Source organism: Talpa europaea (genome assembly GCF_964194135.1).
Source record: "Talpa europaea genome assembly, chromosome: 4".
Classification (NCBI taxonomy): Eukaryota; Metazoa; Chordata; class Mammalia; order Eulipotyphla; family Talpidae; genus Talpa; species Talpa europaea.
The window spans coordinates 61,653,058-61,774,953 of NC_140070.1; the positions used below are offsets into that span (position 1 = coordinate 61,653,058).

The 121,896-nt window shown below is 38.1% G+C and overlaps 3 protein-coding genes across 8 annotated transcripts; 1 reads left to right on the forward strand and 2 right to left on the reverse strand.

The window, feature by feature from the left end:
• Window positions 1-883: 883 nt before the first annotated feature.
• LOC311169519 (large ribosomal subunit protein P1-like) lies at window positions 884-1,649 on the reverse strand. Its single transcript, XM_084231549.1, has one exon. It carries the CDS (start codon window positions 1,620-1,622, stop codon window positions 1,278-1,280), a length of 345 nt encoding a protein of 114 aa, XP_084087675.1. The 5' UTR covers window positions 1,623-1,649; the 3' UTR covers window positions 884-1,277.
• A 75,769-nt stretch (window positions 1,650-77,418) lies between these two features.
• Window positions 77,419-79,107, reverse strand: SERP1 (stress associated endoplasmic reticulum protein 1; the record flags this gene model as incomplete). Its single annotated transcript, XM_084231786.1, has 3 exons — window positions 77,419-77,530; window positions 78,702-78,777; window positions 79,024-79,107. The coding sequence occupies 3 exons, from the start codon at window positions 79,105-79,107 to the stop codon at window positions 77,490-77,492; spliced, it is 201 nt and encodes a 66-aa protein (XP_084087912.1). The 3' UTR covers window positions 77,419-77,489.
• A 637-nt stretch (window positions 79,108-79,744) lies between these two features.
• On the forward strand, window positions 79,745-120,528 carry EIF2A (eukaryotic translation initiation factor 2A; the record flags this gene model as incomplete). Of its 6 annotated transcripts, none has more annotated exons than XM_084231555.1 (14): window positions 79,745-79,787; window positions 85,131-85,200; window positions 86,157-86,231; window positions 91,889-92,007; window positions 92,911-93,010; window positions 93,350-93,432; window positions 99,088-99,161; window positions 99,292-99,436; window positions 99,571-99,687; window positions 106,462-107,033; window positions 111,374-111,487; window positions 118,533-118,661; window positions 119,728-119,793; window positions 120,363-120,528. In XM_084231555.1, the coding sequence occupies 14 exons, from the start codon at window positions 79,760-79,762 to the stop codon at window positions 120,426-120,428; spliced, it is 1,758 nt and encodes a 585-aa protein (XP_084087681.1). In that variant the 3' UTR covers window positions 120,429-120,528. The 6 variants fall into 6 exon arrangements, with proteins under 6 accessions (XP_084087681.1, XP_084087676.1, XP_084087677.1 ...); XM_084231550.1 differs by having other exon boundaries at window positions 79,760-79,787; window positions 91,889-92,006; window positions 92,871-93,010; XM_084231551.1 differs by having other exon boundaries at window positions 79,760-79,787; window positions 91,904-92,007.
• Between the last annotated feature and the right edge of the window lie 1,368 nt (window positions 120,529-121,896).

Consider the following 121,896-nt stretch of genomic DNA (forward strand, 5'->3'; position numbering starts at 1 on the left):
CCTGTTCTGTTCTCTGCCTTGTCTCTGGTGAATTCTCTCACCCTCCCATGCCTCTGGCCTGTACCCCAGTTCTTGTATAAATAAATAAATCTAAAAAAGAAAAAGAAAAAGAAAAAATTGCTTAAAAAAAAAATCAGTTTCTTTACATTCCCATGATTCTTGCCCTGAACACAAGAGGCTTTCATGTTGTGACATCAGCTTAAGAATTGAGATGGTTGGCACAAGAACCTACTGCTGTCAACCCTCCCAGTAGCCATTGGCTCACCCACTTTCCTCTAGCCAGCGCTCTTTCCCTTTCTTCTCCCTTGTCCCATTCCATGATGTCCCTCCTTGACTGTCCTTGTTTAGTACTCATTGAGAAGAATTGAAAGGAACCCCTTCCCAGGAATATCAATTTCTTTTTAAATGGGACTCCTGAAGGCTGCCCTGTCCTTGTTCTCTGGAGAGAATGAACAAGTGATGACTTGGTATTAACTGCAGAAACAGAGCCAGCCCCTTTCTTCCAGCAACTTTCAGTTCCAAACCTGTAAGTCTTGGATTTTTCACTGACTTCACCTCCTGAGCCCATCCCATTCAGCATTAAGTAATGGCTGTGCTGACAGCTGACTCCTCCAGGAATGCAACTTTCCTGGAGGTTTTCTCTGCTCAGATAATCATACCTTGGGAGGAAACACTGGTTGATACAAGCCTCTACCCCTGGATATTCAGGAATGTCAGCATGGGAGGTAGGGAGTCTCTCATGGGCAGGAGGGGAAAGGGCGGTAGGTTTCTGGGAACTACAGGCAAGACTTAAAGTGAATAGGAAATAGGGGGCGGGAGGCAGGCTGAAAGCCAGAAGCTGCGTGGAGTGGTGTACACCTGGATGGGCCCCTGGTGCCCTTGATATCTGGGAAACTTCAAACCAGGTCACCCTCCAAGATAAATTCTGAGAGACAGGGACTAACATTTGCATTTCTGGCACCTAGTCATCTGTGAAGGAAGGAAGGAAGTCGAGTTCACATTTATATTCACATGCTTTATTCTTGAGTTTTCTGATGTGTAAATGTAATCTGAGAAAACTAAACCCTAGACTGCTTGTGAGGATTAAACAAGATGAAATATGTCCTTGCCCATAGAAAGCTTGCTTAGACATCTGGCTGAGGCCATGCTCTATTTCCTCCTCACATTTTGACCAAAAGTTCTGGGAAATGATTAGACACATTTTATTCTTTTTTTATTTTTGTTTTTTGGGTTTTTTTAAGAGTTCAAATTTTTATTGAACGTGTTACAAAAGACCTTTAGTCAAAAAGACCAAAGCCCATGTCATCATCAGACTCCTCACATTCTTCTTTCTTTGCCTCTACTTTTTTCTTCTCAGCTGGAACAGCAGCAGTGGAAGGAGCAGGACCACCTGCAGGGGCAGCCCCTGCAGCTGGGGCAGGCCCACCAGCCCCTACATTGCAGATGAGACTTCCAATGTTGACATTGGCCAGGGCCTTTGCAAACAAGCCAGGCCAGAAAGGTTCAACACTTGCACCCTCTGCTTTAATGAGCGCATTGATCTTACCCTCCGTGACCGTCACCTCGTCAACGTGCAAGATGAGAGCCGAGTAGATGCAGGCGAGCTCCGAGACCGAAGCCATGGTGCGGGCGAGGGCTGGACAGACGCTGCCGGGCGCGGTGCTAGTCGCCGGATGAAGTCAGGGGCTCACTCCAACGCGGCCTTAGCTTCCTCGGAAGGACCGAGCACCTTAGCGACAGCCGAGGAAAGCTGATTAGATACATTTTAGACCTTGGGATATGATAGTATCTATGATAATCCAGCTCATCTAATTTAAAACACCTTATCAAAATCTTTTTAGTATATTTTTATTGCATTTCCATTATTTTGCATCCTTGTTAGTATTTTGACAGTACAGGATTTCCCCCTCAAGTGTAGTCACTATAGCACTCCCTCCACCAAATCACCGGTGAGTCCTCCACCACAGTCCATATTGCTCCCCCTCTCTCTCTTCCCTCTCCTCCTCTGGAGGCCACAGATATGACCAGCTTTCAAGGGTTGGTTTTAATATTTGTTTTTATCTGAGCCTTTGTGTGATTTCTCTATATTCCACATGTAAGAAACACCAACTGCTATTTATATCTCTATTTTTTCACTTCACCGGTTTTATTTTTTATTTATTTTATATATTTTTACATCATTTTTCATTTTTGCACAATGTATGCATTTTCATCTTTGTTATAGTCCCTGTAAAATTCCCACCACCCTTGTTTTGATCCTACTCCTTTCTCCCCATTCCCGCCTTCATAGTGTGTCTCTGGTTTATAGTTACCTGTTGATTTTTATCATAATTAGTCATTTTCCTGATTCCTTATTTGGGTCTTCTAAATTCCTGCTATGAGTGAGACCATCCGGTATTTTTCTTTTTCTTTCTGGTTCATTTCACAGAGCAGGAGCCCTTCCAGCTCCATCCATGTTGCTGCAAATGGCATGAGTTTATCTTTTTTGATTCCACAAAATCCCTTGAAATTCATGTAAATGAAATCATGCAGAATTAATGTTTTCAGCCTGGCATATTTTGATCAAAGCAATGTTTCTGAAGATTCATACATGTAGAACATCAGTAATTAATCGCATTGTATTGCTGAGTGGTATTTGGTTTTTTGTTGTTTTTTTATTTAAGATTTATCTATGCATACAAGACTTGGGGTGTAAGCCAGAGGAACGGAGGGTGAGAGGATTCACTAGAGACAGAGTAGGGATGAGAGCAGGCAGCTCTACTAAAATACACTGTTGCGGGGAGCAGCGGGTGAGACAGGAGAGGTCCGCTGCGCTATGTGGGTTAGCTCCTGGCAGGGGATTGAACTTGTGCGGCAGTGGCTGGCCGTAGCTTCATAGTGCTGAGACTTGAACCTCTGTGCCACCAGGGAGGCCATGCTGAGTGATATTTCATTGTAGAGATGTGCCACAAATTATCCATTCTTGTTGAAGTATATCTGGGCTGCTTTCTAGTGGGAATTATTACACACACACACACACGCACACGCACAAGCACGATAAGCCTGCATGACATTTGTGGACATGTTGTTTTCATTTCTCTTGGATAAGTTACTAGTAATGGCTTATATGGTAAATGTATGGTAACCTGATTTTAAAGGCTGCCAAAATATTTTCCAAAGTATTCTTTTTTTGTGAAGTGTCTCTCCAAATCTTTTGCTCATTTCAAATTAGATTGTTTGATTTCTTATATCTAATTATAATGTCTTTGCATGTAAAATTTCTGTATATAAATGTTTATCAGATATAGATATTGAAAATATTTTTCTCCTAGCCTGTGACTTGCCTTTTCATTTTCAGCAGAATATTTTAATTTGAAAATTGTATTTTCTTTTTTTCAAAATTCTACTTAAAATGCTGATTCTTGTCTAATCTAAGAACTCTATGCCTACCCCAAGGTAATGAGGATTTTTCCTTTTGTTCTATCCTAGAAATTTTACATACTTAGCTTTAACATTTAGTTTTATGATCCATTTTGATTACTTTTACCCTTGCATATGAATTTCTTTTGCCAGTACTATACTACCTTGATTTTTATAGTTTTATACTGCAGGTTTTGAAATAGGATAGTTTAAGTCCTCAAATTTGTTCTTTTCTTTCTAAATTGTTTTGACTGTTCTGAGTTATTTACCTATCCATTTAAAATTTAGAATCAGTTTATTGGGATTTTGTGGAATCTGTAGATAATTTAGGAAGAATTAAAAATTCTTCCATCATAAAAATAATGAGTCTTCTAATACATGAACATCAAATTCCTCCACATTTAACTCTTTAATTTCTCTCACCCATTAATTTGTAATTTTCTGTGTACAATTCTTACATTTCCCTTGTTAAATTTATTCTTAATTATTTTATTCTTTCTAAGCCTTTTGTGAATGAATTTTTTTCAATATTATTTCAGATTGTTCTTTACTAGTATATAGAAATGCAATTGATTTTTTAAATTGATCTTATACCCTATAGCCTTGATAAACTTGTTTATGGTTCCAGCAGGGTGTGTGTGTGTGTGTGTGTGAGGGGAGGGGTTGATGTTTGGCAGGGAGGGAGGTTCCTTAGGATTTTACACACACAGGACTATGTCATCTATGACTACATTTTACTTCTTCCTTTCCAATCTGAATGTTTTTAATTAATTAATAATTAATGAATGCTATTTTCTTTATTTCACTGACCAGAACCTCTAGTAAAATGTTGAATAGAAGAAGACACCTTGTCTTATTTCTGATCTTGGGAGGGGGCATAGTGGAAGGGGAAGCATTCAAGTATTCATTCAGTTTCCCACCATCAAGTATATCATTAACTATGTTTTTTTAATAGATGCCCTTTATTTCTTTCTAAAAATGCCCTTTCTCTTTTTTATTTCCCTCTTCATTATATTAATGTTCTCATTCAAACCCTTGTGAATATTTACAACAGCTCTTTTAAAATCCTTACCTGTTAATTCCATTGACTGTCCTTTCTGGGTTTGTTTTATTTCCTTATTTTTCTCTGGATTAAGGTTTACCTTTTCTTGTATTTCACTTATCCAGTAATATTTGAGTGAGTGTTAGACACTGTAAATTTTACATTCTTGTTTAGTAGATTCCTATTACAAGAATCTAGTAATTTGTCCTCCTTAAAAGAATGTCAAACTCTGCTCTGACAACCAATTAAACAAATTAAAGATATGCTTGATCTTTATGAGGCTGATTTTTTTTTTTTTATTTATACAAGCACTGGGTACAGTCAGAAGCGTGGGAGGGTGAGAGACTTCACCAGAGCCAGAGCGGAGAGCAGAACAGGCATGCTGACGAAGTATACTGCTGAGAGGAGCCGCGGGCGAGGCAGGAGAAGTCTGCTGTGCCATGTGGGACCCTCGCCGGTCACAGCCCAGCGCTCAACTGCTGTGCCACCAGGGAGGCCCCCTATGAGGCTGATTTTTTTTTAAAGATTTATTTATTTTTATACAAGAGCTGAGGTACAGGCCAGAGGTGTGGGAGGGTGAGAGGATTCACTGAAGACAGAGCAGGGAGCAGATCAGGCAGATGACAGAAATACACTGCTGAGGGGAGCAGTGGGGGAGACAGGAGAGGTCTGCCGCACCACGTGGGACCCTCGCTGGCCAGCCGGGATCAAACCTGCACTGAGGAGGCTATGGACAGCTTCATAGCACGCTGCTCGATCTGCTGCACCACTGGGGAGGCTCTGAGACTGATTTTTAATGTGTTTAAAAATCAGGTAGACCTAGAGTAGCCTTTATGCTATAGCTAATTTAGCCCCACTTCTAAAATGTGACTTCTCTGTAATCTATAGAAGACCCAGATATTTAACGAGGATTTTACAATCTGATTGATTGGAATTCAAAATGAGCTCTGGGATGTTTGTTTTTCATGTCCTTTGTCTAGTAAGATATAATTTTTCCCACATACATATAATTCGGCATTAAGCAATATACTTGAGGAGACCCTTATGCAATTTGCTGAAATTATATCCCTATTTAGTTCCTACCTCACCAGCACTCTGGCCTATAAATTCCAACCACATTAGCTTTTCCTATTTTCATTCTCAGTCTTTTAATTCAGTGACACTGCTGTGCCCTTTTTAATTTTCCCTCTCCATGCAGTGATCTAGAAATTACCTCCACACAAAATGTTAGTGTCCTTCTCATTTATGTTCCTTCTGTCAGGGGTCATAGTTCTGTATTGTCTTTTGTTCATTGATTGGAAAGAGGTGATTCATATATCTTCTCCAGTTTTCTAGTTGTTTATGATGGAAAGTTAAATCAGGTCTCAGTTACTCCAGCATTGACAGAGGTAGAAATTATATTTTTTTCATTCTGGAAATTTACAAACTAATTCAAAACTAAAACTTGTATATAGACCCATTACTCCAATTTATCAAATATCAGGATGAGTAAGTTCTGAGACTATAATGTATACAATGGTGATGATAGTTAATAACACAGAGTATATGCTTGAAAAATTACTGGATAGACCTAAAGCATTCTCATCACACACACACACAAAAAGGTTAACTTGATGCATATGTTAATTATTGTGATCTTGGTAATCATTCCACTAACGTGTGTGTGTCCACATGCATGTAAGTGTGTGTGTGGTTGTCATGTTCTAGATTTTAATTATCTTTGTCAATTATTTTAATTATCTTTGTACAATTATCTTTGTCAATTATTCCTCAGTAAAGTTGGAAAAACATGCAAAGAGACAAGAGACAGGTAGTTGTGACAAAGAGGAGGAGGCAGTATGACCATGGAGGCTGAGATTGGAGTGATGTAGCCACAAGCCAAGGAATGCTGGAGTCAATGGAGGCTGGAAGGGTCAAGTAATAAATTTTTCCCCTAGTGTCTTTAAAGAGAGTGCAGCTTTACCAACACCTTGATTTTGGATTTCTCACCTCCAAAACAGAAAGAAAATAAACCTCAATTGGTTTAAGCCACAAAGTCTGTAGTAATTTATTATAGAAGTCACCAGAATATAATACATTCCTTTTAATTCTTTTTCCTTGCAGAAGTATTTTAAAGCAAATCTCCGCTCCGCTATTATCATTTAACCTATTCTCTCTTTCCTTCCCCACTCTCTGTAAGTAGGCATTACCTCTGTAGTTCTGCATAGACTGACATTTCACATTATTGTCCAAAAGCTTCCCATATGGTGCCCTAAGCCCCATTATGTATAATTTAGCAGATGCACAGTCAGTGTCTGATTATACCTAAGTGCATTGTTAAAGAGGTCAATTTTCAAATAATTTACATAGTCCCTGCTTACAAACAATTTCCAGACCAAAAATTACTAAGATAAAGAAAAATTAATGATGCTGACAAAGGGGAAGAAACAGATAACCTATAAAGGAAAACCAATTAGGCTAACATCATACTTCTCTGAAGAAACACTCTGGGGAGAAGAGAAAGGCATGACTTATTCAAAAAACTCCAAGATGGAAAATGCCAGCCAAGAATACTTTATCCTGCAAAGCTCTCCTTCTTATGTGAGTAAGCAATAAGGAATTTCTCAGACAAAAAAAACTTCAGAAATTTACTACTCCACTGCAAGAAATATTACAAGGAGTCTTAGGATCTAAACCAAGAGAGGAATGAACACAAATAACAGAACAAGGAACGAAATAGAGCCACAAAATGGCAGTAACAGACTTCTACATGTCAATAATCACCCTAAACATTATTGGGCTAAACTCACCAATGAAAAGACACAGAGTAGCATACTGGAGAGAAAATAGAATCCAACCTGCTGCTGCCTTCAGGAAACCCCCTATATGATCAACTTACCTATGACAGAGGAGCAAAGAATATGCAAGTTATACACAAGGTATGCACAAGAATATGCAAGGTATACACAAGGTATACAAAAATGGTGCTTGGAAAACTGGACAGCCACATGAAAAGAATGAAACTAGATTACTATCTCACAACTTACACAAAAATCAACTCAAAATGGATAAAAGACTTGGATATAAGACTTGAGGTATAAAATATATAGAAGAAACATAAACAAAACACTCTATGACATAAACCTTAGAAACATCTGAGGATTAATATTCAGAAGAAAGGAAAAAAAGGAGAATATAAACATCTTGGAGTATTTCAAACTAAAAAGCTTCTGTATAGCAAAGAGACAGCAACCAAAATGAATCAATGAGAGAAAATATTTGTATACCATACATCTGATAAGGGACTGATATCAAAGATCTACAGAGTTTACACAACTCAACAAAAACAAAGCAAACAACCCAATTTTAAAAAAAAAAATGGCAGAAGAGCTAAATAGACACTTCTCCAAAGAAGAAATGCAACTAGCCAACAAGCATATGAAAAAATGTTGGATATCTCTTATCATCGAGGAACCGCAAATCAAAACCACAGTGAGATACCAATTCACACTGGTGAGAATGGCCCTTCTTTAAAAATCCAGAAACAAGAACTGTCAAGAATGACAGTATCTAGCTGGAATTTACAATTTATCACTGTCTTATTTTTATGGCAAGTATACTAGTTTATAAAGGTTTCTGTAACAAATTAATAAATTAGAAATTCATTGTCTTACAGTTTAGAAGCTAGAAGTCCAAAATCAAGTGTTAATAAGGCCTGCTCCACTGAGACTCCAAGTAGAATCCTTCCTTCCCTCTTCCTAGTGCTTTGTGGAAACAAACAATCCTTGTTGTTCCTTGGTTTGCAGCTGAATCCAGTCCAATTTCTGTCTCTGTCATCATGGGCTGTTTTCACATCATCTTCCTTTTATCTATAGCTGTTAGTGTTCAAATTTCCTTCTTTTTATAAGGTCACCAGTCACACAGTATTAGGACTCACTGTAACAACCCCTTTTTAACTTGATTATCTCTGCATTGACTTGATTTCCATATATTTTCACATTTAGGGGTATTGGTGGCTAGAAGTTCAATATGTCATTTGGGGCCACCATTCATCCACAACAGCAAGGAAAATTGGGTTCCACTTATTGGTGATATAGAGCAGTAGAATCTAATCCCATAGTGACCATTATCAATTGAAAATGAATAAGCTCTTCTTTAACATAGAGAAATTACACATGGTTCCTTTTCTTCTTGAATTTGTATTTTCTATTTCACTCCCTCACAGAATTATAACCAAATACAGTGGTTCTCAACCACAGATGATTTTGCTACATAAGGGCTTTTGGCACTATCTAGATACATTTATGGTTGTCATAATTTAGAAAGAAGGGGATACCACTGGTATCTACATGGTATAGATCAGAAAATCTGCTAATTATCCTTTAGAACACAAGGAAGTGCTCCCCCAAACAACACCAGAGAATTATCTGCCCCATAATGTATTGTGCTGAAGAAACTCTGACTCCGTGTATATAATCTTAAGCCTGAAAGACTTGATAGGCCTATTCTACTTACTGCAATAAAAATGCTTATAAAAAAAAAACCACATTTTTGCTATAGATTGAATGGTTGTGTTATCCCCCATCCCAATTCATATATTGAATTTGTAATCCCCAGTGTGATGGTATTAGGAGGTGAGGTCTTTGAAAGGTGATTTGGTCTTGAGAGTAAAGTCTTTGTAAATGGGATTGGTTGTCTTGTGAAAAAGACTACAGAGAGCACTTTTATCCCTTCTACAATTTGAGGACACAACAAGAAGATAGCTGTAGGGCCTCCCCTCGTGGAGCAGTGGTTGAACACTGGGCTGTGAAGCTGCCTGCAGCCTTTGCAGTGCCCTTTCAATCCCCGGCCAGGTGAGGGTCCCACATGGGGTGCAGACCTCTCCTGTCGCCCTCTGCTCCCCTCAGCAGTGTATTTCGTCAGCCTGCCTGCTCTGCTCCCCACTCTGGCTCTGGTGAATTCTTTCACCCTCCCGCTCTTCTGACTGTACCCAGTGCTTGTATAAATAAATAAATAAATCTTAAAAAAAAAAAAAAAGAAGAAGAAGAAGAAGATAGCTCTAGAAGCAAGCCCTCACCACACACTAAATCTACCAGCATCTTAGTTTTGGAATTCCCACTTTCCAGAGCTAAAGGAAGTAAATTTCTATAAATTATAAATCATCTACTCTAAGGTATTTGTAAAGGCCGGACTGGCCACAGTGCAGGTTTTCTGATCCCATGCAGACCAGGTAAAGAAGGAGTCAGAGTCCTCAGTAGTTTTGCAGGTTTTTTATTTGGGGTTCACCAGGCATATGGCAGGCAGGGGTGCTGGCTGGGGGTATGGGAGGCTGGCAGGCCTCCCAGCCCCCAGCAAGTCTTCACTCTATCTGGGCTCTCTAGCGTTCATTCTGCTGCTTCTCGGCTTCTCTTTCAGCTTCTGCTTTGGCTTCCACTGCTGCTACTGGTGCTGCTGGCGTCCCCCCGTGACGCCGCCCTTAAAAAGCACAGTCTTAGCTCAGCTGAATCCCATCTACCTATACCCACACCCTATTCCAGGTGCCCGCCATCAGGCATGCATTCAGGACAAGGATCCATCATCTATCCTGATGGCGGAAGGGCAGAAAAGCCTGATATTTTCTTTACCCTACAGTCCACCCCCTCAGGGTTTTCTGCCATACAGTCTATACATATATATATATATATACACACAATTTTCTAAGCAAACAAACAATGCAGCCATGGCCCACAAAAGCAAATACATCGAATATAACAAAATACAATATAACAAAATACAACAGAACACAAATAAGTCCAGGCAGGGCACCAACCTAGTGCAAAAGACAATTATTGGTACCAGCAGATGAGCCACCAAATCTGCTGCCGAAGGCACTGCTCATACAAGGGAGGGGAATCACTCACGGCATCTACTATATCACACCAGGAGCCGTCAGGCTTCCTGGCCTTCTCTGGCTGTAGTCTCGGCTACAAGCCACACACAGCATCCACCCCCAGGATGCACTAGCTCTGGGATTGGCAATTTTTATTCTGTTGGGGGTAATTGCCAACCCTCAGGGTTTCTGTCTGCAGTCGCTCCAACATTCGACCTTCATGGCCACCAATGCAACTCACAGACCCCTGCACTCAAGCCAACCCACTGCACAAGCACATGGGTTGGAGATCAAAACTTTACATTTGGCTTGGGCTCCACCCCAAGCCATGTTCCCCACCCGTCCCCCAAGGACAGGTTCCTCAGCTCCTCACCCTCACTCAAGAATGAGCAGGGCATCACCCACAGGTGATTTTACGAGACTCACAGTTCTTCAGCATACTCAGGCTGCTTAACAGCCGCTTAGGGCTTCTCAACTTAGCATCAGTACCTGCTTTTGCCTTCTTAGTTGGCTTTTCTCCTCCACCTGGCTGCTGGGCATGCACAGGCTGCTTTTGGCCATCAAGGCCCACTGGCCACCCCCAGATTCTCAAAAAAACCCATAACCTGCCAAGGTCCTCCGCCTTCTGGCGGGATTGTCAGTCCAAGTTTATCAGTCCATGTCCATCAGTTGAAGTCCATTGGCCTCTCCTTGCGTCAGCAACGGCCTGCTGCTTCAGGGGTCATTGGCTGGTCCTTTCCAGTGTCGTTGGCTGGTCCTTTCCGGTGTCGTTGGCTGGTGCTCTCGGGCGTCTCCTCCATGCGAGTTCTCGTCCCACAGCTCCTGGACCGAATCCACCTTCTGTGCCACCAGCCGCCTCCAGCATCGTCACAGGCGAGCAGCCTGTTCTCCTTAGTCCCTCCAGGTCTTCGGAGGGCTCCAATACCCGTCTGCATGGATCCTGCCGACTACACCAATTGTAAAGGCTGGACTGGCCACAGTGCAGGTTTTCTGATCCCATGCAGACCGGGTAAAGGAGGAGTCAGAGTCCTCAGTAGTTTTGCAAGTTTTTTATTTGGGGTTCACCAGGCATATGGCAGGCAGGGGTGCTGGCTGGGGGTATGGGAGGCTGGCAGGCCTCCCAGCCCCCAGCAAGTCTTCACTCTATCTGGGCTCTCTAGCGTTCGTTCTGCTGCTTCTCGGCTTCTCTTTCGGCTTCTGCTTTGGCTTCCACTGCTGCTACTGGTGCTGCTGGCGTCCCCCCGTGACACCGCCCTTAAAAAGCATAGTCTTAGCTCAGCTGAATCCCATCTACCTATGCCCACACCCTATTCCAGGTGCCCGCCATCAGGCATGCATTCAGGACAAGGATCCATCATCTATCCTGATGGCGGAAGGGCAGAAAAGCTTGATATTTTCTTTACCCTACAGTATTTTTGTTATATTAGCCTGGATAGGCTAAGACAATTTTTATTACAGATAGCCATAAAATTTTAGATTATATTCTTTTCTCAAGTTGTCATTGTCATTCTATCAAGACCAAGTTTATTTTTTAAAAACAGACTTATGACAAAATGGTCATCATCACTTACTACTATGAAAATGAAAATCAAAATTATAAAGAGATACCACCAGACACCTGTGAGAAAGGCCCTTATCAAAAAGACCAGAAACAGGAAGTGTTGGCAAGGATGTGGAGAAAAAGAAACTCACATATATACTCTCTGGTGGGGGGTGTGGAGTGATCTAACCCCTTGGAAAACAGTAAGGGGGCTTCTCAAAATATTAAAAATAGATCTACCATGTGATACAGTAATACATTTCCAATATACCCAGAGAATATAGAAACACTAATTTGAAGGAATATATATGCACTCTTATGTTCCTTGCAGCACTATTTACAACAGCCAAGTTATAGAAGCAACCAAAGTGCCCAATAACAAAGGAATGAATAAAGATGTGATATATATATGGAACACAGTGGAGTGTTACTCAGCTACTAAAAAGATGAAATCTTGCCATTTGTGAAAGATGGATGGAACTGAAGGAGACTGGATTATGTTAAGCAAAACAAGTCAGAAGACAAAAACTGGATGATTTTACTCATGGTGGAATATAAAAAAACAAGAGAAGGCACAGAGAAACTAAACCAAAACAAACACTAGAAATCTTACTGTAGAACTGGGGCTATCACAAAGGAGGATGAGAATGAGGAACAAAGATTGGAGGACACCTGTTGAGGCAACAATCACAGACGGGGCAGGTTTATGGTTGATTCAAGCAGATAGAAGAAAATCGTGGAGTCCTCCATAGATTTGACAGGACTTTAATGCTGAAGCTGGGGACCTGGTACACAGGCAGACCAGCAGGCAAGGAGGAGGGGAGGCAGGCTGCAACTGAGCCTCCCAGCCTTTGCACTCCCAGCCTCTGCACTCCTTCTCTGGCTTCTCCAAGATTTTCTTCTCTCTCTCACCTCTTATCTCCCTCTTTATCTCTCCTATCTCTTGGCCTAGAAATCCATATTTATACGTATGCATGCCCCATGCTTTTTGGTTTCTTGGTCCAGGTGTCTGCACCTATAGGTGTGCATGCCCCATGCTCACACTTCCAAGCACCCTTTTACAATAACAGGATATCATGGGTGGGTAACGAAACCTGGGAGGAAAGCAAAACTGCAGGTGGCAGCTGTAGAGGCTAGCAAGGGTAGGCGAAAAAGAGCCTGACTTACTCCATTTTACTTACAAAACCCAATGGACTTAAGTGGAAGAATCATTGGTACTTGGGTTCTGGGTACGGTGTGGAAAAAATACGTAGAACTATGAATCTCTAGCCTTAAAATATATACTGTTTTGTAAATCAATGTTAGCTCAATAAAAAAATAAATTATTAAAAAACAATAAAACAATTAAGAACTTAAGATCTGTTGGTGTTCAAAAGCATTAGCTTGATACATAATACAGAAAAATGTCCATGATCTATTGTCTACTGGAAATTATTAAATAACATCAATAATAATTTTGGTGTTTTAAAGTTTTATATATGTTGCAGTATAAATGATTGTCAGGCTTTCCTGCCCTCCCGCCATTAGGACTGATGATGGATCCCTGCGGTCCTGTATGCATGCCTGATGGTGGGCACCTGGAGTGAGGTGTGGGCATGCGTAGGTGGGTACACTTGGTCTGAGACTGGGCTTTAAGGGCGGCATTGCGGAATGGAAGTGCCGAAAGGGAACAAGCAAGAGACCAAAGCGGAATGGAACAACCAGAAGAGAGAAAGAGCAGCACCAGCAGAGAAGCAGAGACCACGAGAATGCCAGAGAGCCCAAGAAGAATGAAGATTCGCCAGGGGCTGGAAGGGCTGCCAGCCTCCCGGCCCCTGGCACCCCTGCCTAATGTGTATCTGGTAAAATGGCAATAAAACCCTGAAAAAGCAACTGAGGGCTCCAGGACTCTCCTTTACCCATCTGCTTGGGTCACAGCAAACCTGCTCTGTGCCTTCCTGCCACTACATATGTATATTAAAATGTCAGAAAAGTTAGCAATGATTACTTTGGAAAGGAGGCAGAGAATGTTGACGTGTGAGTGTTGGAGAATTTTCAGATTTTTATACACATTTTCATTGAATATATTTACAATGCACAGTCATTTTTCTAAGTTACAAAGATTTTATTTTTAATTACAATCAACTGGGAATATAGTTTAAGAAGTAGTAAAACTAAGCTGATTGCAGTGGTTACTTTTTGAAGCAGGGTCTCTACTGCATCAGTATAGGGGCAGGAAGGGCACAGAGCAAGATCTCTATGATCCAAGCAGACGGGTAAAGGAAAGTCCTAGAGCCCTCAGTGGCTTTTCAGGCTTTTATTGAGCTTTTATCAGGTACACAGGGCGGGGGAAGAGGGGAGGTAGCAGGCAGGAGGCAGGCCTCCCAGCCCCCAGTGAATCTTCTCTCCTTCTGTTGCTCTTTCTCATTCTCTGCTGTTCTCATTTTCTGTTCTCTTTTCCTGGTTCCCCATGACACCGCCCTTATAGGCCCAGTCTCAGCCCAGGTGTGCCCACCTATGCATGCCCACACCCCACTCCAGGTGTCTACCATCAGGCATGCATGGATCCATTATTAATGCTAATGATGAAGGGTGGGGGTGGAAAAGCCTGATAAGTTTTCACTCACCCTACAATCAGGATGCTTGAAATTTGCCTGGTTGAGGATGAAGAATTTGATAACTCTCCAATGGCCTGTCCCAAGCCCTCCAAAGCCAGGAGTTGGGGGCCCCAGCTAAGGAGTAGATAAGGTGTGCAAGCAAGTTTCAATTAGCACTTCTTGAGCATCTACTTTGTGCTAGAGCTGAAGTGTACTCTGAACTCCAAAGCAAATTTTTCAGAAGAGAATCTGGTGTTAGTTCACTCAAAATGAAAGTATGGGAATTTCATTACATTCAGAAATGTATGTGTAATTCTTAGCTCTTTAGGAGCTTGTTTGAATTGCTCTGCTCTATAAAATGATTATGTTTTACAAACTATAACCTCCACATTTCTTGATAAAGTGTTTCCCAAACTGGTTTGATCACAGGAATCACCAATCAACTAAGTTGACTATGGTGGTTACTTCTGATGTTTGCTAAAATTAAGTTTCTAAGACCTTCACCCACCAACCCCCACCCCCGAAACTTCTTAGGTCCATTTAAATCAAGGTCCGTTTAAATGCAAGGTCCACTTAAATCACCCTGGATTTTTATGAACAGGTAAGTTTGCAAAATGTTACTTTAGTTAAATAACTGAGCCTTACGTTTTTACTACCAGATGAGCCCTAGAGACATTCTCATCAGTGGCTCTCAACTTGAGCATTCATCGGAATCACCTGCAGCATTTTTAAACCACAACTGCTGGGCTCTACTTGAATTTTCTAATACAGTAAATCTGAGGTGCAACTGAAGAATTTACCTTTCTATTAAGTTCTCACATGATGCTACTACTAGTCCAAAGATGAGATATTGAAACCACTGATCTAGCCAGTTGCTTTCTTTTTTTTCTTTAAAACAAAAGCCACAGTGGGAGGTACATTTTATGTCACAACCTAGTATCCCACATGTGTTCATCTGAGAAGTTCCAAAGGTCAATACTTAATTCCTACTATGAACAATTCACTCATATATTTTTTTAATTCACTCAAATTGCACAAACCAACAACAAATTGCAACCTGAAAACTGAAAAAACATTGAATCTACCAAATTTTTTGACAGGGGCAGTTCAGTTCTCTCCACACTTTTCTGATCACATGCCATTTAGCTAAAACATTTTGAGCATATACTCCCAAAGTGCATACATTTATAAATTAGATACTTTTACCTTCTTGAGCTATCAAATAACATCACCTTAATCAATGCCATTTTATTGTAACATTGATGAGGAAAAAATTGATTCCTGGGCCAGGGTTCCTCTCTGCGTGCAGTTGCTTATTCGTCCCACATCTGTGCAGGTTTTCTCTGGTTTCCTCTCTTATCCGCAGGATATACACATGAGGTTCATTGCTGTGTCATAATTGTCCAAGTCTGAGTGAACATGGGTGAGGGTTGCTGATGTGTCCTGCAATGGAAAGGCATCCAGTCCAGGATTAGTGCCCACCTTGTGCCCTGCACTACCAAGACAGGCTCTGGCCATCCTTAACCCTGCACTGAAAAAAAGCAATGAAAATGATTTTTGGATATTGGAAGTGTTTGGGGTCTTTTTACATTTGGAGATGTTTTTGTCACAGGGAATATGCAGTACAAACTTGACTTGTTTATATCAATTAGTCTATGGTAAAACTGGTTTTTTTATACACTGTTTTGCTTAAAGTTATAGTTTGCAAGAATCCATGAGCAGAGTTAAGTGAGGACTTACTGTATCAAATATTAGTAAAGCTTAATATTTTTCTAAACATTTCAAATGGGAAAAAAATGTACATAAAAGTGCTAAAATTTCATCCAGCTCCCCACAGGATCACCTTTCCACGGGATCCCGGAGTTAGTGCTCTACCTTCCAGGATCTGAGAGGTTGAATGAGGAGCCCATGATCACACAGATGGCTTCCAGTGAGGTGATTTTGCTTGTGATTAAAGCTCTTAAAAAGTGAGCATGTGCTTCTTAAATGACAAAACAGTGTTATCTTTCTTTTTTGCTCCAGTTTTAAAAAAAGTTCCCAAGTATGATTTAAAGAAATGTGAATATCCATTAGACTTCTGTGTTATCTCTGCTAGTGGCACTTTGGAATGTTTTAGTTTAGTCATTTTAGATATGACATTTTATTTTTCATGAAGGATCCAATTGTCAGGTATTGAGATATCAATTCTTTGAAGAAATATATTTTGAGGGGGTCTGAGGGGGAAGGAATACATTTTATAATACACAACAATGTGGTTCATAACTGATCTTTGATGAGGGGTTTTAAGTCTGTTGCTAAAAATCTGTAACGGACAGTTAAAAGAATTATCAGACATTCAGAGAAATCCAAATGAGGATTTCAGTGTAGGTTTTGTTTTTATCAAATGAACTTAAGTTATAGTTCAAGTTTGAAAGGAAGGGCCTGTCGTTGTTGTTCCACTCTTACATCTTCACAAGCTTTTTAGCATGTATATTTTGAACATTTATTTTTATGGTCAAGTCAGGATCAGAGGCCATGGATACTGACAATTTATTTGTCTGTTTTCTTCCTTTTCCATGACTATATTGCCTCATCACGAATACAGGCAAAACCGGAAAAAGCCCACAAAAATAAGTGTTTTCAGGAATAACACAGAAAATAAGCATTGCTGTTTTGTTGAGTAAAACCAATTTTGTATAGTCTATTTTGACCTAAATAAAATGTGAATTTTACTTTAAAAATAAAGGAATGTGAATACCATGGCATTTTTGTTAAAAAGTTTATCAAAACTTTTCTATGATACAATTATACAGCAGTCTTAAGTATGATAGACAAATGGTGATCATTCACAAACCTATGACACGGGTTTTTCTAAAACAGCAGACCTTGTTTTAATACTCATTTTACTTTCTTGTTCCAACAAAAACTGCCTTGGACAGTTTGCTAGATACATCTTCTGGATGATGAGACCCCCCAAGGAGAAGTTCAACCCCTTAAGGGGATCTGGCTCCTAATTTTATTGTATCAAGTTCCTGGTAAAGAAGGAGAAGTGAACTGCAGACACAGGCCATTTCCCCCTCTTTGTGGTGAGTTGCAGTGTGAAACTTTTGGAGCTCTCAAAAGGCAGGAAGAAGGGTTTGCTATTACCTTGTATTCCCAGAAGGGAAATATTGTCTTTGTTCCTATCATAAAAAAAACTTCAAAACTTCATAAGAGGTTAACTAGGCAGCCTGTATGTGACCCGCTATGATGTTTCTCTCTCTCTCTCTTTCTCTCTCTCCCTCTCTCTCTTTCTCTCTCTCTCTCTCTCTTTCTGTCTCACACACACAAACACACGTGTATGTACACATACGCACAGAAAAAGAGAGAGAAAGAGAATAGGTTTGATTAGCACAATGTTCAGAACAATTGAACCTATATGGTCACTAGAATCATTTATCATTTCCAAATAATATTAATGAGAAACTCTAAATTTTTACCCGATTCCTTCTGAATGTAAGTATCTTGCCCCCCAAAGATCACACTTCCAAAATTGAAAAGAGGGAACTTAAAAACCTCAAGTGGGGGTCTTCCTGGTGGCGTACAAGTTTAAGCACAGCACTATGAAGTTGTCCACAGCCTCTGCAGCACAAGTTCAATCCCCAACTGGCCAAGGAGCAACCCACTGCTCTCTTACCCGCTGTTCCCCTCAGCAGTGTATTTCAGTAGACCTGCCTGTTTTGTTCCCCACTCTGTTTCTGGTGAATCCTCTCACCCTTCCCCGCAACTCTGACCTGTCCCCAGTTCTTCTATGCATAAATAAATGAATCTTTAAAAAAAAAAAAAAACCTCAAGTGATTTCTTCACATGGAATAGGAAAATCTTTCAAATTTGGTGGAAAAAGAAATCAATCTTCATTTAAAAATTAAATTTTGAGGTTTAATAAAAGCAGAGAAAATTCCAAGTTTAGAGAGGGGGATTCTTAGAGGTAAAACAGCCTTGACAACACTCTGTAGATTGTTGACCCTAATTCCCTGAGTGCAGAGGCGCAAGAAGTAGAATCAAAACAATGAGGTCCCCAGAAAGACAACTGGACTCCCTACCTCTCCTGGGCTTCTGTCTCACACTCCAGTCAGTCTTCACCCCTTGGTGTTTCACTCTGTGTAAGCCTGTCTGTGTCTCCTTTCTTTCTTCCTCTTTTTGCTTTCCTGCTGTTTTTCTCTACTTCACCTCACCCCATCTTCTAACCACCCACAATGTAGCATGAAAATGTATTTACTTTTGTTAAACACATTAAAAACATGCATGTTTCCTAATTTTAATTTCAGAAGTCAATGATCTTAACCCATTGTGCTTCCTTTTGAAATACTGTTTGCTTTGAAACTGTATATTATCTTTGGTTTGTGACGATTTATTCCCTAAGAGGTGGGTGACTCACTCATAAGTGGAATAAAACTCTACTTGCCCCAGTTTGGTTGAAAGAATTGCTCAATTTGGTGTCAAGACATGGAAAACCCTTTTAGTTTTGTTTGGGCTCCACCTAGTGGTTGCAATTAGAACACAAGCCCTTAATGGAACTGGAAAAAAATACTCATTTTTCCTTTCTTATGTATATGAGATCAAATTTTTCACTTAGAAAATGTTTTCAAGGGAGAAAAGATTGTGGATGTACAGTATCCTGTAGTCATCACTTCCCTCAGGGACACTGGAGGGAGTCGCTACCTCAGAAAACAATGCTGAGGATGTGAGGACTGGTATCCCAACAAAGAGGAGAGAAAGAGAGTATTTGAAAAGATAGGAGAAATGGTAAGTCAGGAACTATGCCAGGGGAGGTACCTTCTGGGCTTTCCTGAGGCCCTGACCTAGGCTGGAGAGTACATACTTCTCAGAGAGAACTTACATGACTCAAAGAATCAGAGATGGACATATGACACAGCAAACCTCTCGTGTCTCACCCACTGCGCCCCTCAGCAGTGTATTTCAGTCAGTCCACCTGTTCTGCTCCCCACTCTGTCTCTGGTAAATCCTCTCCACCCCTTTACCTCTGGCATAGACCCCAGTTCTTCTACACAAAAATATAAAAGAAAATAAAAGAATCAGGGTGGCCCAGCAACTAGTTTCGGCAGTCGGAAGAGTCAGTGACCTGTCCCTACGCAATCGGTTGGTGCCCAGAGTTGTCAGCACCTGACCAGGGAAGCTAGAAGAGGGATCTGTTTATCCACAATGGCATCTCCACTGCTGCAATAACTGAAGAATGCAAATGCCACACCCATATCTCTTGCAGCCTACCTGAGCAAAGCTCCTGCACTGGGGAGCTACCCATCCCTCCCCACACTCCACCAACAGCCTGCTCCCAGCATGTGTAGCCAGAAAATGCAAGTAACCACAGTGGACACAGTCTGTTGAGTAAGGCAATACTGGGTTTTTTGTGCCCATCTTAAGGAGCCCTCCTGGAACTAGCTTAATCTCTAAGGAGTCCCTGCTCTGCTGGAGAGTGCAGGCCCACCCATAAGGTAAGTCATTAGTAGCCTTATTTTAGTGGGCTCCTGGCTGACTTTGGCAGGTGTGAGAGCCAGACACAATTCCCTACCATGCAATGTTCAAGTCAACTGCCAAGTATGTAGTCAGAAACTGCCAGTCTGCAGAATAAAGGGCAGTAAGCACAGCCTGCAGAATAAAGGGCATCCTGATTGCTGGTGGCCAGGGGTAAAGAGTGAGGACTGGTACCCACCTCCACCCAGCACGCTCTCTCAAGCTTCCTGTGAAGTTCAAAACTTGCCACTGCTAGAGAGTACAAGACTCCTGGCAAGAAGACCTAAAACATAAAATTAGACAGGCAAAAATACACAACATATGTCAACTTGAGAACTCGAGAAAATATGACACCAAAAGGAGAGAACAATTCTCCAGAATCCAAACACAAAGATATAAAAGATCCTTACTTTCTATCAGAAAACTCAAAAACATCATGAGATAGAAATTCAAAGAGAGGAAAGAAAAAGAAAAAAAGTAGGTCAAAGTGATACAAGAAAATGCTGAAAAGTTGGGCCTCCTGGGTAGCGCAGGCAGTTGAGCGATGCGCTGTGAAGCTGTCCGCAGCCTCTGCAGCGCCAGTTCAATCACAGCCAGCCAGTGAGGGTCCTGCATGGCGCAGCAGACCTCTCCTGTCATGCCCGCTGCTCCCCTCAGCAGTGTATTTCATCAGTCTGCCTGTTCTGTTCCCCACTCTGTCTCTGGTGAATTCTCTCACCCTCCCGCGCATTTGGCCTGTACCCAGGTTCTTGTATAAATAAATAAATAAACTTTAAAAAAAAAAAAGAAAATGCTGAAAAGTTAATCAAAGAGATAGAGCAAAACTCAGAGAAATGATTAAATGTTGTGAGAAATACAACTAGTAAAAGTCGCACAAAATATAAATTGAGGGCCTCCCTGGTGGCACAAGGGGTTGAGTCTCAGACTATTAACCTATCACCAGCCACTGCAATGCAAGTTCAATCCCTGGCCAGGAGGTGACCCACATGGCGCAGCAGACCTCTCCTGTCTCACCCGCTGCTCCCCTCAGCAGTGTATTTCAGTCAGTCTGCCTGTTCTGTTCCCCATTCTGTCTCTGGTGATTCCTCTTATCGTTCCTAACTCTGTCCTACACCCCAGCTCTTGTATGCATAGAATAAATCTTTTTAAAAAATATATAGGGCCTCCATGGTGGTGCAAGGGGTTAAGATGCTGCACTATAAAGCTAGCCACAGTCACTACAATGGGAGTTCAATTCCTGGCCAAGAGCTACCCACATGGCGCAGCAGACCTCTCCTGTTTTGGCTGCTGCTCCCCTCAACAGTGTATTTCAGTCAATCCATCTGTTCTGTTTTCCACTCTATCTCTGGTGAATCCTCTCACTCCCACACCTCTGGCCTGTATCCCAGTTCTTGTACACATAAATAAATTTCAAATATGTGTGTGTATGTATATATATATATATATATAAATTGAAAGATTTAACAGAAAATGGAAATTGGAAGATTTAAAAAAGAAAAGAAGTCAGTTGCAGGATACAAAAAGATCAATGAAGTTTGAGAAAGAGACGGAAGCACTCTAGATCAAATGAAGGATCAGACAAGTGTCCTTAAAGATGATAATGCACAAAGATCCCAGGTAAACAAGCAAGGGAAGTAAAAAAAAAAAAAAAAGAATTAACCAACTCTATTAAGAAAGGCAACATAAAGGTAAGTAGTAAGAAGGGAAAGAGAGAAAGAAGGCAATAGAGAACTCACTCAAGAAAATAAGAGGGAAAAACATCCAAAGCCTGGGGAAGGAAATAAATATTCAAGTCTGTGAAACTAAAAAATCACCTGCTTCTCAATAAATGTAATGAGACATGTACCAAGACACATAGTCATAAAACTGCCGAGTATTCAAGACAAAGAATATGAAAGCATATGGGGATGGGGAGGGAACAGGTAACTTAAAAGTAGATCCATCAAACTTACATCAGACTTCACTCAGGAAATTATATGGATAAGAGGAGAAAGGAATGACTTGTTCGAAATATTTTTAAAACTAGCCAGGCAAGTGGTGGTGCAGGGGTTAAAGTTTCAACACTATCGAGCTATCCCCAGCCACTGCAGTATGAGTTCGATGGTTGGCCAGGGAGCTAACACACTTGGTGCAGCAGACCTCTCCTGTTTCATCCACTGCTCCCCTCAGCGGTGTATTTTGGTAGATCTGCCTGTTCTGTTCCCCCTCTGTCTCCGGTGAATTCTCTCACCCCCACCCCCACACCTGTGGCCTATACAAAAATGAACAATGATATAAAAATATATAAATAATAATAAAAAAATTAAAATAGACCTAAGATCCAGCAAAAAAAAAAAAATGCTAGAGACAGCCATAACTTTATCAGATAAAATAGATTTCTAATTAAAAGAGGTAACAAGAAACAGAGATGGACATTGTATTAAGATTAAGGGATCAAACCATCATGAAAATATAACACTCATTAATATATATGGACCAAATGAACAAGCATCAAAATATATAAAGCAACTATTATCAAATTTGAAATCAGATGACAGCAACACAATGTATACAGGAAAAAGCAAAGCAAAACCACAATGAGATATAATTTCATATCTATGAAAATGGGCCATTTTCACAAAAAGACCAGAAACAAGAAGTGTTGTTGAGGATATGGAGAAAAGGAATCCTTGTACACTGTTGGTGGGAATGTATACTGATCCAGATCTTAAGGCAAACAATAAGGAGGTTTCTCAAAATATTAAAAATAGATGTATAATATGACCCAGCAATCCCACTGCTAAGTATCTACCCAATGAATGCCAAGTCATTAATTGAAAGAGATACATGCACTCCTGTGTTCTTTTCAGTACTATTTACAATAATCAAGTTATGGAAACAACCAAGGAAAGATGAATCCATCTAGAAGAATTTGTATATTTACAAAAAATGGAATACTACTCATCAATTTTAAAAAAAGATGAACTCTTGTCATTAGTGACAACATGCATGAAACCAGCAGGGATAATGCTAACCAAATAAGTCAGAAAGAAAAAAGCAAATATCACCTGGTTTCACTTATATGTAGAATATAAAGAAACAAAGCAGTCAGTCAAAACCAAATCTGTCTGCAGAATTAAAGTTACCAGAGGGGAAGAGGGAGGATGGAGAGCAAAGTATGGATGGGGCCCAAAGGACTATGGTAGAGGGGTATGGGTGCCTTGGTAGTGGGTGTGGTATGATACATACATCTGAGGAGTTGTAATTCTATGCCTCTGAATCACATACAGTTTTATAAACCAGTGTTAACTCAATATAAGTTTTTTAAAAGAATGAAATTATTTTCAAATAGAAAAAAATATGAAAGACCGGTTGGCCTATGACTTTCATTTGCTAATTTTCTTCTTTATGAGAACCAAGAATTGAGAAGAATTCTTAATTTTCAAACTGAATTCTCAAATTACTTTTTACTAGTGTCTGACAGTCACTTATCTTCATGTATGCCTATTGCCCTGATGTAATTGCAGTGTTTAATGTAGATTCAAATTTTGGAGCTGAAAACACATAGCATCAAAGTCCGACTGTTGTATAACTCTTATTTTGTTTAAAAAAAAAAACAAACACATGAACAAATAAATATCCTTCAGACCCCATGGCACAACATCACATTTTGAATGAGTGAACATATGTTGTGTAATTGAAATAGAGCAGAAATTGGGGGATATCACAGTCTAAGGGGTTCCCACAATTATAAGGCTTGGCTCAAGCTCAGGGTGCAAAAACAACAGGGCTTGTTTAACAAATGGAAGATTGGAGAAAAGTGTTTTTTTTTTTTTAAAGAGGCACGTATTTTTATTTATTTATGATTTATTTGTTTGTTTGTTTGTTTGTTTTGTTTATACATGCACTGGGTACAGTCAGAAGCACCGGAGGGTGAGAGAATTCACCAGAGCCAGAGCGGGGAGCAGAGCAGGCAGAGGGAGCGAAGTACACTGCTGAGGGGAGCAGCGGGCAGCAGGAGAGTTCTGCTTACCATGTGGGACCCTCCCCCAGTGGCCAGGGAGCAGCCGGGGATCGAACAGGCGCCGCAGTGGCCGCGGGCAGATTTGCAACCCAGCGCTCAACCGCTGCGCCACCGGGGAGGCCCGAAAAGTGTTTTTTTTTTTTTTTAAATATTTATTTATTTATGCATACAAGAACTGGGTACAGGCCAGAGGTGTGGGGAGTGAGAAGATTCACCAGCAACAGAGTGGGGAACAGAACAGACAGATTGTCTGAAATACACTGCTGAGGGGAGCAGGGGGGAGAGACAGGAGAGGTCTGCTGCGCCATGTGGGTAGCTCCCTGGCTGGGGATCGAACTCATGCAGCAGTGGCTGTGAATAGCTTCATAGGTTGCATCTAAACCCCTTGTGCCACCAGGGAGGCCCAGAAAAGAGTTCTTAAGGCCACAAAAGGCCAGCTGTCCTTCCCCAGATCGTTCCACAGTGCCCAGTAGTCCAAACCAAAAGCTACTCACGCAAGATCACATCATCCCTCCAATGAGAGCCTAAAACTGGGGCACACCTGTAAATGGTGGACCAGGATCCAACTAACCTGTGGCTGCTGGGGGTGGTCACAGCTGATGCTGCTGAGCCAGCACCACAGCAGCATCTCTCCTGAAGCTGAAGTCATGTCTCCTCTCTGAAGTCAAAGTCTGTCTCCTCCTGAAGTCCAAGCCAAGTCTCCTGAATCTGAAGTCAAAACCTTTCCTGAAGCTTCTTCCCAGATGAGTAAAACCTTCTCAACTACTCAAGCCTTACCCAGAAGCCTCAAGCCTCTGAATTTGTCCCTCCATCAAGGTGAGCATCCAGTCTCTCTGAAGCTGGGAACCCACCTTGCTACCTGATTGGTGCATTTTCCAAACCAGCAGTTACTAGAGTTAATTGGTGTCAGTGAAAGCCTAAAACTAATTGCTGCTGTGCTACAGATGGGGAGAGACTCCATGAAGTCATCTGGCATCTGAAAGTATGTGCAGGAATATTCTGTGAGATGACAAGTAGTCACTGCTTTTAGGTCTGAGAAAAGGACAAAAAGGGATGGTCTTAAATGTCACCAGAGAGAGACTCAGGGTTAAAAAAAAAAAAAGGACAAGTAAAGGGTTCTGGAGGGAGGAGGTATAATTCTCTGGACTAGTTTTTCTGGAATGTTACTGGTGCTATCCCATGCAAATTTACAAAGAGGGGGTATAGTGCCAGCAAGACATGGAGCAGATACTCTATGAGCTAGGCAGATGGGTAGAAGGGAGTCCTGGGGCCCTCGGTGGCTTTTTCAGGCTTTTATTGAGCTTTTTTTTTTTTAAAAGATTTATTTATGCATATGTAGAGGGCAGGAACAGGACACAGTGCGTTTCTCTGATCCCATGCAGACCGGGTAAAGGAGAAGTCAGAGTCCTCAGTGGTTTTGCAGGTTTTTATTGGGGTTCAGCGGGTACGTGGCAGGCAGGGGGGCGGGGGGCCTGGGAGGCTGGCAATCCTCCCAGCCCCCAGCAAATCCTCACTCTATCTGGGCTCTCTGGCGTTCTCTGCTTCTGCTTCGAGCTTCTTCTCTTTCGGCTTCTGCTGCTGGTTTCTCGGCTTCTTAGTTTCTTTGCTTCTCTTCGGCTTCTTTCTCAGCTTCTGCCGGCGTCCCTGTGACGCCGCCCTTAAAAGCACAGTCTTAGCTCAGCTGAATCCCATCTACCTATGCACACACCCTATTCCAGGTGCCCGCCATCAGGCATACATTCAGGACAAGGATCCATCATCTATCCTGATGGTGGGAGGGCAGAAAAGCCTGACATTTTCTTTACCCTACAGCATACAAGAGCTGGGGTTCAGGCCAGAGGTGCGGGGGGGTGAGAGGTTTCACCAAAGACAGAGTGGGAAGCAGAACAGGCAGATTGACTGAAATACACTGCTGGGGGGTGGGCAGCGGGCGAGTCAGGAGAGGTCTGCTGTGCCATGTGGGTAGCATCCTGGCCAGTTGGGGATTGAACTCCTGCTGCAGAGGTTGTGGACAGTTTCATAGTTTGCCTCTTAACCCCTTGTACCACCAAGGAGGCCCCTTTATTGAGCTTTTTACACCATTTGTAGTCTGGCACCCAGGCACACAGCAGGCAGGGGTACCAAGGGGCCAGGAGGCTAGCAGACCTCCCAGCTCCTGGCAAATCTTCACTCTTTCTGGACTCTCTGGTTTTCTCTTGTGGTCCCTGCTTCTGCTGCTGCTAATGCTGCTGCCGTTTCTGTTTCCTGTTCTCATTCTTCTGACATCCCTGTGACGTCGCCCTTATAAGCCCAGTCTCAGCCCAGGTGCGCCCTATACATGCCCACACCCTACTCCAGGTGCCCACCATCAGGCATGACTTCAGGACTGCAGAGATCTATCATTAATACTAATAGCGGGAGAGAGGAAAATCCTGATAATTTCCACTTACCCTACATAGGGGAAAAGCAGTCATTAAATTCTCTTTTAATCCATGATTATTTTGTTAAAATTATTCAACTTCCCAGGAACTTAAATTGAGGTCAGCAGGAGCCCCTGTGGTTATTAATTTACCTAACAGAGAAGAATAAATGAAATGGTGGTCCTGAAAAACTCCCACAGTGGGCTTATGTAAATACATGGGAGTGGAACCAGCCTGAGGCTAGGTTAAAGTACAGTACAATTTATCCACTTTGATTTTGGGTTTTAGATAGGTCTGTGGTCCCTGGTTCCAGTTTTCCTACAAATTAGTTCCTACAATGAACAAATATTAGCACTTTAATCAGGAAACACACACACACACACACAAAACACTTCCTTCCAAATAGGTAGCAGTGCTTTCTTATACTTAAGAAGCAAACAGAGATTAACACGACGCCTATCAAAGCTTATGAAAATTTGTTGTATCATCTTTTTTGTTGTACATTCTTTCTGTTGCATATTTATTCAACTGTTGTAAATTCTTTTCATATTTCACACTATGCATGAAAATAAATTTCAGTTAAACAATAAATGTTTAAGAACACACACAGAGAAGACTCAAGGAAAAATATAAAATATTTGTAAACCTCTAGATGAGAAAGGCCTTCTTAACATGACACCAATGGCAAAATAATAAGGTAACAATGGACCAATATTTATATCCATAAAAATGAGAAAACACCAAGCTAAATAGTACTTCTGGAAAATATTTAAAAATATAAAAACATTACTGATGGTGGGACAAGGTCAATAAGAGATCTTAAAACTAATTTAAAAATCAAATGTCGGGCCTCCCCGGTGGCGCAGCGGTTGAGCGCTGGGTTGCGAAACTGCGCGCGGCCTCTGCGGCGCCGGTTCGATCCCCGGCTGCTCCCCGACCACCAGAGGAGGGTCCCACATGGCGTGCAGACCTCTCCTGCCGCCCGCTGCTCCCCTCAGCAGTGTACTTCGGTCCTTCTGCCTGCTCTGCTCCCCGCTCTGGCTCTGGTGAATTCTCTCACCCTCCCGCGCTTCTGACTGTACCCAGTGCATGTATAAACAAAACAAACAAACAAACCAGCAAACAAATAAATAAAGCATGCCTCTATAAAAAAAAAAAAAAAATAAAAAAAATAAAAATCAAATGTCTTATTTTATTTTTAAATAATAAATTTTATTTTTATATTCCCCATACAATTGCAACCCCCCCCTTCTGACCCCAATCCCTCCCCTCCCGCCCCTCACCCCCCAAAAAGTGTCTCTGGTTCATAGTTTTTTGTTGATTTTGATTTTCGCTTTCTTATAGTTATTCATTTTTCTGGTCCCTTATTTAAGTTTTCTAGATTCCTGCTATGAGTGAGACCATCCGGTATTTTTCTTTTTCTTTTTGGCTTATTTCGCTGAGCATGATCCCTTCCAGCGCCATCCATGTTGCTGCAAATTGCATGTGTTTATCTTTTTTGAATGCCGAGTAATATTCCATGGTGTATATGTACCACATCTTCTTAATCCAGTCATCTATTTTTGGGCATTTGGGCTGTTTCCAAAGCTTAGCTATTGGAAACAGTGCTGCTATAAACATAGGGGTGCAGGTGTTCTTTGGAATTGATGTTTCTGTGTCCTTTGGGTAAATACCTAGGAGTGGAATTGCTGGATCATATGGAAGCTCTATGTTTAGTAGGTACAGACATCTCCACACAGCTCTCCATAGTGGTTGGACCAGTTTGCACTCCCACCAACAGTGCAGAAGAGTTCCTTTTTCTCCACACCCTCGCCAACACTTGTTGTTGCTAGTTTTTTTAATATGTGCCATTCTCACTGGTGTAAGATGGTATCTCATGGTAGTTTTGATTTGCATTTCCCTGATGACAAGTGATGTTGAACATTTTTTCATATGCCTGTTGGCCATTTGCATTTCCTCTTCAGAGAAGTTTCTTTTTAGCTCTTCTGCCCATTTTTTGACTGGATTATTTTCTTTGTTGTTGTTGAGTCTCATCAGCTCTTTGCAGATTTTTGTGATCAGTCCTTTATCATTAGTGTTGGGTGCAAAAATGTTCTCCCAGTTGGTGGGGTTTCTCTTTGTTTTTGTTATTGTCTCTTTTGCTGTACAGAAGCTCTTTAATTTGATGTAGTCCCAGCTGTTTATCTTTGCCTTCACTATCACTGCTTTGGGTGATGTATCTGTAAAGATGTCTTTGATGTGCAAATCACGTAGTGTTTCGCCTATATTTCCTTCTATATATTTTATGGTTTCAGGTCTTATGTCTAGTTCTTTAATCCATTTTGAGTTGATTTTTGTGTATGGTGTGAGGTAGTGGTCAAGCTTCATTCTTTTGCATGTAGCGACCCAGTTTTCCCAGCACCATTTATTGAACAAACTTTCTTTGCTCCAATGCATAGTCTTTGCTCCTTTGTCAAAGATTAGTTGACCATAAATCTGTGGGTTTATTTCTGGATTTTCTATTCGATTCCATTGGTCTGTGTGTCTGTTCTTGTTCCAATACCATGCAGTTTTGATGATTATGGCTTTGTAGTATAGTTTGAAGTCTGGGAGTGTGATGCCTCCATTCCCTTCTTTTTTTTTCAGGAGAGCTTTGGCTATTCGGGGTTTTTGGTGATTCCATATGAATTTCATCAATAATTGTTCTATTTCTTTGAAGAATGACATTGAAGTTTTGATTGGAATAGCATTGAATCTGTAGATTGCTTTTGGTAGGATGGCCATTTTAATAATGTTTATTCTTCCAATCCATGAGCAGGGGATGTCTCTCCATTTCTTTGTGTCTTCTTCTATTTCTTTTAACAGTGTTTTATAGTTTTCTTTGTATAGGTCCTTACCTCTTTTGTTAGATTTATTCCCAAATATTTGATTTTTTTGTTTCAATAATAAAAGGGATTTTTTTTTAATTTCTTCTTCTTCAGATTTATTGTTTGTGTATAGGAAGACTACTGACTTTTGCATGTTGATTTTGTATCCTGCCACTTTACTGAACTGATTGATGAGTTGAATTAGTTTTTCTGTGGAGTTTTTGGGGTTCTCTATGCATATTATCATATCATCTGCAAATAGTGATAGTTTGACTTCTTCTTTTCCTATTTGGATTCCTTGGATGTCTTTCTCTTGTCTTATTGCTCTGGCTAGGACTTCCAGTATTATATTGAAGAGTAGTGGTGAGAGTGGACATCCTTGTCTTGTTCCAGATCTTAATGGAATTGCTTTCAGCTTTTCACCATTGAGAATGATACTGGCTGTTGGCTTGTCATAAATGGCCTTTATGATGTTGAGGTATGTTCCTTGTATCCCAAGAATTTCAAGGGCTTTTATCATGAATGTGTGTTGCACTTTGTTGAAAGCTTTCTTAGCATCTATTGATATTATCATATGGTTTTTATATTTCTTTTTGTTGATGTGTTGGATAACGTTGATTGATTTTCAGATGTTGAACCATCCTTGTGTCCCTGGAATGAATCCTACTTGGTCATGGTGAATTATCTTATGGACACATTGTTGGATTCTGATAGCTAAAAATTTATTGAGGATTTTTGCATCAGTGTTCATTAGGGAGATTGGCCTGTAGTTTTCCTTTTTTGTGTTGTCCTAAATCAAATGTCTTATTAAGATAAAGAAGATGAACAGTAAAAGCACACAATATAAATGACCAACAAATCTATGAAAATGTTTCAATATCATTCACAATTAAAAAAAAAAACAGAAATTAAAAATAAGCTGTTATTTTTCACATTTTGTATTTGAAAATATTAAAACCTCCCCTTTTTACCCCACTAAGTAAATTGTCACAAAAGTCATCATGGGAGTGGTGAATAGGGGCCACTCCAGCATTTTTCCAGGTTGGGGACCATTGACCATTGTCATAGTGATGGGCACACAGAGAGATCAAAAAGCTATTATTCTTGATGACAAAGGGGAGGAAGCAGTTCTCTTGGCAGGTATTTTAATAAAGCACCAATCCATAAAACAATTGGAGTATATTGGAAATATTATTAATACAAGCATTTTGGAAAGCTGACAGTGTCTATTAAAGCTACTTTTATGCATACCTATGACTCAGCACTTCTCTTCCTCGGTATACACACAACATACATGAATTTTTAATGTGTACCCATGTTCAGCAAAAGTAATGAATGTTCAAAGGTCAAGAGCCCTTCATGATAGTGTGTACCCCAGCTTCTGTGCCATATACTAAACCGAGATGAGATAAGAATTATGTATATGACAAACTTTCATATTTCCTGAAGGTATGTTCTTTGCAGAATTCCCTGACTAAATATAAGGACCAGAAATGCCAGCTCCAAGAACAAAGATATCCCTCCCATACTAAACAATACTATGTAACTTTACCTAACTGTTCCCTCTAGGAGACACTAGATTTGCAGTCTCCTTTTCTTGTCACAAGGAAATACTTGTCCTTTGTGTACTCCATCTTGGCAGTGTCTTTTTTTTTTTCAGAGAATAAACCCATAAAGAGAATATACCCATTGAATTCAGTTACAATAAAAACACTCAACAAAGGAGGAATAGACATGTGCTTCCTAAAGAGACACTGACAAAAAACTCAGGCAAATGACATTTTTAATAGTGAAAAATTGAATGCTTTTCTCCTAAGATCAAGAACAAGCCAAAGAACAACACTATGATGATAGCACCAACCATAGAAGTTAAGCAATAAAATGAAGTCAAAGAAATACAATTGGAAAGAAGTAAAATTATTTTTGCAGATAATATGATCGCATATGTAGAAGTTTTAAGGTCTCTGCCAAAAAACAACTTTTGGATTGTTGGGAAAGTCATGATGTATTTTTTCTATGTTTTCTATGCAACCCATTAGAATAAAAGACTCCAGTAAATTTGAAGTATACAAAAATCAATATACAAGAACTAACTGCATTAATTCCATGTAATTTCAGTGAGCTAACAGAAAATAAAATTAACGATTTCTATTCATAATAGAATTTTAAATAATAAAATGCTTAAAGAGTAAATTTAACAAATGCCAGTTTTATACCTTGAAAACTATAAAACACTCCTGAAAATATTAAAAGGCGAATTAAATAGAAAGATGTCCCATTTCATGGATTGGAAGACTTTAATATTATTAAAAAGACTATGTTCTCAAATTAATCTACAGTTTCAATGCAATTACCATCAAAATATAGGGAAATTCTTTGCAGAAATTAAAAAATTCTTAAGTACTCCAGGGAACTTTGGGGGTTTTTTAAATAATTTTTTAAATTTATATCTTTTACATCATTGTGTATTCCCCATAAAATTCCCACCACCAGTTCACCCATGAAGCTTCTACATAGTCCCTTGTGTTCTTCTCTCCCCTGTTTTGATCCCTTTTCTTCCCCCTCGCTTGCAGAATGTCTCTTATTTATGGTTGCCTGCTAGTTTTTTTTTTAATTATTATTATTGTTATTTTTCCCCTTATCCCTTATTTGGTTCCCCTATATTCCTCCTAGAACTTTGAACAGCCAAAACAATCTAGAAAAAGAGAACAGTTGTGCAACTCACTTCTTGATTTCAAAACTTACAACAAAGCTACAGTATCCAAGACAAAGTGGTATTGACATATACCAGATATATAGATCAAAGGGAATAGAATTGAGAGTCCAGAAATAAGCCCTCACAATTATAATCAATTGGTTTTTGACAAGGGTGACAAAACAACTGAATGAAAAAGAATACTCTTCAATAAATGATGTTGGGACTAGTGAATATCCAAATGCAAAAGAATGAATGGATATCTGACCCCCCACCTCACAACACATACAAAAATTAACTCAAAAATGGATCACAGGGCCTCCCCGGTGGCGCAGCAGTTAAGTGCTGGGCTGCGAAGCTGCCTGCAGCCTCTGCAGCGCCAGTTCAATCCCTGGCCACCGGCGAGGGTTCCACATGGCGTGTAGACCTCTCCTGTCGCACCCACTGCTCTCCTCAGAAGTGTATTTCGTCAGTCTGCCTGTTCTGTTCCCCGCTCTAGTTCAGGTGAATCCTCTTACCCTACCGCGCTTCTGACTTACCCAGTGCTTGTATAAATAAATAAATAAATCTTTAAAAAAAAATGGATCACAGATCTAAAATAAAAGCTAAAACTTTTAGAAGAAGCACAGGCATAAATCTTTTACTAACTTTGTTTCTTAGATATTACACTAAAAGCACAAGCAACAATACAAAAAACAGACAAAGTGGGAATATAAAATGGTGCAACTGCTTTGGAAAACAGTCTGGAAATTCTTCAGTTAAACACAGCTATCATATATTTCATCAACTCTACTCCTAGGGATTGAAAAGCTTCAGAATAGGCTTTCCCTAGATTTTCCACTTTAGCATGTGGATCATTTTTAGTCAAAGGCAATAAAGATCCTGGCAGGCTCAAGAGAAATTTTTTGCCACTCTCTTAACTAACTAAAAGAATTGAGATAGGGAATACTTGTTCATGAGCATTATTACCAGAATAACATCTTATGACCCACCTCTATAGGAGGGCAAACATTTAATTATCAAACATCTTATTATCCTGTGAATTATCTTCCTTCCCTTTGAAGTCCCAGGCCCCTATCCCATCCCTAAGCTCAAGATGGCATTTATACCTATTTTACATTTCAGACTTAGTACCCCTCATGTCTATGTGGGTTCCCTATAGTAAGAAGATAAATTTGTTTCTCTTCTGTTAACCTGTCCTTAATTTATCAGATTGTCTCATCTACGAACTTAGAAGAGCAGAGAAAAAGGTTTTCTCCCACAACAATGTATACCCAAGGGAAATCTAAACATATGCCCACCATGCACATAATAACTTTTACATGAATGTTTATTGCAACATTGTTCATAACATCCAAAAGGTTAAAATAACCCAAAAGTTGATCAACTGATGAATGAATAGATAAAAATATTATTATATACATACTAGATTTTTGGCTATAAAAATAAATGAAGTATTGATATATACTACAACATAGATTAATCTTTAAAGCATGTTAAGTGAAAGAAGTCAGATCACATAAGGTATTATTTCATTTAGATTAATGTTCCAATAGATAAGTTTATTGAGACAGGAAGAAATTTAGTGTCTTCCTAGGGTGGGGATTGGAATGATTTGAGCTGTTGTCTAAGAGATCAGTTTTCTCTTTGGAATAATATAATATTCCCTCAATAAATTGATTGTGGTGATGGATGCACAACTCTTGAAAATTTTCTAAAAGCTATTTAATTATAAACTTTAAGTGGGTGAAGTTTTTGGTATGTGAATTATGTCTCAATAAATTTTTTAAAGGACTGTCATAGCAACTTTATTCATAGAAGCAAAAACCCTGGAAATAACTCGAGTCTAGAAATTGTACTACAATCACATAATGGAATAACACATAATGAAAAAGACAAATTCTGATTTTATACAGCAATGTAGATGAATTTAACGAACATTAAGTTGAGTGAAATAAGCCAGACACAAAATAGTACATACAGTATGATTCAATTTACAGTATACTAAGTTCTATACAGATAAAACCACTCAGAGGTAATAGAGGCCAGCAGTGGTTACCTTTAGGAGCATTGCCTGAGAAGAGATATGAGGCAGCCTTCAGGGATATAGTTAATGTTCTGTATCATGATCTGGAAGGTGAGTCTAAAAAAATCATTTATTTGAACACTGAATATTTGATCACTTTACTATGTAAGATAAATCACGATTTTTTTTCGGTTTTAAAAAATAGATAAATAAAACAAAAAGTACCATCCACCAGTCTAATTAACCCAAGAACTTCCCCATCACTAAAGCAAATGGGTTATAAATGCTTCTTTTACCTGATATTATTAACTTTTCCCCTTTAAGGCTGTTTCAATTGTCAATTGATTTCCAGCAATAGTTGTAATAAATAGAAGGGGGAAGAGAGGAGAGGAGAAGGCAGAAGAGACCCTGGGAGATGAAATATCTCCTGTGCTCTGAGTCCACCTGCTTTCTAGTGATCCCAGTTTTGTTTTTCATTCCATTCAAGTTGTTTCTATCCATATTTCAAACTTTAGGCAATGAATAAAAATTTGGAATTACCTTTTCCTAGGCCAAGTCATTCTGTTTCCTCCCAGTTCTTTCCTGCTTGCCTATCCACTTTTCCTCCACTTGAAGAAAAGATCAAACATGATTTTGTCCACTTCAGGACAGAACACAGAGTTCTGACTCTATAACCTCCCCCACCCCAGGCTCCCAAGACAGTAAGATAGCAAAATAAAGATACCATAGGGGCCCAGAGGCAGGAAGTAAGTACACTGTGGCTTCAGGGAATGTCCTGATTCTAGTACAAGCACAGGGTCACATTGGGTTTTATAACATGGTCCTTTAGGTGTCAGATCTTTAGATAAGAAAGTTCTTCCTCTGTGACTATGGCCTTCTCTTTCCAGTTGAAGACAAGGAGAGGAGGATGGGGGACACAAACTGGCAAAGATCCTTTTTGAGGGGTATAAATATAATTCCTTTGCCCTATTGCAGTTTTTCCCTCCTTACTCTTCTATTGCATCAGATTTGTAACATCATACACATACTCGCTGGAGGCAGTGTGGAGTTAATGCTGGCTCTGGGATTAACACCATAAAACAAACAAACAAAAGCTCTCCTGTTTACCTCATAGGAATTTACATTAAGAGAAATACCCTGACCAGATAATATATGTGAAAACTTTATAAATTGCAAGAGATCACACAAAATGATTCTTTTAATTATATTATGGAAAACACCTTCCTCCAAAAGTGTTGTTAAAAAGAATCTAAGAAACTCCAAATGCTCCATTCTGAAAACTGAAAATAAACCAATGGAAAGTCAAGGAGATAGTGATGTTTGTTAAAACTAAAATCACACCTAGCTGTAGCTTTCAGGAAATTTGAAAATAAATATGCACATATCATTCAACCTAGTATTTCCACTCTGTTTTTTTAAAGATTTATTTATTTATACAAGAACTGGGGTACAGGTCACATGTGCGGGAGGGTGAAAGGATTCACCAGAGACAGAGCGGGGAACAGAAAGGGCAGACTGACTGAAATACACTGCTGAGGGGAGCAGCGGGTGAGACAGGAGAGGTCTGGTGAGACAGGAGAGGTCTGCAGCACCATGTGGGTTGCTCCATAGCCAGCAGGGATCGAACCAGGACTGCAGAGGCTCCAGACAGCTTCACAGAGCTGCGCTCAACCCTCTGCACCACCAGGGAGGCTCTAGTAATTCTAATCTTCAGAATTTTATATAACACAAGTGCTCAGAGCAAATTTAGCTGTTTTTTCTTCCTTGTAAATGTTTCATTCCTATCACATTTTAAGAAAATAGAATGCTGCTGCATTTTACCCCATCCCCTTTATTTCTTATACTTGGAACAACAATTGCCTCCCTCAGTCAAGTGCCTCCTTGGTACTATCTAATAGACAAAGGCATAAAATCAATGAAAAGCTGGAGCAGCTGCTTCCCATTGCTATAGGAAGAGGTCATATTTCTTGTCTTAAATCCCTCAAGGACATTTCACCCCTTTAACTCCTTCAGAGTTCCCAAAGCCCAACCTTGGTATTAGGTATTTGGCTGTACTCAAAGTTCTTTCAGTCCTATAATAATATCTGAGCAAAATCTGCTTAATAATTCTTCCTAGAAACAAAAATGTCAAGGTCCAACCCTTAAATGTAAAGGAAAACCCTCAATACAACTTTATCTGTCACATTCTGATAGCGGTTATCAAAATACTCTTGCTTCAAAAGGAGCAGGTTGGAGTAGGTTGATGGAGAACAGATTTTCTGTCTAGCGACTCAGGTATTTATACTCTTCGCATATTTTATAAATTAACAACTGCCCCTGCTACCCATCACCCACTATTTCATAGGAACTGAATAGAGTTAGGTCCCAGGATGACTAGAAATAAATGTTCATTATGGGCCCTTCTTTTCTTTTTTTTTCCCAAAAATTTCTGGGAAGAAGTGGGGAAAATTATAGTAAGGTAATTCCTTTTCTTTCTTTACCCCCCTTCCTATCCCAAATTAGGCTTCATTGAATGAGCAAAAGATAGAGGAGAGAATGTTGTACTTTTCCTCAGTTAAGATAAAGATATCATTATGATAGTAAAGTCATTACTGAGAAATTACTATAAAAATCTAAGATTATGTTAAGATTATATTAAAGATTATTATTCAGGACATCTGCTAAAGAAAGGTAAGTAAAACTATTCAGGACCATTTTAATAGGTGTAGGGACCAATGTAATGGGGTTTTGCTGTGGGAGAGAAATATTGGGCTCCACCCCAAATACAAAAGAAAAATAGGAATTTATAGCAAAGGAGAAAGGCAGGCATCACTGGGTGGAAAATTACTAAAAGAAAATATCAACAGCTGGGGGATTGTCCCCACACTGACTAGACATGAGTCTTGCTGAAGGCAGAAGAGAGTGACCAAACATCACCATGGGGGATGGTAGAGGATAAGGAATCAGAGATGCAGTTTGAGGAATTCTGTCTAAACTCACTTAGCAGGATTCTTTCTAAAATTGGGCAATGAAAAGTGAACATTAAGTCCAAAAGTCAGTCAGGACCTAGTTAAAAAGAGATAACATATTTGAGGCTGCTGCACCAGAGATACCTCACATCGGTGGCTAATCAAGAAATATTTATTTTCTATGGGTCTGGAATCTGGGAAATTTAAGAAAAAGGTGAAAGCATATTCTGTGTCTGGTGAGAGTCTGCTTCCTGGTGCACTAATCCCATTCATGATGACTCCATCCACCCTCGTGTCCCAATCACCTCCTAAAACTATCACATTGGGGGGTTAAAATTTCAACAGATGAATTTTTTAAGAACACAAATATTCAGTCCACAACAAAAGAGTTCAGAGGAGCCTGATAAAAGTTTGGTCAAAGAATGACATTTGAAAATGGTAAAAAAAACAAACAAACAAACATTGGGCATCTCCAACAGAAAACTAAGCAGCACTGTTTAGGGTATACCTTTACAAGTTACATAATTCTAGACTTTCATTGTATTTTAGCAATTGTGGATAGGTCATAACAATACAAAGTGGTGGAAATATATGCAAATATATTCTGTCTTATGAATGCTCAATAGAGTTATCTCTTCATAGGAAAAATCAATTTCTCAGCGCATTTGTAAATTCATTTCAATATGCCTTTGTTCTATAAATGTGTGCTTCTCTGATTCACCATTGAGCTGGCTAACATCTTACAGATTTCTTCATTAATAATGAATTAAATAGTCAGGAAGTGGGAAAATTTCCTCCTACCCCTGTGGGTTCTTCTTGGGCTAGTCTAGTAGAAAAATAACATCAGACAAATTAGTAGGAGAAAAAAATAAATTATTACACACATATGAAGAATTACAGACATGGGTTTCAAGGTTAGTGAGGTGAAGTGAAGCTATATATCCTGAGCTAAGGGACAGGATGAGCGACTGGGCCATCAAGAACAGAGGACAGGGTTCACATAATGAGGAGAGGGTGATGCATGGGATGAAGACTGGGTGCTCTGTAACTACATGTTTGTATCTACATGTAGATAACCTTTCTATTGGATAGTTCTGATAAAGATAAAAATATTTCTGATAAAAATCCTAGTTCTAGGTAATAACCCCAATTTTTATTCTTCTAAGGAGAGTGGTAAAATTTCCCAAAGACCCCAAACTGTTAAGGAGTGTACACTCTAAAAGGGATCTAGCCATCCACATGCACAAAACAAAGGAAGTAGATTCTTAGTGTGAAAGATTTCTAACAGAATTAATGTGCATAGACAGAAAGAAGGAGGGATTTTTACTGGGACTTCCCAATAAAACTCCTAAAATTACCCATCCCCTGTGGGCAAGTACTCAGCCAAATAAACTCAGCACAAAGCTTGCCACAAGTCTAAGGTAACTCCTGGTGGGGAATCACAACAAAGGGGCTAGGCAGATCCCAGAGAGCTGGGACACAAGAAGAGACTCAAAATTCAAAATACATTATATCAAGATAATGGCTACCATTATCTCTGTCACATGCACCTGCCCACATGTTTCCCAAGTACCTCTTTTAAGGATCTCCAGATTCCTCTCCTCCACATGTTTCCTCCAAATTCTTCTTCACATGTATCTCCCTTTATTTACATATCCACCTCACTCCTTCCCCATTCAAGAAGTCTGATTCATGGCATACTGTTATTTGTAATCCAAGGCAACTGCTTGTAAATGAGGGTGGAGAAAATTGTTCTCATTCTGTGCTTTGGTGCTCCTCCCCATATTGTGGAGAAGCATTCTATAACAAAATGTCTTGGGAAATCCTATTCCGGACATCTTGGGGAGGCACAGCCTTCAAAATAAATTTTTAACACATGTTCATTTTATATCTACACAAGAGTTATATTTTATTTATAATTTTATACTTTTTAAAAATCACCTTAAAAAGCATAATTTTCAATAAGAAAGCTAAAGGTATCTACCCTTCAGTGAATTCTTAATAAAATATTCAAAGAATTGTTTGATGAACTATAACAATAATCCTTAAGTGAATAGCTAAAGATCATAGGTTATAAAAGAGAATTCCCAAATGCAAGTGTAAAGAAAAAAAATGAGTAAATTGAACTCTTTGTAGGTCTATAACCTATGAAAGAATGGATCAGAATGAAATATACCAACCAAATGAGGAAGATGTTAAAGAAGCTTGTTGATATTGTTTATATTGTTTCCGGACTCTGGATTAAAAACAGAGTTGGGTTTTTGGTTTTGTTTTGCTTTGCTTTGTTTTTAGAATTTCTAAACCCTTAGTCTAATACCTCATCCAAATTTTGCATAAGAATTTGATGATATCTCCCCACTCCTGGTATAATTCAGAACTCTTCTGTGGAAGAATGTTTCTACTCAGGTCTATGCCAATTTTCACAGGAAATACAGACAAGGTTACTGTAAAAATTGTTAAAACCCAAGGAAATATTCTACAATAAGTGAGAATCAGTGAATACAAGTACCAGAACTTGAGATACTTACAAAGACAAACTTAAGGAGAATAAAATATCCTTAAAATTATTTAAAGTATTTTAAGTAATAAAAACCAAAGAAAACAGCAAGACCTGTAAAAAACAGGTAAATTTGAATAAGAACTAAATAGAAATTTTAAAAGAGTAAAAGACATTAAACAAAAGAGGTAATTTTTAAACTAGAATATTGATATGAAAAAATGACCCAAAACACCACAAAGAGATCAACATAAGGGACTATGACCAACAGATTAAGAGACAGAGACAGTGAGAAAAGACTAAACATACTTTGGGGCCTCCCCTGGTGGTGCAGCAGTTGAGCACTGGGCTGCGAAGATGCCTGCAGCCTCTGCAGCGCCGGTTCGATCCCCGGCTGCCGGGTGAGGGTCCCATAGGGCACGCAGATCTCTCCTGCCGCCCGCTGCTCCCCTCAGCAGTGTATTTTGTCAGTCTGCCTGTTCTGCTCCCTGCTCTGGCTCTGGTGAATCCTCTCACCCTCCCACGCTTCTGACTGTACCCATTGCTTATATAAATAAATAAATAAATCTTTAAAAAAAAAAAAAAAAAGATTAAACATACTCTGAATAGGAATTCTAAGAGGAAAGAATGAAATGTGAAGTGACAAATAACAAAAGTTCCAATCTTTACCGAAGACATAAATCCCCAGAGTCAAGGCACTGTGATAAGGAGAAGTGAAAATAAACCCACTACTCCAAACACCTTACTGAAACTGAATACACTAAACGCAGTCTTTTTAAGACTTCCGAATCCTGATGATGGGGGTGTGTGTGTATGTGTGTGTGTGACAAAGAAAGGACAATTAACTGATAGTTGACTTTACAACATTACAACAAAAAAGATCAGGAGATAACAGAATAGTGGTTTTTAACTGCTGAGGAAAAAAATTTGTAAATCTTGAAATCTATTCAAGAGAAAGACAAGATATATTTTCAAACAAATAAACAAAAAGACTGAGAGAAGTTATCATTCATTGTTAGTTGCTGAAAGAAGTACTAAGGAATGTACTACGGGAGGAAGGAATTGAAACTGATAAACATGGAGCACTCTGAAAACTGTATGCGCTCATAAAAATATTAACTAATTGAGACAAAAATAGTAAGAAACATTAATATGGACATGATTAAACTCAATGCATTTAAAGATATTTGTTCAAAATGAAGGTAGAAACAAAGATTAATTTTAGATTACATCAAATGAAAGAGCTTCTGCATGGTGGAAGAAAATATCAGCTGAACAAAATGACAACCTACTGAGTGGAAGAACATCATACATTTAATAAGGGGTTATAGTCAAGATATGTAAAGATGCATGCAACTCAACAACAAGGAACAATCCAATTAAAAAATAGGCAGAAGGGCCTCCCCGGTGGCACAGCGGTTGAGCGCTGGGTTGCAAAGCTTCCTGCAGCCTTTGCAGCTCCAGTTCGATCCCCGGCTGCCGGGTGAGGGTCCCATAGGGCACGCAGACCTCTCCTGCCGCCCGCTGCTCCCCTCAGCAGTGCAGTTCATCAGTCTGCCTGTTCTGCTCTCGCTCTGGCTCTGGCGAATTCTCTCACCCTCCCGTGCTTCTGACTGTACCCAGCACTTGTATAAATAAATAAATAAATCTTTAAAAAAAAAAAAAAAAGGCAGAAGATCTGAGTAAACACTTCTCCAAAGAGGTCATGCAGATGGCCAAGTCACATGAAGAAAAACGTTCATCATTTATTAGAGGAATGCAAATCAAAATTACAATGAGATATCACCTCACACGTGTGAGAATGACTTACATCAAGAAGACTAGTCATAACAAGTTATCAAGAATGGAGAGGAACCCTTATACAATGTTGGTGTAAATGGAAATTGGACAAACTGTTTTGGAAAACCGTGTGAATCTTCCTCAAAAAACTAAAATTAAAGCTACTATATGATCCAGCAATCCCACTTACAGGCATCTGAAGAATACGAAATCATTAAATCACACAGTTACATGCACCACAGTGTTTAACTGCAGCATTATTTACAAGAGCTAAGATCTGGAAATAACTTTAAGTGTCCATGGAGAGAAGATAGGATAAAGTTCGGATAAAGAAGATTGGATGCACAATGGAATATTATTCAGCTACAAAAACAACGAGGAAATTTTGCCATTTGCAGCAAAATGCAAGGAATTCGAGGATAGTATGTGAAGTAAAATAAATCAGAAGACAGAGACAAGCATTGAATCACTGCATATAACCAATATATGCAGTGCAAGGAAACTTAGAAGCTAAACGGACAAAATAAAAATAAACTAGAGGACATTAACAGCAGCACTAAAGTACCAGAGGAATAGAAAATGGGAGCTGGAAGTAAGGTTGAAGGGTTTCTAATGGATGTTGGTGAGTGTTTTGAATTTAAAAAGGAAAAGATAAATGTTTGTTTAAATGAAACAGTTTTAATAGTTGTTTTCATAAATTAATCCTATCTTTCTAATGAGTTCTTAGTGTACATAACAAAAAGAAATGTGAGAATAAACACTTTTAATAGCAAAACAAAAAAAAAAGAAATCAACAAAAATTCACTTACAAATACAGTTTTGAAAAACGGATTGAATTTATAAGATTAGTTGTGGAAATTGAACACTGGGTGGCACCCAATCATCATCAAAAAATATTAATGTAGTCATATTTTTTTAACTTAATGCTAATGGAAAATTTCACAAAACAGAGAAACTATCCTCTAAATCTTTAACTGTATCTGCAGTCTTAAATTTTACTTTGGAAGTAATTTTAAAGTTATAAAATGTTGCCAAAGCAAAAAATAGTACCAAAAGCAAACTTGTGAACTTAGTTTATTTAATTTTACATTTCGCACCCCTCACTTTCATCATTCTCTTCTCTACTTTTCTATTAACCATTATTTTCCTGATCCATACAATTTGCATATGTAAAGCAAGATGAAATAATCATAACAATTATGACAAGTTAAAATATATGGTAAATAGAAAGCAACATATAATGATAGTAAAATCAATACGAAAGCATTGCTAATTTTAATATATGTAAATTAGTTGTGTTATTTTTAGAACTACATAAAAACATGAACAAAATCCAGGTATATGGTACTTAAAATACACAAACCCATATACGCACATACATACATACACAACATGAAACATAATAGAGTTAGTCAAAAAGCATTATTAAAGATTGAGATGGATGGTACATAATTTAAAAAAGTATCAATATTTTATTCCCTGAACATACACTTAACATAGCTTCAAATAATCTACACCAAAATTGTACAGAAACATTAGAAGAAATTTATAAACCTGTAACCTTCTATCAAAAAGTTAAAAAACTAAGAATCTAAATTTATTCAACATAATTAACAATTGACCAAAGGAACAAAAACTATGAACACTAAAAACTAGAGAATACCCATTATTATGTTCAATCATATATAGCAAACTCTTAATAAGTAATCACATAGCATAGTAACTGGGAATCTAAAATACAATTGATTCAATGGAAGGGAATTTGATAATACCTAATTGCATTTATCCTTTGATTGGGAAATTCCACTTCTAAGAATGTATCTCAAAAATACATTTGCAAAAATATAAAAACTATATATACATATGTAAAAAGTTATATATATATGCATATACATATATATGTAAAATGCAAGTATTCTCATTAACTTTGTAATAGCAAGAGACTGTGAAACAACCTAAATGTTCTTAAACAGATTACAAGTTAAATAAATCATGACACATCATGAGCAAGCAGCAGGAAAAGGAGAGGAATATATCTGTGTACTGACATGGACTGATGTGACACATCAGGATATAATTTAAATGTATAAAGCAAAATGAAGAAAAATGTATGTTTGCAATGCTATCATATACCTAAGAAGGTGGGGTAAGATAGATTATGATGATTGATAGATTGATGATAGATGACAGATAGATGGGTGGGTAGATAGAAGAATAGAATAAAAAGTTTTTTTAAAAAAGATTATCTATAACCCAACAATTCCACTCCTAGGTATATGCCCAACAAGAAAACAAACACACAGAATTTGAATATCAATATTCATGACAACATTATTCATAATAGCCCAACAATATAAACAATCCAAATGTCTATCCAACTGATGAATGAGTGAACAATTGTATTGTAACCATATAACACAATATTTTTCAGTCATAAAAAGAATGAGGTATTGATTCATACTACAATATGAATACGTCTAGGGTGCATTGTGGTAAGTGAAAGAAGTCACGAAAGGCCACATAGCGTATTATTTTTATGAAAAGTCCAAAATAGGCAAATCTAGAAAGGAAGAAAGTAGAATAATGGAGGAAAGGCAGAGGAAATGAGGAGTGACACTAACAAGTATGGAGTTTCTTTTGTGGAAAATGAAATATTCTGAAATTAGATCATGATAATGGTTGCACAACTTTGGAAACATAATTCTAAGACACACTAAATTGTACACTTCAAAGGAGTGAATGTTATGATGTATTAATTATATCTCAAAAATTAAACCTTATCAATAGAGAGAAGCAGCAGAGTAGAAAGGACAGGAAATCTGTCCTTTCTATCCTAAAATCTGTCCTTTCTATCCTAAAATCTGGATTTCTCTGAATATCTTTTGTTTAATAATTTGATTTTAAAATGACAAAAATGTTACATAGTTATAAAACAAAATGAAATTAAAAGCAATCCTGAAAGGTCTAATTCCAGCAAAAGTAATGTGGTTCCACTCCACAGGGAAATTTATGAAAATCGCTTTAGAAATTCAATTTTCTAGAAGTGGTCTTTAGATCAAATAGCCAATGAAGAAACATTTATTTAAAAAAAACCTACTAAGGGCCTCCCCGGTGGCACAGCGGTTGAGCTCTGGGTTGCGAAGCTGCCCGCAGCCTCTGCAGCGCCGGTTCAATTCCTGGCTGCTCCCCGGCCACCAAAGGAGGGTCCCACATGGCGCGACCTCTCCTGCCGCCCGCTGCTCCCCTCAGCAGTGTACTTCGGTCCTTCTGCCTGCTCTGCTCCCCGCTCTGGCTCTGGTGAATTCTCTTACCCTCCCACGCTTCTGACTGTACCCAGTGCTTGTATAAATAAATAAATAAATCTTTTAAAAAATAATAATAATAAATTAAATTAAATTTAAAAACCTACTAAAACTCACTAAGAAGTGAATCTGGCATCTGAACAATGACCTGCTCCCTCTATAGTTACAGAAACTGTACTCTAGTTGGAGGCAGCCAACAACATAAGATTCCCATCTTCAAACTAGTTCCTGCTTGTGGAACTCAGACTCTGACTTGGGTTTGACACACTGAGTGCACTAGGGTCTAACTCCCCTAATTACACATCATTTATGAAGCAGAGATTCCATGCTCAGACAAGGTAGCCAAGTATACCACAATAGAACAGAAATTAAAGAAACAGAAAATAGGGTGAAGAAATAGAGAAAATTAATGAACCTAAAAGCTGAATCTTTGAAAATTTCAACAAAATTGACAAAATTTTTAGCTAGATTGATCAAGAAGAAAAAAAAGGAACATAACTCTCACCCTTACAGAAAAATAAAGGATTACAAAAAGATGCTGAGAAAATTATATACCAATAAATGAGACAGTTTAGATAAAATGGACAAATTTCTCAAAAGTCACAAACTTTCTTTCTCAGAGTCAAGAAGAAAAAAGAAAATCTCAGCATACTTAAAAACAACTAAAGAGACTGAATTTGTTATTCTATCTATAACTTTTATTTTTTATTTTATTTTTTTAAGATTTATTTATTTATTTTACACAAGAACCAGGGTACAGGCCAGATGTGCGGGAGGGTGAGAGGATTCACCAGAGGCAGAGCGGGGAACAGAGCAGGCAGACTGATGAAATACACTGCTGAGGGGAGCAGTGGGTGCAACAGGAAAGGTCTGCCATGCCATGTGGGACCCTTTCCAGCCAGCCAGCCGGCCAGGATCAAACTGACACTGCAGAGGCTGCAGACAGCTTCACAGCGTGGTGCTCAACCGCCTGCGCCACCAGGAGAGGCCCTATAACTTTTATTTTTTAAAGATTTATTTATGTATATAAGATTTGGGGTGTAGGTCTGAGGTGCAGGGGGTGAGGAGTCACCAGAGACAGAGTGGGGAGCAGAACAGGTGGATCTACTGAAACACACTGTTGAGGGGAGCAGTGGGTAAAACAGGAGAGGTCTGCTACACCATGTGGGTCATCTCCCTGCCCAGAGATTGAACTCATGCTGCAGTGTCTGCAGATAGTTCATAATGCTGAGACTTTACCACTTGCGCCACCAGAGAGGCCCAAATCTATAACTTTGATATATAAAACTTTTCACAAAGAAAATACCAGATCCAGATAACTTCACCAGTGAATTCTTTCTCCCCAGCTTCATTGACATGTAACATAAGTTTAAGGTACACAACATAATGATTTGATATTTGTAATTTGATATTTGTATATATTATGAAATGATTACCATTCATTGGTGAATTCTATCAAAGATTAAAGGATAACTAACACCAATTCTTCATAAACTATTCCAGGAAATAGAAGAAGAGGGGACTCTTCCCATTTCATCCTATGAGACCAACATTAACCTGATAACAAATGACACAAATACAAATACATCTCAAGAAATGAAATCTATACCAAGGTCTCTTATAAAAACACTGTAGAAATCCTCAACCAAAAATACTAGCAAACCAAAACCTCAATCTAAAATAAATGCATTTGAACAAAGAAATAAGTTCAGGAAGGTTGCAAGACACAAGGTCAATATACAGAAACAAATTCTATTTGGATATAATAGCACTGAGCACATAGGAAATTAAGAAACACGTTCATTTACAATGAAAAATAATTAGTACTTGGTAATAAATATAACAAAAGTAAAAAACTAGTACTCTAAAAGCTACAAACACTATTGAAAGAAAACCTAAATAAATGAAAAAAGTACATTTTCATGAATTGGAAAGCTTTATATTGTTAATATGGCAATGTTTCCCTACTTGATCTATAGATTCATTACAATCCCAATCAGAGTGCGAAGTGACTCTTGTAGAAATTGACATGTTGATTCTAAAATTCATATGGTATCTCAGGGATATATGAGACATATGGGATATATGGAAACTCAGAATATCCAAAATAATTTTGAAATAAAAATTTGAAATATAATTTTTGAAATTAAAAATAATAAAAAGTTGGATGACTCACACCTCCTGATTTCAAAACTCACTACAAAGCAAGAGTAATCAAGACTCTGTGGTACTGAAATAGAACTAGCCATATTAATCAATGGACTAGAAATAAAAGTCCAGAAATAAACCTATATTTTATGGTCAATTGAATTTAAAAAAAGGATGCAAAGATCATTCAACACGGAAATAATAGCCTTATTTAAAAATGGAACTAGGAAAATTGTATAGCCACACACAAAGAATAAAATTGTATGATTACCTAATACCATAGAGAAAAATGAATTCAAATCTATAAAAGACCTAAATGTAAGTGCCAGAACTATAAGGCCCATAGAGAAAACATAGTGGAAATTTTTCTTAGGCTTAGATTTTACAATAAATTCTTAAATATGACACCAAGAGCACACACAATGAAAGAAATATGAAAATTAGACTTTATATAAATTAAACAACTTGTGCTCTGACAAACACTATCAATAAAGTTAAAAGGCACCCCATAGACTGGTAGAAAATATTTACAAATCATATGAAAAAGGATTTGTATCTAGAATTATATAAAGAACTCTTACTACCTAATAAATAAATAAATAATAAAATGTAGTTCTTAAGGTAGATCCAAGATGATGTCAGAGAAAGTGCCTTGTTTTGGTATGCAGAGGATCATTTATGTTAACCATCAGAAATAGCATCCAGAGAATTCTATTATATGGGGTGAAACTGGAATACTACTTGGTCATCATACACTGGGCAGATTGCACCAGGAGGTATGTGGAGGAGATTCATCCTTCACTGAAAAAGAGGCAGGTGGCGAGAAGTCTGGATGCTGTGGTCTGGGCTGGAGTATGAAATACAACCTATAAGCAAATATGATCCAAAAGGAGTCAGGTACAGTGATAATTTTATCAGATAAATAAACTTGTAATTTGAAAAGGTAACAAAAGACAGAAATGGATATTATATAATGATTAAGGGAATCAATAGATTAGGAAGATATAACACTCATTAATATATATGGACCAAACAAACAAGCATCAAAATATATAAGGAAGCTATTGATAATGTCAAGTCTGAAATGAGACAATGGCAGCAACAAAATGTAGTAGGTGACATCAATACCCAACTTTCACCAGTGGACAGATCAAGCAGACAGAAAATTAAAAAGAAAACAGTAACCTTAAATGAGGCCACATGGGCTTAGACCACATGGGCTTAATATACATTTATAGAGCACTGCCCTTTGAAAATGCTAAATAAAATTTCTCAAGGGCACATGGAACTATCTCCAGGATAGACCACATGCTGGGTCACAAAACAACTGTCAATTCATGAAGATTGAAATCATGTTAAATATCTTCTAAGATTACACAGTATCAAATTAGAAATCAACCAGCAATAAAAGCAGGAAAATCAGGCCTCTCCAGTGGTGCAGCAGGTTGAGCGCAGCACTGTGAAGCTGTCCACAGCCTCTCCAGCAGCCTCTGCAGTGCGGGTTCAATTCCCAGCCAGCCAGGGAGATATGCACATGATGCGGCAGACCCCTCCTGTCTCACTCTAGTCACTCTGCCTGTTCTGTTCCCCACTCTGTTTCTGGGGTGAATCCTCTCACCCTCCCATGCCTCTGGCCTGTACCCCAGTTCTTGTATAAATAAATAAAGCTTTAAAAAAAGCAGGAAAATCCTCTGATATGTGAAGATCGAACATAACACTGCTGAATGACTATTGGGTTAATAAGCTAATCAAAGAAGAACCAGAAACAAAGTTTAAGATACAACCTGCCAGTACCTATGGGACACAGCAAAAGCAGTACTAAGCAAAAAATATATAGTAATGGAGGCTCAAGCAAGAAAGAAATGATAAATTTCCTTACATGATAAAGTTCCTTACATCTTAAGGAAATAAACAAAAAAAATCAGAAATTAGAAGGAGAAAATATTAAAAATTAGTCACAGTCAGTCCAAAGGATGAAACAAAAAACTTGTTTCTTTGAAAAAATTAACAAAGTAGACAAACCTCTAACTAAACTCACGAAGAAAAATAGGGAGAACACTAATAAATAGAATCATAAATGAAAAAGGAGAAGTTACACATCTCAGAAATACAGAACATCCTAAGAGATTAATATAAACCTCTGTATTCCATAAGTTGAATAACCTAGAAGAAATGGACAAATTCTTAGAAAAATACAATGAAATCAGAAATAGAAAAGTTTAACAGACAAATTACAAGTAACAAAAGTCCAAGACCAGATAATCTCACTAGTGAGTTCCAATAAATCTTCTAAGACAAACTAATACCTGTCCTCAAACGCCTCCAAAAAGTTGAGAAAGGGAGTTCTCTCAACATTACTGTGAAAACAAAAGCAGACAGACATCACAAAAAAGAACTTGCATGGGTGCAAAAACCCTCAATAAAATCTTAGCAAACCAAATCAAAAGGATTATACATCAAGACCATGTGGGATTTATTCCACAGGGGCAAGGATGTTTCAAATTCCAAATCAGAATTCACCGAATTAACAAAAGGTAAAAATCATATGAGAAAGTATTTAATAAATTCAATATTCAGATATGATTTTTAAAAACTCCAAAAAGGGGGTGGGGGGTAGATGGAACATGTGGACTTCTAGTGAGTCCGAACCTCAAACGTGATGGTGAAGGAAATCAGATATGGGGGACTGTCATGTCTAGCATGCAGCAAATCTTTATTGTCTTAGTGCTCGTTATATACTATTTTAATTGTAGCAGGTGTAACATCAAAGCATACCACATAATGATAACATGTATGAGTGATTAGTCTATTTTCTTATTATTATTTATTTACTTCAGACAGTAGGGTACCAGGTGGTTAGTTCTCACACACATAATCTTATCGCCTCCTAGCCAGAGCCTGGGAAGTTCGCTCATTTTTTGTTGTTGTCAACTGTGGAGATGTACGCAGGTCACTTCCAGGCTCTCAACACCAAGTCCTGTCACGGACAGGTTTTCCTCCGAGACGCCTGTGTTTTCACATGCCTTAGGGACTCAGGTCAAGGCCCTTCTGCTCACTGCGCAGGATCTCTCCATTTTGTTATTCTCAGACTGTGGAGATGTAGAAGCCCGACTCCACGCAGGTCACTTGCCAGGCTCTCAACACCAAGTCCTGTCACTCAGAGGTTTTCCTCCGAGACGCATGTGTTTTCACATGCCTTAGGGACTTGGGTCAAGGCCCTTCTGCTCACTGCGCAGGGTGGCGGCCTCCAACAGGAACATACCTCAACACATATTTTAAGTTCTATATGACAGCTAATATCATACTCAGTGTTAAAAAGTTGAAATTTTTTCCTCTAAGATCAGGTACAAGACAAGGATATTTACTTTCACTACTTTCATTCAACACAGTACTGGAAGTCCTAGCTAGAACAATTATGCAAGAGAAGGATACAAAAAGAAATCAAATTGCAAAATAAGTAAAAAAAAAAAAAAACCACACTATTTCCAGATAACATGATAGAAAACACTGAAGATACCACTAAAAACCTGTTAGAAACAATAAATCAGTATGTTAAAGTGGCAGGTTATAAAATCCATTTACATACAAAATCAGTTATGTTCTTATACACAAACAATAAACAAGATGTTAAAGAAATAAAAAAAAAATCCCATTTACAGTCACAGCCAAAATAATTACATACCTAGGAGTAAACTTAACAAATGAGGTAAATGACCTGTACAATGAAAACAATAGGACATTGTTGAAAGAAAAAAAGACACAGAAAAATGGAAAGATACTGCCTATGGATTGATGGTTAACATTGTTTAAATAGCCATCTTACCCAAAATAATATACATATTCAGTGCAATCCATATCAAGATTTCAATGACTCTCTTCAAAGAAGAGTTACTTTGAACAGTTACTGAACAGTTAACTGAAAGGTTCAGTAACAGTTACTGAAATTTATGTCAAATCACAAAGCCCCCACATAGCCAAAATGATCCTAACCCCAAAAAAGGAAGAATGGTGCTATCACACTCCCAGATTCCAAACAACACTGCAAAGCTATAGCAATCAGAACACTATGACATACAATAAAAATAGACACCTGGACCAATGGAATAGAATTGAAAGCCTAGAAATAAACCCACATTTATGGACAGTTAACTAAGATAAAAGAGTGAAAAGTATACATTGGAGAAAGGAAAGTCTCTTCAACAAATGGTGTTGAGTAACTGGATAACCACATGAAAAAGAATGAAATTAGATCACTATTTCACACCATGTACAAGAATTAACTTAAAATGGATCAAAGACTTGATGTTAGACATGAAAGCATGACATACATAGGAGAAAATGGGCAAAACATGTTCATAATGTTAGCACCATAGATGTCTTTAGAGATTCAACTCTAAGCAAGGGAAACAAAAATAAAAATAAACAAATGGGATTATATCAAACTGAAAAGCATTTGCATAGCAAAAGAAACTATCATTAAAACAAAAAGACATCCTACTGAATGGGAGAAAATATTTGTACAACATACATCCGACAAGAGGCTAATATCTAAGATTTATAAAGAACTCATTCAATCAACAACATTAGAAAAAAAATTTTAAAATGGGCTGAAAAGTTAAGTAGACACTTCTCTAAAGAACACATACAGAGAGCATATGAAAAATTGCTCATCATCACATATCATCAGGGAAATGCAAATAAAATTCATTATGAGATACTGTCTCGTAACTATGAGAACAGGCCATATGAAAAAAAAAAACAGAAATAACAAGTGTTGGTGAGGATAAGGAAAAGAAGGAATCCACATACATTGTTGGTAGGAATATACACTGGTCCAGGAGCTATAGAAAACAGCTTGGAAGTTTCTTAAAATACCAAAAATGGATCTACTATTTGACTCAGCAATGCCACTTCTCAGTATCTACCCAACAAATGCAAAAGCACTAATTTGAAGAGATATATGCACTCTTATGTTCATTGTAGCACTATTTAAAAATATACTTATTATAGAAACAACCTAACTACCCAAGGACAATTGAGTAGATTGATGCTGCATGTTTACAACAAAATACTATGCAGTTATGAAATTGGATGGACTTTTGCCATTTGCCACAACATGAATGGAACTGGAGGGCAATATGCTGAGCAATAAGAAGGAGAAAGACAAATAGTGGACAGTTTCATTGATATGCAGAATATAGAGAAATAAACAAAAGATGAGACAAAATCAAACCAAAACATACCCTAGAAAATGACTGTAGAATTGAGTCTATCAGAGTAGCATGGGAGGGTAAAGAGCAAATTGTGTAGTGGGCCTGTTATAGGACAGGGAGAGGGGCAGCCCAAACCCCACAAACCTGCCTGTTCTAAATGGGTTCTGTCATCCGCCGCATCAACACAAAACATAGGAGACTTTAATGGGAAGGAACTTTAATAAAACTAGGAAACAATACAGGTAAGGCAAAGAGTCTAGTTTCTAGTTTCTAGTCTAGTTTCTAAATGAAGCATCCAGAGTTACCCGTCCCCTCGTGGGTAAAAGTCCATCCAAATGGGATTGGCCCAGAACAAGGCCCCAAAGCCTGCTACAAGTCTAAAGCATCTTCCAGTGGGGACCCACAGAAAAGGGTCACAAACAACCGGACAAGCCCGGAAGGAAAAGAGCAAAATCAACATCAAGATAAAAGCTGCCATTGTCACCTCCCCACGGGTCTCACCCACATCTGTGTCACCCAGTCCACGACCAAAAGACAAGCGCAGCTTCTTCACGTGTCTCTAGGCTCCATGCGCCTCCTCCAGGTCTCCTGGCTCCATCCTGCTTCCTTTCTTAGTCTCTTCTTCAGCTTCTCCTCCTCCTGCTCAGCTCCACCCTCCCTTGGGTGGGGCAGGGCACCTCCCCCTTTCCTGGGGACCACCCTGTTACAATCCCCCCTTTTAATTTTTATTCCACCATATCTATGGTGGCACAGATCTCAGGGTGTAATCTTAGGAGACAGTCTTTTTTCAGGGTTACAATGTGTGTAAGAGAAGCAACAATTAGTCAGCAGCATTGTCCATGAATGTCCAATATGAGTTTCATTACTTAAAAATTGTCCATTATCCAAGCCAAAAGAAAAAATTTGGAGCATTGGCTAAAACAAGATAGCAAATATATCAAAATCACAGGGAAAGAATGTTAAAATGGTTCAACTTATGCAAAAACGAAAAAGCCTCTGAGGTTGCAAAACAGCTGCTAAAGGAGATAATTCCTCGCTTTGGGTTGCCGGATTCTATCCAGAGTGATAATGGGCCAGCATTTGTCTCTGATGTTACTCATGCAGTAAGCAGCGCGTTACAGATCAACTGGAAATTGCATGCTGCATGGAGACCACAGTCTTCTGGGCAAACGGAGAAAATGAATCACACCTTAAAGAAAACCTTGGCGAAACTGTGCCAAGAAACACAGCTTCGTTGGGACCAGGTACTATCCCTTGCCCTCCTCCGCATAAGAGTGGCACCTAGAAGTGGGCTACAATTAAGCCCCTTTGAAATTGTGTTTGGAAGACCCTTCCAGGCCTCAGTTCTGAAAGCCAGTCCAGAAATAGCTCAAGATTGCCGGATCACACAATATGTGAAACACATCCAGGAGGTTCTGGCAGTAATTCATAACTTTGCAAACTCAAGGATCTCTATGCCTCCTGATCAACCATTGCATCCCTTCAAACCTGGAGATCAGGTCTTACTGAAGACCTGGCAGAGTGGGGATGCCCAAAACCAGTTGTCAGAAAAATGGACCGGTCCATATGACGTTTTGCTAAGCACACATACTTCTCTAAAACTTGCAGGAATAAAACCCTGGGTACATCATTCCAGAGTTAAGAAAGCGCCAGAAAGAACGGACCCAGAGACAAAGTCCCATTGGTCTTGTGAACCCATTGAAGACTTGAGATATTTATTTAAGAAACAGAAAGAAACTTGAAAGTTACCGACTTCTTTTCCAGTTATTGTTGCAGGATACCTAAGAACTCGTTTTTTTTTTTCTGAAGGAACCCTGAGAAAAAAACTAACATGCTCTAACCAATCTCTTCCTTTCAAAGTTTAGGAGATGTGAAATAACATCTAGGATCATGCATATGCTGACAGTATTTTTTTTACATAGAAAGGTTTTTAATCTTGATTTTGTCATTTCCTGTCAACTTTTGTTTTTTACTTTGAAGTTTTTTTTTTTCTGCTTGTTTTTTTTATTGTTACTTTGGCCTATCAGACAAACTGCAGTTGTATGGGATATCCCACGCGTGATGAATGGTAACTAAAGAGCTCTTTGTGTCTGTATGTTGTCTGTCTGTATGTCCTTGTGTCTAACCGTCTTGACCTCCAGTGATCGACAAATTGGTATACATGGTGCCCATAGATGTTGAAAAAAAAAAAAAAAAGTCTCCAGTTATGAGAAAAACAAAAAGTTATGGTTTGATTGTCAACATTGTGCTACTGAACTAAGCCGGTGCCTTCATAGAGATTGTGGCAAAGCTTCCCAGAAATCTAAATTCAAGTACAAATTTGGTAGCCTGTCATTTGACTGATGCAAGGAAATTTTGTGGAACCTCAGTAGAGCTCCTGAGACACTCCACGAAGTTTCTCCTTTTCCTCCTGGGAAAGCATTACATGAATTTGTTCTATTTGGCTTTTACCTAATGAAGTAAAACTGGAAGGGAAGCATTGTCACTTGGGAAAATGGTAAAAACTTTGGTATGTACAATATGTTAACAGTAGTATCGGGTATGTATGTAAATTGTCAATGGTGATTGTCACCTTGTAATATTGTATAATTCAATTGTTTCACATCTATAGAAATTGTTTCTGGAAATATAGGGAGAAAAGGTCTCAACAGATTCCTATTGATGGAACTGTTGAGAGTAAAAAAAAAACTTTCCTGCAAAGGACTCAATAGACCTGGAAATACACCTGACATTTACTAAGGTTTCTTTGACATACTGGAACTTTTTTTTTATGCATTTCTGTCCTGACTCCACGAAGTTTTTTTTTTTTTGTTTTGTTTTGTTTTGAGTAACCAGGATCTGCAGCAATTTTTTTTCCAGCAAAGCTAACTTGTCACATTTTCTCTCCCCTTGATACCAACACAGCATACAAATAGTGGTAGTAATTTTTGCTACTTATTTCAGAGTCTGTTTTTGCATAACTTCCATAGGGATTTTGTCTGTTTTAACAAAAAATTGGACGTGAGTTTGATTGTGTGGCTTTGTGTAGAGTTCTTCCAGAAAGTTGAAAAAGAGCTGAACCAAGAAGAGGAGAACCTGTTTGCCTTGTTTGTAGGGTTCCAGAGACCTCCAAAGAAGGTGAGGAAGCTTGCCTCCATTGGCAGGACTGGACAACCCAGCCAATGAAAATGCCCTGGTACCCTCGCGAAGAGGAAAGCCCAGGTGGAGTCTGATGAGACCAACTTTATACCTGAAGCATACATCGACTGGATGCCACCGGTTCGCTCTGATCCTGTATGGAATATTTCAACAAAGCCAGCTAAAATTGCTGTTAGTTATTTCTGCCCTGTGATTTTATGCAAAAATAGGGAAAATGGTTTAAAAGTAAATTTAATTTGCAAACTTTTGCTTTGCTGTTAAAAGTTTGGGATCAAGGTTGAGAAAATTTGTGGTTTTTTTTACATCAGTTGAACCATTTTAAGATTTTTTTTTTTTCCTGTAATTTTTACATATCTGCTGTCTTGTTTTGGCTAACACCTCCAGATTTTTTTTTGGCTTAAACTGATGAACTATTTTTCCTGGAGTGGAGGACTTTTGCTTTCCACAATGGACAAATACCTGGAGAGACTGGTTTTCTTTCACACTGGAACCTGACAAAATGTTCATCTGAGACTGCATCCCAACCTCCATATATTCGATCTTCATCACCATGGAAATGGTGGCAACAAGTGAAAGGGGGAATTGTTAGGGGGAAAAGGATGTCCCAAAGCAAATTCCATGTAGGCTTTGTGGACTCCACCCCCACCCCAGGTCAAAGCCAAAGACACTGGGAACTCCAAATCCCATCACCACCAAAGGGAAGGTGGCTGGGACCTGAGGGTGGGGTTAAGCAGCCAGGTGGATACAAAAGGCAGACACGTGGGCTTTGGGGGGCTCTCTCTCGCTCTCCATTTTGGGCTCTCGGCCAGCTTGCAGCGTCCGGTCAGCTCTGAGAGTGACTTTGGGTTTCCAGGTCGTCGGATCGGGTAGGACGCATTAAAGACTTTATTTCCCTATTTTCTCCCTGAGTTGTAACTTTTCCTTATTTTCTTTTTCTCTTGTAAATAAACCTTTTATTAACCCTTTTGTGTGTGTCTGTAGTAGAGTATTCATAAGTCTCTTTAAAGCGCGCGGGTGAGGACCCACAGCCAGGAACCCGTTTAATATCGGGGTTGCTCTATAACAGGCCCAGTGGGCTATGGTGGAAAATTATGGGTGCCTTGGTGTAGAGCATGGTGTGGTAACATACCTCTGAAAAGGTACGATCCTATACCTTTGCATCACGTACAGTGTTGTAAAACAATGTTACCACAATAAAAAAAAAAGTTTTATATTTAAATATAAACAAAAAAAGTCACACAATATTTTAGGGACAAAGAGATCCCTTCCTAAACTTTTTTTTTTTTTTTTTTTTTTTTTTTTTGTGGGACCCTCGCCGGCGGCCGGGAAACGAACCTGTGCTGCAGAGGCTGCGGGCAGCCTCGCAGCCCAGCGCTCAACCACTGCGCCACCAGAGGAGGCCCTCTTCCTAAACATTTTTACCCAAACAAAGTTGAAGAAAATTGAGCAAAGAATCTGCATAGATTTTTTTTTTTAAGATTTATTTATTTATGCAAACAAGCACTGGGGTACAGGCCAGAGGTGTGTGGGGTGGGGAGTGAAAGGATTCACCAGAGACAGAGTGGGAAACAGAACAGGCAGACTGACTGAAATACACTGCTGAGGGGAGCAGCGGGTGGGTGAAAAGAGGTCTGCTGTGCCATGTGGGTATCTCCCTGGCCAGGCATCGAACTCATATTGCAGTGGATGTAGACAGCTTCATAGGTTGCATCTTAACCCCTTGCACAACCAGGGAGGCCCCAGATATTTCACTAAAGAATATGTTCACATGGCCATATATGCATGAAAATCATTAGCCATTAGGTAAATGCAAATCAAAACCACAACAAAATACCATTTTATATACAGTAATGGGTGGAATAAAAAGATAACAATAGGGCCTCCCTGGTGGTGCAAGGGGTTAAACGCAGCACTGTGAAGCTATCTGCAGCCTCTGCAGCCTGAGTGTGATCCCTGGCCAGCCAGGGGGAGCTACCCAAATGGCGTCGCAGACCTCTCCTGCCTGTTCTGTTCCCCACTCTGTCTTTGGTTAATGCTCTTGCTCCCCGCACCTCTGGCCTGTACCCCAGTTCTTATATGCATAAATAAATAAATCTTTCTTAAAAAGGATAACAATAACAAGCACTGACAAGGATACAGACACATTGGAACACTCACACATTGCTTTTGGAAAGGTAAAGCAGTGCAAGACAATTTGGAAAATAACATGGCAGACCTCAAAAAGTTAAAGACGTAGTTATTATTTGACCAAGCAATTATAATCACAGGTATTTCAGGTATTTCAGGAGACATGGAAACACCACACAAAAATTTGCATATAAATATTCATAGCAGTATTATTTAAAATAGTCAAACATGGGAATGATCAAATCTTCTATTGATGAGTGGAGCCACAAAATGTGGTATATCCATATAATGAAATATTATTCAGCCTTAAAATAAGATGAAGAGCTGATATATGCCACAATACGGATGAAGCCAGTTACAAAATAACACATATTAAATTATTTCATTTATATGAAATATCTATAAATAGCAAATATGTAAAGATAGAAAGTAAATTCTATTAATACTTAGTTTATGCCTTGGGGTATAGTTCAGTGATGGTAGCCAGAAAGTGTTAGTTTTCTTTTGGGGATGATAAAAATTTTGTGATTGTACAATCACAATGGTTGTACAACTGTGAATATACTAAAATACATTTAATTGTAAACTTTTTTTAAAATTTATTTATACAAGCACTGGGTACAGTCAGAAGCGTGGGAGGGTGAGAGAATTCACCAGAGCCAGAGCAGGGAACAGAACAGGCAGACTGACGAAATACACTGCAGAGAGGAGCAGTGGGCAAGACAGGAGAGGTCTGTCATGCCATGTGGGACCCTCAACAGCCAGGGATTGAACCGGCGGTGCAGAGGCTGCCGGCACCTTTGCACTCAACCGCTGTGCCACCAGGGGAGGCCCACATTTAATTGTAAACTTTAAATACATAAATTGAATGGTATGTTAATTATATTTTGATATAAACAATATTTAAATTTTAAATATTAAAGAAAGCATATCCTGATTAAAATCAAATGGAACAAATGTGTAACTATGTATCAAATTAATCACAGAGAAAAATTTCACGTGAATTAAAAGCTAATAATTTTTTTTGAAGATTTATTTTTTTATGTATGCATACAAGAGCTGGGGTACAGGCAAGAGATTCAGGGGGTGAGAGGACTCACCAGAGACAGAGTGGGGAACAGAACAGGCAGACTAACTGAAAATACACTGCTGAGGGGAGCAGCAGGCAAAGCAGGAGAAGTCTGCTGTGCCATGTGGGTTTTTCCCTGGCCAGCCAGGGATCGAATTCATGCTGCAGAGGCTGTGGATAGCTTCATAGTGCGGTGCTTAACCCCTTGTGCCACAAGGGAGGCCCTAAAAGCCAATAATTTGACTCTATATTCCTAATGATGGATTACCTATGGACAAAAAGGACTGCAAATAAATTTTAAATTTTTCAATAATCATATTGTTAATAATAAAATCATTGTATCTGGAAACTATTGTGTATTTGGTAGGATAAAACAATTAAGCAACTACATTAGTGTCATTAGAAACCAGTATTTTCAATACTACAAGGAGTCCTAAAGCCAGAACCTCAGAGCGACGAATAACAATGAAAGAAGGCCAAAAAAAAAAAAAAAAAGTTATTAAAAGAATAAATAAATAAAATCAAAGGAAAGACAAACACAATGGCAAATACAGATGTTAACATATCAATATTAACTCTAAATGTAAATGGACTAAACTCTTCAATAAAAAGACACAGAGTTGCAGCCTGGATTAAGAAACAAAACCCAACCTTTTGCTGTCTCCAGGAAACACATTTAGCTACAAAAGATAAAAATAGGCTCAAAGTTAAAGGATGGAAAACAATCCTACAAGCAAATGGACCAAAAAAGAAAGCAGGAACAGCTATACTTATATCAGATAAAACAGATTTCAAACTCAAAAAGATAAAAAGAGACCCCAATGGTCACTACATTATGATCAAGGGGACAATACTTCAAGAAGAAATAACACTCATTAACATATACTCACCAAACGAAGGAGCACCAAAATATATCAGACAACTGTTGTCCTCTCTGAAAACAGACATCAGAGAAAACACATACGTAGTGGGAGACTTCAACACACCACTATCAACAATGGATAGATCAACAAGACAAAAAATAAGTAAAGAAACCAAAGCTCTAAATAAAGACCTAGAGCAATTGGGCTTAACAGACATCTATAGAACACTAAACCCCAAAAAAACGGAGTACACATTTTTCTCAAGCGCACACGGATCATTCTCCAGGATCGATCACATACTGGGGCACAAGACAAACATCAACAGATACACCAAGATTGAAATCATATCAACCATCTTTTCTGACCATGAAGGCATCAAACTAGAAATAAACCATAAAAAGAAGGCAAGGAACTTTCCTACCTCATGGAGATTAAAAACCACACTACTGGAAGACCATTGGACTAATGAGGAGATCAAAGAAGAAATTAAAAAATTTTTTGAATTGAACGACAAGGAGGACACCAATATCCTAAATGTATGGGATGCAGCAAAAGCAGTAATAAGAGGAAAATATATAGCAATAGAAGCTCACATCAAGAAACAAGAAAGAACGCAAAGAAACAACCTAATCTCGAAGCTCAAAGATCTAGAAAAAGAACAACAAAAAATCCCCAAAACCAGTAGAAGAAAAGAAATAATAAAAACCAAAGCAGAAATAAATGAAATTGAAACTAAAAAAACAATCCAAAAGATCAATGAAACCAAGAGCTGGTTCTTTGAAAAAATCAATAAAATAGACAAACCCCTAGCCAGGCTCACAAAGGAAAAAAGGGAGAAAGCACAAATAAACAGGATCATCAATGAAAGAGGAGAAATCACAACGGACACAGCAGAAATCAAAAGAATAATCAGTAACTACTATGAACAGTTATATGGAAACAAGTTTAACAATCTAGAGGAGATGGACAAATTCCTACAACTCTACAACCACCCAAAGCTAGATAAAGAAGAAATAGAACACCTAAACAGACCAATTACAATTAGCGAAATTGAAATGGTAATCAAAAACCTCCCCAAAAACAAAAGCCCAGGACCTGATGGATTTACAAATGAATTCTACCAAACATTCAGAGACGAATTAGTGCCTATCCTTCACAAACTCTTCCAAAAAATTGAGAAGGAAGGGACAATACCAAACACGTTCTATGAAGCCAACATTACACTAATACCAAAACCGAACAAGGACAACACAAAAAAGGAAAACTACAGGCCAATCTCCCTAATGAACACTGATGCAAAAATCCTCAATAAAATTTTAGCTATCAGAATCCAACAATGTATCCATAAGATAATTCACCACGACCAAGTTGGATTCATTCCAGGGGCACAAGGATGGTTTAACATCCGAAAATCAATCAACGTTATCCAACACATCAACAAAAAGAAATATAAAAACCATATGATAATATCAATAGATGCTGAGAAAGCTTTCGACAAAGTGCAACACCCATTCATGATAAAAGCCCTTGAAATTCTTGGGATACAAGGAACATACCTCAACATCATAAAGGCCATCTATGACAAGCCAACAGCCAGTATCATTCTCAATGGTGAAAAGCTGAAAGCAATTCCATTAAGATCTGGAACAAGACAAGGATGTCCACTCTCACCATTGCTTTTCAATATAATACTGGAAGTCCTAGCCAGGGCAATAAGACAAGAGAAAGACATCCAAGGAATCCAAATAGGAAAAGAAGAAGTCAAACTATCACTATTTGCAGACGATATGATATTATACATAGAGAACCCCAAAAACTCCACAGAAAAGCTAATTCAACTCATCAATCAGTTCAGTAAAGTGGCAGGATACAAAATCAACACGCAAAAGTCAGTAGCCTTCCTATACACAAACAATAAATCTGAAGAAGAAGAAATCAAAAAGACCATCCCTTTTGTTATTGAAACAAAAAAAATCAAATATTTGGGAATAAATCTAACAAAAGAGGTAAAGGACCTATACAAAGAAAACTATAAAACACTGTTAAAAGAAATAGAAGAAGACACAAAGAAATGGAGAGACATCCCCTGCTCATGGATTGGAAGAATAAACATTATTAAAATGGCCATCCTTCCAAAAGCAATATACAGATTCAATGCTATTCCAATCAAAATTTCAATGTCATTCTTCAAAGAAATAGAACAATTATTGATGAAATTCATATGGAATCACAAAAAACCCCAAATAGCCAAAGCTCTCCTGAAAAAAAAAGAAGGGAATGGAGGCATCAGACTCCCAGACTTCAAACTATACTACAAAGCCATAATCATCAAAACTGCATGGTATTGGAACAAGAACAGACATACAGACCAATGGAATCGAATAGAAAATCCAGAAATAAACCCACAGATTTATGGTCAACTAATCTTTGACAAAGGAGCAAAGAATATGCATTGGAGCAAAGAAAGTTTGTTCAATAAATGGTGCTGGGAAAACTGGGTCGCTACATGCAAAAGAATGAAGCTTGACCACCACCTCACACCATACACAAAAATCAACTCAAAATGGATTAAAGAACTAGACATAAGACCTGAAACCATAAAATATATAGAAGGAAATATAGGCGAAACACTACGTGATTTGCACATCAAAGACATCTTTACAGACACATCACCCAAAGCAGTGATAGTGAAGGCAAAGATAAACAGCTGGGACTACATCAAATTAAAGAGCTTTTGCACAGCAAAAGAGACAATAACAAAAACAAAGAGAAACCCCACCAACTGGGAGAACATTTTTGCACCCAACACTAATGATAAAGGACTGATCACAAAAATCTGCAAAGAGCTGATGAGACTCAACAACAACAAAGAAAATAATCCAGTCAAAAAATGGGCAGAAGAGCTTAAAAGAAACTTCTCTGAAGAGGAAATGCAAATGGCCAACAGGCATATGAAAAAATGTTCAACATCACTTGTCATCAGGGAAATGCAAATCAAAACTACCATGAGATACCATCTTACACCAGTGAGAATGGCACATATTAAAAAAACTAGCAACAACAAATGCTGGCGAGGGTGTGGAGAAAAAGGAACTCTTCTGCACTGTTGGTGGGAGTGCAAACTGGTCCAACCACTGTGGAGAGCTGTGTGGAGATTTCTGGACCTACTAAACATAGAGCTTCCATATGATCCAGCAATTCCACTCCTAGGTATTTACCCAAAGGACACAGAAACATCAATTCCAAAGAACACCTGCACCCCTATGTTTATAGCAGCACTGTTTACAATAGCTAAGCTTTGGAAACAACCCAAATGCCCAAAAATAGATGACTGGATCAAGAAGATGTGGTACATATATACCATGGAATATTACTCAGCATTCAAAAAAGATAAACACATGCAATTTGCAGCAACATGGATGGCGCTGGAAGGGATCATGCTCAGTGAAATAAGCCAAAAAGAAAAAGAAAAATACCGGATGGTCTCACTCATAGCAGGAATCTAGAAAACTTAAATAAGGGACCAGGAAAATGAATAACTATAAGAAAGTGAAAATCAAAATCAACAAAAAACTATGAACCAGAGACACTTTTAGGGGAGCGGGGGCGGGAGGGGAGGGATTGGGGTCAGAATGGGGGGCTGCAATTGTATGGGGAATATAACAATAAAATTTATAAAAAAAAAAAAAAAAAGAAACCAGTATTTTCAATTTCAGAAAAAAAGGAGAAAAATCTAAAAGTAAATAAATGAAAATCTGTCATCTTAAATTTGAATGGGAAATATCATGTCATATATTCTTTTAAGAGTGTATCTTTTCTGGGCCTCCCCGGTGGCGCAGCGGTTGAGCGCTGGGTTGCGAAGCTGCCCGCGGCCTCGGCGGCGCCGGTTCGATCCCCGGCTGCTCCCCGGCCACCGGAGGAGGGTCCCACATGGCGCGCAGACCTCTCCTGCCGCCCGCTGCTCCCCTCAGCAGTGTACTTCGGTCCTTCTGCCTGTTCTGCTCCCCGCTCTGGCTCTGGTGAATTCTCTCACTCTCCCGCGCTTCTGACTGTACCCAGTGCATGTATAAACAAAAAAACAAGCAAGCAAATAAATAAATAAATAAAAACATGCCTCTAAAAAAAAAAAAAAAAAAAAAAAAAAAAAAAAAAAAAAAAAAAAAAGAGTGTATCTTTTCTAAGGCCTCCCCTGGTGGCGCAGGTGGTTGAGGGCAGCACTGTGGAGCTGTCCACAGCCTCTGCAGCACAGGTTCCATCTCAGAGAAATGCATATTAAAGTAAAATTGAGACAAATTTACTTTATTAGAGGAACAAAATATAATCAATGACTGGCAAAATATTTTAATGAGACTGAAGGAAATAGGAATATACACCTTGTTTATGAAAATTTAATTTTTTTGAATTTTTTGTGGTCAAAAGCTCTACCATTGAATCTTTTTGGATAGTGCTTTCACCATACTTAATACACACTTGCACACACCATACACTTCTGGAGAAATTCTGTATACTTCCATACAAGGAAATAATATATCAATGCTCACATTGGTTACAGCCCAGACTGAGTCAGTGAACAAGTAGAAACAGACTCGCATCTCTCAGTCTACACAAATGTGGCTTACTCATAAAGGATCTATTCTACCTATAAATTCAAATGAATGAATTACTTAGAATGGAAATCCCCAATATGTTGAGTGAAAACTGAAGTTGCATATGAAATATAGTTTTAAAGGACAGATTTAAAGCAAATATTTAAGGCAATATGTAGATATTGATGACATTATATATCTTTCTTTTTTATATTTAAAGTTTTTATAATGAAAATACTTTTTAATGCAAATTTATACAAATCTATTGAAAACACAATTATTTGTAGAGCTATTCATTCATCCATTGACAATCTGATCATTTATTCAGTGCTATATTAAAAACAGTGTTTTGGAAGGTAGATTAATTAATAACTTGAAATCTCCTAACAATTTAAATGAAAACTGTCAAATGTTTGAGACCCTATTTTAGAATACAAAGAAGGTTTGACTTCCAATTTCCATTTTCTTTTAATATTTTATTTATTTTTGCATAGAAGAACTGGGGTATAGGCAGAAGTATGGGGGATGTGAGGATTCACCAGAGACAGAGTGGGGAGTGGAGTAGGCAGATTTACTGAAATACACTGCTAAGGGGAGCAGCAGGCAAGACAGGTCTGCTGCCCCATATGTGGGTTAGCTCCCTGGCAAGGGATAGAACTCAGGTGTCAGCAGTGATAGTGCTAAGACTTATCCCCTAGGCCACCAGGGAGGCCCCAATATCCATTTCCTGTAGATCAAGAACATGCTATTCCATTATTGACATGCATAATAATTTTCTGTTCTGATGATGCTATAAATTCAATAGCAATTCTCCAGTCTTAACAGTTATGAGCATAAAATGTATCCTATAACCTCAAATCTCCAATAGTGGAAAGCTTAAAAAAGAATGGATGCTGCTAGAGCAATGCTTTTTATTTGATATGATCATAGAAGATCCATAATCTCCCAATTCTCAGACTCAGATGGTTTCTTCAGCAAGGTAGTGCAGTGAGGAATGATTTAGTCTGTGCTAGAGTGATAGAATTGGCCACCTAATACACGTTTCATTTTTCAAAAAATTCCACATTTGGGGAATCTCTTGTAACTACTTCATGGTTTCTAAAAGCAGTTAATGTCCAAAGCTAGAAGAACTTAAGTTTTCTTAAATATACATGTGAATGAATGGAGGGAGGTAAACACAAAGTAAAATTTTAAAAGATGAGGAGGCCTGATAGGGGAACAGCTGGATAAGAAAATCAGGAAAGGAATGGTTATTTAAAGATTATTCCAGCTGGAACACAGGTTCTTGTGACTTAAAGGTAGCATCACATGGCAAACTTCTGAGTCCATTCCCTAGATTTTCTCTGTTTTATAGATCCATGCAGTCTCAGCACTAGGAGATCTTCTGGGTTTGAATCACACAGTGATGAATAAATGTATTGAAGAACTTCCAAAATAATTAAAGTGTGAAACCACTGTGAACTTTGAATATTGAAACCAATTCAATTCTGCCATTACTGTTAAAATTCGGTAGACAAATTCTTGTAAATGCAAAAGTAGTCCACAGAAAAATGAATTATCAAAAAAAAATAAATAAAACATCTTGACAAGAGCAAAACATCATCCCCAACTGCACCTGCAAGACTTTGTGTTGGAGGGTCCTGGGAAAATCATTAAGTTCCTTATTTGTCTTTTTCAGTGTCATAATTTGTACTTTGCCTCTGGCTTCTCACTCTCTTGGTTTACGGTGAAAGATCCAATCAAAATTCCTGATTTTCTAGGCAACAGGTAAAGATTGTCTCTGTCTCTTACAGAAGGTCTCAACCTCTGAAGGCTCTGATGTCTGCCTGACCTGACAGAACTCATGCTCATGACACCGTAAAATACTTAAAAATCCAAGGAACAATATCTTATATTGGCACAATTTGCTCATGATACAAACAAGAATAAAGGCCAAGTTGCAATGGAGTTGCTTGGATTGAATTCTGAGACAGAACAAAGACATTAGCAGAAAAACTACTAAAACCCAAATAGCATACTAATTTAGTTAATAGTTCCATTGTTAATTACTTGGTTTTGAAAAATGTACTATAGGAGACAGAATTCCCCTCTACTCCTCTTGATTCTTTTTTTTCTTTAAGATTTATTTTTATTTATTTGTGCATACAAGAAATGGGGCATAGGCCAAAGGTGTGGGGGATGAGAGGATTCATTAGAGACAGAGTGGGGATCAGAACAGGTGGATCTACTGAAATACATTGCTGAGGGGAGCAGCAGGCAAGACAGGAGAGGTCTGCTGCACCATGTGGGTTAGCTCCTTGGCCGGGGATGAAACTCATGCCACAGTGGCTGGCCATACCTTGATAGCTTGATAGTGCTGAGACTTCAATGCTTGCACCATCAGGGAGGCCCCCCTCCTCTTGATTCTTCTGAAGTTGTTACAGCAATTAAATTATCATTGGGAGAAAATAACAAATTTAAATAGATATGTATGGAGAATCTACATGGATATAAATTCTAAAGTAAATGCGGCAAAATGAAGGTATGCATTCCTAAGGAAGGGAATGTGGTGTGGGGCTTCAGTGAAAGAGGAGGGGACTCCTCATGATAAGGAGAGAGTGACTCATATGACAAAGACCAGATGCTCTGTAATTAGATGTTTGAAACCCTGCCATATAAATAGTTTTCTCTGAGAGAAAGGCTATTTCTGGAAAACTCTAAATCTGGGTAATGCCACCAAATTTCTTTTATTTTTTTTTTTAATTTTTAATGACACCGATACTTCACATCCTTGTTTGTTCACAATATAGGATTTCTCCCTCAAGTGTGATAACCAAAGTTTTCCCACCACCAAAGCATCCATAGTCCTCTACCATATTCCACTGTGCTCTTCTCTCCTTCCTTCCCCATTTTCTCCCCTTCCTCTACCTTTCTCCTCCCCTTCTCCTCTTGGATGTCTCAGATCTGTGATTAGTTTTCAAGGCTCCGTTTTAAAGTTTTTCTTTGTCTGATCCTTTGTTTGGAAATGTTTACATTTCCACCCAGTATTTATCTTTCTACTTTGGGCACACTTAGCTTAGGATAATCCCTTCCAGTTGCATCCATATTGCCATAAATGGTATGAATTTACCTTTTTTGATCACTGAGCAGTATTTCTGTGTGCGTGCGTGTGTGTTGTGTATATGTGGGGGGGGGGATGTGTGTGTACCCAACATCTTCTTGATCCAGTCATGTGTTCTGGGGCACTTAGGTTATTTCCATATGTTGGCTACTATAAATAGTGCTGCTATGAACATAGGAGTGCAGGTTTCCTTTCAAATTAGTGTTTTTTTGTTTTTTTTTTCATTTTGGGGGTAAATACCTAGGAATGGAATTGCTGGGTCATAGGGTAGATCCAGTTTTAGTCTTTTGAGAAATTTTCAGATTTCTTTCCATCGGGACTGGACCAGTCTACATTCCCACCAACAGTATTAAGAGGGTTTCTTTTAATCCACACCCTTGCCAACACTTGTTTCTGGTTTGGTTTTTGCTTGTTTTTGATGTGGACTCTTCTCACAGGTGTGAGGTGGTATCTCATTGTGGTTTTGATTTGAATTTCTCTGATAAGTGATGAACATTTTTCATATGGTTGAACACTACCAGTTTTCATTCTTCTAGGCATTTAAGGGAATGAGAAACATTTCTTTTTAATTCATGGGACATTGACCTTTGCTTGAAATAATCTACATGCGAAAGTGATACATCTTGGGATGTCCTGTTCTGGACATCTGGGGAGGTCAACCTAAACATCTTGGGGAAGCCTATACTTTTTTTTTTAACACTTTATATTTATTTATACAAGCACTGGGTGCAGTCAGAAGTGCAGAAGGGTGAGAGAATTCACCAGAGCCAGAGCGGGGAACAGAGCAGGCAGACAGACTGACGAAGTACACTGCTGAGGGGAGCAGTGGGCATGTGGCAGGAGAGGTCTGCGCGCCATGTGGGACCCTCGCCAATGGCCGGAGATCGAACCAGCACTGCAGAGGCTGCGGGCAGCTTCTCAGGGCAGCGCTCAAACCCTGCACCACCGGGAAGGCCCAGAAGCCTATACTTCTTAACTAGAAATAGTCTCAGTGACAGTTACACAAAAAGTTTATTATATAATAAAGTAAGATTTTGAACCCAGGAAGCAGTATGACCGATTTTACTTAGTGAGAGCTGTTCAAATAAACTCAAGTTAGTATTTACTTTACATAGTGAGGAACATTGAGTCACTGACATTAAGAATGTAATGATTCTTCAAAGAAGGGGGGCTTCCAGCTCTAAGTTGTCCTGACCTAAAAATATACTAATGCTAGAGGAAGGCAATGCACGATTTAATTTCTTCCTTTCTAAAGAATGTACTACGGAAATACAAAGGTTGGTTACCCATAGCTAAACATTTTACTATTTGTTTTTTAATCTGGTTACTTGGCGTAGGGGCAGAAAGGGCCACTGAGCAGGTTTTCTGATCCAGCAGAACTGGTAAAGGAGGAGTCAGAGTCCTCTGAGGCTTTTTGCAGGTCTTTTAGATTTACCAGGCATAGGGCAGGCAGGGGTGCTGGGGGGCCGGGAGGCTGGCAGTCTTCCCAGCCCCCAGCATAGCCTCACTCTATCTGGGCTCCCTGCTTCTCTTCTCTCGGCTTCCATTTGTTTTTGGCTTCTGCTGGCATCCCGCAATGCTGCCCTTATAAACTCAGTCTCTCAGCCCAGGTGTACCCACTTCAGGTGCCCGCCATCAGGCATGCATTCAGGACCACAGGGTTCCCTCATCTATCCTAAGGGCAGGAGGGCAGAAAGGCCTGATACTTTTTCCTTACCCTACAGTCCACCCTCTCAGGGTTTTCTGCTGTACAATCTACACAAGTCACATACGTTTCTCTTGGCAATAGAACACTGCAGCCATGGCCCACAAAAACAAATAATATACATCACAATAGAACAACAAAATACATAAAATACAACAGAACACAAATAATTCCAGGCAGGGCACCAACCTAGTGGAAAAAGACAATTATTGGCACCACCAAATCTGCCAAAGGCACTGCTCATATAAGGGAGGGGAACCACTCATGGTATCTACTGTAACACACCAGGAACCATCAGGCTTCCTGGCCTTCTCTGGCTGTAGTCTCGGCTACAAGCCACACACAGCATCCACCCCCAGGATGCACTCACTCTGGGACTGGCGATTCTATAATCGCCAACCCTCAGGGTTTCTGTCTGCAGTTGCTCCAACATTCGGCTTTCATAGCCACCAACGCGACTCGCAGACCCCTGCACTCAGGCCAACCCACTGCACAAGCACATGGGTCGGGGATCCAAACTACATGCAGCCTCTCTTGGGTCCCTTCTTCGGCTTGGGCTCCACTCCAAGCTATGTTCCCCGCTCGTCCCCCAAGGACGGGTTCCTCAGCTCCTGACCCTCACTCAAGAACGAGCAGGGCATCACCCACAGGTGATTTTAAGAGACTCACTGGCCTTCAGCATACTCAGGCTGCTTAACAGCCGCTCAGGACTTCTCAACTTAGCACCAGCTTATGCCTTCTCAAAATCGGCTTTTCTCCTCTGCCTAGCTGCTGGGCACACACAGGCTGCTTTTGGCCATCAAGGCCTACTGGCCACCCGCAGATTCCCATCTCCTGGGGTATACAAACAATAGCATCCTCCCCCAGGGTCCACAAAACTTAACCTGCCAAGGTTCCTCCACCTTCTGGTGGGATTGTCAGTCCAAGTCCATTAGGCCTCTCCCTGCATCAGCACTGGCGAGCTCTGAATCATGGTCTTATCTTCCCTGGCGATTCTTGCTGCCTTGGGAATCCTTGGCTGGTCCTCTCAGGCCTCTCCTCCTCCAGCTGAGGTCTCGTCCTGCAGCTCCTGGACCTTGTCCATCTCCTGTGCCGCCATGATATGTCCAGTGTTGTCACAGGCAAACACAGTCTGCTACTCCTCAGTCCCCCCAGGTCTTCAGAGGCTCCATGGATGGATGGATCATCTTGCCGACTTACGCCAATTGTAAGGGCAGGAAGGGCCACTGAGCAGGTTTTCTGATCCAGCAGACCAGGTAAAGGAGGAGTCAGAGTCCTCAGTGGCTTTTGCAGGTCTTTTATTTAGATTTACCAGGCATATGGCAGGCAGGGGTGCTGGGGGGCCGGGAGGCTGGCAGGCCTCCCAGCCCCCAGCAAATCCTCACTCTATCTGGGCTCTCTGGTATTCTCTCTGCTTCTCTTCTTCTTCTCTCGGCTTCTGTTCGTTCTTGGCTTCCGCTGGCGTCCCCGTGACGACACCCTTATAAACCCAGTCTCTCAGCCCAGGTGTACCCACTTCAGGTGCCCGCCATCAGGCATGCATTCAGGACCACAGGGTTCCCTTATCTATCCTAATGGCGGGAGGGCAGAAAAGCCTGATAGTTTTTCCTTACCCTACACTTGGTCATCAGTGAGGGTGAAAACACTGACTTTATTTGCAGACATCAGATTTTGCATAGCTGTTTCAGACACGCAGAGGGCTTTGCTGTCTTACCTGCGAGACTGAGGGGGGAGGGAGTTCCCCAGAAAATTTTACAGTATGTTCACATGGTTAAATAAGATATTTATTTATTTATATTTTTTTAATAGAGGCATGTTTTATTTATTTATTTGTTTGTTTTTTTGTTTATACATGCACTGGGTACAGTCAGAAGCGCCAGAGGGTGAGAGAATTCACCAGAGCCAGAGCGGGGAGCAGAGCAAGCAAAAGGACCGAAGTACACTGCTGAGGGGAGCAGCGGGCGGCAGGAGAGGTCTGCGCGCCATGTAGGACCCTCCTCCGGTGGCCAGGGAGCAGCAAGGGATCGAACCGGCGCCGCAGAGGCCGCGGGCAGCTTCACAACCCAGCGCTCAACCGCTGCGCCACCGGGGAGGCCCTAAATAAGATATTTATATTAGGGTGAGTGAAGAGTAAAAAGGAACTTTCTGTACTGTCTTTACAACTTCTCTGAAAATCTAAGTTTATTTTAAAAATGAGTGAAGTCATCAAATAAATTTCATCTATAGTCTCTAAATTATTTTTTAAAAAATAGGAATTCAAGCTTTTTCAAGGGCAAGTTTTATGAGTCTATATATTTGCCAACTGCCTTTTTCAAGTCTGGGATGCCATTACCTGTAAATGTCATTTGCTGCACTTCCCCACTGATGGTAATTTGATGCAATGAGATAGAAGGGGTGTCATAAGCATCTGAAGCAGGGATAACTGGTAGGGACAAGGAGTCTTTGAGACCAATGCGACATCCTTTCCCCCTAACACTGGTTTCTATACTTTTACAAATGCAATCAATCTTCCTTAAGGACTTGGGATATGCAAAATATTTCTTAGTGGGGGCTAATTTGCTGAATATGATCCACAGTTCTGTAATTTTTGAAAAACCATTCAGAAGGCAACACTTTAGAAAAGTAATTATAATTCAAGATGTTTTAGTAGCAAGTAAGTATGAAATAAAGTATGAAGGTTACCTTTTTTTTTTTTTTCTTTTTTAAAAAGAACAAGTTCCTTCTACCTATCAGAGATTTCTGTTTATGCATTCTCAGTTAATGGGATCTTATTTGCAGAGGAGTTTTAACTTTCAAAGTCCTTTCACTATCATCAGGTTTCATAAGAGCTGTATGATAAAGGCAGGTGTTTCCTTTTTCTTTGACAAAGAGGATGAATCTCAGGATATTGGGGCATTGGCTTAAGGTTAGGGAACTAATTAGTTTCAGAGCTGGAACTAGAACCCAGAGCTCTCTTCAACTCTTCTCAAGGGTTAATTTGCATATGAATGACTTGGGGAAACTGAAAATGCAAATTATCATTCAGTGTGTCTTGGGTGATCACTAAGAGTCTGCATTTCTTTCAGGTCTCCAGGTTACCGCTTATCCCTGGATTACACTCCTGAGTAGTAGAGCAGACCATTTACACAGGTACTAAATTCAACTGATCCCCTTTCCCAGCGTGTACTTGGCAGATTAGATGGACTTTAACAAAATTTAGGCAAACTTGAAAAATATCCTGGTGCTGTTTTCAATTAAGCAGAAATGATTTTTTAAGATTGGGGCATAGCTTTCATTCGTGGCAGCTTCCTTCTCCATATAACCCGTCTGTAATTAACAAGTGCGCTGTGTATGGGTAACCAAGGAGCTAGGTGGAGAAAGGCTTGAGCACTCCCAGTGTTTATCTTTATGATTTGGGTTTTGTCAGAAATTATAATATGTCTCAATCTCGAGTGCATTCAAGCCTTGGAATCTACAGTTATGCAATAACTGGTGTCCCGTGTGTCGAACAGAAAAACAACAACAACAAAACCAACCAACCTCTCACCAACCTCGTGTTGATAGTTCACCCTGGCCTCCCGGCGCCCAGGGTTGCGGGGAGCTGAGCCCTCTTGAGGAGGTTCGAGCTGGGTGAGGAAGGCATTTTCCCAGAAGGTCTTCGGGAGTCTCTTTCATCCAATATATAAGTTCTGATTTGGTAAACTCGACTTTGGGAAAACAAGTCATCTCTCTTTCAGTGTCCTAGATGGGGTAGGGGGTAAAGGCTGCTTACAGCCCACAGAAGCCTGTTCTAAGAGGCAAGCAGGGTTGTTTGACTCTCATAACTGGAATAACTGGTGTGGTGAGGTGTCAGTTTTCTTTACAAAGTACTTTTTTCTCAAGGACACTTATCAACAGTTCCCAAATGCGACTGAAGACAAACACCGCTGTTGATGTGTTTCCAAATATTTTTTTTTAAAGATTTATTTATTTATTTATACAAACACTGGGTACAGTCAGAAGCACGGGAGGGTGAGAGAATTCACGAGGGCAAGAGCGGGGAACAGAACAGGCAGACTGATGGAATACACTGCTGAGGGGAGCAGTGGGCATGGCAGGAGAGGTCTGTTGCGCCATGTGAGACTCTCCCTGGCAGCCTGGTATTCAACTGGCGCTGCAGAGGCTGCGGGCAGCTTCGCAGCCCAGCGCTCAACTGCTGTGCCACTGGGGAGGCCCTGTGTTTCCAAATATTAAGCCCATCAATGGTAAATTGATTTTTGGTGCTGATCCCAGCCATTAACTAGAGATTGGCAGGATTGGAAGTATGTGGGATGACTGTTGTATCAAGCTAGGTGGTTTTATGACACCTGACTTTCAAGATGAGTCTGATATGAGATGACATTCATTGCTCTGTTGCTTTATCACTCAGCTAATATGTTGCGTTCCCCCTATATATGTGAAGTTTCACACTGCCTTGGAGTGATGAGAGTAAGTAAAAAATAAAATAGAAAGATACAGCCTAGGTTCATAAGAATTCCATATGCCGGGCCTCCCCTGGTGGCGCAGCGGTTGAGCGCTGGGCTGCGAAGCTGCCTGCAGCCTCTGCAGCGCCAGTTCAATATCCAGCCTCTGGCGAGAGTCCCACATGGCGCAACAGACCTCTCCTGCAGCGCCCTCTGCTCCCCTTAGCAGTGTATTTCGTCAGTCTGCCTGTTCTGTTCCCTGCTCTGACTCTGGCGCATTCTCTTACCCTCCCGCTTCTGACTGTACCCAGCACTTGTATAAATAAATAATCTTAAAAAAAAAAAAATAAAAGAATTCCATATGCTAGCCCAAAACTAAGAAACAAAATGAATAAACATGGCAAAACAATAAATGCTTGCTGGTCCAGAGTCATCAATCCCAAAAGAGTGTTTCTGATCCCCACAGCAAGGGGGAACTTCACAGAGGCGGTGAATTTAAGCTAGACTTTAAAGGATAAGTAGTACTATAATGTAGGGGAAATGAACAAAAACACTTAAAAAAAAGGTATCTGAAAAATGAAAGTAGACTCTGGGCTAAAATAGGTCTATGGAAGGGAGATGTTGGGGACAAGGCTGAAAAGAAAAATAGATTGGATCTTGTTGTAAAGTGTCCCTAAAATCAAAGCTAAAGTTATTTCATTCCAACAGCCTTGAGTGGTCATTGTAAATCTTCAGGTTTTACCTTCATGGAACATCATGGGGTTTCATAAGATTAATATAAAATCTCTTAAAGTAAGAGGAGAGTCTTACAGAATCATAATCCTTGGCACTCAACTGACTAAAGAACCAGTTTGGTCATTTTAAGATCAGTTTTCTAATCTGTGCTCTACTACTGATTCATTGGTACTGGGAAAAATAACTTCTCTAGGTCATCATTTTCTCAAGTGTAAAATAAAGGAACTAATCAAGATCATTTCTGAAGTTCCTTCTCGCTCTAAAAATCAACTATTCTCGTTCTGTTTCAGAAGCTTCTCTGAGAAAAGAGGAAAAAGTTACCAAACTTAATAATGTTGGAACGGTACTTTATTTAAAGTTGCAGAGTTGTTCTAATTTATCTGCATCCCAAAGTAGAAACTTGCACTCAATACAGAAGTCACATATGGTATATCCACTAAACTTTTGATATAAAAAGTATCTTTGGAGGTTACATGGTACATTTTGCTTTTGACAACTGGGCTATTAGTAAGAATTATTTTTCAGCATTGCTGATGAAAAATTTTAAATCAATAAATTCATAGCAAAATACTATTGAATGTTGGCTGATAACACTAGTGACCAGAGTAACATTACTGCCAATAGTAAATTTTGACACTTAAATTCATTTCAAAAGAAATTATGTCCATAAAAGATCAAGTTTTTGGTTTTTTTTTTCCTTTCTTCTTTGAAGTGGCAACATGGAAAACAAATTTGACTTTTCTAAAAGCAGAAGCAACGAATTCATGAAAACAGCAGTGTTTTGTGTGGATGTCTTGCCATAAGTAGTGGTCATCAGGAAATTGATTTGATTTTCTGTTCTACCTCAACTATCTCTGTAAGGGCAAAGGCACCATTTATTTGGCTTTACTTTTCTTTAAATCACTTACTGCAATTATGGTCATGTTTTCATTTAACTGTTCCTCCACACTGGGCTAAAAGATACTTGAGTGCTGGGACTCTGTATTCGCACCTCTATTCTATCTGGTATGTATGTTACTCAATATTCATTGAATAAATTAATCTGATTTTTTTGTAAAATGAGGGGGTTGGACTTTTTACCATGCCTTCCATATTCATGATTCTGTAATATATATGACTTAACTTTTAATTTTCTAAGTCCAGATAGGTGACCTTTCCCTTTCAGCTTCAGTTCTAGCCTTCTATTCTCATTAGTGCTCTTTCAAATCAGCACATTTCTGTCCTAATTCAACTTGAACATAAAGTAATACAAGTAGCTACAGTGGTGCTAAGTTTCGAGAGGAAGGATTTGCTGAGGACATGTCATAGAATTTGCTGCTGAAATCAAATCCTACCTCTTGAAGTTATGACATGCACCTAAAATAAGTTAAAAATTAAGATTAAACTTGAGCAATTTCTAAATGGAAAATGTGATATTCTAAAATTTACAGATGCTCAAGCATGAAATGTGATGACATTCCTATTGAACCCAAGAACACAATTAAGCTACATGGTCACTGCTGTGACAAAAATCCCGTAATGTCAGAAGAGCCATGACCCTGCCGTTGGGTAAACACATATTTAATGTAAGTCAACCCATTACAATGCATCCAGTTACAATAAAAATCTTTACTGATTTTGGAAACCCACTCAATTATTTTGATCAACATTATATGTAACCCAAATAGATACAATGAAATCACTGACAACTTGAGATGTTATAGCTAAATTACAAAAAATAATTGGATAATGTAGACAACTCCAATAATGTATTTAATTTCATACTGTGCTTAACATTAGATGGCATATAATATTGGGAAAGGGAGATTGAAAGAATTGTGCTTTTTCCTTAAACCAGACTTGGATATTAACAAGAGGAGGGTAAATCCTAGGTGTGGAAATATCTCATTCATTGTGCTTTTTACATACTTTCCTTGCTATTTCCAGCTATAAACCTTAAATCTGCTCCTCTGGGTAAATTCTTTTAACTCAAGTACAACACAATACTAGGCAGTCTTTAAAATATTTTCTATTAATTATAAAAAACACTCATATGAGAACTGTAAAATCATTTTCTTTTAGAAGGCATCAAATATTTAGGGAACTTTATTTTTAAGGATAAATCAGGTAAGACACAGCTTTTATTGACCCAAACATGCATAATCCATTCTTAATATAAAATGCACTCAACTGGTAAATTACACATGAAATACAAAGGGAATGGAAATTCACATATGTAAAACAGTTGCTACTTGTAGCAATTTAACAGTCAAATTAATGAAGACATTATACATTTAAAAAAAAAAACAAATCTTAAAGCCAATTTTCTATAGCTAACAAAGGGATAGTCTGATACGGAATGGTCTGACTCAAAGCAAAAAATAAGGCACCTGCTATGAATTTAGAACTTTCACTTTTAAAGTTAAAATAAAATAGAATCAATTAATCAAGACACTTGTTTCAGAGGGAAACAAGTACAGGGGTTGATTTCCTGGGTGATAAAGGCAGGTAACAATGCAGGAAAAAACCTGCTGACCCAAGGTCAGCTGATACTTTTCCTATTCCAGAGTAAAGTTCCTAAATGTTCTTAACCACTTCTCTCCCTCACTCTCCCCCATAATTGGGGGTATAAAGAGACAGAGAGGTTCACACTGTGTAAAAGGTAGGTAGATTTCCCTTCTGTTCCTTGTAAAACAGCTTATTTTAAAAGAGGTAACCTGAGGCAATTATGGGAAACAAGCAGTTTTCTGCCCAATTCATTAATACAGACAGCTCTCAGGTTTTTCACATCAAGATATGGCTAAGTACATAAATTGCCACTACTTCACTACTTCAACAATACCAGAAAACCCAAAACCTGCCTTATCATTCACCCTTACCAATACTAAAGTTAGATCAACATAGCCGATAAAATCACACAATAAAGGGAAGACAAAAAAGAATGACTATCGGTAAATCCATTTAATTTCAGGTGATGCTTTAATCTGATATATCTAGTACCCGAACAGCATTTTAACCATAGACCCAAAAAAAGCATTTCCAAACTAAGTATAATTTTTAGTTGATGTGCCTTTTTGGTATTAAAAGTGCTATCAACATGCTAAGATGTCTAATGGCACACTGGACTCAACAGTATGTCTTGATGAAGCATCCATTTTTAGTAGTATTTTCCCCTAAAATGTTGTCTAAGATAGTAGATTCCTTTGATATATTAAAGTGATTCTGGTCAAATCAATGTGACATAAACAAACTTTCCCTGACTTTACTCCACCCGTGGTAGCTTTTAGTGAAGTGAAACTTAAGTGACTGATTGAGTTGCAAAATGCACAGCCAATTTTTTTATGGCATTTTAGGTTAGTATATTCATTCATGCAAAATCCAAGGTAGTGTAATAGAGATATTGTTAAAATAGACATTGTGGCTATAAGCATCTCCCTTTATATTAGGCATTTAGAAGCTTTTAAAATTTTTTAGGTGCTTAAAACTGGAGAAACTAGGCTAACTGTAGTTGCTCCACTTATAAGCACCTTACAGGACAGTTACATGATGCTACATGGGAGTGTGCTTTCAATTCATGAGATAGTAATAAAGTGCCTAGATATAAAAAAACCATGATTCCAAATTTTAAATTAAGCTAACTGCATTTACACATTAGGGTAAGCAAAATCTAGACCCCGTCTACACAGATTTAATCTAATTATACTGTATACTGTTTTAAGAACACATTAAAAAAAAAAAGTCTTTACTGACTGAATAAGCAGGGTCCACTATTATAGCTTAACAATCAAATTTTATTGCTTTATTCATGTGGTGCTTTTGCAAGGCACTGTGGTATGGACTAGAAAACTTGGAATGATTTGTGAAGAAACCTTGGAATGACACATGAAGGATGATAAGAAAAGTCATTCTGAGGCAGGATGCTTTACTGAATTGTTTTAAACTAGGGTATCAAACATCAGGAATGAGTTTAAGTTAAAATTCACAGGAGAATGGAAAGATCTTAAGGTCAGACACTTCACATGCCCATCCTGATACTTTGAATAATCTGGAAAATTGCTGTAAAGAAAAAGAGCACAAGTTAGAACATGCTTTGATTAAAATGGGTCTAGCACCTTACAAATATTTATTAAGGTAGTTCAAGAATTCAAGAGCACCCTTACAATTATTTACAAATGCCAGGTAACTTCATTATAGTAAGAAGCAAGGACAGGGCTATCTTAATGTGACAATTAAATGCCCGTAAGCTATTGTTTTAAAATCTGTCTCCCTGAAATTTATCTCTGAATGTTCAAAAAAGCTCCCAGATAAGGAGTCAGTTTGGAAAGATGTTAAAGCACCAGAGCAAACAGGTTTTTCTAGCATGGAATTATTTTGCTTTATCCTTAAATAATTAAGCGTCCTTTGAAGGCCAAGCCAATGATATGCATGTCACCTCATTCTCACAAAGCTGAAATTCAATAATCTTTAAGTTATATAAATTGCTTGGCTCTTGGCCATTTATCAGGAAAGCTTCCAACTGGCTAAGTTTAGAAGACAAAGTGAAATGTTTAGCAAAACTCAGTAACTTCAGAATATCAAAATGTGGGAAAAGAGAAACATACTTCACCATTAACAGCTTTGCATACTAAGATAATAAGTGAAGAATGGCAAGACCGGCCGTGATCCATTTGCAGAGGCAAGACTATCACTCTAACAGCAGATTGTGCCAATAACCTACCATATGCCAAGCGTTTCTTTTATTAATCTAAAAACATTTGTATCACACATTAAATTGCCATTCAGGTAAATTTCCTCTGGAGGGAATCAGCTCTGCACTATACTCACTTCATAAACCATACTCAATTTTTACATAAAATGAAGCTCAATCATCTACATGTACATATTGTTCATAGGCTATTCTGCAAACACACTGACAACTAGGTCGCAAACACTCTAAATTCTCATTCTGTGATGTGTTTTTGTATAAATTTCTTCCAAACTGACCATTACGAAGAACCTGACCTCTTTTCTGCTCTCCTGGGAGCACAAATCAAGCTGGGAGAAGTTTCTGGAGCACCACCATCTGAGCATATGTGGGACAAGTAATTTGGTTCAGATGCAATAGGATTATGTGGCGCTCCCGGCAGGTGGGTTGAGAACTAAGTGGACAGATTCACCACTGGTGGGTCACCACGTCATCCCAAACTCAGCCAAAACCGTACTCGACAGTGGCCCCCAAAACACTTACCAGAGCCACAAACCACAAATATGAAGAGAGCCAATAACCAGGGTCCTACAGACGCCTTCTCTTCGGGAGCATTTCTCTGCAAAAAGGAAAAGGCACGTTTCAAACGCAAAACCACTCCGACGCCGGAGTCCCACGGCCTGCAACGCGGGCCAGGTCTCGCGGGGTCCCCTACCTCACAGGTCGCCCCTCCGTTCCCGAGTCGCCCAGCACCGCACCCACCTTCGGAACCCCCTCCCCCAGCGTATCGTCCAGCTCGCGGCCTCTGGCCCCCGGGCCTCGGTCCCGGTTACCGAACGGAGAGAGACGCCCGCTCCTTCCTTACCGAGGTCTTGGCGACATTGCCGCGCTGGGTGATGTTCTTGCTGTGCTTCTCGTTGGCCATCCGGATCCGCTGCTTGGCGACCATCTTCGCGGCACCACCACCTGCCCCAGTCGCCCCGTGGGCTCGCTCGCTCGCTCCTCTCTGGTCGCCGCGACGCGACGCTCCCGGACCCGCGCCGCCGGGGCGAGAAGGCGCTCAGGCAGGGCGCTAGCCTCGGCCTATGGCCTGGAAGCGAGCGCGGGGAGCAGCCCGACGACGCCGGACGGGCCGGCCGAGCGAGGCGGGAGCGCGGGAGGCGAAGAGCGGGCCGCCGGGAGAGCCTCGCGCCGCCGCCGCCGGGAGCGTGGAGTGAAAGAGGAAGGAAACGCAACGCAACAACCGACGGTGCAGCCTGTCGCCTCGCACTGCTTCGGGTTCGGCTGCCAACGTCAGCACTGGGAGGACTCCGCCCCGCGGAAGTAAGGGCTCCGCCGGCTCCAGAGGAGGGAGAGGGAGGGCGAGGGCGGGCGCACCGGGCCCAGCCCCCCCACACTCGGTAAAGCGTCGCCCCAGAACTGCGCGCGCGCGTTCGGCCTCCGTGTCTGGGGCGCCCTCTAGCCGGAAGTGAATGGGCCCCGAGGGTACTGGCCCCGGAAACACCCTCTCGTGGTCTCCACGCCGGAGGAGACGTGTAGGGGACGGGTTCGGCTCTCGTGAACTCTGACCCGAGCGCTTGGGTTTCTCTTTCCGGAACAACATGGCGCCATCCACGCCGCTCCTGACAGGTGAGTTCGGAACAAGCGAGGGACTGTTTCTTCAGAGCACTTTCCTTTGTGTCTTTTCTCTTGGGGACTACCCGAAATGCCTTGGGGTCTGATCCTTCGTTTCTTATGAATTGCGGAAGGACCGGACGGATTGTAGGGTTTTTTAGTGTAGCGTGGCAGTCGGAAGTGAGGCCTCTGCCATTGGGCTCCGGCCTGCCCTGCTTTCGTCTGTCTGTCGTTCTTCCCTGCCGCTTGAAGTTCTGCAGGAATAGGAGAAGGCAACTGACAGAAAGTGCTGGTTCAGTTCTCCCAGGGTCTGCAATGCCGGGTGACTGGCCTTGTTAATCGTTAAGTCATTAGTTTTGTAATAAGGGAAAAGTATGAACATATGACTCAGTGCGCTGGAATACACCTGAATTAAACACACCTGAATTTAAATAATACCAAAGTCTCTACTCCTTGCCTTAGTAGAATTCAAAAAACTAGAGTGGAACTGTGGTAGTATAGGTTTCAAGTGATGCAAGTGTGTTCTGGAGTGTTACACTGAGCATTAGTAGATAGTCTTAACAACGTTTGATATTGAAATGGTCGTGGGCATTTTAGAATCACAAATTAGAGAACTCCTATGATTTTGATGCAGAGACAGACTTTATTATGTCAGAGGAGATAATAAACACTTTTGACAATGTCAGGGAAGACTGAACTAGATTATGACCACACTCTTAAGTGAGTGTCAAATGAGAGTGGAGTTGGGATAGAAACAAATACAAGACTGTAAACTTGTCACAGTCTTAACAACTTAACTTATACAGAAGGAGAACGAAGTCATTAAGAGAAAGTTGGTCAGCTTTGGGGGAAGGGGATTATTTCTACATTTTAAGACCTTTTGTTGTTAGGCACCATGCATACTAATATTCAGTCAGGCTACCCTAATTAATTCATCAAACATTCATTAAAAACTGACTACAATTTGCCAAATAATATCTAGGCAGGTGCTGTTTAAAAAGGCCTGATTACATAATTAAATTTTCCTGTAGTTTCATATACGTAACTTGTGTATTCAGAAGATTTTAATGCCAAATGCTGATTTGAACTCTAACAAAAAGTTAGTACATATAAAAATCTGGTGATTCCTCCATCCCCTTTTAAAAATTAAAAGGCCTTAAAATGACACTTCACTGCTTACAGAATAAACTCCATCCTGTGTAGCATGATGTGGAAACCTTTATAATCTTTGACTTGCTCTTGACATTCATTTATTTCCTTGTTACTCCATTGTATTGTATTTTCCATCATTATTGACCTGCTTATAATACCCTTGACTAATATTTCTCTTGGTTTGCTAAACTTATCTTTTAAAATTCGTTTCAGACATAATTGCTTTGTGAAACCTTTCCTTACTCTTTCCAGACAGTGACTCCCCTAGTGTGTATTTCATTTTGACTTTTTTTTTTTTTAACTGATCACATAGGTTTATTACCTAGTTGTTTAGATATTTTTATTCTTGGCTATCCTGTGAACCCCTTGATGTCAGAGCAAGTTCTTATTCACCCCTGTCTTTGTAGCAAGTACAGTAACTGGCAAACAATAGAAACTCTAAATGTTTAAATCGAAGAGTAAATTAATGGTGGAAACCACTTATGTAGTGACATTAACCAAGAACAACAATTTATAAAATGCCTAAAATGAAGGACTCTGTAAGAGCTTAACTGTTGCCTAGTCAGTCTACCCCACAATTCTTATATTCATAGAGGCCCAGAGAGATTAAGTGTCCTGGTTCACAGTGCAAATTGGCAGTTAGGTTTATATTCAGTTCTTCAACTCCATGGTCTATTTTTCTTTCACTAGACCAGATCAATTATCAATTAGTCTTTTAAACATTCTTGGTATTGGTATTTTAGCCAACAATAGATTATTTTACTTCCAATACTTCCAAGATAGTTTTTTTAACTTAGACTCAAAGGATTTCAGAATTGTGAATAAATTGGAGAATATTCAGTAACTCTTTCACCATGACTCTTAATTGGAAATGGCCAAAAACCAAAGAAGGTGAAAAGATTTTTTTTTTTTTAAGATTTCTTTATTTATGCATACAAGAACTGGGGTACAGGCAAGAGTTGTGGGAGGTGAGAGGATTCACCAGAGACACAGTGGGAAACAGAATAGGTGGATTGACTGAAACAATGCTGAGGGGAGCAGCCAGGCCAGCCAGTAGAGGTCTGCTGTGCCATGTGGGTAGCTCCCTGGCCAGGGATCGAACTAGTGCTTCAGCGGCTGCGAACAGCCTCATAGTTTCGTCTTAACCCTTGTGCCATCAGGGAGGCCCCCCTTCCCTAAAAGAAGATTTATTTTTTAACCCATGTGATCTTAAAAGCTACAGCACTGCCTAGTCAAGATACTCACATGACTCAAAAAAAAATTTTTTTTTAAATCGGTAGTCTCTTGCTTTCTTCTTGATTGAATTCATTCTCAGGTTAATTTTATACTTGGTAGCTCCAGGTTTATATACAACCAACTCAACAGCCCTAAAGGGAAGAGTGCATTTTTGCCAGTACGCTTAACAAGTCTTAGGCTTTCATTTTGGCTTGGTTTCACTTTGTTCTTCTCATCTTTGAATCAGTTATTTTTTAATAAATCACAGAACCATATTATATTCTTTCCCCTGATATTTCCCAAAGGAAAATTAGTCTTCTAAAGAAGGGGCCCAAATGTGAGGCATGTCCCTACGCAATGTCCCTACATTAAACCAGTATTTTCTATCACCTTGCCTTGTTGAGGCCATTGAGGTAATTTATTTAAAATTGAGTCATTTTCCTAAATTGATAATGTACCTTGATGGATGTAAAGTGGAAAAAGCATTTAATAATGATAACCATATCCCTTACTTAGGACTCCTCTGTATGTTGAAACCCAGTAGTTTTCTCTACTAACTCAGCCCTAAAGCAGTAAATTATATGGAAGTATCTAGAAAGGCTGCTAAGTTTCAAAAAGACTTGTTGGTGCAATATTTAATGTAATTACTGTTTTTGAGCGGTTACCCTGTGTGAAACTTGAGCATTTGTTTATTGCCGTAATAAAAAAGGTCTGTTTGCATTTTAGATTTTTCTTTTTTATAGAACATATTACCAATCGCCTTTGAGGTATGTGGCCCTGGGAGATAATTGAGAAGGTAATTTGAGTCCCAAAAACAAAGTAGTCATATCCATTAACACATTTACAGTTTATTAAGGGCAATTTACCAATAGGGGTTCTTAGCACCAGAGTGGTAGATAAGACTTTGGGTCAGAAGCCACACCACAAGAAGACAGTGGTCTTATACCACACTTAGTGTGTGTGATCATTATTGTGTAAGACTGATTTCTTACAGATTTCTAGGAAGACATGTCACACACATGTTCTATTTTGTATCACTAACATTAAGAGAGTTGTGTATGGATCATGTGTATAGGATAATATATATGAAGGAAACAATGGGGAAATTGACTGTCTTTTCAGGGTAGGGCAATTATAGGAAACAGGCCTAAGATGGTGTCAGTACAAAATGGAGTTATTTTGGTTTTCCCACAATTGGCTCCAATGCCATGGATCCCTGTAGGTAATTTGCCTTTACAATACTTTACATGTGATTAATGAATGTGCCTGCTTGTTCTTAAATTATCTTCTCAATTTGGGGCAACTTACTTGTTCCCACACCCACGCTAGAGAAAATCAGTAAAAACTGGGAATCATAGCTCTCAAGTCTGAATGCATTATATCAAACTATTAATATCTCCACATTCTATTCACTGTTTCACTTTCTGTCGCTTCTAATTAAGGTGAATTCCTTGTTAGAAAGTTGTATTGTAGAAAAAAAATTTCAGTTATTGAGAAGTTTGTTTTGAGTACATTTTTATTTTTTATTAACTAGTAATACAGTTTATATTTGGTTATGAACCTGATGAAATAAAATATTTGTTTTAAATAGTGGCTTATATGTATGACTAAAACTATAATGACTGTGATTTTTATGAAGAATTCACTTAATAATTAGTTCCCCTAAAATAGACATGTCTATTGTAAAACATGTACAAAGAAGATTGTCTAATTTAATGGGGACTAGCAGTATCGTCAGCCTTTAAGGTAGTTTTGATGTGTGCTTTTGTCTTTTGGAATGTTTTTGCTTTAGTGCAAAGTTGGTCTATTCAATTTTTTTTAACACTTTGTCCAGTACGCCCAAGCAAATTCATTTTTGAGAATTGTAAACCTTTGATTGGCTTAATTTCTTGATATACTGTGAACAAGGTGTTACCAAAAATTATGTACTTTTAAAATGTCTTTTATTTTGATAGAAGACTTGCAAAAATAGTAGAGTTCCTATGTACTCTTCACCTAGCTGTCTCCCATTGATAATATCTTATATAGCTATATAGTACATTTTCAAAACCAGGAAATTTGCACTGGTACAGTAGTCTTGACTAAACGTCCATCCTCATTTGTATTTCATTAGTCTGTGTGTATGTATAGTCCTAAGAAATTTTATCTCATGAGTAGGTTCATATAACTACTACCATCAGAATTGAGAGCTGCACTACAAAGATCCTTTGTGCTACCCTTTTAAAGATTTTATTTTTGCATAGAAGAACTGGGGTGTAGGCCAGAGGTATGGGGGGGGGGGGTGAGAGGATTCACCAGAGATAGACGGGGGAGCAGAACAGGTGGATTTCTGAAATATACTGCTGAGGGGAACAGTCAGCGAGACGAGAGGTCTGCTGCGCCAGTTGGTTTAGCTCCCTGGCAGGTAATAGAGTGATAGTACTGAGACTTTACCCTTAGGTCACCAGGGAGGCCCGATTGTGCTACTCTTTTATAGTCAGACCTGCCTTCCACTTCTAATACCTGGCAGCCAATGACCTGTCACCATCACAATAATTTTGCCATTTCAAGAGGGTAGTATAAATGAAATCAGAATATGTAACCTTGGATTTTTTTTTAAATCTTCTTTATTTGGAATGTGAATATGTACATGTTGGAAAGTTGTTGATTTTTTTTTTTTTAAAGATTTATCCATTTATTTATACAAGCACTGGGTACGGTCAGAAGCGTGGGAGGGTGAGAGAATTCACCAGAGACAGAGTGGGGAACAGAACAGGCAGGCTGACTGAAATACAATGCTGAGGGGAGCAGGAGGAGAGACAGGAGAGGTTTGCTGCGCCATGTGGGTAGCTCCTTGGCAGGCCGGGATCGAACTCGTGCTGCAGAGGCTGCAAATAGCTTCATAGTGCTGTTCTTAACCCCTGCACCACCAGGGAGGCCTAATTTGACATTTTGACTGAAAAGTTTTTAAAACTTTATGATAACTGAGTGTTTTCCATTGCATTTCTTTAGTCCGAGGATCAGAAGGACTGTATATGGTGAATGGACCACCACATTTTACAGAAAGCACTGTGTTTCAAAGGTATGTCTTATTTTGTTAGTGATGTTTTAAGGCATGATGCAATACATTCTGTTATTTTTGTTATATTCTGAACAAAAAAGAAAAAAAATAGATAAGCTACTTTCTTGGAATATTTCATACAGTGCAACAGGATTAGTGGATCCTTAGTCTCTATCAAGAAAAATGATCTTTAGATTTGAACATAATAGCTTAAGGATGTTTAAAAGCGGTTGGGGGCCAATACTAAGTAAAAGTGTGGACAACAGTTTAATGAGTTCAAGCTTTGAGCTTAGAAGAATTTTATCTTAGGAGAATGAGGAAAACTTTGTGAATGTGATAACCAAACCACCGCCCCATAGTCTTTGTGAAAACAGAATGAAAAAGATCTAAAAGAGGAAGGAAATTTGAATATGTGTGTATATGTGTGTGTGCATATATATTTCATATATGTGTGTATAAAAGTACATAGCTAGATTGATATTTATTTTTTTTCTCCAATGAAACAATGAAAGGGTAAACCAAAAAATTAATAAAGTGATTATATCTAGGGGAAGAGAGATATATAGAATGCAGGTAACATGTTGGTGAATAAATTTTGATATGTATAGTATGTATAGTTTTGACTTTGAACCTTGCAATTGTTTTATTAAAATGGAAAACAAACCTAGTTTTACACTAAGTTGATGACATAACTGTATGAGGGCATGCAAAATTCTTAAATGTATTTTATTGTTAATAGAAAATTGATACTGTCATTTTAAATTTATTCTTGAATAAAGGTAATTATAGGTAATTATAGTAATTATATTGATTTTTGAAGAGAAAATATTTTGGTAAACTAAATCACTTTGGAATTATTTTCTAAAATTTATGTAAGTTCTTAGTTATTAAGTTAGTACTAAGATTGGATTTTTAATAAGATTTTTAAAAGTAAATACAAATGCCTAGTATTTAAACTTTTTTCTTGTCATTTTCAGAGAGTCTGGAAAAAACTGCAAAGTCTATACCTTTAGTAAGGATGGAACCTTGTTTGCCTGGGGCAATGGAGAAAAGTTAGTGTTCATTTATATATTTGTGTGTGTGTGTGTGTGTGTGTGTGTGTTTGTGATGAATATAAAACATAGCTGGCTTTACTTGAATGATAAGTATTTGGCTATCATTAATAAAGTTTATTTTTTAATATCATGATATATATAGTTGGATATTATCTCCAACATAATTTTCATTCAGCACTTTTAAAGTAATATGCCGTGCTTTTTTTGCATTATCAAATTACTTAGAATTGAAAAATAGCATATACGAAAAGGCAACTAATTTAGGACAGAACAAACTGAGAGATTGTTTTAAATAGTGCTTTAAGTTGCTAGTTAAGGTTCTGCATAATGCTTAAAGAATAACTCTCTTTGCTTAGATTTAGATACTTTTTATCTTGCTGTTAAATTAGTAGAAATTTCTGCAGCTATTACTACTAATTATATATAAAAGTATATCATCTAAGTTATTCAAAAGTATGTGTAATATATTCTAAGTTACCTAAACTAACCAAATTACAAAACTGGTCTTGCAAAAATATAGTGATTAAGGGAATGATATATAGGAAGACAAATACTCGTCAATATATGCTTATCAAATGAAGGAGCACCACAATATACTAAACAATTACTATCAATTCTGAAAACAGATTTTGGAGAAAATACATTTGTAGCAGTAGATTTCAACACCCTGTTTTCACTATTGGACATATCAACTAGACAGAAAATAAAGACACAGAAGCCTTAAAGAATTACATCACAGGAGCCTAGTAGATATATATAGGGCCTTGCACTCCCACAAAGTTGAATATAAATTTTTCTCAAGTATATTTCTTAAGGACATTCCCCAGGATTATTGACATAATGGACATAAGTATCAACAAATTCATAAAGATTGAAATCATCTTCTCTGACTACAATGGTATCAAACTAGAAATCAACCACAAAAAGAAAGCAGGGAAAACTATAAGGTAGAGATTGAACAACACACCACTGAAAGACTGTTTGGTTAATGAGGAAATCAAAGAAAAAATAAAAAAAAAATACCTCAAAACATGACAATAGGGACATGACCCTCCAGAACCTATGGGACACAGCAAAAGCAGTACTACGAGGGAAGTATACAGATATACTATCCCACATCAAGTAGCAAGAAAGAGTTCAACTAATCTCATCTCTTACCTCAAGAAGCTTGAAAAAAGAACAAATGAAACCAAAAGCTAGTAGAACAAAGGAAATAATAAAAATTGGAGCATAAATAAACAAATTAGAAATTAAAAAGACAATTCTGAAGAGGTAATGAAATCAGAAACTGATTCTTTGAAAAAATAAACATAATTGACAAACTTAGCTAAGCTCACTACACATGTAAGGGAGAAAACTCAAATTATCATCATTATTATTATTTTTAAAGATTTATTTATGCATACAAGAATTGGGGTATAAGCCAGAGGTTTGGGGTTGAGAGGATTCACCAGAGAGTGGGGAGCAGAACAGGCAAATCTACTGAAATACACTGCTGAGGGGAGCAGCGGGCAAAGCAGGAGAGGTCTGTTGCACCATGTGGGTTGCTCCCTGCCTGGCCAGGGGTCAAACTTGTGCTACAGTGGTTGGCCATAGCTTGATAGCACTGTCTTTAACCTCTGTGCCACTAGGGAGGCCCTCAAATAAATTAAATCAGAAATGAAAGAGAAGTTACAACAGACACTGCAGAAATTCAAGGATAATAAGAGATTATTATGAGCATTTATATGCTAATAAGTTCAATAACCAAGAAGAGATGGTCAAATTCTTAGAATTACTCAGTCATCTGAGACTAAATAGTGAAGAAATGGAAAACCAGAATAGACCAGTCATAAGCAAGGAAATTGGAACAGTAATCAAAACGCACTCAAAAAAAAACAAAAATCTAGGACCAGACTGTATCACAAATGAGTTCTACTAAACCTTCTAAGATGCACTTTTACATATCCTGCTGAAACTCTTTAAAAAAATTGAGAAAGAAGGCATATTTCCAACTTTTTTCCCATTTAGTTCTAAATATGTATTTTACATAATTTTCATTTTTGTACAGTTTGTTTTCAAACTGCACTGCAGAGGCTGCTGAACCTGCTGCGCCACCAGGGAGGGCCTGTGTTTCCTCTTTGGAGAAGTGTCTTTTTAGCTCTTCTGCCCATCTTTTGACTGGATTGTTTGCTTTGTTTTTGTTGAGTCTTGTGAGCAATTTGTAGATGTTTGAAATCAGTCTCTTACCAGTTGCGTGAATCTCAAATATTTTCTCCAAATCAGTAGGGTATTTCTTTGCTTTGGTTATTGCCTCTTGCTGTACAGAAGCTTTTTTGTTTGAAATAATTCCAGCTGTTTATCTTTCCCTTCATTTTCTTTGCTTTGGGGGATGAGTCTTTAAAGATATTTCTGAGATGTATATCATGGAGTATTTTGCCTTTGTTTTCTGCTGTGTATTTTATGGTTTCAGACCTTATGTTCAGTTCTTTTATCCATTTTGAGTTGTTTTTGTGCATGGTGTGAGGTAGTGGTCTAGTTTCATTCTTTTGCATGTGGTGATCCAGTTTTCTCAGCACCATTTATTGAACAGACTATCCTTGTTCTATTGCATATTCTTTGTTCCTTTGTCATAGCTCAGTTGTCCATGTATGTGTGACATTATTTCTCTGTTTTCTCTTTGATTCCATTGGTCTGTGTTTGTTTATGTTCCAGTACCATACTGTTTTAATTATTATGACTTTGTAGTATAGTTTGAAGTCGAGGCATGTGATGCCTCCTTTCGCCTTCATTGTAGTCAGGAGTGCTTTGGCTATTTGAGGTTTTTGTTATTTCATATGAATTTCATCAATATTTGTTCTATTTCTTTGAAGAATGACATTGAGATTTTTATAGGCATTGTGTTGAATCTGTGAGTTGCTTTTGGTAGGATGGCCATTTTGATAATGTTAATTCTTGCAGTCCATGTGCAGGGGATGTCTTTCTGTTATTTTGTTTTGGTTATTGCCTCTTGCTATACAGAAGCTTTTTAGTTTGAAATAATCCCAGCTGTTTATCTTTCCCTTCATTTTCTTTGCTTTGGGGGATGAGTCTTTAAAGATATTTCTGAGATGTATATCATGGAGTATTTTACCTTTGTTTTCTGCTGTATTTTACTGTTTCAGGCCTTATGTTCAATTTCTTTATCCATTTTGAGTTGTTTTTGTGCATGGCGTGAGGTAGTGGTCTTTGTGTCTTCTATTTTAACAATATTTTATAAATTTCTTTGTATATGTCTTTCACCTCCTTTGTTAGGTCTATTGCCATGTATTTGATTTTTTTTTTTTTGGTACAATTGTGAAAGGGATAGTTTTTTAAATTTCTTTTTCAGACTTTGCATATGAGAAGGCAACTGATATTTTTGTGTGTTGATTTTGTATCCTGCTACCTTACTAGACTCATTAATTAGTTTTTCTGTAGGGTTTTTAGGTTTCTCTATGTATATTATCATATCATCTGAAAATAGTGATAGTTTTACTTTTTTTCTCCCTATTTGGATTCCTTGTATGACTTTCTCTTGCCTTGTTGCTCTGGCTAGGACTTCCAATATTAAATTGAAAAGCAGTGATGAGAGTGGATATCCTTGTCTTGTTCCAGATCTTAAAGGTAAGGCTTTCAGCTTTTCACCTTTGAGAATGATACTAGGTATGGGTTTGTCATATAGGCTTTTATTATGTTAAGGTATTTTCCTTCTGTCCCAAGAATTTCAAGGGCCTTCATCATAAATGGATGTTGAACTTCGTAAAATGCTTTCTCAGCCTCTATTGTTACGATCATATGTTTTTTTCTTTTTCTTTTTGTTGATGTGTTGAATTGCATTAATTGATTTTCAGATGTTGAATCATCCTTGTGCCCTTGTAATAAATCCTAGTTGATGATGGTATATCACCCTTTGGATATATTGTTGGATTTTGTTTACTAGGGTTTTATTGAGGGTTTTTGCATCAGTGTTGATTAGGGAGATTGGCCTGTAGTTTTCTTTTTTTGTTTGGTTTTGGTAGTAGTGTAATGTTGGCTTCAGAAAATGAATTTGATAGTATTTCTTCTTTTTTGATTTTTTGGTAAGAGTTTTTGTAGGACAGGCACTAATTCATCTTTGAACTTTTGGTAGAACTCATTTGTGAAACCGTCTGGTCCTGGGTTTTTGTTTATGGCAGAGCTTTGATTACTGTTTCAGTTTCATCGCTTGTAATTGCTTTGTTTAGGTATTCTATTTCTTCTTTACCCCCCTTACTTCCAGACAACTTTTATGAGGTAAACATTACTTTAATACCAAAACCAAGCAAAGACAACAGAAAGAAAGAAAACTACAGACAAATTTCCCTAATAGACAGATGCAAACTTTCTCAATAACATGTTAACAAACCAAATCCAACAGTGCATTAAGAGTATTATACATCATGACAGTATTATACATCATTATATAGGGGGATCAATACGAGGGACACAAAGGTGGTTCAACATCTGAAAATCAGTCAGCATAATTCAGCTCATCAAGAGAGGAAGATAGAAATCATATGATAATATCAATAGATGCCAAGAAAGCATTTGTTAAGATTTAACACCCATTTATGAAGAAAGCCCTTGAAAAACTAGGGATAAATGGAAAATTCCTTCAACATAATAAAGATCAAATATGACAAACCTACAGCTAACATCATTGTCAATGGTGAAAAGCTGAAAATATCCCACTGAGCTCTGGTACTGGACAAGGATGTCCTCTCTCACCACTACTATTCAACATAAAATTGGAAGTCCTAGCGAGAGTAATTAGGCAAGAGAAAGATATAAAAGGAATCCTAAATGGAAAGAAGTACGCTATCATTTGAAGACAACATGATCATTCATAATGATCATAAAGACTGCACTGAAAGACTAATTGAAACAATAAATCAGCTCATCAAAGTGGCAGCTTGTGAAATCAGTAAACAAAAATCAATGACTTTCCTATATGTGAACAGTGATCTCGAAGGAGAAATTAAGAAAACAATCCCATCACAGTATGTCAAAGAAAAAACAAAACAACCCAAAACTAAGTATGTAGGTGTAAATCTAACAAAATAGATAAAGGACCCATGCAAAGAAAACTATAAGTCATTGTTAAATGAAATAGAAGACACACAAAGAGATGGAAAGATATTCCCTGCTCATGGATCAGAATGACTAACACTGTCAAAATGGCCATCCTACCCAAAGGCTACAGTCATATCTGGAGACTGCTTTTGAGAATTTAACAGATGCCAGAAATCTCCTTGCTAGTTTTCCTAGCTGCTACAGCTTCCATTTACTAAAATTAAAAAATACAGTCTCTTTTCCCTTTGCTTTAGTAGACCTCAGTTTGTCTGTTGGTTAGCTCTGCCACTTAAAGTCCTGTTGCTTTTCAGCTAAAGGTGAAAGCATCTGTTGCATCATTCTGCTAATTCTGTATCCCAACCTTACATGGGGCCATTGGGTAAAATTGTAGACTTTTTAAGTCAAGGTGTTTATTGGATATTTTCTAAAACTAACTGAAAATAAATGTTTAAGAAAAATGAACACTTTAGAGTGATCTGTATTTGAAGAGATACTAATGTTTTGGATAGCTCTGATTTTGTAAAACAATTTTTCATTGCTGAAGTAATTTCTTTTGAAACCAGAGTAAATGTTATCAGTGTCACTAACAAGGGATTACTGCACTCCTTCGACCTCCCAAAGGCAGTTTGCTTAGAGTTCTCGCCAAAAAACACTGTCCTGGCAACATGGCAGCCTTACACGAGTAAGTATTTTCCAATTGTGAAAATATTCTGACAGGACCAGGTTAGAGGAGAGAAAAGAAAAAGTCTATAACCTTACAATAAAGTAATTAATCTTTATGATAGCATATAGTGTTTGTGAATATTTTAAATTAACAGTGAACCTTATACTCCCCAAATACAATGAGAACCTTACAATCCTCAAAAATGAAATTAATTTCAAAAGTATATAACCAATGGATAAAGAAGGAATCAACATTAACAATACAAATGACCGTCAAAAAATTTTTTTATGATGATTATCGAAATGGAAGTACAGTAGACAGCATCTAAGAAATGTGTATGGAATGACGAAGTATAGGAAATGGTGTGTTCTAACACTTTTAAGATATATGATAATACATTATATGAATATTTTATTTAGTTTTGCTTAAAAGTGAGTAATAAAATATTGTCATATGGACTTATTTTAAGAAATATTTTCTAATTATACAGAGTGTTGAATAAATATGATAATAGTTTATTTTTCAGTTATAAATATCCCAGTTTTGTTTATCCAAGAGGCATGTACCCTAATACAGGTTATTTTTTCCAAGTAAATGAAACGAATTAATTGCAAATCATAAGTGGTTTTATTTAGCTTTTGTGTGTGTGTGTGTGACCAATAGACTCAGCTTTCATAATAAGACAATTTGATCCATTTAACAGGAAGTGATGTTTAATAAGTAATTTCAAGTATTCTTAAAATCTGTAGTAATTTACTCATTTATTCTACTCTCATGGCTTTAAAGCTAGAGGGAAAAGTTGATTTAAACCAAATCTCTTATTTGATCTGTGTAATCTTATTCAATTTTTTGTAAAAATGAAATCCTTTTACTAATGTTAGGAGCTAATTACTACCCCCCCAAAAAATATTTTTATTGCAGCTGCTAAAGATGGCACAGCTGGGATACCCAACCTACAACTCTATGATGTGAAAACTGGGACATGTTTAAAGTCTTTCATCCAGAAAAAAATGCAAAATTGGTAAATAAATACTTCAAAGTACTAATTATTTGTAAAGTATTTTAAATATCTTAAGTATGTAGTATTTATTTCTCTGGTAGTGGTTTAGAAAATAACTTCATGCCAAAATCTAGATCCCTGGATTTTTGCATATGCAAATGTAAGAGTAAAAAGTTAGTCTTTCGTTTGGTATTAGAATGAAAAGGAACAATATTTTCCTATTAAGTAAATAAGCTGAATAAAACTATTAATAACTGACAAATAATATACCTTAAATAATATGTCAGAAACTTTAGCATGTTAACTTGTAGTGTTACATTTTGTCAAAATTTTTAAAAATATTTTTGCTTTTCAATGTAGGTGTCCAGCCTGGTCAGAAGATGAAGCTATATGTGCCCGAAATGTTAACAATGAAGTTCACTTCTTTGAAAACAACAATTTTAGTAAGGAAAGATTTATGAAATTATTTATGTAATTTATTATTTGCTATAAATATATAGTTTGTATTAATTTACATGGCATAGAATCTCCTACTTATGGATACTATATTAAGAATAATTGTTATATTAATTGATTTGAATGACTCAGATTTAAAAACTAATGAAATTTTATAACAAAGATTTTCTTTTATAATAGCTTTATTATCTAGTAATTGTCATTAAATGAAGACATTTTAGTACCTGTTTCTAGTTTTAAGTACTATTGAAATTCTCTGATATAATTTTTTAAAATATTATATTGTAAAGAATTTCAAACACAAAAATAGACAGCTAGTACCTATGGCCATTTACCCATTGCCAGCCCCACTCATTTGTAAATCTGTCCATCTACCATCTCTCTTACTCTACTAAAGCAAATCCCAGACATCATGTAATTTGCCTATAAATATTGCATTATGTATCTCTGAAGGTTAGGAGTCTAATCTAAATGTAGGATTCCCCCTTCTTCAGATATTGTTGCCATAGTCCACTACCATAGAACTTTGTGCTGCTTTCCTTTTTATGTTTTTGTCCCTCCCCCTTTTTAAAAACTTAACCACAATACCATTAGCACAGATTATAAATTCTAATAATTGCAAATGTTACTTTTGTGTTTTGAAAGCTTAGGATTCAAATAAGGTCCCTCACATGCGATTGAATAGTAATTTTATTTTCCCTCATTAATAATGCTCTTTTTTAATGGCTCTCAAAATTCTGTGAGAGATTTTTGGTCAAGTTGTTTATATGACATAATACCATTTTTTTTTTTTTTTTTGTTAAAAGATTTATGTATTTATTTTTTATTTATTTATACATGCACTGGGTACAGTCAGAAGCGCGGGAGGGTGAGAGAATTCACCAGAGCCAGAGCGGGGAGCAGAGCAGGCAGAAGGACCGAGGTACACTGCTGAGGGGAGCAGCGGGCGGCAGGAGAGGTCTGCGCGCCATGTGGGACCCTGCTCCGGTGGCCGGGGAGCAGCCAGGGATCGAACCGGCACTGCAGAGGCCGCGGGCAGCTTGGCAACCCAGCGCTCAACCGCTGCGCCACCGGGGAGGCCCCATAATACCAATTTTAAAAATTAATAATTTAAAACTTCCACAAACATCAAAAGACTAAGTGGTCCACAAGACCTTCTCCTTTCCTTCTAAAGATTTTACAATGCTTTGTTATCATTAATCACTCTTTTAGTATTAAACTTAAATGGTCAATTGAAATTGAGACCATTCTTCCATCACTGATTAAGACTTGGGTGGCAGATATGGGGGATAATATTTAGCAATCTGAGCTTACCTAGCAGACTTGGTGACCGTGTCATTTCCAACTGCCTTGTTATCTGTTGCTTTGATGATACCCACAACAACTGCCTGCCTCATGTCATGAGCAACAAAATGACCCAGAAGGGGGTAGTTAGAGAAGCTCACAACATACATGGCTTGCCAGGAACCACATTAACTATGGTAGCATCACTAGATTTCAGCAATTTAGGGGCCATATTCCAGTTTTTTTCCCCCATAATAACAATATTTAGCTCAACAAACTTGTAAGCAATGTGTGACTGTCCTGCACTAATTTGGCCAGGAAGGTACATTTCCAGCACTAATTTGGCCAGGAAGGTTCAGAAAAATCATCTGTGCTATAAAGCTAATAGCTTCCATTGGTGGCTCATTTTTGCTGTCACCATCCGTATATATTGCTACCATGAACATTCTTGGCAGTCACATTCTTTTTTTATTATATATATATATATAATATCATTGTTCATTTTTAAACAATGTTTGCTTTTTTCCCCCTCTCAGGTATAGTCCCCATAGACTTTCCTTCACCAGTTCACCCGTGCACCATCACCACAGTCCCCTGTGCTCCTCCCTCCCTCTCTCTGATCCCTCTCCCTCCTCCTCCCCTGCAGGATGTCTCTGGTTTATAATTGTCAGTTTTGTTGTGTTTTGTATTGTTACTGTTTTTTTCCCCTGATGTCTTATTTGGTTCCCCTATATTCCTCCTATAAGTGAAACCATCCAAATATTTTTCTTTTTCCTTCTGGCTTATTTCACTGAGCATAATTCCTTCTAGCTCCATCCATGTTGCTGCAAATGGCATTGAGTATCTTTTTTTTTATTGCTGAATAGTACTCTATTGTGTGTATACACCACATCTTCTTGATCCAGTCATCTATTTTGGGGCATTTGGGTTGTTTAACCTATTGTAAATAGTGCTGCAATAAACAGGGACATGTTTTTGTGTCCTTTGGGTAGATCCCTAGGAGTGGAATTGCTGGGTCATATGATAGCTCCATTTTTAGTAGACTGAGGAACTTCCAGACAGCTTTCCATAGTGATTGGACCAGTTTTCACTCCTACCAGCAAGGTAGGAAAGTTCCTTTTTCACTATATCCTTGCCAGCATTTGTTGTTGCTAGTTTTTTTAATGTGTGCCATTCTTACTGGTGGTATCTCATTGTGGTTTTGATTTGCATTTCCCTGATTATCAGGGATGTTGAGCGTTTTTGCATATGCCTGTTGGCCATTTGCATTTTCCTCATTGGAGAATTGTCTTTTAAGTTCTTCTGCCCATTTCTTAACTGGATTGTTTACTTTGTTCTTGCTGAGTCCTTTGAGCTCTTTGTTTATCTTTGTGATCAGTACCTTATCAGTTATATGGAGTGCCAAGATTTTTTCCTAATTAGTGGGGTGTCTCTTTGTTTTGGTTAGTGTCCCTTTTGCTATACAGAAGCTTTTCAGTTTGAGGTAATCCCAGGTGTTTATCTTTTCCTTGACTTTCTTTGCTTTGAGTAATGGGTCTTTAAAGATGTTACTGAGATGTATGTCTTGTAGTGTTTTTCCTATATTTTCTTCTATATATTTTATGGTTTCAGGTCTTATGTCCAGTTCTCTTATCCATTTTAAGTTGATTTTTGTGCACAGTGAGAGGTAGTGGTCTAATTTCATTCTTTTTGCATGTGGTGAGCCAGATTTCCCAGCACCATTTATTGAACAAACTGTCCTTGTTCCATTGCATATTCTTTGCTCTTTTGTCTAAGATTAGTTGTCCATATATGTGTGGCTTTATTTCTGGGCTTTCTTTTTGGTTCCATTGATCTGTGTGGACAGACGCATTCTTGACATTAAGTTCACATTGTTCCCAAGAAGATCTTCACTCAAAACTTCATGGTGGGCCTCCCCGGTGGCGCAGCGGTTGAGCACTGGGTTGCAAAGCTGCCCGCAGCCTCTGCGGCACCGGTTCGCTCCCCGGCTGCTCCCTGGCCAGAGGATGGTCCCGCATGGCGCGCAGACCTCTCCTGCCGCCTGCTGCCCCCCCTGACAGTGTACTTCGGTCCTTCTGCCTGCTCTGCTCCCCACTCTGGCTCTGGTGAATTCTCTCACCCTCCCGCCCTTCTGACTGTACCCAGTGCTTGTATAAATAAAATCTTTAAAAAAAACTTCATGGTGCATTTCAACAGACTTCAATTGTAACATTGACTGAAGCAAAGGTGACCACTGTGGCAGGTTGAATACCCTAGTCTCAACTCAACCCAATTGGGCAGACTGAGTACCACCAATTTTTTGGCCCGCTTGGGGTGAAGGTGGGGAAGAGGGGTTTTGTAAGCACAAGGGCTTGTCTGGTGGATAAGTTGGTGGCATAACGCAACCCAGAGTGTCCAGCAATGTGGGTCCACTGGCTTTGTCATCTTTGTGAGTGACTTTCCAGTCCTTGAAGCAAGGACAGCACAGTCAACCTGAGATGCATCATATTTTTTGATTGTCTGTGTCTTGGGGCATCGATGATGGTTATATAATACTTGCTAGTCTCGAATTTCCACAGGGAGATATTGATAGTGATTCCACAATCATGCACAACTTTTGTTTATTCAGTATCCAGATACTTGGAGGAGCTTTTTGCCGTCTCAGCAACCTCCTCCTCAAATTTTTGATGGTTCTTTTGTCAATCCTATTGTGTTTATAGATTAGATGATCAGTAGTGGTAGACTTGTCTGAATCAACATGTCCAATTACTATATTGACCTGAGTCTTTTCCTTTCCCATTTTGGCTTAGTTTAACTGTGGCTTCAGGACACCCATGTTTTGGCAGCAAACTCATTGTGAAAAGCAATTAATTAGTCTTCTAAAAGTGTCTTTTAAGCTATATGTCCTCTCTCTGTTTTTCCCCCCACCCTTGTAATTTATTATTTACAAAACAAGGCTACTTATAAATTTTCCCATAGTTTGAATTTTGCTATTATTGTCCATTCTGTAATTTAACATGTTCATCTCCACCCTGTAAATAGCTATCTGGATCTAGAGTTAGCCTCACATTCTTTTTTGGGGAGCAAGAATTTTGTGAGGGCAAGACAGCATCATAAGGCAGTGCTTCTTAAGAAGTATGTCTTTAGTATTTAAGGTTAACTGACATTAATGCCTGTTGCCTAGATCCATTTTTTCTTTTTTTTTGTGAACATACATTTTTTTAATGGAGTGCCATTATTTTATATCCTTGTTGATTTTTTTCACAATATAGGATTTCTCCTTCACTTGTGGTTACCATAGTTCTCCCACCACCAAAGCACAAATAATTTTCCTCCATAGTCCATTGTGCTCTCTACTCCCACACTACCACTCCTTTTTCTCCCCCCTCTCTCTCCCCTTTCCCTTAACCCCTCCTGAATGTCTTCGATGTATGATCAACTTTCAAGGGTCAGCTTTAAAGTGTTATCTTTGTCTAATCCTTTGTTTGATTTCTCTGTGTTTCACATGTAAGTGAAACCATCCAGGACATATTGTTCTCATTTCATGAGTGGTTACACATTGATGATTTTTTAATTCCCCCTCATTTGTTAGCTGTACTTCTTCTATAAAGAACCCTCCCCCTCTTAAAATCTGTTAGGTTGCCTAGTGATACCAGTTATATAGGAAAGGAATAATATTCATTCCCTTCATCACCTTTGAGGTAATGAGTTCTTTCTCTTGTGACCTTCATTGCAGCCATATGTATTTAAACATATGTGATGTGTTCAATCCATTGTAATTATTCTTTGTATTGATGCCCAAATATTTACCCTTGATCAATTAATCTTTAATGACTTCTTTATATAGTAAGCAAGCCAGTCTGGGATTATCTTGTCTATTTTCTATCTTATACTGAGAATCAACCAATTCCCTAAGAGACTCTAATTCTTTTTAGTGGAAAATAGTATTTAAAGACCACAATGTGGTACACATGTAAGGGGTTATCATTGCTACTGCATTGATCATTGTTTCTAGGCTCTTCTTATTCTTTTTTCTGTTACATCTGTTTTGCCTTTTGCCAAAACCAAGAATCCAGGTTTTCTGGGATGCCAGGGGTGATAGTTAATTATCCATTTGCTTTGCCCCACATTAACCATATAGCAATCTTAGAATAGCAACACCAACAGTAACAACATAACATAATTAGCAAAAGTAATTTGAAAGAAAAATGTTTGCAGTGCCTTTTGTCCTTACAGTATCCCATTAGTGAACTGTGTACTTTTAAGCATATTAGAGTAGAATAGGAATTGGTAACTGTTCACATATACCAATGGTGGCATAACGCAACCCAGATTTGAGCACCTATCATATTACCTAACACCATTTACTTTTTTTCAAGGCACAATTGCAAACAAACTGCATTTGCAAAAAATCAGTGATTTTGTGTTATCACCTGGACCTCAACCATACAAGGTAATTGCTGTTTTAATTTGTTCATGTGGGATATTATGAGATTAAATTTTTTCCTACTTTTTAGTGGCTGTAAAAACTGTCTTAGTTTATATGCTTAAGAAAATTAATGTTTCATGTCTGTATATCTCAGGTGGCTGTCTATGTTCCAGGAAGTAAAGGTGCACCTTCATTTGTTAGATTATATCAGTACCCCAACTTTGATGGACCTCATGCAGCTTTAGCCAACAAAAGTTTTTTTAAGGCTGATAAAGTTACAATGCTATGGAATAAAAAAGGTATGATAAATATTTTATCTCTCATTTTGTTTACCAAGTATTAATCTAGACTAATGTTCCTATGCATTGAGAAAAGAGTCTCATTGTTTTCTTAATTTTTGTTTTAAGTCTAATTAAAGTTTTTACTGTTATAGCTACTGCTGTGCTGGTAATAGCTAGTACAGAGGTTGACAAGACAGGAGCTTCTTATTATGGAGAACAAACACTGCACTACATTGCAACAAATGGAGAAAGTGCTGTCGTGCAATTACGTGAGTATTCTAGCATGTCTTCCTTTGATTAAAAACAATGTTAGCAAAAAATACTTAAGTCATAAAAATGATATGATCTAAATTCTTGTTTAAGTACTAGAACTCCTGTGTTGTATTAACCTTTAAAGATACAATTTCTCCTAACTAAAAACTTAAAGTTATCCCCAAATATACCTTAATTTGACAGACTCCATTAATTAATTTAGTTATTCCAACATTTTAATAGGAAACTTGTGACTGTAAAAGAGCATTTTAGTACCTTTTTTGGAGCTTGTTAACTTGATAGCAAGTTGATATAGGGAGTTTAACACTAGCTTCAAAACTGAAAAATGTTACCATTTCATCTTTTGTTTTGATGACCTAAATTAACTGTAAAATAATAGTTTTAAAATTCTAGCAACTCCCTAATTTTTTTCATTTTCAATTAGATATGCGAAAATAAGGTAAATCTTTTCATTACAAAACACTGTATTCCAGTAAAGTTAGAAACATTGCAATGATGACTCTGCTTCCCACTATTGGTTAACATTCTGAAAGACAGTAGAAATGATTTGAAAAGTGTACAGTTTTGGAGGAAAAAAATAGAATCATCTCTGCTCACATAGATGAAGTCACAGAATAAGCAACTCCTATTTAAAAATATGTCAAAGGGGCCTCCCCGGTGGCGCAGCGGTTGAGCGCTGGGTTGCGAAGCTGCCTGCGGCCTCTGCGGCGCCGGTTCGATCCCCGGCTGCTCCCCGGCCACTGGAGGAGGGTCCCACATGGCATTCAGACCTCTCCTGCCGCCCGCTGCTCCCCTCAGCAGTGTACTTCGGTCCTTCTGCCTGCTCTGCTCCTCTGGTGAATTCTCTCACCCTCCCGCGCTTCTGACTGTACCCAGTGCATGTATAAACAAAACAAACAAACCAGCAAACAAATAAATAAAGCATGCCTCTATAAATAAATAAATAAATAAAAATATGTCAAAGGAAACAATACATATAAGACAATAAAAATCAAATATATGTAACTGATGGAAAGAAAACTTAAAATTTATGAGACAGACTATGACCCTTTAATAAGAATTTTATAAAGATGTCATTTCTTTCCAAATTCATTTAAAAATTAAAGTGCCAGTTGATTTTTTTTGTTGTTGTTTTCTTATTGGTTCATTTTTTATAGTAGATAAGTTGGTTCTTAAGTTGATACTCAAAAATAAACATGGGGCCTCCCCTGGTGACGCAGGCGGTTGAGTGCCGCACTGTGAAGCTGTCCGCAGCCTCTGCAGCGCCAGTTCGATCCCGGCTGGCCAGCGAGGGTCCCACAGGGCGCAGACCTCTCCTGTCTCGCCTGCTGCTCCCCTCAGCAGTGTATTTTAGTTAGTCTGCCTGTTCTGTTCCCCGCTCTATCTCTGGTGAACCCTCTTTCACCCTCCCGTGCATCTGGTCTGTACCCCGGTTCTTGTATAAATAAATAAAGAAATCTAAAAAAAAAAAGAAAGAAAGAAAAGAAAAGTAAACATGGAGGAATGTTTTGAAAACTTTGGGGAAAAAAGAACAGGGCAAGGGGAATTTTGATACCACTGGATATTAAAATGTAAAGATGTAAAGCAGTTATAATTAACAGTTTGGTTCTGACTTAATGGATATAATGGATAGACAAAATAATAGAGTAGAATCCCAATTAAATCTATGCTTCCGTAGCCATTAATATATAAAGTCAATATCTGAACCAAGGTGGGGGACATATTGAAAACATTTAATATATGGTTTGGGGACAAGTGGTTAGCTATTTGGAACAAAAAGTAAATATTGCTAATCTTTAAGTGGAGAATTTTTTCCTTAATCTTAAAGTAGGGAAATCTTAAAAGTGGAATTTTTTCCTAATCTTAAAAGTGAAGAAAAAAATAAAGGAAAATGATAAATTTGAACAAATGAAAATTGGAGGAGTCTAGTATTGTGACAGTTAAGACGACAGATTCACCTCCTACATAATCTCACAATTAAATTGCAATAGAACAAAATCAGTAGCCTCTGAAAGAAAAACATGTAACTACAGTATACTTGAGGAACAACACTCTGTAGAAAAGGCATAGTAAAAACTGGGATTGAACTGTGTTTACAGTGATAATAGGGAAGTAGAACCCTCAAATGGGAGGAGCAACTTATGTGCCCCTATACTTACAGAAGCAGTGGTGCATGCCTTCATCAGGGACTTTAGAGATCTAGCAGTGTTCCGGGTGCATAGAATTGCCATCTGGGAAGTAAGTTGAACTATTGAGTAACTATAGGAGCAGGTATAAAGAATGATGATTACTGACTTGGGCCAGAAGCTCCCAATATAGAACAACTGACCAGGTTGAACAGCCCAGACCAGGTTGGATCACCTGTGTTTCCTCATAGAGGAGGCTATTACTTGAAGCCCAGGAATAGGATGTTCAAAACACCTGCTACTTTCTCTTCCCAGGACTGACACCAAGAAAACAAAAGAACACTTTCATTAATCAGGGTTTTTAAGCACCTGTCTTAAAGAGCAGAAACCCTAGCATAAGGCTCTGTAAAAAAAGAAAACAACTCCTAGTTTGCAAATCTGTGATAATTATAGTCAGTGCTACATCCAGTGTTCAAACATAGCCTAATGGTGGAAACTGACATGAGGCACTTAAACTGAGGCGGGACCTAGAGGAGGGGAGCACTTTTGATCCCCACCACATAACTGTACCTGCAATAGGGTAGGAAGCTTATTAAATCCCTGATGCTCACTAAAGTTGACCCTTTGGTACCCTGCTGTCTAGGTTCTTTCTACTTTTTACCCCTTGCTAGTACCAGTTCTCTGATCACTTCAATAGGTGGAAAGGCATCAGTCTGAAAGTCTATCTCATAAAAACCAATAGAAATTGAAAATGAACAGACAGATGCTGGAGCAAAAAATCCTGAGAAGAATCTAAGTCCGGTAATACTACATGACATGACTAAAGGGAAGTTGAAGCTAACAGTTATAACAAAGCTAATGGAACTCAAAAAACAACAGGCACATGAAATAATAGACTAACAATAAAGACTATAAATAAATAAAGACTAACAATAAAGACAGCTGCAACTAGAAGTAATGGATCTCAGAAATACTGTAACTGAATTAAAAAATATAATTGAGAGCTTCAAAACCAGACAAATGCAAACAATGGAGAGAATTAGTAAGCACAAAGGCACAATGTTGGAGAACACAAATAGGAGAACAGAGAAAAAAGAATTTAAAAATGAAAATAGTGTAAGACCCTTTGGTATACCCTAAAGAGAAATAATATCCATATCATGGGGATCTCAAAAGAATAAGAGACAGAAAAAAGTATAGAAAATATATTTAAAGAATTTCTGAAAGCCATCTCAATCTAGGAAATGAACCATACATTGTGATCCAAGAAACCCAGAGAGTTCCAAACAAAATAATACCAAACACACACGAAGACACATTATAATAAATCTTGATAGTCAATGACGAGGATGAAATACTAGAAAACATCAAGAGTATAAAGGGTAACCTATAAGGGAATAGCATTCTTACTATCAGCAAACTTTTCAGTAGAAAGACTATAAGCCCAAAGAGAATTTCAGGGGATATTTAAAATACTTAAAGAGAAAGATTCCTCGCCTAGAATTATTTACCTGTAAGATTAACATTCAAGACAAAAGAAAGGATAAGGAGCTTCATTAAAAAAAAAAAATAACAAAATGACAATGAACACTTATTTTTCAGTAATCACTTTAAATGTAAATGGCCTGAATTCATTAATCAAAAGGTGTAAAGTAACTGGATTTCAAAAAAATTTTCAATCTTCTTTTATAAGAAACCTATCTTACCAAAAAAGACAAGCAGACTTAAAGACTAGAAGACAATCCTGCAATGGCAATCAAAAAAAGTCAGAAACAGCTATACTTACATTGTAGATAATAAACCTTCTATTAAAAAATGGTAGTAGGGCCTCCCTGGTGGCATAGGGGTTAGACACAGCGCTGTCAAGCTGTTGTCAGCCACTGCAGCATGAGTTCGTTCCCCAGCCAGGGAGCTAACCCACATGGTGCAGCAGACCTCTCCTGTCTCGCCTGCTGCTTCCCTCAGCAGTGTATTTCAGTAGATCTGCTTGTTCTGCTCCCCATTCTGTCTCTGGTGAATCCTCTTGCCTTCCCTGCTCCCCATACCTCTGGCCTGTACCCCAGTTCTTGTGTACATAAATAAAAGTCTTTACAAAGTAAAAAATAAATTAAAAAAATAAAAAACTAGTAACAAGCACTATAAATCAGAGATATTCTGCAGGGCATGAGGAGGCAGAAGGATCAAAACGGGAGGGCAGAACACAAGGCACTATGACGAGGGTCTATGGGTGAATTGGTGGTAGGAATTCTGTGGGGACTAAACCTGAGAGGAGAAAGCAAACATTGTACAAAAATGAACAATGATATATATACAAATAAATATTATATGTTAAAAAATTAAAAAGGGTAGTAAGTATTATGATTAAAGACAACGTATGTATGGACCAAATGATGTAGCACCAAGATACTAATGGAACGAAAAATAGATATTGACAGCAGTAATAGTAGGGGATTTAAATATTCCATTTACAGCTATCGACAGATCAGTACTCTTAAATGAGCTGGACCGAATGGGTTTAACTAACATCTACAGACCACTCCACCCCAAAACTGTTGCATATACATTTATTTTCAAATACACATGAACATTTTCAAGACTGGATCTTATGTTGGGACATGAGTCATTTGTGTCCCAACTACAAAGATTGAAATTGAATATATAAGAATTACAATTTATACATTGGGAGAAGAAAGATTCCATAAATCAAGCAAAATAAACAAAAGTGGGGGATATTGTTTAGACAGACAGTGAATGCCTATATCAAGTAAATTTCAATAGAAAACCAGTAACTGGAGAGGAAAATTTTTGCTTGGGATGTAAAAATTAGTCCACACAAAAGGAAATGAGATTATGTATAAATATATTAAATGGTTCTTAAATTAGAATAAAAGAAATAGGAAAACAAGATTGGCAAATATGAAAACATGGAACAACAGTATGAGTAAACATAAGGAGAAATCTGTTCTATCAAAAATATTGCTATTGGGCCTCCCCGGTGGCGCAGCGGTTGAGCGCTGGGTTGCGAAGCTGCCTGCAGCCTTTGCTGCGCCGGTTCGATTCCCGGCCACAGGGCGAGGGTCCCACATGGCATAAATAAATGAATGAATGAATAAATAAATCTTTAAAAATATATATATATTGCTATTGTGGGCCTCCCCAGTGGCGCAGCGGTTGAGCCCTGGGTTGCGAAGCTGCCCGCAGTCTCTGCAATGCGGGTTCGATCCCCGGCCACCAGGAGAGGGTCCCACATGGCGCGCAGACCTCTCCTGCCACCCGCTGCTCCCCTCAGCAGTGTACTTTGTCACTCTGCCTGTTCTACTCTCCGCTCTGGCTCTGGTGAATTCTCTCACCCTCCCGTGCCTCTGACTGTACCTACTGCTTGTATAAAAAAATAAATAAATCTTTAAAATATATATATATATATTGTAAGCTAAGCTATGGAAACAACCCAAATGCCCCAAAATAGATGACTGGATCAAGAAGATGTGGTATATATATACAATAGAATATTACTCAGCAATCAAAAAAGATAACCTCATGCAGTTTGCAGCAACATGGATGGAGCTAGAAGGGATCATGCTCAGCGAAATAAGTCAGAAAGAAAAAAAAAAAAATACTGCTATGGTCTCACTCATAGCAGGAATTTAGAAAACCTAAATAAGGAACCAGGAAAAAGACTAATTAATACAAAGTAAAAAAATCAACAAGCAACTATAAACCAGAGACACTACTGGGAGAGGGGAGGGGAGCGAAGGGAAGGGGAGAGGAAGACATAGGGTCAAAATAAGGGGCAGTGCAATTGTATGGGGCATGTAACCAAAATGAAAATGCATACATTGTGCAAAAATGAAAAATGATGTAAGAATATTAATTTTAAAAAAATAGTTCAAAAGAAAATATTGCTATTGTAAATGGGTACAATTTCTCTGAATGGCATTTTGGTGGTACATCATGAAGTAAATGTATGTATGCTTTGACCTGGCAATTTCACTCCTACAGTTTTATTTGTGTACACTCAGCAGTGGAAGGGGATACCTATACAGCATGGTTAGTAGTGGAATGAAGCACAGCTGAAAAAGGAGAAAGATTTCGTGCTTATATGGGAAAATCTCAAAACTAGACTATTAAATGAAACAACAGAGATCTAGAACTTTGTTTTGTATATTTGTGTGTGTTTAAGAAAAGGATGCTTAATTTCAACAGAAATAATCTTAAAGGCTATGCAAGACATAAATGGAGGTTACCTTTGTGTTTGTCTTTTGCATAGCTTTTATTTTTATTATAATTATAATATAAATATAATTAAAATTGTATTTTTATTTTTACTATAATGTACATATAGTCATTATCTCTTCCCATAAAAACTAGTTTTGTCTGTTAATAACCTACTATGAACCTGTATTGCCAAAATGTTCATAAAAAATTAAGATTCATTAATGAGTCTTAAATTTATGTTTATATATGAATGTCCATAGTATTTTATGTAAAAATATTTTACTATGAACATGCTTTGAAAATTTTGGATTTTTTTTTTTGCTGTATGATGTGTTTATGAGTTTTATGTGATTATAACCTACGAATCTACCGATAAATAGTTCTTTGTTGCTAATTTGGGTTTTATGTGTTTTTGTTTCTGTTTTTTAGCAAAAAATGGCCCCATTTATGATGTAGTTTGGAATTCTACTTCTACTGAGTTTTGTGCTGTTTATGGTTTCATGCCTGCCAAAGCAACAATTTTCAACTTGAAATGTGATCCTGTGTTTGACTTTGGAACTGGTCCTCGTAATGCAGCCTACTATAGCCCTCATGGACACATATTAGTACTAGCTGGATTTGGGAATCTGAGGGGACAAATGGAAGTATGGGATGTTAAAAACTACAAACTTATTTCTAAACCACTGGCCTCTGATTCTACATATTTTGCTTGGTGCCCAGATGGCGAGCATATTTTGACAGCCACATGTGCTCCCAGATTACGTGTTAATAATGGGTACAAGATTTGGCATTATACTGGCTCTGTCTTACACAAGTATGATGTGCCTTCAAATGCAGAATTATGGCAGGTTTCTTGGCAGCCATTTTTAGATGGAATATTTCCAGCAAAAACAATAACTTACCAACCAGTTCCAAGTGATGTACCTAGTGAAGAACCTAAAGTTGCAACAGCATATAGACCCCCAGCTTTAAGGAATAAACCAATCACCAATTCTAAACTGGTATGTAAAGTTTTATCACTTTGGTAGGAAATGATTTTTCAGTGTATGGGGTTCTATAGACTTTTCTTATACATATTCTTGTGTTACTTAGTAACAGTGTTACAGGGCAGAGAGAGGGGCACCCCAAGACCCCAAACCTGCTTGCTCTAAATATGTTCTGCCATTTGTTGCATCAAGACAAAACCTAGTCTGGTGCATAAGACCTTTAATGGAAAGGAACTTTGATATAATTACTTTGCACCAAAGAGAAGGGAGAGAATATAGTTTCCAAATCAAGCACCCAAAGTTACCCATCACCTCATGAGTAAAGCCCAGCCAAACAAGGGTTGACCCAAAAGAGGACTGAGGCCTGATAGCCTGCCACAAGCCTAAGCCACCTCCTGGTGGGGCCCCATAGGAAAGGGATAGAAGGGGCCAGACAAGTCTGGAAGGAAAAGAGCAAAATCAAAACCAAGATAAAAGGGCCTCCCTGGTGGCGCAGGGGTTAAGACGCAACCTATGAAGCAATCCGCAGCCACTGCAGCATGAGTTCGACTCCCGGCCGGCCAGGGAGAAACCCACATGGCTGGACAGACCTCTCCTGTCTCCCCACTGCTCCCCTCAGCAGTGTATTTCAGTCCATCTGCTTGTTCTGTTTCCCACTCTGTCTCTGGTGAATTCTCTCACCCCTGCATCTCTGGCCTGTACCCCAATTCTTGTATAAAAATAAATCTTTAAAAAAAAAAAAAAACCAAGATAAAAGCTGGCATTGTTAACCTCCCCACAGGTCTCACCCACATCTGTTTCGACCAGTCCAAGACCAAGAAACAAGCCTAACTTCTTCACATCTCTCTCTGCTCCATGTGCCTCCTCCAGGTCTCCTTCTTGCTCTCTATCCTTTTTCCTTCCTTCTCCAGTCTCCTTTCCAGCTTCTTCTCCTTTCCCTGCTTGGTTCCATCCTTCCTTGTGTGGGGCAGGGAACCTGGAACCTCCCTGCTTTCTTGGGGACCACCCTGTATAACAACAGTAAGATAGAAACACTAGGCTAGAAGTCATGGAGAATCTACTGCTGAAAATGGCAGCAGCTAATACTAAGTTGCCAAAATAGTTAATTTGAAACAGTTCACATCTTAAGTCTTTGAGAAAGATAATGGAATTGCTATACTGGCTTTGTAGATGGTTCAAATTCAAATGCCTGTCAGGCTAGGCTGGTAATGTTAGCAATGGAGTCTAGAGAGAATACAAAAGGGAAAAATCATGCCATCTTTAAAGATAATGACAGTTACAAAGCAGTTACTGATTGTTAGTGGGAGATTTTAGGCCCAGTTAGCCGAAATATTTGGTTATTCAATATAACACAAGTGTGGATGTTTATGTAAAGTTTTTCAATTTTCGAAACACTGTTGGTCAAGCAAAATGCATTTGTCCTTGGACCATGGTTTCCCCACCTCTGTTATAAAGTTCTGACCACCAAATTTTGACCTGCATTAAACAGTTGTCTTTCAGAGCTCAGGGGAAATCATTTATTAATAACCTGGGTTTCCGTAATGATGTTTTAAGAAGTAAAGTTTCTTTGTAAGAATGAAGAACAATATTTTGGTATTGTTAGAAAGATGATTATATAATAGGCATATACTGGGACTATTTCAAGTAAAATTAATACTTTTTCAAAGGATAAAATTCTATACCTCCCGTGTGCCACATCTCACCCCCACAAAAGCAAAAACAAGATGTAGCATTGGTCTGTAACTTCCTGACCTCATTGAAATCTTGTTTAAACATTTTTTGTTGCATTGTTATTTAGTAAAATATATGAAACTAATATAAGAAATTGAACTCTGTTTATGACATTTATATTTAGATCAAAAAAGGACATAGTAGTCTTTGGTTTTATCCAGTGCTGAAAATTTCTTTACCTAAGTAGAAGCAGAAGCAGCCTCTTTCATCCTACTTTGTAACTGAGTAATGTAACACAAAAGGAAGAAATTCTGAATTATATTTTTTTCACTAAACCATAAAACTAGTTTGTTTTGATGGAGGGGAGAGAATTAATTTAGAAGGATAATACTTTGACAATGGTGATACAAATCTAGGAACTTCTTAAAACTGTATTTTTTAACATTTACGATTTTAGCTAAATTTTTGCTTCTTTATGTGATTTGATGACTGTGATCCAAATAGATTCTATCATTTTAATTGGAGAAACCATATGTCAACAAATGAGAATTTTTTTTTTTTATCTAATTCCAGAAATAAGCCAAATAGCAAAGAAAATGCTGTCAAACTACTAGAAACAAAAGCAGTCTGGTCTATAACTTCATAAAGTAGGAGGGTTAAATAGTGGGAATGGGAAAAAAAGGTGTTATTTTATAAGTAAAAATTTATATATAAATTATACTTAAGAAGTATTCCTTGCCTTTCCAAAAACCTTTACTTTTATAATGTGTTCATCAGAGCAGTCCCAAAATACTTAATATAACTGAAGATACAGATTTCATTAATAAAGATGAAATTGTGTGTAATGGGCACATAATACTAAAGTCAGAAATGTATTCATAATCCATAGCAGCTATGTCATTTGTTTTCTTTTTTTGGTCTAAAAGTCTGCCAGTGAACACATGATGCTTGTGAGTATAGAAGAAACTTGTGACTCATCCTTTCATTGTGTTATTTGTAGTTGCTTTGTTATATTTTGAAGATCTCATCAGTAGAAACTTTTACAGTCAAAGCAAGAGCTGCTATTGAAATTTTCATGTATAGAACAAATATTCAGCAATTAGTATATCTTATTGCATGCAATTAAAAAAGAGGCTTGCCCTCCATATTTATTCTATAGTTGTGGGTTGTCATATATTCCATTGATTCAAGTAGTGTGTATACACACAGAACTCTAATGACTTTTGAAACATTTAATGCACCTACTATTATAAAGTAACTTCATAATAATAGTTTCTTAATTACTATTATTTACTCCTCTTGTTTGAACTTTGTTAATTCCTTTATGGTACTTATAAATACAGTACATATATAAGGTTTAGTACTCAAGAAAGTTCATGAATATTGGGTTCTTTTGATGTACTGAGTATGAGAAAGTCTTAGAGATAGTTAACACTAAGGTAATAGCAATGTAGAGAAAAATTAATAAGGAGATGAATCTGATAAGTTGTATGAGTTATATGTTTCCTAAAAGCCACTCTGGAGATAATTTAGACTAACGCTTTAGTTTTTTCAGGTTTATTAAAGTATAATTGTCATATAAAATTGTAAGATATTGAAATTGTATATCACCATGATTTGATACACATATACATTGTGAAAAGATTCCCCCCAGATAGTTAATCAAGACATACATCACCTAATATATTTTATTTTGTGTGTGTGACCCTGTACTTAATTCACTCGCTTTCTGTTGGGAGTGACTATATCAATAACTGATGATGGAAATGATTGTTTTCATTGTATGATTATATCTGACTCTTCATTATTTTAATCATGATTTCTTAGTTGCACAGTTATTTATCCCTTCCTGATTGATTTATTTCTGATAGTCTATTTTAGTTTTCTTCACTTGCTTTGATTCTAAAATTTTCTGATCTGTTATTTTGCAAATAAAGATCTAACAAGTAATTCTTTTTATAACAAAAACAAATGACTCGCAGTAGTCAGATCCAAAGGAAATCAGAAGAAGCTATTGTTGGTATCTAATTTCATAAGAATCATGTGTCAATAGTAAGTAATAAGAAAAATTCTATTGTTTAAACAAAAGTGAAGTGGGGCCTCCCCGGTGGCGCAGCGGTTGAGCGCTGGGTTGCGAAGCTGCCCGCGGCCTCTGCAGCGCCGATTCGATCCCCGGCTGCTCCCCGGCCACCGGAGGAGAGTCCCACATGGCGTGCAGACCTCTCCTGCCGCCCGCTGCTCCCCTCAGCAGTGTACTTCGCTCCTTCTGCCTGCTCTGTTCTCCGCTCTGGCTCTGGTGAATTCTCTCACCCTCCCGCGCTTCTGACTGTACCCAGTGCATGTATAAACAAAAGCAAACAAATAAAGAAAGAAAGAAAACATGCCTCTATATAAAAAAATAAATAAATAAATAAATAAACAAACAAAAGTGAAGTGAATTGCACCAGCACTGATATAATTGAAAGGTATAATATACATTACATATATATGTAGTACATATATGTCATATCCTCATTAAATCTACTTTAGAGTGTGCCTACTACTGAGAGTTCGCAATTTTCTTTGGCAATGATTTTAAAATAAATTTAATAAGTTTATTCCATACTAGCAAAAATATACAATTTGGTGTGTATGTTTTTAAAAACGAATTTCATTTCAGAATCATTTATTTTATGTTTTCATAGCACGAGGAGGAACCACCTCAAAATATGAAACCGCAACCAGGGAAAGATAAGCCGTTATCAAAAACAGCCCTTAAAAATCAAAGGAAGCATGAGGCAAAGAAAGCTGCAAAGCAGGTATTTGGAGAACTAATTGCTATTAGGGAATTAAAGTTAAATACCTAGAATGTCTTTCTTTTGTTTTTGCCTATGAGTTACTAAATAATCCTGTATACATACTGGACAATATGTGTGTGTCTTTGGGGAGGTGGGGGACTGGGAACTGAGGAAACGATCTGAATTTAAAACCTGAAACTTTAATGGGATTATGTTATTTTGTATGTTATTTTGGTGAAACCTGTGTGAAGTGGTATAATTTGCTTTCTTGGAAACATGATTTTTAAAAGACTGGAAATTTCATGATGGTATCTTATTACTAACAGGATTATTCAACTGGGACTCTAAATCCAGTAATACTCAAACAATGGAATTATTCTAAAATAATCTTTTAAATTATTTTCTAGTTGAAAAAACACACCAGTGTAATTACTGACAAATTGTGATTGTGTATGGTGATAGTGAGATGAGTGGGACTGGAAATGCCTGGTTAGAATTCATGGTGACCACATTTCTAAGATTCAGGGAGTTTTTCTTATTGGTAATGCTTGAATTTTGACATTTCTGGATTGTTTCTGTGTTTTAGTAGGCAGTTCCTATTTTAAGGTTTAGAATTACATTATACAACCATAGTCTGCTGAAATCTGGACTTTAAAGGAAATCATTGTCTTCTTTTGTATTTTATCTCTAGAAATATCCTTAAATAATTCAGGTTTATGTCATTCCAAATATAATGATCTGTTCCATCTATTAGATTTGTATAAAAATAGGACTTGTTCTTTCATCAGTGTGTGTAGAGACCTCTGCTAGCCCTGAATATTATAAGTTAGTAGTATTCTTAGAAGATTCCCCCCCTTTTTTTTTGCTGGGGGGAAGAGTTAATATTTTCAGGTATAATTGACAAAATTGTAATTATTTAAAATATACATACATAGCCTCTCGGCCTTTTGGCTAAAAGATCAAGTCTAAATATACAACATGATTATTTGATATATATCATGAAAGTAATTTCACTAAAGAGTTAATTAGCATATCCTTACATATGTACTTTTTTTGATTGTTAAGAACACTTAAGTTCTACTCTTAGCAAATTTCAAATTATACAATACAATATTGTCAACTATAGTCACCATGTTAGACATTAGTTCCTCAGATCTTATGCTGCTTTATAACTGAAAGTTTGAACCCTTTACCAACCTCTCCTTATTTCCTCCACACCCCAGCAATCACCATTTTACTCCTTGTTTCTGTGAATTTGAATCCTTTTTTTGAAGCACCAAAATACATTGAGGCTATTTGCATGTCTGTATTATATCCCTAGAAAAAGAATCCTAGGATTTTCTCACCTGTGTGTTTTCATATTACTGCTTCTTTGTCAGTGATGCCAACTTGGTTCTCAGTGCAATGAAGCCAAAGTGATGGTCTGGGGAGCAGATTATTCTAGATCTTTGAATTACACATCAAATTTGGTGCTGAAAACTACATACTTTTTTAACCTACTGTGAGGTTCACAATAATTTTTCCTCCTCTATAATCAATGATTTCAAAGTTGCCAGTGTAACTATGCATCATGGTTAGAAACTGGATTATGACTTGGAGCACAGCCTAATAAGAGCCTGGCTCTTGCTTCTCTTTTTGGCATTGTTGATGCTCCTAAAAGCATCAACCAAGACATTTATGTGCACCATTGTGGCAGCAAAGAAAGATGGCAAAAGAGCTTTTTTCAGATTCCATGTATAAGATACAATATTTATCTTCCCTGTCTGACTTGTTTCTCTTAGCATTATGACCCCCAAGTTCATCCTGGTTGCAAATGGCAGGAGTTCCCTTTTTGTGACTGAATAATATCCCTGTGTGTGTGTGTGCCCGTACATGTTTGCATGCTTTAGCTCATACCTCACATTTTTTTAAATCCTTTCCTCCATTGATGGATACTTAGGTTGTTTCTGTACCTAGCCTATTATAAATGATGCTGCAGTGAATATGGGAGTATAGTTATCTCTGCAATAATGATTTCATATATATATATGAAATGATATATAGAGAGAGATATAAATACACATGCAAACACAGAAGTGGAATATCATGATCATATGGTAGTTCTATTTTTTAATTTCTTGAGGAACCTTCATATTGTTTCTATAGTCCAATAGTGGCTATACAAGATTCCTTCTAATTGAGATTAAAGGGTCTTTTGAAACCTACTCTATTTAGAATCCTGTTTTCATTAGTGATGTTTTTTTCCTCTTTATCAGAAGATATTTTTAGTATGATCATTCCTGGTACTGAACAAAGATCTGTTTAATAAAATGTAATGGTTGTTTATTTTTTGTGTTTTTCTGACATTTAAGCACATAAATTTAGGAAGGATTATGAAATCAATGTTTTATTTAGAAAAATCAATTTTTTTTAAAGATTTATTTATTTATGCATACAAGAACTGGGTATAGATCGGAGGTGTGGGGGGTGAGAGGATTCACCAGAGACAGAGTAGGGAACAGAACAGGCAGACTGACTGAAATACATTGCTGAGGGGAGCAGCGGGCAAGTCAGGAGAGGTCTGCTGCACCATGTGGGTAGCTCCCTGGCCAGGGATCGAACTTATGCTGCAGTGGTTATGGATAGCTTCATAGGTTGAGTCTTAACCCCTTGCGCCACCAGGGAGGCCCCTAGAAAAATCAATTTTAAAATCGATTTTTTTTTTTATTTTTTTTTTTTTACTTTATGGAGATAACTTGTGGCTCTTTTTGGAAAAAAAGTAGATTTCATTAATGTAAAACATTATTTGTTAAATCTTAACCCACCCTATATTACCATACAGTTATCCATGCATGTTAATTATAAAAGATACTACTAATTCATCATTTTGAAGTTGTACTTGCTTGTTTTCTCAGTGTTCTAAAAGGACTTTTCTACCTGTAAGATAATCCTATCAATATCCATTTTTTAGAGTGATGGCTGTCTTTAGTAAAAGTTGTGACTATGTGATAGAACAAAGATAGAAGGCCCATGACAGGATCTTACCTTGACCAGACCAGAAAGTTAATATTCTCAGACCCGACTCCAAACTAAGTAACCAAAGAAAAAGGGGTTAGATGTGTATCTTCTACCCAACTACTTATCCACTTCATCAGAGAGTTAACACTAAGAATTTAATCTTACCATACACACCTCTTTCCAGAGAATGACCAGAATTTAAACATATAATTGTGAACATTTTAACTTACTCTCCACCATTTAACTTAATATGGTAGATAATTAAATTTCAGGGCCTCCCCGGTGGCGCAGCGGTTGAGCGCTGGGTTGCAACGCTGCCTGCAGCCTCTGTAGCGCTGGTTCGTTCCCTGGCTGCTTCCCGGCCACCGGAGGAGGGTCCCACATGGCGCGCAGACCTCTCCTGCCACCCGCTGCTCCCCTCAGCAGTGTACTTCGGTCCTTCTGCCTGCTCTGCTCCCCACTCTGGCTCTGGTGAATTCTCTCACCCTCCCGCGCTTCTGACTGTACCCAGTAATGTATAAATAAATAAAAATAAATCTTTAAAAAAATTAAATTTCATATTTCATTATAATTTTCATAATTATAACATTAACCTTCTTCCCTAGAAGAAAAATATTCTCAGCTCATTATAAACAACTAAATTTTTTTTTTAATTTTTTAAAGATTTATTTATTTATGCATACAAGAACTGGGGCACAGGCCAGAGGTATGGAGAGAGAGAAGATTCACCGAAGACAGTGGGGAGCAGAACAGGCAGATTGACTGAAAACACTGCTGAGGGGAACAGTGGGAGAGTCTGGAGAGGTCTGATGCGCCATGTGGGTAGCTCCCTCGCCCGTCCGCAAGGGGTGGAATTTGTGCTGCAGAGGCTGCAGATAGTGTCATAGCGCTGTGCTTAACCCCTTGCACCACCAGGGAGACCCTTCCTCCTTTAATTTTATATTATGAAAAATACCAAAGTATTATCAGAACTTACAGGCTCCTTAAGAGTAGAACCTAAAAAAGACATAGACTTGGGATCCCTCTCTGCCTAGAGAACTGTCCTGTTGTTATCTGACAATAAACTTGTTTTTAGGTCTTAAAAAAAAAAAAAAAAAGAGTAGAACCTAAATACTCTTTTCTAAATCTATTAAGGTGCTTTAGCAGTGAGTTTTCACATGGAGAGCAGGGATCAAATGTTTGTTGCATTGGAATGCATAAAAAAGTATTAAACAGAAAAAGTAACCCCAATTTTGTATCCTCTAAAAGCTCTCAGGCAGGGCCTTCCCTAGTGGTGCAGCGGTTGAGCGCAAGGCTGCGAAGCTGCCCGCAGCCTCTGCAGCGCTGGTTTGATCCCCAGCCACCCGTGAGGGTCCCACATGGTGCGCAGACCTCTCCTGCAGTGCCCACTGCTCCCCTCAGCAGTGTGTTTCATTAGTCTGCCTGTTCTGTTCCCTGCTCTGGCTAATTCTCTCACCCTCCCACGCTTCTGACTGTACCCAGTGCTTGTATAAATAAATAAATAAATCTTTGGGGGGGGGGGAATAAATAAATAAATAAAAGCTCTCAGGCAGATATGTTTCATGTCCCCTGGGTGCTTTGGAAGTTCAGAGTTTTCCACCTGAAACTCTGAAACTCATAAGAAATTTTGAAATTTTGGGACTCTATTTCACTGGGAACTCTGTAAGGGAGAAATAGAAACCATATCTTAGTGTCAATAAATAAAAATTTTTTTTCCCCCTCTTGTCATATAGTACATCTTGTTATAATTACAAAGGGCAAGTCACTCTTTTGATTTTTCATTTATTCATAATGTACAATAAAGAATTAATATGCTGGGGGCATAACCAGAACAGTGAACAAGGAAACTTAAGGTGTAGTCTAATGGGGAATAGTAAAATACAGTGTTAGCAGTAGGGATGCATACTACATGCTATACAACTAGTCCAATCTCCAGGGGTTGGGGGAATTTTCCAGGAGGCATAAAGGATAAATAGGGGCGATCCAAATGATCTGAGGTATTCTAGGAAGAACAGAACACACAAAGGATAGGATAAAAGTGTTTGGCACAATAAAGGAAATAAAAGTGGTTTAGTCGGTGGTTCCTCAGTGAGGTGGGATGAGACTACAGAGGTCATCATAAAATGCAAACGGATATCATAATCATATGGTAGTTTTATTTTTAAATTTCTTAAGGAAGCTTCATGTTGTTTCTACAGTTCTATAGTGATCTGATCATATGGGAAGCAATATAGTATCTCATTAAGGAAACCAGCATTTTCTCTTCTTTTTTTAATATTTTATTTTATATAATTCTTACATCATTTTTCATCTTTGCACAATGTATGCATTTTCGTTTTGGTTATATTCCCCATACAAAATACAGAGGGGGTCCCCCTTATTTTGACTCAAGTCCTTCCTTTCCCCGCCCTTCCCTCTCCCACTCCCGCCAGTGTGTCTCTGGTTTATAGTTGCTTGTTGATTTTGATTTTTACTTTATATTGATTAGTCTTTTTCCTGGTCTCTTATTTAAATTTTCTAAATTCCTGCTATGAGTGAGACCATCCGGTATTTTTCTTTTCTTTCTGACTTACTTCACTGAGGATGATCCCTTCTAGCTCCATCCATGTTGCTGCAAACTGCATGTGTTTATCTTTTTTGATTGCTGAGTAATATTCCATGGTGTATATGGACCACATCTTCTTGATCCACTCATCTATTTTTAGGCATTTGGGTTGTTTCCATAGCTTAGCTATTGTAAACAGTGCTGCTATAAACATAGGGGTGCAGGTGCCCTTTGGAATTACTGTTTCTGTGTCCTCTGGGTAAATACCTATGAGTGGAATTGCTGGATCAGATGGAAGCTCTGTTTAGTAGGTCAAGAAATCTCCACACAGCTCTCCATAGTGGTTGGACCAGTTTGCACTCCCACCAGCAGTGCAGGAGAGTTCCTTTTTCTCCACAACCTTGCCAACATGTGCTGTTGCTAGTTTTTTTAATATGTGCCATTCTCACTGGTGTAAGATGGTATCTCATGGTAGTTTTGATTTGCATTTCCCTGATTACAAGTGATGTTGAACATTTTTTCATATGCCTGTTGGCCATTTGTATTTCCTCTTTGGTGATGTTTCCTTTTAGCTCTTCTGCCCATTTTTGGACTGGGTTATTTTCTTTGTTTTTGTTGAGTCTCATCAGCTCTGTAGATTTTTGTGATCAGTCCTTTATCATTAGTGTTGTATGCAAAAATGTTCTCCCAGTCGGTGGGGTTTCTCTTTGTTTTGGTTATTGTCTCTTTTGCTGTGCAGAAGCTCTTTAATTTGATGTAGTCCCAGCTGTTTATCTTTGCCTTCACTATCACTGCTTTGGGTGATGTGTCTGTAAAGATGTCTTTGAGGTGCATGTCATATAGTGTTTCGCCTATTTTTCCTTCTATGTATTTTATGGTTTCAGGTCTTATGTCTAGTTCTTTAATCCATTTTGAGTTAGGAAACCAACATTTTCATGGCACTGTATTACAGATATGAATTGACCAGATTATAAATGAATTTCTATAGGACTTTTATCCTATAGCATCATCCATTTCATGTACTTGATCATATATACTTATTGTATTTTTGGAGGTTATCACAAGAGTAAAACTTCAAACGTCTTAATCAGAAAAACTTTGTCAATCCAAACCATTCATATATAGTGGTACATCTCAAAATATCCAAAAGTTTGAAATGCCTGTTGGCTAATGCAGAAAGTTAGTTAGCTACTCTGCTAAGGTCATTTCCTTGGTATTTTATTATGTTATATGTTTTTTTTTTTTAAAGCCATTTTAACTTTAAATTCTAGGTCTAGCAAAGTGTACCCTATGATAATACATAGTTAAAACCATTTGTGTGTCTCATACTGTGATCCTTTAAAGCTGCTTTGTTTCTATTATGTGCAATGTAGCATATTTCATGAGACTTTACTTTTTATATAAAATATAGTATAAAACAAAATCAAATTTAATTTTTGCATTTCAGATACCACTGCTATGCTTTTTAAAATAATTTAATGTTTTCATTTTAGAAAATTGAAATTTTGAAAATATTTCCTGCAGGAAGCAAGAAGTGACAAGAGTCCAGATTTGGCACATACTCCTATCCCACAGAACACAGCACGAAATACTGTCTCTCAGTCAACTTCTGGAGATCCTGATATAGACAAAAAAATAAAAAATCTAAAGAAGGTGAGAAACTTAAATTGCAAAAGTAATATGTTTATTGAAAGGAATACATGGGCATTATATAAAGACAGTAATATTTAGGTGTCTAAGAAATTTATAGCAGTTCTCATTGCCACTTTCTCATTATGAAATACTATAACAGGGCACAGATTTTAGTTCTGTTGACAAATATTTATTAGTATTTATTATTGATTTTTGGAATAATAAGTAATGAACATTTCTACAGAAATGGGTTGAACACTACTATAATTTCAATAGATACTTGTAAGATAAATAGAAACAGATAATTACACCAGTTTTAAAGATGAAGAAGCAGGGCCTCCCTGGTGGCGCAAGGGTTAAGACGTAACCTATAAAGCTATCCACAGCCACTGCAGCACGAGTTTGATTCCCAGCCAGCCAGGGAGCAACCCACCTGGCACAGCAGACCTCTCCTGTCTCACCTGCTGCTCCCCTCAGCAGTGTACTTCAGTCAATCCGCCTGTTCTGTTCCCCACTCTGTCTCTGGTGAATCCTCTCACACACACACACCCCCACACCTCTGGCCTGTACCCAGCTCTTGCATGCATAAATAAATAAATCTTTAAAAAAAAAAAAAAAAGATGAAGAAGCAGAGACAGAAAGTTCATTCACTTGTCAAATTGTAACCACTTTGTAGTAGTGGCCCTGGAAATAAAAACAGGTCTCTAGAGCTCTCCCAGGCTGTATGAAGCTTCTCTTAAAACAAAGATATCTTCCAGGTGTAACAAGGTGCTGAGTAAATGATAAAATTGGTGATATATTTACCTACACTTACATGCACATATATATTTATGTACATATATAACAATTAAAAGCTAAAAAAATATTTTGCTAAGTCTCATATTTTTAACATAACCACTTTTACATTGAACTTTAAAAAGTGGTTTACTTTTGTAATTTTAACAGACTATTCTGGATACAAATGTAGGATAATTGATTTCTCCTTATTCATATTTCACATTCATATAATTGAGTTGTTAAAAGAACATCTGCATTTTAAAATGACTTATTTTTTCTTTTCGACTCATAATGTATTTCATTTTTGCAGAAACTGAAAGCAATTGAGCAACTGAAAGAACAAGCAGCAACAGGAAAACAGCTAGAAAAAAATCAGGTCTCTCTTTCATTTTCATTTGAGTTCATAGTTACAACCACCCTTCCCCCTTTTTACTTAAAGGAATTTTTTAATCAGATAAAAGAACATGTAGATTTAAATTCCCTTCTTTTGAAAATCATATTTTTTTTAATGTTTTCTTAACACAGACGGATATTGAGGAGGACATAATGTAGATCATGGTGAATGAAAGTCACTCTTCTTAAGATGTGCTAATGTTATTGCTGCTGAAAATAAAGGCAGTTTATTATGTTAGACAAATATAAGACTTTCTCTGTCTGATGTTGCGCAGTCCTGTTTACCTCCTCCTTTCTTCAGCAGTTCCAGGATCAAGTATAGGATAGAAAATGTATTGTACCAAAAAGGATGCCCTTTGCTCCCTTTATTCAATCTGTTATCTAGATAACAGATTAAAACTTGTTTCTAATTATACTTTATTAACCTGTATTTACCAGTAGATCTGAAAAGTATCAAATTTTTTTAAATTATTTCTCCTTTTCTATTTTGCTACATAGCCAATAATTATTTCATTTTCTATCTAATAACTTTATTGTTTTAAACTTTTATAGTTGGAGAAAATTCAGAAGGAAAAAGCCCTTCTCCAGGAGCTGGAAGATTTGGAATTGGGTATTTAAAGATTCACAAACAGCAAGTTGGTTACCAGAAATCAGTGCAAACACATTTTCTGTTAAACCCATGGGTGTACCTGGAATATCCATGTGTCCACAGTTAATGTTTATCTGTAATTATAACCCTTTATCCAAGATTCTACAGAGTGTGACATTATTTAATAATGCCTATTAAATTGATTTTTTCCATCCTGTATCTTGAATTAATGTCTACACATGGTATAATAAAGAAACATGGATTTTTTTAGTTAAACTTGATATATTAAAAGTCAAATGTTTTTTAGTAGGGGACAGAATTTACCATATAAATAAATAAAGGCATTTTAAATTTAATCATTTTGTCTCTAAGTTTCTCATTTGAGAAATCTCATATTAATTTATAAGGCAAGTTAGGATTTTTTTCTGTTGAATATGTAGTATGGGTTTCCTGATCCTAAATCATTGTTGTTAAAACTTTAAAAGCCGGCCTCCCCTGGTGGCGTAAGCAGTTGAGCGCCACACTGTGAAGCTGTCCGCAGCCTCTGCAGCGCTGGTTTGGTCCCGGCCGGCCAGCGAGGGTCCCACATGGCACAGCAGACCTCTCCTGTCTCACCCGCTGCTCCCCTCAGCAGTGTATTTCGTCAGTCTGCCTGTTCTGTTCCCCGCTCTGTCTCTGGTAAATCCTCTCACCCTCCCGCACATGTGGCCTATACTATACCCCAGTTGTATAAAATAAATAATCTTTAAAAAAAAAAAAAAAACTTTAAAAGCCTTAAAAATCAGGTTGTACTTAGTATATTAAGTTTATATTGTTTGTAGTATTTGAAGTATAGTTTTTCTGATTAGTTTTAAAGCAGGTATAGACTTTAGAAAGCAGTAAATCATTTTATTTTGATATTTTAAATAATAAACCTGTGATATAAGAATGAAGTAAATATATTCCAAACATGAACCATGACTTTTGCTCTAATCAAATCTTATTTTGATAATCCATTCATATGATGACAAAAATGTAATCATAATCTAAGACACTCCGCTATCAAAACTAATTTATACTTGGTATTAGAGTCAATTACAATTAGTTTTTCATCAGGTTTACATTGATATTTTTATTTCATTTGCATTGATACAGGTTTCCATTTTCCAGAGCTAATATTTAAACTGATAGGTAAAAGAATTCAGAAATACCTTAAGAGAGACAAAAACAAATAACTGAATTTACTGATGTCCCAAAGCTTCTGATTAGATTTGGTAAAGACCTAATGCATGAAGAAGTGAATTACGGGCCTCCCCTGGTGGCGCAGCAGTTGAGTGCTGGGCTGTGAGGCTGCACGTAGCCTCTGCAGCGCCGGTTCGATCCCTGGCCACTGGTGAGGGTCCCATGTGGCGTGCAGACCTCTCCTGCCGCCCGCTGCTCCCCTCAGCAGTGTGTTTCGTCGGTCTGTCTGTTCTGTTCCCCACTTGGCTCTGGTGAATTCTCTTGCCCTCCCGCGCT

Coding starts and splice junctions, on each gene's coding strand:
- LOC311169519 (XM_084231549.1), bottom strand. CDS start 1,622: ATGGCTTCGGTCTCGGAGCTCGCCTGCATCTACTCGGCTCTCATCTTG.